Genomic DNA, 115,576 nt, shown 5'->3' on the forward strand with positions numbered 1-115,576 from the left:
AATCTATCTCTGGGGGTCTTTATTACCCCTTTATGTTAAGCATATCTTTAAAGTATGATATATCTTTTTATAACTGTCCTGTAGGATTGTGTAGTATACCTGCAATAAGCTTTGTGTTGTAATATGTTAAAAAACTGTTTCATTTTACTAAAGACGTATGCTGGATCATTGTAATTCTTAATTTGTACAGGTATTTCCATAATGACTATAACTTTTAATAAATGTGTAATTACAGAATCAATATTTTCAAAACTCAAAGCAGTTGCCCATTGAAATCCTGAATAGGTATCTATGGTATGGTGCACATAGTTTAATTTTCCAAACTCCACAAAATGAAACACACTCATTTGCCAATTTTTTGAGTACCTTTTGGATTACTTCCTGCAGGTAGTGGAGTTTGATTATACAAGGAACAAGTAGGACATTTTCTTATAATTACCTTGGCTTGTTGCCAAGTGATAGAAAAATCTTTCTTTAAACCCTTGTTATTAACATGGTGTTTCTTATGAAATTTTGAGGTTTCTAGTACACTTTTTTTTGGTTTTTCGAGACAGGGTTTCTCTGTGTAGCTTTGTGCCTTTCCTGGAACTCACTTGGTAGCCCAGGCTGGCCTCAAACTCACAGAGATCCACCTGCCTCTGCCTCCGAGTGCTGGGATTAAAGGCGTGCGCCACCACCGCCCAGCTCTAGTACATTTTTTTAAACCAATAGTGGATCAATTTCATCATTGCCTTTTGTTAAAAGGCCTGGTAGATCCTTATGAGATCTTATACATGTTACATATAAGGGTAAGGGATGATTTTTATTTTTGATTACTTGTTGTAGTTGAATAAATAACAAGTGAATTTTGAATCATCTGGACTAAGTTCAGTGGTTTCAATATGTAAAACAACTCTTTCTGTATATTGAGAATCAGTAAGTATATTAAGAGGTTTTGAAAAAATCTAATAATACTATGAGAATAGTAAATGTGAGACCAAAATGAGCCATCTTAGAAATAAGACCAAAATGCTTTCACCCTAAAATTAAGGCCTAAGATTTCTCCTTTTGAGAACAGGCCAGAAGTTACTGAGACCAGTCAGTTCAGATTCCAGAAACCAGGAAGTGTAAAAGTACAGAGTCACAAGTAGTCAGGAGGTAATGGCTGCCGGACTATGGAATGTCCTCTCCCTGGCCCCCTAGGCAATTGCTTGACCATAGAATGTCCCAACCCTAGTTTCCATAGTGACTGTGTAATCACCAGATGCCCCCATCTGGGGGCAGCCAATGAAAAATGGTGGTGGGCAACTACTTCCTTAGAAGGAAAACTGAATTGTGATTTCTGGAATTCTTAGACACAAGCCAATCAGAATTGTACCTGTACTAGCACCCCTAAATGATGTAACCTTGTGACTTTTCCTTTAAAACTGAGCTTGCAGACAGGTGGGCGCTTCCTCCAGCCTCCACTGTGGTAGGATGTATTGGACGAAGTCCCTGCCTAGGCTTGTATTGCTTTTGGATATCCAGAATTAAACCTTGCTTTTGCATTCCGGCATGCTCGTCTTTGGTGGTCTCTCTGGGGGTCACGATCTGGGCACAACATATAGAATTTTGACTTTTGAATGGAATCACAAGGGCTTTGAGCAATTTTGCTTATATATATATACATATATATGTATAACTTATAATTTTTTTTAATTTATTTGCATCAGTATAGAATGTAGTGGCTCCAGAATTGGTGTTCCTCAAACAACATGAGGAAGGATCCAATCAGTTCTTTTCATAAACTGAAGTTTCTTGATTTTGGGATATTTGTTTTTAATCTTTCTCAAAAAATTACTGCAAGCTCTTTGCCAGTGTTCGTTTTCTGTCCACAATGAGGCAATTTTAGCATTAATGAAAGGTACCACAATTTCTGTTGGGTTTATTCCTATTAATTGATGAAGTCTCAATTTTTCTTTTAGACTCAATTTAGAAATATTTTTTACATAGGTCTTTAATTTTTTACAAGTTTGTGTGGCAAAATGTCCATTTCAAAATATTATCTTTTGTCTGTATAAGAATTCTTGCAGGAGAATGCATAGAAGGTAAAATAACCAGAATACAATCAATCCCTGGATCCAAGAGATCCCCATGTGCATCATGTAATTTCTGTTCTACCTGAGTAAATTCTCTGTAGGGGGATGTTTCTCTGTCCCACCTAGCCCAATGGTCCAGACAAATCTCTCCCACCCCAAGCTCTTGCAGCCGCTCATAAAATAATCACTCAGAGGCTTATATTAATTACAAGCTGTATGGCCTATGGCTCAGGCCTCTTGACAGCTAGCTTTTATAACCCATTTCTATTAATCTATGTGTTGCCATGTGGCCATGGCGTAACAGGTCTGTTGGCATCTTGTTGCTCCTTGGGCGACAGGCTGGCATCTCTCCTGACTCCACCCTTCTTTGTCTCCATCTTCAGTTTGAATGTACCACCTAACCTTATTCTGCCCTGCCATTGGCCAAACAGTTTTGTTTATCAACCAATGAGACCAACACATATTCACAACATACAGAAAGATATCCCTCAGCACTTTCCCTTTTCTGTCTAATCAAAAAGGAAAGTTTTAAATTTAGCATAGTAAAATTATATATAGCAAAACAGTTATCAAGCAAGAATGACAGTTACAACATCTAGTCTATTTGTATTCAGTAAAATTAAAGAAAATATTCTATCACCTATCCTATATTTGTGAGTCTAAAGTTTTATATCTAACGTACTTTTTATTGATGTTGCACAAATCCTAAATGATCTTATAATAAAACACAGAGCCAGATATCAGGGTGGAAGTTGAAAGATCAGAGAAACAGAGCAAGCCACAGTCACTTCTCACCTCGCCAACTCCTCAGCCAAAAAGAGAAGATCCTGTCTCCACAAATCTTCAGACTGAATGCCTCATTGTCCTCAACCAAAAGGGACTGATTCCTGTCTCCTTCTGCCTTATATTCCTTTCTCTGCCCAGCCACATAACTTTCTGTCTCAGCTTTCCTAGTGCTGAGATTAAAGGCATGTGACTCCCCAGTACTGGGATTAAAGATGAGTGATCCCAAGTGCTACAATTAAAGTTGGGTTAAACTGGATTAATCTCGTGTAGTTTAGGGTGGCTTTGAATTCACAGAAATCCAGACAGATCTCTGCCTCCTGAGTGGTAGGATTAAAGGTGTGTGCCACCACTGCCTGACCTCTGAGGCTAACTCTGTGTCTGGCCCTGTCCTCTGATCTTCAGTCAAGCTTTATTTCTTAGATTACAAATATATCACACCTCTCCTTTTTTGTCTAAAATAATAAAAGGTTATAACTAATAAAGAAAACTATACACAATAAGTACAACCACTATATACAATATATGTAGTCAAGAATTACATTAATAATGTCTAGTACATTAACAATTGACAAATTCAGAGAAAATACTCCATTTTTTATCATATTTTGGTGAATCCAAAGTGATGTACCTAATTCACTTTCTATCTTAACTTGTATTACCAACTGAAAACTATCTTTTCATATCTTCCAAACTTATATACTTTACACCTCTTTAGTAAGTTTCTTTTCTGAATTTGTTAACAATAAAGAGTATAACTGTGGGATAATACTCTTGTATTACACTGTAAAGATCTGTCACTCAAATTGGCTTATTAAAATGTTGATTGGCCAGTAGCCAGGCAGGAAGTATAGATGGGGTGAGCAGATTAGGAGAAATCTGGGAAGAGGAAGGGCGAGTGAGGAGTCGCCAGCCAGACACAGAGGAAGCAAGAAGAGAATGCCACACTGAGAAAAGTTTCCAAGCCACTTTGCTAAACATAGATAAGAAGTATGGGTGAATGTAAGTGTAAAAGCTAGTTAGTAATAAGCCTGAGCTACTGGCCGAGCATTTATAAGTAATATTAAGCCTCCAAGTCAATTATTTGGGGAGCAGCTGCTGGGTATTTGGAACAGGCAGGTGGAGAGAAACTTCTGCTACAGCTCCTCTCAATCTTAGCTGATAATTTTCTTGGACTATTTAAGTCCTTATCACCTTGTAAGATTTGAAATAATTTACTCAGTTCTTGAGTTGTTAATCTGATTGTGGGCCATAGCCAGTTAATATCTCCCATCAATTATTGGAAATCATTAAGAGTTCATAATAAATCTCTCCTGATTTATACTTTCTGTGGTTGAATTTTCTGCAAACATATTTCATTATCCTAAGTAAATTAATAGAATCTCTTCTTTGTGTGGGGTCCCCTTTTCCCTCATGTTCCATTGTCCAGGAACCAGTCCATGAAGACAAAGGGGCAGAAGTGACCACAGAAAGCTTTGGGTGGCTTGTGAACATGGCTGAGATAGCTGTCTGAGAGACATTGAGTCGTTTCAACTTTATTCTTGAGTATAGGGTTGGGGTGGTAGCTGGGGCAAGAAACTTATTTGTATTAGGTGGCATGTTTCTACCATATAGCTGGATTAGTGGCAACACAGTCCTATGAAAATAGCTAGCATAGGTTACTTAATAACCCTGTGGGCAGCAGGGGAAGAGTGTTTGCAGGGAACTGTGTCAAAGGTCATCCTTGAGATAAGTCAGGCATCTGGGCCTAGAGACATCCTCCAGATAAGGTTAGGTAGAGAACAGGAAGCCCCTAATGGTGCAGGGGGCATGAGGGGGGGCAGGGGGTCCTCTATATTGTGTCAAGCCTGGAGAGAGCTGCTAAGCTACAGAAGATTACAACCTCTGACCAGCAGGGCCTCCCAACATCTTTGTATATTGTCAGGAGCCATTTGTAATCTCCAACAAGGCAAACTTCTCTTTACTTTATCAAACATTTTTTTCTAAGTTATCTGTGTCTGAATCAGCTAGTAAGATATCATCCATATAATGGTAAATTATATATTGAGTGAACTTTTTATGAATTATTTTTATGGATGTTGTACAAAAATATTGATGCAAGGTGGGACTGTTTAACATCCTTGTGGAAGAAATTGTTATGGATACCTTTGGAGAGGCTGGAAATTATTATAAGTAGGCACTGTGAAGGCAAGTTTTTCTTCTATTCTATTCTCATAAAGGTATAGTAAAAAAAAACAACAGTCTTTTAAATCAATCACTATAATAGACCATCATTTAGGTAATAAAGAAGGCAAGGGAATTCCAGGTGATAGAGAGCCCATTGGCTGGATCACCTTATTAATAGATCTCAATCTGTTATCATTCTCTATTTTTCAGGTATTTTTTAAATGACAAATATAGGAGAATTCCAAGGACTGGTTGATTCTTCAATATGTTGAGCATTTAGTTGCTCCTGTACCAGCTGTTCTAAGGTCTGTAATTTTTCTGATATCAAAGGCCATTGTTCTACCAAGACAGGTTTGTCAGTTAACCATTTTAAAGGTAAGGCTGTTGGTACCTTTGAAAGATCAACAGCTGTTGTGCCCTGCTTGTGTATGGTCAGTGACTATTTTTTGATAATACTTTTTATTCTCTCAGAAGCATTTTTTTAAAAGATTTATTTATTTATTATGTATAACAATGTTCTGTTTTGCATGTATCCTTGCAGGTGAAGAGGGAGCCAGATCTCATTTTAGATGGTTCTGAGTCCCTATGTGGTTGCTGGGAATTGAACTCAGGACCTCTGGAAGAGCAGCCAGGGCTCTTAGCCTCTGAGCCATCTCTCCAGCCCCAGAAGCATTTTTTTATTTTATGGTTTGGTTTTTCAGATTGGAGGAATGTTAATCTGTGCTTTTTGTTGCTGTAACAAATCACATCCCCATAAATGTATTGCTATGTTAGCCACATAACTTTTACTTCCTATCTGTCCTTTTGGCCCTATACATTCTCCTCACCTTGCACTTTGTTTTACCTGAGATAAAGTTCGAATCTCTAGAAGCTGGATATTTACCTCCTGAAGAGGGTAATCAAGACACCAATTTGGGTGAAATTATTGTTACAGTCTGCACCTGTGTCAACTGAACCTTCAATTACAATGCCATTAATTCATATTTTTGGTTTTGTTTTTTGATCATTTATAAAAGTTTGTCAAAATACTTATTTTATATTCTGTCCTGAAAATTTTGTTTTATCTACTGAAGCTGTTCTCTCATTCAGAGCAGTATTGTTTTTAACCACAGGCATTAAGTCTTTTAATTGCTTTGTAGATGAGTGTCTCTAATGCTTACTGTTATCAAACCACTTTTTAAGGATAAAATAAAAATCACCAAACTGACAATGATTATAAATAATATTATGTCAATCCCACCTAAGTTGATTATCCCTTCATTTAATTTTTTCATTTTCAAACCATCCGTTATGGAACCATACAAGGTCCTTGCTCTCCGTGTTGTAACATTGTTCCCCCTTCCTAATGTGGGAAAGACTTTTTTTTCTAATAAAACCTAATCTCCCCTTAAGAATTCCCAGGTATCTCACCAGATCTGCTGATGACAACAGTGTAGGTGAAGCTGTGTGGGGACAGCGAGTGGCAGTGCTCGGCTGGGGGGGACACATGGCAGGGGTGTGGGGCTGGCTGTTGCTGTGCTGCTTGACTGTGCAAAGGGCCCAGGGGGTGCATGGCTGGGTTGAGGGCACCTGCTCATGTGCGGCGGGTCTGAGGGCACCACAGCATGAGAGGGCACAGGGCGATCTGAACGACAGAGCAGGCTAGTGGTAGGCAGCTGACTCTGGCAGCTTTGGGACCCAGCCACCTGCAGTGTTTGGGTCTGGGGGTGGGCAGTGGCCAGAGGTGGCTGTAGGTACTACAATGGGGAAAGCCCAAGACTCTTATGGAGGGCCTGAGGGGGAGGGAGAAAGCCATCTGTGGTGGCAGTGGAGAGGTGGTGACTTTGCCATCTTGGCATGATTTAATGCCCCACATTAGGCACCAGGTGATGTGCTAATCTAAGTTATTCTTTTATCAATAAAAACTCAGGCTGGGCAGTGGTGATGCACACCTTTAATCCCAGCAGTCAGAAGACAGAGGCAGGCCGATCTCTGTGAGTTGGAGGCCAGCCTGGTCTACAGAGTGAGTTCCAGGACATCTGAGGCTACACAGAGAAACCCTGTTTCAAAAAACAAACAAACAAACAAACAAACAAAAACCAAACCAAACAAACAAAAACCCTCAGGAGTCAAATATTGGGATGCAAACCTGATAGATCAGGAAAGCAGCAGCGAAATGATGGGCTGACTCTACCTTCCCAGATCAAAAAGACCTTGAAATCTCACTAAGCCCCCCCTTTTCTCTTCCTGTACCTCTATCTAGCCCTCCAAAATATTTATGGCTAATTCAGTCAACCAGTCATGGACTCCATCCCTTGATTCAAGGTTTAACTTTATTAGTAGTCTCAGATTGTCATTGCAAACAAACATTCCACAACACAGGTATTTGGGATTTAACCTTCCACACAATACTTGAGCCCTGGTTACCCCCCACCCAGTTCACATAGAGAAGGGGGATAGTCCCACAGCCTGTGAGCAGAACCCGAGTGTTCTCATCTCTGCTCTCATCACTGCTCTTAAGTGAACCAACCAGCAATCTTTGTTCTCTGCTTTCTTACTGCAGATGCAAAATGACCAGCCCACTCAAACTCCTGCTGCTGTGACTTCCCCATCACGAAGGACCGCACCCTTGAACTGTGAGCCAACATGAAGACTTCTTCCCTTCCATTGTTCTGTTGCAATGAAGTAAAACAAAGGAAAATGGCCAGTAGTTGTCTAGACAGCCCACATTTACACCTGCTTCTTACTCTTAGCTGAGTGTTCTTTACAGTGCAGGTGAAGTTCAGAGTTGTGGAATGTTCCTTTACACTGTGGGAATACTTGTCACTGTGACTGGGTTAATAAAGAAGCTGACTGGCCAATAGCTGGACAGGTAGGGGTTAGGTGGGGCTCGCAGAAAAAAGGAGAGTGCAAAGAAGAGAAGTCTCTCAGAATCAGAGACACAGAAAGGAGATGAGCTTGTCATACTGAGAAAAGACATTGAGCCATGTGGCAGAGCACAGATGAGAAATATGGGTTAATTTAAAATGTAAGAGTTAGTAACAAGCCTGAGCTATTGGCCAAGCATTTGTAATTAATAATAAGTCCCAGTCTGGTTATTTGGGAGCAGCTGCTGGGAACACAGAGAAACTCTGCCTACATAGGGCTTCTTCCTTACCCGGTTAATTATGTCTGACTGGTTTCATGTGGGGATAATGAGATATCTCACCTTGGGGTTCAAGGTTCAGATCAAAAGTACCTGAAAGAAATGAAAGATATTATTATAGGCAATGCCAGCTCTTTGGGTCTGGCACTTAGCTCGGGAAATGGACTGCAGGCCTCCTAGGCCCCAGACACTGACTCCCGGGGTTTCTAGGAGAGGGACTCAGAGGCCAGGGAACTTGGTTCTCACTGGAGGCTCTGTTGGCAGTGCACAAAGATGCCTATGTTAAGAGCTGTGTTTTAGGAGGTAGCAGCGTCAACCGCTGGCGTTTGGCACCTCATGGCCAAGCAGCACTTGACTTTTAGAGCTAGTGAGGGTCTTCAATGGACATGGTGCCCACAGAGCAGAAACAGGAAGGTTGTGCTTCATAAACGCCAGCAACTGTTCTGTAAAACAAAACAAAACAAAACAAAACCCCTTAGGGAAACCTAGTGAGGGGCAGCTGTGCTCCCACGGGGCCAGAGAAAGCCACAGGAAGCCGTGACATGAGCCTTCATGGCAGAGCAAAGCTGGATGTGTACGAGTAGATAAAGAAGCGGCACTCAAGGCATGACCCCTGAAAAGCATGACTTAAGTATCGGGATGTGTGCAGAGGCAATGTGTGTGTGTAGTGTCGGCAGTACATGTGTGTTGGTGTGGCAGAGACTGTATATATTTGCATGTGTGTATATAACAAGAAAGTGTGTGTATGTGTGTGTGTGTGTGTGTGTGTGTGTGTGTGTCTGCATGTGTGTGAACTTGTGTGGAGGATTCTAACTCTGAGTGGTGTTGGAAATGTAAACATTTGAGGGGCCAGTGTCTGAGCCATGTTTATTGCTGGGTCCTCATTCCTGCTACAGGATTGACCAGGGTATAGGGCCTTGGTTGTTTTTTTTTTCCTTGAAGGCCTATGGAGAAAGGGAGAACTTGGGAGGTTTGGATCTTTGTCTTTAAGGGTTCTAAGCAAAGGATAACAGATAATACACACATTTTGGAAAGTGGATTCTAGAAAGGTTGTCCATTCTGCAGAGGAGCAAGGAGCCTGCCTGCTGTCCCTTGGATGATCACTAGAGGGAGACCTGGGCTCAGAAGTCACACTACATTGGCCTATTGAGGGGTGGCAGGTCCTGCCTTGGAGGAAGCGCACAACTGAGGTGGCCAGAGCCCCGTACACAGGTGGAGGTGGACTTGCTGGATTACCCACGAAGGCAGGAAGAAGAAGGTCTCCAGATGTGCCGTGGAAACCTGGTCTTCAATGCACTGTCTCCTTTCAACAAAGCCTCCTTTTCATGCTATTGCTGTGTGTCCACTCCGTGTGTGTAGACACCCCCATGGAGGCCTGCCAGGCCCAACTCTGTCCACCACTACAGAGAGCCTCTCAGGCACACGGGGCAGACTAGTGGAAAGATGGATCTTCAGACAAGGCTTGTGCAGGCGGGAGCAGCAGGGTCAGGCCTCTTGGGAAGAGAATACCAGGACTTGGGGGACAGTCTGGGGGGCGGGGGTGCAAGGGCGCTGAGTAAAAGCTTCCATTGAGTCTGTTGGGAGGGGTGTATCTAGAGGAGGGGGCACCTCCAAAGTGGGGACCAAAGGATGTGAGTCCTTCTACACTCACTCCCTCTGAAGCAAAAGGATGTTGCCGTGTCTCACCCCCACCCTGTCCCATCCCTTCTCTCTCCTTTCTTCCCTTCTCTTCCCCCCCCCATCTCTCCTCCCCTCTCTTCTCCTTCCCCTTTTTTTGCAATGCCTGGGATTAAACACAGGACCCTCACCCATGCTAAGCAAGAACTCCACCACTGAGCTCCGCCCCGGCCGGCCCAGTTATCGACTTTGCTAACAGTTGGGGGGTTTGCAGTACAATGCCTTCTCTTTCCCCACCTGTTTGTGTGACAGCCAAGCCACCTTTCCTTTCCTCTGTGGTCGTGGTCGCTGGCCTCCCAGTGTCGAAGGGGTGCCTCTTCCCTACCTGGGCTAGGTTTATCTGCTGACCTAACAAATAAAACAACAAACTGGAGAGATGGCTCATTGGGTAAGAGTGCAGACTGCTCTTTCAGAGGACCCAGGTTCAACTCCCAGCAGCCACATGGCAGCTCACAACTGTCCTCAACTCCAAGATCTGACACCCTCACACAGACCCACAGGCAAAAATACGAATGCAAATAAGAAAATAAAACACAAGCGTTCTAGATCCTCCAAGGTGCTCTGGCTTCCTCCTCGTTGCAACTTGGCTCATGGCTCAAGGGAAGATATATGCTGCTTCCCAAGGACACCGAGCCTTCCCTGTGGAGCAGCCCACGAGATGCAGAGGTCACACCTCTGCCCACAGCCAGGTGTGAAGTCAGTAGTCTTGTCCTATTGAACTTCCAATGTCTCTAGCAATCCCTGCAGCTTGAGAACTCTTTGGGGGTGATCCTGACCCTCACACACTGTCTCTTTAGGATGCTCCCTGACAGCCTTTCTCAAGAGACTCTGAACCGCACATACAAACCTGGTAGGCTGCTCCCCAGTAGAGCAAGATCTGAAATATTTATCACTTGAAGTCACTAAGTGGGCTGCCTGGCCGATCACACAGCCATAAATAGCCATTATATTACAGGCTTCCAGAGGGTTCTCAATAAAGAGCACACACATTTCCTTCTTGGGTCTTCAACCAAGAAAGGATAGTAATAAGAAGAAGCTGACACAGAGGTGGAATAGCACTTTTATTATTGATAAGGGCTGGACAGCAGGATGTGGTCGTAGGTCTTCAGCTGCCAAGTCTGCTACTACTGAACCCCAGATGTTAGGTAGCCTCACCCACACAGTCCCAAGGAGCACTAAACACAGTGAACACAGACAGGAAGGAGAGCATACCTGAGCAGGTGGGCTCATGCCTCAGAGAGTCAAGGCAAAGATCTGAGCCAAGGTTGCCCAGATATTTGCCCCAAATCAAGAGTGGGGAAGCGCCTGTTACTCCGCCATTTCCACTAGGGGAGGAAGGAGCAATGAGGTGAAAAGTTCCAGAAATTCTACCAATTAAACTTCCCTCGTGGGAAGGAAATGTGAAGAGCTTTACTGTAGTTTGATCTAAGTGGCCCCAAAGGTCTTTGTGGTAAAGGCTTGCTCCCCAGCATGGTGATAGTGGGTGCTATTGGGGACTGTGGACCTTAGGGGAGTAGAACCTTCTGGAAGGTCTTTAGGTCATGGGGGGGGGCATGTTCAAAGGGGATTTTTGAGACCCCACTCTCCTCTCCTCTCTATCACTGCTCTGAAGTGAGGGCTTCAACTCCATAGTACTTTGTCATGATGTCCTACTCGGACACAGGCCTGAAAGTGCCAGCCTTCAAACCTCCAGAACTGTGAGCGCGCAGCGGTCTTTCCTCTTTATGAGGGATTGCAGCTGTTATGGACAGTAATGGACAGCGGAGTGACGTAAGTGAGGAAGAAGGATGCTCTTTCAGATTCTTCCCTTCCACTGGGGGGCGCTCTCACGCACCTGTCGCCTTTCTCCCGTGGGATTGGTGAGCTCATGTCTTCTCCATCTCGGTACCCAACAGCCATACTTGTCCGTCTCTATCTATGGCGTCCTAGGAACTAGGAACTCGTGCTGACCGTCTCCACAGAGTAGAGCTCAGCACTCACGGGACATTGTCGTGATACTTCAGTCTTGCCCTTTTCATTGGGTGTTTGGGTACCAGGGACAAGGCCCACAGCCTCAAGTGTACCAAGTGAGTGCCCCACCAGCGAGTTACATCCATGACTCTTACATTTGCTGCTTTGGAAATAGGGATTTTTGTTTTCAGTCTGTCTTCTTTTCCCAAGCCTGGGGTTTTGTTAGCTCATTCATGCGGATAGAACAGATCGCCTCTGCGGGAATAGCATACAAATGTAAAATCAGTTTTTAAAACAAAGACCTTATCAGAGAGTTATCATTCTGTTTTATGAGTAGGACTGTAGTTTTGACATTTCTTTCCTTTTTCTTTCTTTCTTCCTTCCTTCCTTTTTCTTTCTTTCTTCCTCCCTCCCTCCCTTTGTTCCCTCCCTCCCTCCCTCCCTCCCTCCCTCCCTCCCTCCCTCCCTCTCTCTCTCTTTCTCTCTTTCTCTCTCTTTCTTTCTTTCTTTCTTTCTTTCTTTCTTTCTTTCTTTCTTTCTTTCTTTCTTTCTTTCTTTCTTTCTTTCTTTCTTTCTTTCTTTCTTATTTTGAAGCAGAGTCTCACTTTATAGCCCAGATTGACTTGGAACTTGAAATCCTCTGGCCTCAACTCAGCCTTCCAAGTGCAGTGGTTAAAGGCATGTACCACCATACCTGGCTCTTCTTAGAATACAGATTAAACTGTACATTTATTGGTAACTGGTTAGCAGAGAGTGAGAAATCCCATTATCTACCCACTGTCATTCAGTGAAAATACACACACATGCACACCCATTTCTAATGTACAGTTATCTTGGGAGTGGCTTATATTTTCTCTCTCTCCTCTCTTTCAAGAAGAACAAATCTAGATCAATTAAAGAGACGTGAGAAAGAATCCCTGAGAGAGAGAGTGACTTCCAGGGAGGAACACCATGTATCACTTTCTTTAAAACATGGTTCATTAATAATTTATTCTTATTTTGTGAACATTGGTGTTTTACCTGTAGGTGTGTTTGAGTGAGGGTGTCAGATGCCCTGGAACTGGAGTTACAGACAGTTGTGAGCTGCCATGTGGGTGCTGGAAATCGAACCCAGGTCCTCTGGAAGAGCAGCAGTGCTCTTAACCACTGAGCCATCTCTTCAGTCCCTCTTTAAATTTTTTTTTATTACATTTTATGTGTTTATTATGTGTGTATATGTGTGAAGGGCAGCGGACAACTTACCAGAGTCAGTTCTCTCCTTCTACCACATGGGGCCCAAGGAGCAAACAAACTCAGGGCGTCCAGCTCGGAGGCAACTTCCTTTACGTGCTGAGCCGTTTCGACAGCCCCAAATGGGTTTCTTGTGTGAGTGGAATTTGGGGAGAATTACACTTTTTTTCCCTTTGCTCTTTAAAAACCAAGCTAAAGGGCCAGCAGATCAAGGTGATGGCCACAGGTTCTTTCTATCCCAATACAGACATCCCTTTGTGATACAACATGACAGTGCTTTGTGCCATCAAGAGGTTATTGTCCTGTCCCTTGAAATCCAGCTGACTTTTGGCTTGCTGTGACCAGTAGAATGTATCAGATATGATGTGGAGGAGGAAGACCAGAGCCTGGACCTTCACAAATCCTGATGCCTCTGCCTTCACGGTCTTGGAATACAGTCCTGGGGTCACAGAGATGCTGGCCTCCCCCACTGTGTGAGGAAGGGCCATGAGGAGACCCCCGCAGTCCACCTGGCAGCAGCATCTGTGAGCTCTTGGGTGCTCCCTCCCCTACGCACAGGTTTGGAAAACACAAGCTGTTGTTGCTTCACACAAGGAGGGTGGCTCTTTCTGCAGCTACGGTGGCTGAGACAGTTCCTTTCACTAACCTCAGACTTCTCAGGCTCCTTCGTAGGCATTCATGTTCACATGCATGTAACTTCATGCTGAAATACATTCACACGAACATACCTGGATTACCTAGCACTTTCAGACGCCCGAGAGTACAGACTTGTACAGATGAACCTCTTCCTTACTAATGGAGGTCTAGGCAACTGCTAATTTTTCATTATGATGATCATATTGTAATGACTATCTCTGGGCCTTCATACCTCCCTGCTCCAGTCTATCCTGCCTACCACTGTATGGCTTGAAAGACCTAAGGCCTTCGGGGTACTTGTGGGGCTTTGGTCTTCTGGACTACCTTGAGAAGCTGACCCCTGTTCTTTCAAGAAAATGGAGAAACATTTGGGTACAGTGACCACTATACTCCTCTCTCTGGGCATTCTTAAAAAGCTGAAAACCAGGTGGGGTGGCACATGCCTTTAATCCCAGCACTTGGGAGGCAAAGGCAGGCAGATCTTTGAGTTCAAGGCCAGCCTGGTCTATCTACAGAGTGAGTCCCAGGACAGCCAGGGCAACACAGAGAGACCCTGTCTCAAACCACCTCCCACCCCTCAAAAAAACTGATGTACACTGTAGCCTTTTGAGGGTGATGATACAGCTACATTCCGGGGACACTGGAAAAGCATGCGGACCCAGTGGCCTTCTATGTGGCCTAAGATTATTGAAGAAATTTGCAGTGATGTGTCACTCTACAGTCCCTAGCATGCTCCATGCTGCTTGCGGGGGATTGGCTGAGGCCGTTCAGGAGAGGGTGAGGAGTGCGGATGTCTAGGATAGGGAGGAGGGATTGGGAATGGGCTCTGCATCCCGCAGTAGTATTTCTGCCAGAGGTGTTTGCGAGCTGCATGGGGGCTGCTGACAGAGTGCCGTGTCTGCCTCAGTGTGGATGTGACCAAACTCAGGGATGTGCTGCTGTTAAATGAAGCGAGGCATTTCCATGGCAACACATCTCTCTGCTCCCAGGCAGATGCCAAGCCCTGAAATTATATTTTTCTGGCTGAAAGCACCTCAATTGCTTCTAGTCTCCAAAGCAATGGGACTGTGGGGACACCAGATGCCTCAACCTTATTTCCAACATTCAAACAAAGCCTACGGGGTGATATGCGGGGGCACAAAGGGGTTTTGTTTGGGGGAAGGCCTGTAAGTAGCCAGTAGTTAAGGGGGCTGGACCGGCTCCATGTCTATCTCTTGGACCAGTGATCTGGGGTTAATGTCTTCCAGCGCTTCAGTCTAAAAGGAGGATCTGTACAACGAATGTAGACAGAGATGTCAATCATTTATTCCGGTAATCAGTGCCTTTCTGCCCATCCACTGTCCTTCTTTTGGTTTTGAAAGAGTTGGGTCCTATGTGTCAAGCATTCCTGCCTCCTTGGTCATAGGTAACTGGTCTGGGGCACACAGCTGACCCAAAGGTGGCCAAGCTAATTCTCTTCCATCCATTCAGGTGAGGCAGTGGCAGGCCCGTGGAAGCAAAATCATCAGAGTTGCCCTAAGATGGCTAAGAACACAGAGGGAAGTGGAGGACGGGAAGAGGACAACCGCTGTGTTCTGACATCTTTCCTGATTCTACTTACGGGAGGCTAGGGCCTACTTCCTGCAGTTGGCTGTGTTCCGTTTGCTCTTGTGACATGCTCCCTGACTAAGGGCATGAGTACTTCCGTAAAGTTCAGTTGGTGATACCCAGGGTGCCTTTTCTACCACAGTCCCACCCACAGGCACAGAGGCTCCCTCTCAACGAAGGAGGGTGCTTGAGAAAGCACAAAAGCAAAAGGATGGCTGTTGCGCTCCCACAGCGGTTTATGTGTAAAGTCTTGTGGGATCAGTGTCACGGCAAGACTAGGACCAAGAAGTTTTCTTCACATAACGATTTTTTTTATTGAGCAGCTACTATGCACCGCACACTGCTTCAGATGTCAGTGAAGCCGCTCCAAATAAGAGTGCCTTTGGGGAGTTTATTCTCCGGAGGACACAAACAATGAGTGCATAGAAGCTGTCGGAACAGATAGGGCTGTGGGCTATGAACACAAGTGATGCTCAGGCTATGAGTCACGCGCAATCGTTACATCAGGGTTACAAGTGTCCACAAATGTTGCCAGGTGCTTTTGTTCTCAGGAGAGGGATGAAACAGCTGAGATAATAGCTGCCCTTTGACCCAAATAATAGCAGGGTGAAAACCAGTTTTGCTTGCTGTCAGCCTTTATATCATTTGCTCCGGGAAGGCGGGCCTTCAGCTCTGGGTAAGGTGTCTTTCCTCCTATTGCACCTCGTGCCTGGCCCATCATCATAGCCTTGTGTTTTCTCCGCTCCCCATGAGACCTGAGGGTAGAGATGATGCCTGCCAACACTCAACTAACACAACGGCCCCTCACCGATGCTCAATAGTGGCCGACGAATAAACACCAGGACTGGATGCCTGGTCAGCAACCACACTCTTGTTTGGTTTTATATCTTTAGACAGCTTTTTCACATAGGACCCTGCCTGATTCGGGAACAGGTGGTTCATGGCTCAGCTAGAACATGTCTGGCTTCAGAAACACAGGAGCAGGGTTGTCCAACTCTTTCTCCATGGCTGAACATGGGGCTCCTCTGCTGCTGACGGGGCACATGGAGACATATGGTCACAGAGTTACAATGCAAACCCAGCCTCATCGAATACCTAACCAGGGAGAGGCACGCAGTGTCGTGAGCAACGGTACAAACACCTCCTGGCATGTTCAAACAGCAGAGAGCTTACCTCTTCTCCCTCCCTTCTGCCACCAACACATGGTGCGTGGAAGCGCAAAATCTTAGGGCTCTGTGGTCTTCAGTGCTGTCTGCCTAGGCACGTCCCCAGAACACAGTACTCCTTTTCAGGATAGATTTAGGGGCCTTACAAAACGACTCAACCTCAAACGTGACTTATCTATTGCCCGAGCAAGCAAAGCCCAGGATTGGTACTTGCATGAGGCGGGCAGACCAAGGCTGGTGGGCACAGCAGGGTGCTTGAACTTGGGATGCACAAACGCAAGAGGCTGGTTCTCTTATTGGGATAGGTGGGAGCAGGGATGCGCCAGCCAGCCTGGCAGCCTGTGGGGCAGCATCCCACACTGCTGTTTGCAACACATGGCCCAATCCCAGACATTATTTATAAACGGCACCAGGGTAGATTGGCTGGAGAAAGGTAAACCTCGGCTTTACTTTTATACTGAATACGGTGGTTTTTGTTTGTTTGTTTGTTTGTTTGTTTTGACCATCTTACTATGTAGCCAAGACTGGCTTTGTTACTTGACACTTCTGCTTCAGCCTCTAGAATGTTGGGATTGCGGGTGGGAGCCACCATGCAGGAACCTCCACATAACATTCATAAGGTTTGCTATGTGTCATTAAAGAGACACATAGGTAATACATGAATGTATTTTTTTTTTTTTTTTTTTTTTTTTTTTTTTTTTTTGTTTTTTTTTGTTTTTCGAGACAGGGTTTCTCTGTGCAGTTTTGCGCCTTTCCTGGAACTCACTTGGTAGACCAGGCTGGCCTCGAACTCACAAGAGATCCGCCTGCCTCTGCCTCCCGAGTGCTGGGATTAAAGGCGTGCGCCACCACCGCCCGGCTAATGAATGTATTTTTTATAAAAAACAGAGAACAAAGTTATATAGCGGAAAGTGCCTTCTTCCACCTCCCAATGTCTCCTCTAACACTACATTTGGATCCATCTCCCCAGATGTATTTACGAGTGGACATGACACAAAACCGTATTGTTTTGGTTTTCCCACGACAAGGTTTCTCTGTGTAGTCCCGGCTGTCCTGGAATTTGCACTGGTCTCGAACTCAGAGATCCGCCTGCTCTGCCTCCTGAGTGCTGGGATTAAAGACATATGCCACCAAGCTTGGCCATTTTTAAACAATATTATTTTGCACTTTTCCCATTAATTTATCTTTAGAGTGCTTTGGTGTCAGTATGTTATTTTAAAGGAAGGGATTTGTAATATCCCTTTAATTAAAATTATTTTGATTTGTGAGTGCATGTGTGGAGGTCAGAGGACCTCCTTCCATCGTGTGTGTCCTGCTCAATGACAAGCGTCTCTACCTGCTGAGCCATTTCACTGATCATTTATATTTATTTAGTTAGTTAGATTTCTAGAGACAGGGTTTCTCTGTGTAGTTCTGGTTGTCCTGAAACTCGCTTTGCCTCAAACTCAGAGATCTGTCTGTCTCTGCCTACTGAGTGCTGGGATTAAGGACATGTGCCACCACCACCCTGCCTTTTTTTTTTTTTTTTTTTTTTTTTGCACAGGGTCTTTCTTCCTTTGTATCCCCAGATGGTCTGGAACCAGGCTGGCCTCCAACCAGCTGGAACCTCCTGCTGTCTCCTGAATGTTGGGGTTACAGGTCACGTTCCACTCAGCATTAATGCTCTATAGTGTGTATGCAACATACTCGATTAGCCTGCTTGGTACCAACTTTTGGGTTGTTACCAGTTTTTCATTCTTATCTTTTAACACATTATGTACCCATGTGGAGGTTCTATAGGGAAAAGACCCAGAATTGCTGGGTTGAAGTTTATGTCAACACTGACAATTTGCTACCAACTTACATTCCCACAGTAGTGGAACACTGCCTGTTCACACATCCATGCCAACACTGAACAGCACTGGCATTGTTCTAAACACAGAACACACATCTATCTGCCTTGTGGCACTGATAGTCTAGTGGAGAGAAACAATATATTTTTTTACCACATTTCCTTTACATGTATTATTTTGTAACTTATGCAGAATATAGAATGACCTGAGGAAGAATGAGGTGTAAGGGGCTGGGAGTGAGAAGCTGAGAGAACTCAGGGGCCAGTTGGGGTAAGTATGTGTAGGTGACTGATGGCATTCGGCTTTGGACTCAGGGAGAATTGTCATGAATGGGAGGAAGAACCAGTCAGGCAGCTATTGCTCAAGAATCTAGCTGAGATGGCAGTGGCCTGGGCCAGGGTAGTAACAATGACTTGAAGGGGCCAGAATCTGAAAATTCTGAAGCTAGTTTCTGGGGATTAGATACAGGGCAAAGGAACAAGGTAGAAGCTCGGTGGGAAAAATGCTCCAGGCAAGCCTGAGGACCCCAGAGCCACATGGTGGAGAGAATCAAACTCTCTCAAGTTAAATGTTGGAACCGTTACTAAAACCTAGCTATTACATTTTACCGTCTAGTAAATCATCTTATTTTAGTAAGAAATCCAATTTGCCAGTGAAACGAACTGGGAGGCAACAAGCCCATCTATCTACAGGGGAGCTCAAGTTTGGACAGGTAGTTGATCAAAAGGAAAAGCAGTGAGTGTACCAGCCAGCTAGGTAAACTAGGCCTCCATCGCTCTTCCCAGTGCAGCCTGTGAAGCTGGTCAGGGGTCTTTCCTGCCCACTCCCTTCAGCCTCTGGGGCTTGCTGACATCAGTAGACACTCCCAAGGCCCTCACAGACTCATTACCATTCCAATATGCCTCAGTTGAATTCACCTAGAGTATTAGGGCTTTTCTTTTTCTTTTTTCAACTCTAATAAACAGCCTTGAGATTAAGGGAGAAGGGATAAGACCAGCTTATCGTAGTGAAAAAGGACCTCAGAAAATTGGATGGGGAAGCTAAATCTTGCTGAGTCTGCCTGGTTTAGCAATACATCTGTGTCCCACAAAGGCCCTGGGACCCTTCTAGGGAAAACCAGACATGGGCTGAACATGGCACCAGACAGCGACTCTTATAAATAGGCGGGGATCATGGGGGATCCAGTTAAGCATGTGGCCTTCTGATTGCTTTCAGAAGCAGACCCACAACATAAACTTCACTTCTAGGAACAGAGCTGTCCAGTGAGGTTTTTGTGTAAGATCCCAAGATCCGAAGAGAGGTTGTTAAAATGAGGGAAGACATTAGGAAGGACACCTGGGTGTGACCTTCCACAAACCTGTTGGTGCTGAGCTCAGCATACGCCTCACCCAACCCATTCAGTTCCTTCATAAAAGCCACCCATATCGCAATGGCTACAAAAACTGAGAATGTACGCCTTTTCTATGTGCATACCCACTTACAAATATTAATTTTTGTTTTGGTTTTTTTGAGACAGGGCTTTTGTGTGTAGTTCTGGCTGTCCTGGAACTCACCCTATGGACCATAGAGATCCGCCTGACTCTGTCTCCTGAGTTCCGGCATTAAAGGCATGTGCATCCACCCCCACCTGGCTAAACATGTTTTGTGTGTGGTTGAATGCTTTGTCCACACCTGTGTCTATGCACTACATGCATGCCCAGTGCCCTCAGGGACCAGGAGTGTTGGATCCCCTGGATCAGGAGCTACAGAAGACTGTGAGCTGCCATATGGGTGCTGGGAACTGAACCCTGGAAGGGTTCTCTAGAGCAGCCAGTGCTTTCTCAATGGCTGAGTTCTCTCTCCAGCCCTTTAAAAAATACTTTGAGTGCACAGTATTTGTTTTCTTCACTTAACATTTTAAGCATTTCTCCCAATTGTTAAGTATTCCCCAAAAAAGGATACTGATACTTTTTGAGTTTGCTTTTTTTAGACAGACTCTTACTTTGTACAGCTCTGCCTGTCCTGGAATTCACTATGTAGACTATCTGCCTCTACCTCCCAAGTGCTGAAATGAAAAGGTGTGTGCAACTGTAGCTAGCTAGCGTGAGACTGGCCCTTTTAAACATAACTTCATCTTCTAGTCTTCACTAGACAATGCCGTTGTTCCTAGATTTGCATTCTCAATTTCAACTGAGGCAGATAATTACCAAGTTTAAGAGTTATGCTTTTCAGGTTGGGGAGATGGCCCACTGGCAAAGTGCATTTTACTGTTCTTCCAGAGGTTCAGAGTTTGATTCCTACCATCCACATGGTAGCTCACAAACATCTCTACCTCCAATTCCTGGGAACCCATCACACTCTTCTGGCTTCCACAGGCCACCAGACAAGCAGGTGGTATATAGACACATATGCAGACAAAACACCCACACATAAATTAAATTACCACCTTTTCAAAGAATAAAATTTTATTTTTTAAAGAATGAATGAATTTTAAGATTTTCAATGTGAATCAGTACAGGGAAGCACAAAAAACACTCACATTTTGCTTTTTTTTTTTTTAAGTATGTAAACATGGACACCAGGAATACACACATGTACAGGCAAAACACCAAACAAAATTTAAAAGATTAAGAAATATATAACATTCTGTAAACAAATGTTGCACTGCATAAATTACTGATCAGAATTTCTTTTAAATATAAAAACTTCCCCATTTTCCTACTGCCCTTGAAAAGGCTATTAGTTTTCTGTGTATGGGCGTAGTGTATCTGCAGGACCACAGTTCCAGGAAGGGAGCTGCTTTGTCTAGTCACAAGAGTTCTAGAACCATTTGTGGAGAAACACAATCTGATTAGCCACTTCCTGCTGCTGGACATGCGACTTGTTTTAAATCTTCACTCTGATAAACATTCTTGAACAAAAGCTTTCCTGAATCGCTCTGATGACTTTTGTAGACTCAGTTCCCAGAAGTGAAATTTATTTCAGCCCAAGGACACACCTCTGAAAACATTTAGAATAGTCACATAACTTCCTCAATGGTACCCGAGAGGGAAAGCGGATCTGGGACTGTGCTCTCCACTGCAAACACCCGAGAGGGCAGCGATTCACATTCTCACTAGCAGAGTACTATGCTGCCAGTCCTCCCATCTCTACTGCCCGTGCCTAGACAGCACACCAATCCCATGCTATGATCAGTGACAAAAGAGCTTAGCTAAAAGCGGCTGCCCACTGGTCCTTTCTTCAGGTGTGGTTTCTTAGGAGGCTAGACCTGTTCTGTCAAGGTGCAGATCGGATCTGCAGACTTATTCCCCAAGTCTTTAAGAACAAAACTTCATTTTTATGTTTGTTTGGCCTCTTGTAACTATGTGTGTCTCACAGGGACCAGACCCACAAGAGGGGGCTGGATCCACTAGAACTGGAGTTACAGGTGTTTGTGAGCCGCCTTGTGGGTCCTGGGAACTGAACTTGGGTCCTTTGCAAGGGGGCCCTTAACTCCTGGGTCCCCTCTCCAGCCACCCCTCCAAGAAATTAATTCTGATGCTGGAACTTCATATAAGTTATGTGTCAGTATATTCTTCTTCTTCTTCTTCTTTTTTTTTAAAGATTTGTTTGTATCCCTGCAGGCCAGAAGAGGGCACCAGATCTCATTACAGATGGTTGTGAGCCACCATGTGGTTGCTGGGAATTGAACTCAGGAGCTCTGGAAGAGCAGTCAGTGCTCTTAACCTCTGAGCCATCTCTCCAGCCCCATGTCAGCATATTCTCGTGACCCCTTCCCCACAACTCACAGCCACTTAGAAATGGCTTGCAGACAGCAACAAAATGAGCTGGGTTGCAGTTTGTTGGCCTGTAACTTAATTGAGCATGCTCCCTACAGGAGCTTGGGATGGAGACAGGTTCCTGCTCTTGGCTAAGGAATTTCCACTTGCTCCTAAACACAGGCCAATGCCTTTATCTAAAGAGTCTGTCTTAATGGTAAGGATAAACTTTGTGTTGGATTTATCAAACACCAGCTTGTTGGTTTCAGGTGGGTCACATTTAATGGACACCAAGGAAAACTTAAGAAAATTTCCCCAGGGGTGAGTTACATAAAAATTTCCTATGATGCACAAATTTTAAAAATCCAGCTTACATAATTGCTTTGTATTAATTTTTGCTCCTTACAAAAAATGCTGTACCCACTGTTATCAAATGAACCCAATAATCAAGTGCAGATAAATGGAGGAGGGGACAGGGCAGAGAATCCCACTGCAGACAGCAGGCAGTGGCGTCACTTCCAGCCAGACCCAGTCTCCCTCACTAACAGGCACATCCAGTTTACAAAGGAGCACCAAACCAAACCCCCTTTAACATCCAAACTCCCCATGGAGATGACATTAAATTGGCGGCATCAGAAAAGAGCAGCGACTGTCAGAGTGTTCTGTTATGACAGCCACAACACTTTGGGGACAGTCTGAGGCTTCAACAGCATCAACAATACAGCAAATAAAGAGGAAAAAGTGAATCCTTGATACACTCTCAAAGACAGATACAGATCTTTAAGATGGAGTGTTTATTCATGGAGAAAATAGTTAACAAAATACTCTAGAGAGTTTCTTAGTCTATCAAAACCAATTAAAAAGCCACCAGGAAGAGTCTAGAGACCTAAAAGCCACAGAGACTACGGTCCCCTTTCCTTTGGTTTATCTGTATTTATCTCTTTAAGCAAAGGCTATGGGTGACTAACTTCTTTAGGGGGTCACTTTGTGTGGATGAGTATTATGTAGCTCAGGCTGGCCTTGAACTTGTTATATAGCTGAAGGTGACTTTGAACTTCTGATCCTCTACCCTTGGGAGTGCTGGGTCAGGCCTGTACCACGCCTGATTTATGTGGTACAGGGTGTTGAACCCAGGACTTAGTGCACAGTAGGCATGTGCCTATCCAATCAAGTGCCAGCTCCAGCTCCTGAGGGACACTTTAATTCCATTGTCTTCACCTGCATAAGATTTCTCTCTAAGAGCAGAGAAGAGTGAAGAGCTCAAACATGGGATTTGATAACGACTAGGAGTTAGGAATCCTGGTTGCTGGTTCACAAATCACATGTTGCTGGGAGGAAAACATTACTTCCTATTAATAAACCCTGAGGTCGTGATACACCACAGACAGATGAATTCACAGCAGAGGCTGAGAAATCGTGTGGATCATTATCATACTTACTGGAACTAGACTTAGTCAAACACTTCTCTGAGCCAACTGTAATCAGTTTATTCTCTGAGACGTGCCCAGGCAGCAGCATGGTGGATGACTTCTTCCTGCCTGTGTGTGGCTTGCCTTGGGCGAACACACGTCAACAGGAGCTAACCTCTAAGTCTTAGCTGTCAGGATTTTAGCATTGCCCGTTTTACTGGGTTACTCTGCTCATCCAGATGGCACAAACCACTTGCAGTAATGTCTCTTTTTGTCTCCTCCATGGGTTCCAAAGGGAAGTCCTGGCCTGGGGCCAGTACCTGTCTGACAGTCATATTAACTCGAGCAGTATTCAAATAGGCGGCACACACCTGCCAGTCCTCTAGAGAGCAGGGCTCAAGCAGCGAATTGGTCGGGAGGACAGCTGGGAGAGGTGTCTCCAGGCAGCGAGGCAGGTATTCCCCATCAGGATGGGGAAGGACTCGAGGGACGGCATGATTTAACAGGCGGCTGAAGCCCGACATTACCATGATGTCACCACTATGCATAAACATGGCTGTAGGGGCCTCATCTCTCTTGAGGCCACCCAGGAGAAAGATGGCGGACTGTCCAAAGCTACAAAAGAAGGTCAAAGTAAAAACAGAAGTTTGTTATTAGTTATACTTGTGAAAGTTACTGCCAACTGTATTCTTTTTACATTTCAGACTGACACTGATTGAACTCAGGTTGAGTTGGTGGTAGGTGCCTTCACCTGCTGAGCTACCTCATGATCCTTATCTATTTTTGATCTGTGTGAATTTGTGTGGAGGCCAAAGGTTAAGGCTGACATCTTCCATAATTCCTCTTCCATCTTTTTTTTTAAATTTATTTTTTTATGTGTATGGGTATTTTGTCCACATATATGTCTGTACACCTGTGTGTCTAGTTTCCTCGGAGCCAGAACAGGGAACCGGATAGCCGGGGACTGGAGATACTGATGGTTGTGAGCCACCATGTAGCTGCTGAGAATCAAACTTCAGTCATCTAGAAGAGCAGCCAGTGCTTTTAACCACTAAATCACCTGTCTAGCTCTGCATCTCTTAATCTTCTACTTTATTCTTATTATTTCTGCGTGTGCATCTAATAGGTGTGTGAATAGACTATGGAGCACACATGGCAGTCAGAGGGTGTTTTGGAGTTCTCTCCTTCTACTGTGGGATCTGAGTATCAAATTCAGGCCAGCAGGATTGTTAGGAAGTGCTTTACCCACTAAGCCATCTTATGACCCCATCTTATTAAAATCAGCCCACCCACCTTTGAAAAATTACTATCCACATGTGAGAAGTCAGAGTAACTCCTGGAGTTGGTTCACTCCTTTCAATATGGGTCCCGAGACTGAATTTAGGTCGTAGGCTTGCAGCAAATGCCTTTCTGAGGAGCCATATCACAGGCTTCACCAGGCTGTTTTTTGAGACAGGATCTCTCACTGAGCCTGGAATCCCAGGATCCATTGTCTCTCCATCTTGCCCCCTTCCCCTCAAGCACCGGGATTGCAGGTATGTTCTGCTTCATATGCCTGGAGTTTTACATGGGTTGGTGGGGGGCAGCAGGGTGTGTGTGTGTGTGTGTGTGTGTGTGTGTGTGTGTGTCTGAACTTGGGTCCTCATGCATGTTACTTGCAGGAAGTTACTTAACCAACTGAGCCATCTACTCAGCCCGAAAGCCGTCACTTTTAAACTATCCTGGCTTGTGTTTCTCAGAATCCCATACATTATTATGACAGCCCACAGAGTTGTTAAAAAACAAACAGTATATTAATAAAATCATGAGTCATTTACTATGTTTCTAATTTCTTCATTTTCAAGACAATTAAGGAAAGGTTCTTTCTTGTTGAGATTCTATGGACTCTTTTGCACATACTAAAACTTCTGTTTAGGGGGATAGAAGGTGAACTACTCAGGATTTGCGTTTTATTCTGTATTCTGCTTCACTTTTCCAAAAAGCCTAGTTCAGTTTGCGTTATGGCCATCTAACGTGCTTATTACACAACAGCAATGACAGTAATTCTCGTTAAAAAACTTAAATTTTTGCTTAAAAGTGTCTTAGAAAAAAACAATAAACACCTGAAATCCCTAGAATTAAGTTACCTGAAGGAGAGCAATGGTTTGGAGTGATCTAGTTCAGATCTGTCCACGTGGATCCCCAGTGTGGAGTCTAGGCGGTAGTAATTCAGGATACCTGCTTCTGCTCGGAAACCCTGAAATCCACAGGCAGCAGCAACTTGCTCTGAGAGGAAAGCCAGGTCAGAAGGGAAAGGTGTATAATGATCTGCTGAGTATTTCTTTGGTAAAAGTAGAGAAAACAAGAAAAATAAACAATGACCTCAGAATATAGGAAATGGTGGCATGAAATCCTTTGCCTCACTAACTATTAACACAGGCACTTAAGAAGCCTTCCACCCATTACCAGTGGCTATTACTGAAGAAAATGTCTCTTCCCTCCCCAACAACCATATAGATCCACAGGGAGGGGCCCTCTAAAGGTTGTTTTTATTAAAAGGAAACCCAATACTATAGTCAGCTAGCAACCTGACTTGATACTCATCTGCCTGGTCAATCTGATAGGGTGACATGTGCAAAACGTCTGGATTAAGTCTAATCATAGCCAAGGCGGGATCTCCTTTTTCAGCCATTTATCCTCTTGATTTACTTCTGTTTTTCTTTCTTTCTTGATTTTTTTTTTTTTTAAAGTTTTTTTAGACAGGATTTCTCTGTGTAGCCCTGGCTGTCCTGACACTCTGTAGACCAGGCTGGCCTTGAACTCAAGAGATCCTGTCTACTGGTACTGGGAATAAAGGCATGCGCCACTACGGTCCCCCAGCCTGCTTCTGTTTTTAACACTCATGCTTTGCTAGAATGACAAGCCGGCCACTAGAGTCAGGCTTTCTGGGCTGTGCACACCTGCAGAGGTCGGATGCTTCTTTGCTCTCACTCCTTTCTAAGTTGAACTAAAGTCTTCTCAGAAGACCCAATTTTTGTCTTCCAATTCCACTGGTGTTCTGGTGCAGCTAGTTGGACCAAGTCACAAAACTGCCCAGAGTAGAACCAACTCTAAGTGCAAAAAACTTTTCTATGGCGTCTGTGTGGATGGGCTTCTCTGGTTGGTTGGAACTTCTGTTTTTAGTGTCTTGTTTTTTAAAAATTTATTCAACAGCATATAAGTCTTTTCTGTTTGAGATGGGCTATCTCTACATAGCCCTGACTTTCTACTTAATTCTTAAAATGGAAGGCGTGACACTAAAATTTCCTATATTAAGCTTTGGTCCTTTGGAAAAAAAATCGGGGGTGAGGGCTCGAGAGATAGCTCAGTGTTTACGAGCAAATACTGCTTTTCCAGAGGACCCAGATTCAATTCCCAGCACCTACAGGGTAGCTAACAACCACCTGTAACTCCAAGATCTGACACCCTTACACAGATACACATGCAGGAAAAGACTAATGCACATAAAATAAACAAATCAGGGCTGCTGTCCTAGTGTTGCCCCTGGGGCCCTTTTAACTGTCTACTATATTTGGACAAACTTTCCTCCCCATTTTCATTTTTTTGTCTTTGCTCTTCTCTGAATACTCGTGTGGTTTTTGATCATTTTCACTTCTCATTCTCTTAGTAAAGAAAGGGTAACCTTGAAGTATATAAAAATAGTAAGAGCAAATGAAAACATCCTTAAAAGCACTGACTGGCTTTTCTGGGTTAGGGTAGCTAACTGTTTAGCACAGCGAGGTACTGCTGTAAAGACGTCACAGGCATTAGTCACTTACTCTAAGCTTTTAAGGATTTATATGTATGAGTGTTTTGCCTGCATCTATGTCTGTGTACCATGTATGTACCTACTGCCCAGAGGCCAGAAGATGGTATCAATACCTTGGAACTTAAGGATAGTTATAAGCTATCACATAGGTGCTGGACACTGAAGCTGAGTTCTTTGTCAGAGCAACAAATGCTCTTACCCATTGAGCCCTCTCTCTAGCTCCTAATTTAATTTTTTGAGACAGGGCCTTGTTACATAGTCCAAACTGGCTTTGAACTAGTGTACCTCCTGCTTCAGCCTCCTGAGATTAGAAGTAGGGTTAGAGATGTGTGCTGCCACTCCCAGCTCTCCAAGAGATATATAAAGGAGGCAATAAGTCATAGTCACTCCCCTAAATGGTCCAATTCATGCTCCTGACAGCCTTTGCTATGGCAGTGGTATTTCAAGTTTGTTCAGGAAGAAATCTAACTACATGGGCCCAACAACCTACAAATGTGAAACAAACGAATGAAGCAAATACCTTACTGTCCCAGTTATAATGGTAGCCTAGCGTGACCCAGCGTAGTCTCTCTAGTAAAGTCCGGGGTCTCCGTTTATTCACTTCTTTAGACCTGTAAAGATTGTACACAGGAGAATTTAGTCATCTTAAATGGCAGCAACAATCCTTTCTGTAGAGTCTATGCATTTAGTCTAAGCTATTAGCCAAGGCTTGAGAAGGAAGCTGACATTAAGAGTATTAAGACTTGAATTGAGGTGAGCAGTGGATCTCTGAGTTTAAGGTCAGCCTGGTCTATAAAGCGAGTTCCAGGACAGGCTCCAAAACCACACAGAGAAACCTTGTCTTGAAGGAAAAAAAAGGAAGACTGGAATTGAGATTTTTGTTTTTATTTTTTTGAGTCAGAATCTTACTATGTAGCCCTGGTTGGCCGAGAACTCACTAGGTAGACTAGGATGGCTTCAAACTTAAGCAATCTGCCTGCCTCTGCCTCCTGAGTGCTGGGATTGAAGGTGTACACCACTGTTCTTAGCTTGGAATAGAGAGGTGCTAGCATCTAACCTAATTTTAAATCTTTACCCAATTAACCAAAATAATCTTCAGTGTTTTCAAAAATGCATGGCCCTTATTACTGGCTTTCACAGCAAACAGAAGCATGTTATCCTCTCTGCCCTTGATGCTTTCTCCAGGCACTAGATGATGGATAGGTGGGCTGGCCACCTTCTCCCCTGGCCAATGTGCTCACACAGCAGTTTTCTGTTTTTGTCATGGCTAAGTAAGGGCTTCAAGTTAGTGTAGGCATTTTTCTCAGCAATCATGTTATAATGCCATGGCTTTCAAGTGAACCCCAACTGTGTGGAAATGAACTGACCAGTTGTCCACTCTGCAGTGGGCAATCTGGGCCCCATAAGCAAGCGTTGCATTTTTTTCCCCCCCTATTAAAAAAACAGAGAATCACTGGTAAGCCACCAACCTATGACAAAATAACGCCAGCATCCTACTGTAAGGTTTTTCTTCATTTCATTTTTAAGGCATGGCAATTGTCTTTCTTAACTATTTCCTCAGAGACCCCACAGCTTTCTTTCATCCTTCCTTCCTACTGAACCCGACCTTCCAAAATTTGTTTTTTAAGATTTATTAATTTTATGTGTATGCATGTTTTGCCTGCATGTATATATTTGCGTACCATGTGTGCACCTGGTACCCAGGGAGGTCAGAGAGCACATCAGATACTCTAGAACTGCATTTATGGATGGCTGTTAACTACAACAAGGATGCTGGTGTTAGGACTTGAACCTGGGTCCTCTGGGAGATCAGCAGGTACCCTGAACCACTGAGCCATCACTTAGGCTGGTCTGAATCCGATCTTTAATCTTCTGTCCCCAGAGCCACGTTCTTTCAGCCTGAGGGTTTCCAGTTGTCTCACCCGACTCTCTTAATCACAAGTGAACACACAGTGTTACAGTAATGGCTAACACCCTTTCACCTCACTTAATCTTCCAGCTTCTGCTCTATACCATTATGCACTTCCAGTTAGCAGTTTTGCCTATGTCTTCTAAGGTCCATGAGAAACACAGGCACAATCAAATGATGCAGGAAAACAGCCTAATACTTTAACCGGCCTTCTTCCTGGTTCCTCCTCTCCTTATACTACATCATCCTATTACCCTGATACCCTTTAGCCTTCCTACATTGGAGACCTTTGGTCTCACACATTCCAGCTGCCCTCTGTGCTTTGTTCCTTCCTCTGCTGTATTGGTTTTAATCACGTTCATGTGTAGGTGTCTTTGGAGGTCAGGTGCTGATCCCTGCATGCAGGGTTATAGGTGGTTATGAGCTTGGACCCTCTGCGAGAGCAGTGCATGTTCTTAACTGCTGAGTCATCTCTCCAGCCACCAACCAAAATTTTACAAGGGGAAAAAATGGAAAGGACCAATTCTGCGTCTACATGGAGAGTGTAGATGATAGTTTTCACACACAAAAATGGATAAAGTATCTCAGAAGCTACACATAAAACCAAAGCTAAGCTCCTTTATTTTTCTCCTTTTATACTTTTTGTTTTGAGACAGGGTCTTTGCTTATTCTTGGCTGTCCTAGAACTCTCTATGTAGACCAGGCTGGCCTCAAACCCCAAACCTGGGTTTGATGGTGTATGCTTGTGATTCTAGCATTTGGGATCATAGGCAGGAGAATGAATACAAGTTCAAGGCCTGCCAGGAATATTTAAGTGAGACACTGCTTTAGGAAACATTTGGTGGTGCACACCTTTAATCCTAGCACTTGGGAGCAGAGGCAGGTGAAGCTCTGAGTCAGGCCAGCCTGGTCTACACAGGGAAACTGTCTCAGAAAACAAACGAACAACAAAACAAATACAGCAAGAACAGCTAGCACAAAGAATGGAAGCAAGCCTGATGTGTTTAAGGAACAGCACTTCAGGCCAGGGTGGCTATAGAGAAGTAAATGGTAAAGAACAGTAGGAAATAAATTAGAAATATCATGGAGCCAGATCAGACTACCTAGTTCTTATAGGCTATAATTTTAAATTTCTAAATACATGATGCTGGGCATAGTGGTACACACCTTTCATCCTAGTACTCGAAGGCAGATACAGGAGAATCTCTGAGTTCAAGATCAACCTCGTCTACATAGCAAGCTCCAGGACTACATAGAGAGACACTACATCAAAACACACACACACACACACACACACACACACACACACACACACACACACACCAAAACGAAGACCATGATGGTGTCATGTAACAAAAGATTTGTTGCTCTGGTTCTGGGAAGGAAATTTCTTTTTTATTCCTGGTCCTGGGGACAAGACTCAAGAACCGACACGCATGTATGTAGCAAGAGCTACACTCACCCTAAACCCTCACGATTTCCTGATAGTGTCCGTCCCACTGTTAATCATGGTGGCTCCTTGCATCACACCTGGGTTTATGCTAAGGAGTGATGATTTGGGATGTTGGCTGGTAATCCCACAAAAGCCAACCATATGATCAGAAGAGTGAGGTTTTATGCTAAATGGTATTAGTTGGACCTCCAGACTGAATTCAATCACGTGGTTAATGACTTGTACATATTCAGGTGTAAGTGCCCCTTCTACATGTGTGGATGAACATGCCCATGGCGGCCAGAGGTCAGCTTGGTGCCATAGACAAAGAGGTGTCCACCTGGCTTTTATTTGATAGTATCTCTCTCAGTGAAACACAGGGCCCACGGCTGAGACCAGCAAGCAAGTCCCAGGGATCTGTCTGTCTGTCTGTACCTCTCTAGCATTGGGATTATAGGTGAGTGCCATCATGGTTTGTTTTCAAATGTGGGTACAGTTGCCAGGTGGTGGTGGGGCATGCCTTTAATCCCAGCACCCAGGATGCAGATGCAGGTGATCACTTAGTTCAAGGCCAGCCTGGTCTATAGAGAGAGTTCTAGGCCAGCCAGGGCTGAACAAAGAAACCTGGTCTTGAAAAACAAAAACAAAAACAAAAACAAAAACAAAACAAAACAAAACAAAAAAATGGTGGGTATGGGGGTTGAATCCAGACCCTTAAGCTTGTGTGGCAAACACTTTAAGCCCCAAACTCCCTTTCTTGAAACAGGGTCTCTCTCTGCCCTGGAACTTACCAAACATGCTGGTGAACTCCAGAAATTTGCCTGTCTCTGCCTCCTCAGTCCTGAGATTATAAGTAGGCAAGGCCTGTCTGGCTTTATCCTTCCTTTCTTCCTTTTAATTAAAAGAAAACAAAACACATGGGTTCTGGGGAACTGAACTCGGGTCCAGTCACCTCCCTAGCCTACATGACTAATGATTACATCAGTAGTGACTATACAACAAAATGCACCCCCTAAAATTCTGGATGCTAAAACTTGGGAGCTCACTGGCTGGGAGAAACTTCAACGTGCTATGAAGGCAAAACGCCCTGATTCCACAGTGAAGGAAGAGCACACACCTGGTCTCACGGTCTTCATTTGTCTGGCCCCAAATAAGTGAAAGTTTTCCCTGCAGCATAGGGCTGATCTAGTGAGCTACTGAACACGAAGAGGCCACCAACGCCCCTGAACCATAATCAGTGGTCGTCAGTATGAGAAGCCGAGAGTGACCTCAAGCCCGACCGATGTCTCAAAGTTTGTGTTAACCCTGCGTAGCTTCATCAGAACTGAACTTCAGATGAGAGGCTGTGACAAAAACAACATGACTTCTACATTCCATGTAGACAAGGTTTGAAAAGGGGCAAAAAGCAGATTGGACTAAGGTGGCTGGGTTAAATACAGCGAGAAATGATAGTTTAATCTGACTCTAATACCTACTTTGTTTCCAAGAGATGGACTTAAGGTCTTTTAATGGCTATCCCCTACTTCTGGGACAGGCCATGACTGTTGATCTGGTCTCCTGCACTAAAATACTGCATACCCACCGACCCCACACTCAGGACCAGGGACGAGACAAGCCCCGCGCTGTATCCCAACCCCACCTGTGCTTCTGTGTAGACTCTAGCTATACCACCCCTGAACAAAGCACAGAAGTGAGATGCAGTCATTCTGTCCAGTCCGTTTCCCCAGCACATTCACCTACCACATCTTCACTTCCCATTGAAAATGGCCAGAGTCCTAAGGTGACAAAAGCCGAAGGCTCCTCAGGCCCTCTTGTTGCTGTTCTCAATGCGGGAGGATGTTGGAGCAACCAGAACCTCTGGGGAGTACTGGGACAGTGGACCCTTTCTACTCTGACAGACTTTGGAAGTGGAGTCTTATTGTACTGCTCACAGGACGCTGACAGATGACTCAAACACCTGGATGGCTTATCCCATCCAACACCTAGATTTCCCCCGTGAGGAAACAGAAATATATATCACACAGTGACAGGATGGGAACCAGAGAGCTAATCGATTTTCAATGCTGCCAGCACAATGTCTCCGACTATCAATTTCTTCCAGTCTTGACAACACAAGGTATAACCACCACCATATTTATTTTTGCATTAGATAAAAAAATATATCTCCCTATTGTCCATTGGATGATATATTACAGGGGTTCATCTGAGCTATCTTAGAAGGCAGCTGTGATTTCTATAGTCATATTTCAGAAGGCAAAGAATAAATTATTTGAAAATACAGGCTGGTTTAGATATTAAGCACTCTAATTTTTTTTTTTGTTTGGTTTTTCAAGACAGGGTTTCTCTGCGTAGCTTTGCGCCTTTCTTGGAGCTCACTTGGTAGCCCAGGCTGGCCTCGAACTCAGAGATCTGCCTGGCTCTGCCTCCCGAGTGCTGGGATTAAAGGCGTGTGTCACCACCGCCCGGCTAAAGCACTCTAATTTCATTCAGTCACGATCTTCCTTTACATTGCCCTCAGTTCTAAGGGTAGCACTAAAAGCTGAAGAACAGGAAAGGTTTCCCACATTGCTCCTACATATACATTAAGCTACAGACATAGGAGGCTTTAAAGGAAACCTGCTAAATGTTATTTTCTTCCCCTTTGAACATAAGGAAATCTTGTACTTCTCCCATTAGAAGCAGCACGATAGTTTATGGCATGAAGGGCAAATAGGCCACCAAGAGGACATATTTTCTTTTTTGGTTTTTCGAAACAGGGTTTCTCTGTGTAGCTTTGCGCCTTTCCTGAATCTTGCTCTGTAGACCCGGCTGGCCTCGAACTCACAGAGATCTGCCTGCCTCTGCCTCCCAAGTGCTGGGATTAAAGGCATGCACCACCACTGCCCGGCGAGGACATATTTTCAAGAAGCATTTTCTAAGGACTTCTCACATACATTCACAGAAACCAGAGGGAAATGTTAAACAAAACAAAAAAACTTGTCCAAGATTACCCAGCTACTACAGAGCTGAGTAAGGATTGGAAGAGAGACAATCTGACCCCAGAGCTTGTGCCCTACATCGCTAACCCCTGTACAATTTGGTCCTACTCCATCTACCATGCCCACTTAATGTTTTGTCTACCCTACCCATGGCTTCCAGGAAGCATTTTTATAAATTATTCCAACTTTGCCATGCAAGAGACTACTCTCATGATAAAGTATAAACTCTAAACTTGTAACTGCCAACGTATCTATTTAAACGTGTTATTCTCCACACTTCTATAGAACTCATAGAAGACAGGAAATGTTTTTGGCTTTCCCTTTTAGAACGGAAATAAAGAGACAGAGGTTAAACATCACCACTCTCCGGCACGAAAACTGTCAGGCGACAGATACAGAATGTTGGAGTACTGCAATTCACCCAGCTACTGATTAAGCTGGTTAGAACTTGCATGAACTCCAATTCCTCTTGCATACGCTGTCCCCCTTGCCTGGCCACGAGCTGAGTCAGGCAAGGTCTACGGATATGCCTAGGAAATGTTTCCTAACTTCTTTTGAATCACTAACACTCCAGCACACATGCCTGTGCTCCTCCTATTTCACAGAACATACTCATAAATACCATACCATCTCTGCTCAGTCTGATGAATACTGCTAACCAGACTTTTTACTATTCTGAATGGCGAATCCCTAATCATTCTGAAGAAGAGTTGAAATGGTCGGGATAGGGGTGGGTAATAGATCAATAGATAAAATTATTAAAAAATGTATATGAAAGGCCCTAGCCCTTCAGGCTTACACCCCGAAGCCTCAGGAAAAGAGAAACTTCAAGCACCAGGAAATGAGAAACTAAAAATCTAGTTCCAAGGGCAACCTGACTTAGCCATTGTTCAATCTCCCTTGCAACCATATAACAATGTAAAGAGATCTCTGTTAAGAGATGTGCTCAACTGTGACTGGGATAGTTGCAGGTGTTCCAGGAAGGACCACCGTGACCTGTGTGTAAACTCCACTCCCGCCTTGATACCCCCCTTGAGGTTTCAGGGAAAATGTACCCGTTGACGCAAATTACCCGTCTGTGATCACTCTGTACCCAGTATGGGAATTGTATGGGAATTGTAATCTTATGGCTCTTGTGGGTTTTTCCTTTAAAAACCCCCAAGTGGCTGCAGTAAGATGCGGCTCTTGCTCTTAGGAGCAGGGTTTGCCCTTCTATAAAGAAGCTTAATAAATGCTCTTGCGTCTGCATCAACTGGACTGGAGTCTGGGTGCTTGGGGCGCCCACTTGAGAGCCCCAGGTTTGGGGTCCAACAGTTCTTGGATACTTCCATACTGCCTGGAAGAATTATTCCTCCTGTTTCTCCAGTGCTTCCCACTACTGTAACGTTTTCCCAGCTCTACTGTAATCACTCCTGTATAGAATTCTTGAGCATAAGGAAAGTGTCTCCAATGCCTAGCATCATGCCTGGAATCCAACTGATTTCTCCAGTGAGTATTTGTGGAACGAAAGCTGAAATATCAAGATCCAAACACCAGCTCTTCTATGAACAACAACTGAGCCATCATAAAAAAGCTAGCCGTAGCACCTCCATTAAAACAGAAGTGCTATCAGTGATATTTTTCCTACAAGTCTACAAAGGAACACACTTTGAATAAAAACAGATCATGTGAGGACGATGTGGATGAACTCAGTTTCTAAGCTATGACAAGACTCTTAAGAACAGACAGTGCTGTGCACAGATGAGGGGGGGGAACCCAATGTATCCACTTTTACTCAAAGCAGTTTCTTCAAGGATCTTCCTCTGGCTGTTAAGACTTACCTTAGGAACTCTTTGCTCTGTTCCCACGGACTCTGGGTCTCTTCTTTAGGCATGTGCTTGTCCAGGTTACATACATTAGGTTTCTGGGAGTACAACTTAAGGCACTGTTTTATCCAGTGCCGCTGGCATCCTGGGAGGAATGGGTTTGGGATGAAAATAAATCCTAGAAAAAGAAGATGGGGTGGGGGAGAAATTTGCAATTGTTCTGTTTCTTTTTTCATTTCTTACACCAACCATTCTGTCATTTACTGCCCATATCCTTTGGTTCTGCTTAAAGTTAATGAAAAAACAAGTTACTATAAACAGGAGACACCATATAAAAATCTGACTTTGGGAACATCCTCAAGAACAAACAATTTGAAAGGTTAGCTGTCAATGGTGTTGTCCTAAAGCAACTTTAAAATTCAAAGTTCAAAATCCTTAGATTTTTACCAGGTACCAATTACAGTCACACAAGAATCCCCTAAGTCTTTGTTTCACTTATTACAGGCATAGAAGGCTACCTCTAATACTTGAATTAACCATAGGTCTTCATCTAGTAAACAGAACACTAGTTATTAGTCTTCTTTGTTTCTCAACTTCAGATCCACCTTTCTTGAACACACTGGCACCTGTCACTACAATCTCAGAGGATCCAACACTCTCTTCCTGTTTCCACGGCACTCCACACTGGTGTGCAGACCAAGTTCCGGCAAAACCACACCACCACCACCCCCCACACAAGAAGAAAATAACATTCTAACACTTCCAAAAGATAACAGATAAAAAAGAATACATCTGATAGAGTTCACACCTTGGAAGTAACTTGGAAATTTAATGCATCTTTGGGCAGTCTATTTCAGATAAGTTCATTTATTTATTTATTTACTTTTTTTTTCAAGATAGGATCTCACTATGTAATTCTGGCTGTCCTAGAACTCACTGTGTAGACCAGGTTGGCTCTAACTCACAGAGATCTGCCTTGCTCTGCCTCCTGGGATTAAAAGCGTCTGCTATTTTGCCTGGCTTTTTTTGTAATGGTGACTGAGCTAAGACCTTGAGCATGTCAGGCGAACACTACCACTGAGCTATATTTCTAAGCTTCTTCTAATTCTTTTTTTGTTTTTGGTTTTTCGAGACTGGGTTTCTCTGTGTAGCTTTGCGCCTTTCTTGGAACTCGCTTTGGAGACCAGGCTGGCCTCAAACTCAGAGATCCGCCTGTCTCTGCCTCCTGAGTGCTGGGATTAAAGGCGTGCACCACCATTGCCCGGCCTAAGCTTCTTTTATGGGTTAAAAATCTGCCTTTCTTTAATTTGCATTGTTTTGGGGTTCTGACACACACACACACACACACACACCCCTCCAAATCAGTTTTCTTTTTCTTGGCTTTAAAGATAGGATCCTGTTATAATAGCTTGGTTGATTCATCCCACCCCCTACTTTGCTTACTTTGAGGTGGGCCCTATTTTTACACACACTTTATGCTTAAAGAAACTGAGGGCAAGGGAAGAGATTTGTCCTATGTCAGTACAAAGTGGAGCCAGGAATGAGTCCAGATAAACGGGAACCAGAACCTATGCCTTAACCACCACTCCACTGCTTCTCATCCTTTGTGCATAGCCATTTTTCAAATGTTTGATGCCTGCTGTCACATTTCCCACCCAAAGCTTTTCTTCCCCAGACCTTGTTTCTTCCAGTGAAAACAGGTTTTGGCACACAGAGTTCCTCCAGAATAAGTCGGATCAAGAAGTAAACAAAATCTTCTGGTCACCCTAAAAGGAGACCTTCCCATGCTGTGCATATTATACTTCTATTAAACGCAGCTTACAATGGCATTGAAAGCCAAGGAAATCCCCTAAGAACACAATGAAGTAGTAACCCATGTGATGTGAAACCCTACAATCCTGAAAAGGCAGACACGGCACTTCTGACAACATGAAACAGAAGTGGGCTGGAACAGCTTGTACCCTGAACAATCTATACAGCAGCAAGGCCCAGGCCAACAGGAAACTGTGACCTTGAAAACACTAAGTTCAGAGTTAGAAGTTTAAGGGCTGAGGGTGGTGGCAGACGCCTTTAATGCCAGCACTTGGGAGGTAGAGGCAGGTGGATCTCTGTGAGTTCAAGGCCAACCTGGTCTACAAGGTGAGTTCTAGGATGGCTAGGGCTGTTCCACAGAGAAACCCTGTCTCGAAGGAAAATAAAAAAAGAGTTAGAAATGTAAGAGCAGCCTCTCGGGGTTGGAAAGATAGGCCCACATTTGGTGCACATATATGCATGTAGACAAAACAGTTATACACGTAAAATAAAAGTAAATACACCCAGGGGCTGGAGAGATGGCTTAGCAGTTAGGAGTATATGCTGCTCTTGCAGAAAACTGGTCTGGATTCCCAGTTCCAGTGATGCGGCATCCACTTCTGAGTTGCTCTACTCTTTGGAAGCAGTACACAAGATAACCCAGAGAAGGCACAAATAGGTTATGCTCCAGGGTGTTGGCATGTCCGTTGTTTATCTCTTCAGCACTCATTCCTCCAGTCTCTGACTGGACTCACCAGGATAGCCTTCGAGTCCATAGGCCCGCCACTGGCTCACAGGCTTTAGGCCTGCTCGACAGGCCTCCTGCTCAGTCACGGAGGACACGTTCAGATGAAATCTCACCACCTGGAGGAGAGAAACTCAAGTCAGAGGGCACGCTGTCCTAGGTCAACCTTCCAAAGAGATTTCCACTATGGGTTCTTAGCATCAGCTCTCCCACCTACTTGACCCATTGGCCTTAGTTCCCCCATTTGTATTCTAACAAATATTATACAGTTCTGCAAAATTAAGCAAAATAAAGTAATAATAATAATTGGAATAAACTAGTTTGGGCTTTCTTTTTAACTTTCAAACAACCCTTTCCTATGAGAACACACTTTAGTAATTTAAGCGTTTGCTATCTTGGAGTATCTCAGTCACAATGCTGTTTAGTCTGGTTAGCACGAAAACACTGCTTCTGAGGCACTTGTTACAGTTAGCAATAGGACACTATCAGGCAGGAGTAGGATGAGAAAATGGAGAGTTCTCTTACCACAAAGAAAAAGTTATTTCCATAAAACACTAGGGCCCCATTTGCTGAAAGTGTTAACCTTTGATAAAATACTAATGGGAGAACTTTGCTTTTTTTTTTTTTTTTCTTTTTTTTTTTGGTTTTTCGAGACAGGGTTTCTCTGTGTAGCTTTGCGCCTTTCCTGGAACTCACTTGGTAGCCCAGGTTGGCCTCGAACTCACAAAGATCCACCTGCCTCTGCCTCCTGAGTGCTGGGATTAAAGGCGGAGAACTTTGCTTTTATTATTAAAAAATTAAGTATTACGAGTGCATAAAGTTTTCTTTGCACATAAGAGTATCTTATAGTAGATACGATGTTCTACTAGTTGAGACCCAGTATGTAGCTGGGCACTGGTGTCACACACCTTTAATCCTAGCACTCTGGAGCAGAGGCAGGCAATTCTCTGGGAGTTTGAGGACAGCCAGGGCTACAAAGAGAAACCCTGTAACTAACCTAAACTACTCGAACTAAAAACTAAAACAAACCCCAATATGGTAACATAGGGGGGAAAACCATATATATATATATATATATATATATAGAAAACAAACCGAAAAATCCCACTTCATTCTTTCATGAATAATCAATTCAGCTTGCCTTAAAATCTATTCAATTTCCCCCCACCCCAAAGAGAAATGAACTGCTTCTGTGTTGTTGGTTCTTGAAGACAGGACCTCACTACGTAGCCCTGGCTGTCCGGAACGCAGAGATCCACTTGCCTCTGCTTTCAAGTGCCGGAATTAAAGGTGTGTGCCACCACGTCTGGCTTGAGAAATGAACTTTTGTCTTAACAACCTCTAAGCATGGAGATTTCCTGACAAAATTCCAACAAACGGCTGGTGTATAAGCAGGCTTAAAACAAAAAATTTCTTTCTCCGTGTTGCTGGGAAATCAAATCCAGTGCCTTGAACATGGTAGGCAAGCACTCCACCACAGAGCTACATGTCTGGTCCATCACTCTAAAATGGCTATCTGGAACTTTCTGAGAGCCTTGACCTACTTAAGTTTTCGAGTTACTTTATACTTATGGCTGATAAAATATTTTGTCATGATTTCTCTCTCCTTTTGGTTTTTCAAGACAGAGTTTCTCTTTGCAGCTCTGGCTGCCTGGGAACTAGATTTGCAGACTAGGCTGGCCTGGAACTCATTAGCCACCACCAGCCTGGGATACAGAACAAGACTCTGTCTCCAAAAAAAAAAATTAAAACGTGACTAAGGAAAATATACATTATACCACTACAGCTTTCCCCTCTGTAGGAAATTATGTTCTCTTTCTTCTTAGGAAGGGGAAACAAATAGGTATGTAGGCTGTTTAGATTTATCTTAAATTTATTCTATGCGCATGAGTGTTTTGCTTGTGGAGGTCAGAAAAGGGTGTATGATCCTCTGGAACTGGAGTTACAGACGGCTATAAGCCGCCACGTGGAGGCTGGGAATCGAGCCCAGGCGCTCTGCTACAGCGCTAAGCCGCTGAGCTCTCTCTCCAAATCCATATATGTGTATAATATATATATACACACACCCACATACATACACAATTTATTTCTCGGTTTTTCTAGACAGGGTTTCTCTTGTGTAACAGCTCTGTCCTGAAACTCGCTTTGTAGGCCAGGCCTCCCTCGGCCTCTCGAGTGCTGGCATTAAAGGCGTGCGCCACCACCGTCCCGCTTTAGATTTTTTTGACATCTATCTTCACCGTGGATGGAGGATCTCAAAACCCTACAAAGACCTCTTGGTCTTTTTTAAGTCTCAGGGAAGAGAGGGCCTAGTCTCACGCCCGACCGTTGAACAGCTTGAGACTTATTCGATGGCAGGTTTTTATGTGAAACCCTGGAGCCACCCTGACGTCCTGTCGGACTTTACAGAACATGACGCATCAGCATGGAGTGGACAGCTAGCTCCAAGAAGGAACGGCCACCTCCGGGCTTTATGGAGCGGGGCCGCGGGGGTTGCGGAGAAGGCGGCGGCGGCGGCAGGAAGAAGGAAGCGGCCGGGCACCCTGCAGGCAGCGAGCCAGCTGGGGAGCCTGTGTACAGCTCGGCGCCCAGGTCCCGCAAGGCTCCTCCCCAGAACCGGCCCGGAGGCCGACAAGTCCCGGGAGGCCCCGCAGGACGCCAGGCGCGCGGGGCGGCGCGCACGCCTCCTCCCTTCCTACCTTGGGCACGCCGGGCCGCGGGCCTGGGGCCTCGTGTGCCGTCGAGAAGTCGATGACCGCTCCCAGGTCCGCCGTCCCGCGCCGGCTCTGCCGGTAGAAGCGGAAGAGCTTCCGGAAGGCGTCCTCCCGCGGCTCCGCCGCCAGCGTGGCCAACGAGGCCACCGCCGCCGCCATCTTCCCCATGTCGACGCTGCCAACGGTCGGGCCCGGAAGCAGAACTCACAGCTCGGGATCCGGGAGGTCCTTCCGGGGTCACGACTCCTCCCTCCCCCCCCGCCCTTCCCGGTCCAGATTAGTTCAGGTTTTTAACATGGCAGCCTCCGCCGTGAGTCGGGCCATGGCGCTGCACACGCGTGCTGGTCGGCACATTGCTTTTATCAGAAAAATTCCTTGGACCGCGGCGGCGAGTGAGTGATGGACAAGGGCGCAGTTTTTATGTTTAAGTAACTCGTAAGACCTTGTGGAGAACTTAAGTCAGCATGGTAGATGGGTTAGGTCAGGTAGTTTGCCTTTTTAATTTTTTTAATTTTTAAAATTTTTGTAATAAACGGAACGCTTCGCAGATTTGCGTGTCATCCTTGAGCAGGGGGCCATGCTGATCTTTTTTTGAAGCGAGCACAAGCTCTTGAGCAAGTCACTGCGCGGAAAATTTTGTTTCCTTTTAATTGTTTAGGGATACCTCCCCCCAAAAAAACCCCACAACTTTTAGGGTGCCAGTCGACCTTACCCAGTGATTTGGTGGAAAAATTTATTATTTGCTTCCTTGGATATTTACAATTCAGAGGGAGCTATTTTGACCTCAGGGGAGCTTCGCTTTAAAGCGGCAAGAATGTAGGGGTGAAGATGAGAGAAAAGGAGATCTCATTCCGTTCAAAGACGAAAACTTGGACTCGGGAACTGGTCAAGGGGGAGGGGTCAGAAGCACGTAGTTTTTTTAAGATAAAATTGACAGCATCCGTGCTGGTTTTAGGAGGAAGGTGTACATTCCAGATTCCTGCTATAGACGACTTGTGCTTTTAGAATTTAGGAGGCGCAAACTAAGAGAAGAAGAGTAAAGTTGCAGTGTGAATTTGAACTGCTAGTGAGGTCTCTGGCCAGCTTATAGGTGGAGGTTGTATTTTGTGGTTGAGAAGTGGACTTTGAAGTCAGACTGCTTGGGTTAGAATTCCAAACTACTCATTTTAATAGTTGCATAATCCGAATTACTTGGGGAATAATATGGGAATAAGGAATGTAAGACCTTACTAGAGAGCCTGTTTAATTTTCCAAAAAGTGGAATCAGTAATACCTTGACATCGAAATGGAGAAAGGATTAAAAGAGTTTATGTGTAAACTCAGTAGATTTATGCTAGGGTGTACGTACTTAACTAGTGGTAGTTATCTGCATGGTTAAAATTGAAGTGTAGGGAAGAAGACTAGTCTGGCAATAGAGGGTTAGTTGGTTCTAAAATCACCCCCTTTGATTTCTGTCAGCTGCAGTTTAGATTTAGTTTTTATTTATGTGTATATATGTCTATGTGGATATGTGCAGGTGAATAAAGGTTCTTCTCTGTGTAGTACAGAAGAGGACATTGGATCCACAAGAGCTGGAACTGCAGGCATTTGTGAACCCTACTGACACGTGGGTATTTAGAACTGAACTTGGGTCCTCTGTAAGAGCAGTATGTACACTTAAATGCTGAACCATCTCTTCAGCCTTTATTTTACTTTGAGAGAGGATCTCAAAATAGTTGATAGCTTACCTTATAGACTGAGTGCTGGGGTTATAGGTGAGTTACCATGCCTGGTTAAGGTTTTTTTTTTTTTTTTTAATTTGCTCACCCAAAGTTAAAATCCAAGATTGTTTTTTTGGTAGTTATTCATGTAAAGATCAGCCCCCTTAAAAGTATAGACTATAGTGATATCTTAGTAATATTCTTAGTTTTGTTTTTTGTCTTAAAGCTCAGATGTAGCAGTATGATTAGAAATAGGGTCTGTGCTTCATCTTGGTGAATGCCAAACCCACTATAGTGTTATTTGTTATAGTACTTCCTTTTTTTTTTTTTTCTTTCTTTTTTGAGACAGGGTTTCTCTGCATAGCCCTGACTATTCCTTGAACTTGCTCTGTAGACCAGGCTGGTCTCAAACTCATAGAGATCCTCCTGCTTCCGACTCCTGAGTGCTGGGGTTAAAGGCGTGCATCACCACTGTCAGGCACATTCTTTTAAACTTTGTAGAAAGGCTGAGGATTTTCACCAGCATCTAGTAGATTCAAGTTTGCATGCCATAAGGGCTGCCTTGTAATCTTTAAAACTCAGTAGTAACATTGCAACTTTGAAACATTTTTTCCCTCAGTTCATCCTTTCATTAAGCAAACAATTTGTGAGAGGCCACAATGGTCAGAAAGATCAGGGCCTCACAGAACAAAAACTGGAGGTTAAGCAAAATAGCACCAAACACATACTTAAAACCAAATAGGGGCTGGAGAGATGGCTCAGTGGTTAAGAGCTTGGGCTGCTCTTCCAGAGGTCCTGAGTTCTATTCTCAGCAACCACATGGTGGCTCACGACCATTTCTAGTGGGATATGATCCCCTCTTCTGGTATGCAGGCATACATACAGATGGAGTACTCATATACATAAAATAAATAAGTCTTAAAAAAAAAAACGGTAAAAATTCTAGAAAACACTTGCAGTGTTGTGGTTTGGACCTTGAATGTCTCTCGTTGGCCCCTATGCCAAGGATTTGGGTTACTTAGCCTGTGGTGCTATTGGAAGTGGGAACCTTTTATGATATCAGGCTGTTCTCGTTCAGATCATCACAGGGACATCAGCAAGTAATATTAAAATATAAACCTGGGCTGGAGATTTAGCTCAGTGAGTGGTAGAGCGCTTGCTAAGGCCCTGGGTTCGATCCTCAGCTCCAAAAAAAAAAAAAAAAAAAAAAAAAAAAAAAAAAAAAAAAAAAAGTAAACCTACAACCACTGTAGGAGAGAAAGAGACTGTGCAGCTTTATCTTTAAGATCATGTACTGTGAACCTTGTGAGATCTCACAGGAAGAGTATTGTATTCTAGTATGAGCTCGATAAAATAATACTCAGTGGAGGTATTTAGCTCGGCCTGAAAAAAAAAAAAGAAACCTTATAATTTAGATTGGAGGAGATAAGGATAGTGACATATGGATGAGAACCATAGACACAAGGATGGAAATTCACAGGATAGGACAGAATTAACTTTGCTGTACTTGATAATAACTAGGCCAGCAGAAGCAAATAAGGCAGGAAGCATAGGTAGGACTGAAGACCAGGAAGTTGAGATTTAGTTTGGAAATCTCCAGTGCATCTGGCAGGACACTGGGCTGTGAAGATTTATACCTTCCGCTTACAGGGATTGTCTTCACACACCCAGCGCCGTACCCGGTGTGAGAAGAGTATCTCCTGAGGATGGAGACTGCAGCCTGGCCAGCTGTTTATCTGTCCATGCCCCCATCACACCTCCAGATCTGGTGTTTTACAGCAACAGTCAGTCCTGTAGCTTTTGGAATCTTAAGACTCAGGGAATGCAAAGAAGTTCAGGAACTCTGGGCTCTTTCTGATTTTTATCTACAATCTACAATAGTGAATGCAAGATACACAAACTTATTTTAATATGCTTTCTCTTTCCTACAGGTGAGCTGAGAGAACACTTTGCTCAGTTTGGCCATATAAAAAGATGTAACATACCTTTTGTGAGTATTAAAACATTAACAAAAAACTGTTGGGGTGTGGAGGGGGATATATCTCAGTGGTAGAGCACTTGCTTCGTATGTATGAGGCTCTGGGTTTGATCCTCAGACTCAGACTGCCAGAAGAGAAAAAAAGTTATTTAATTTTTGATTTCTTTTATCAGCATTTAAAATATATTATCTAATGGAGTGAAATTCTCAGAAAATCTGTTGATAAACTTGTGGGTGATACTGATTAAAGCATACAATACTTTATCACAGATATTTAATTAAACATTTTTTTAGCTGCTGCTGGTGGTGATGGTGCATGACTTTAATCCCATCACTCAAGGAGCATAGGCAGGTGGATCTCTGAGCTGGAGGCCAGCTGGTGTATAGAGTGAGTTTTATGACAAGCTAGGACTACACAGGCAAACCCTGTCTCCAAAAACAAAACAAAGAAATTATGCTAAAATTGCATAATTTCCTTTTTAACAATTTTAAAAAGATTTATTTATCATGTCTATAGTGGTCTGTTTGCATGTATGCCTGCACACCAGAAGAGGGCACCAGATCTCATTACAGATGGTTGTGAGCCACCATGTAGTTGCTGGGAATTGAACTCAGGACCTCTGGAAGAACAGCCAGTGCTCTTAACCTCTGAATCATCTCTCCCCCCCTGCATAATTTCCTTCTTCAAACCCCTTTCATGTATCCTGTGGCCACCTCTTACTCTTTTTCAAATTCATGCTATCTTTTTTCCTCTTCATTTCTTTTCTGTCCTGGAACACTGTAGACTAGGCTGGCCTTGAACTCAGGATCCACTTGCCTCTGTCCTCCAGGGGCTGGGATTAAAGGCACGCACCACCTGGCTGGTGTCTTTTTCTTTTCATTGGTGTGAGTGTATGTGTGCGAGCGAGCATGTGTGCATCACACACACACACAACCTGCCCAGTCTGTGTAACGTTATTTGTATATTTTCCGGGCTGACTCTTCAGTACTGGATAACCAGTTGGTGTGTGTCCCTGAGGAAAACTTTCTTCTGCTCTCAGCATTCCTCAGTTGTCTGTAGTTGTTTTCTGAGGGTCAGGGCCTCTTGACCCTCCCTCCGTTCAGGTTAGCATGTCTACTGGTGCTGTCCTTGTTCAGCGTACCATAGACATTTATGTTAACTTTTACCGTTGCATAATACTGTCCCAAGCATAATGGCCAAACACGACACATGGCTACAACTTAGCTGGGTTCTCTGCTCCAGGTTTCAGAGATGTAGGTTGAGCCTTCATCAGAGGTTCAGAAGGGGGAAAGTATGACTTCCAAGCTCCCCGAGGTACTTGGCAAATTTTAATTTTATTTATGGTGTGGGTGCTTTGCCTGCCCATATGCCTGTGCACCGTGTGTGCAGCGTCCCCAGAAGCCAGCTTTGGCTCTCCCAGGACTAGGGTTACAGTCAATTGTGAGCCGCCATGTTGGTTGTGGGAACCGGACTCGGGTCTTCTGGAACAGCAGCAGTGCCCTGAACACTGCACCATCTCTCCAGCCTCTGGCAAAATTCTTTTAAAATTTGTGTTTTTGAGACAAGACCTCACTATGTAGCTCAAGCTGTCCTCAAAATTACTATTCCCGAACTCACAATTCTCCTGTCTCAGTTTTGAGTGATGGGCTTACAGGCATGTGCTACCATGTTCCCGTTTGGCAGCAAAGGTGTTTCTCCAGTGTGTTAGGACGGTCACATATAACATCGTACTGGTGACAGCCCATTCCCCTTTGCCATAGATCCTGATTGGGGAAGCTGTGTCTTATCATGTTTGCTATAATTTGTCTTTTTTTTCCCTTCAAGACAGGGTCTCTCTGTGTAGTTTTGGTGCCTGTCCTGGAACTCACTCTGTAGCCCAGGCTGGCCTCAAACTCAGAGATCCACCTGGCTCTGCCTCCTGAGTGCTGGGATTAAGGGCGTGCACCACCACCGCCGGCGGCCCATATTTTGTCTTACTAAGTTACATATTCTGACTCCAGTTCTATGGCATCTAATGCCCTCTTCTGGACTCCATGGTTACCCATGTACATATGGCATACATTTACACAGGCACATAAACATCAAAACTGAGCATATAATGACAGAGGTAGTGGTGACAAAGTTCACTGGTCTCAGAAATGACCAGATGCAACTAGGTTTGGGGTTTTTTCCAGCACGTAAGTAAGTAGTTCATTAGAAACAAGGAAACAATGAAATGAGTACTTCAGTGGTCCGTTTCCTTTGACTGCTAGAGGTTTGCTTCTAGACCTTTTGACCATGTTAAGTGCACTGTTCTTCTGATCTGCATCTAGAAAGATAGGGAAAGCTTTGTTCCTATTTCCTCTATTGCCAGTAGGCAAGCAGGATAATGCTAGAATTTAGCCTTGGGCAACCAGGAGGGTATGTAGTAAGGGTTACCGATATGCATTGTCTGTGATCCAATTCTGGTGAATGAAAAAGTTGGTAGCTTTATATGGGTGGAGCTAATGGAAACTTTATCAAGCTCTTAGTTAATCCTTTTCTATTATATTTTCATTTTTAGGACAAAGAGACTGGCTTTCACAGAGGCATGGGTTGGGTTCAGTTTTCTTCAAGGGAAGAACTTCAGAGTGCACTGCAGCAGGAAAATCACATTATTGATGGAGTAAAGGTAAGTATTTCTGTTGACATTTGTTCCATGTCGCTTTTTAAAAAGTAGTTGGTGTCCTATCAGGTCGATGAGGAAAGTACATGAAGACCCTGTTATTTTTGGTGCGAGGGCTTGACTCCAGAGTGCTGCACCTAAGAGAAGCACATGTTCCACTGAGTGTTCTTCCCCATGGAAGACCCTCTGACAGTTTGTCCAGGCAGACGAACGCAGAAGGGTGGAAACAGGAATGTAGGCAGATGGGCTGACATCTTGCCTTTCCCCCAGACGAAGAAGTTTTAGTTGATTACCAGAGGGAAGACACCAACCACCTGAGTCTCTCATAAAATGGTATCCTTACAAATAGGTAAATTCTGCTTTTAATGTTTCTGATAAGCATTACCTTTTCACACAGTGCTTTCCCCCCTTACAGGTCCATGTTCAAGCTCAGAAATCAAGGGTTTTGCAAGAAGAGGCTCAAACATCTGATGAAGAGAAAGACTTCTGAGATGATTATTGTCTTAGCCAGTAAATAAAAGTAACTGAGACTTTTTCTCAATGTTTTTTATTTGAAACAAGAGCTGCACTAAGCAAGACCTTAGTTTCCCCACTGCGAGGCCAAACAGAACGACAGGGCAAATACGTTTGGTGGCATAGTTCCAGTGTGTGGACGTTATCCTACTCACCATATGGGGGTAACTTTACTCATAAAGTTCTTACACAAAGTATTACCCCTGGATTAGTAGGTGTCACACACAAGGAAGTGGTCTTCATTCTGTGCAGGGCAGTATTTCCTATAAGTGCTGCACGGTGGGAGAAGCACAAACATAACCCATTCTTTAAAAAAACTAATCCAAAGTAGAATATTCAACCCCCCATCTCCTGGAATAAAAAGTAGTGCTGGGATCTATCGCCCAGATTTGGTTTTTATCCTGATCATTTACAAAGGGTTTCCCAATGACTTGCATCATTAGGTTGTTGAATAAGAGTTCATTTGCTCTGAAGAGAGGCCTATCTACTCCTTCCTCCGCTTCTTGCCTTCATGCTCATGTTCCTTCGGGCGACTGCTATCAGAGGGTCTTTTAGAACCACCATGCTGTTTGGCTTCTTCCAAAAATTTGTCCAAACCAAAAGGATCTTCCTCAAACTGAACTGGTCCCTCTCGGCCTCTCAGTCTACGGTCTGAACCAGAAAACTCCTTATCAGGAACGAATCTAGGGGAGAAAGAGAAGAGGTCATGAACTACCTTTGTTTTACTGGTGTAACGGGACAGTCAACTGTCTGTTTTGGTACCTGTTGGTCTTTATCCTGGTCTCTAGGTCATCACCATACATATCCTTGTCCAGATTTTTACTCGGCCTGTAGATACTTTGAGCCATATCTTTACCGCCTCTCCAGGCCTGATCATACACATTATAAATTTCATCTTCTCCATCTGCAAATCCACTGTCCATACCCTGTGGAAAAATAAATGACACTAAATAAAAATGTGTATTTATCCAAAGCTGAATCTGAATACTTGTGAGGAATTAACACTTCCAAGTTTACAGATAATTTTCAAAAAATCCCAATTGCAACATTTAAAAGATATATAAACTTGTTCAAATACATTTGAGTCCTTACCTAGAAACTTAATATTAAATTAAGGTATTCACTAAAAAGTTTGATTAAGCTGGCTATGGTCTACATATCAAGACAGCCAGAACTAAGTAAAAGACCCTGTCTCAAAACATCAAAAGCTTTGACTAGCCATAAGATAAAGGACATAAAATTGGGCGTGTAGAGGAAGGTGGGGTAGATTTGTGAGGAGTTGAAGAGAGGGAGTGAATATGGTCAAAACTAATTGTATGAAATTCTCAAAAACGAATTTTTAAAAATTGACTAGCAATGCCATTAAAGTTGAAGGATTCTACTATAAGTATTTGACAGTAATGCTGAGAAATGTCACCTTAGCTGCCCGAGAACATCATTATCAAAGCACAAGACAATTAGGCTCTCAATGAAAATTTTAAAAATTTTCACCCAATTTCGAAAAGCTTTAAGCTTAATGTTATAAGAGATACAACCTTTCACCACTTAAAGCATAACGGTTAAGAAAAAAGCTTTGGTTGGGGCTGGAGAGATGGCTCAGAGGTTAAGAGCACCGACTGCTCTTCCAAAGGTCCTGAGTTCAATTCCCAGCAACTACATGGTGGCTCACAACCATCTGTAATGAGATCTGGCGCCCTCTTCTGTATACATAATAAATAAATAAATCTTCAAAAAAAAAAAAAAAAAAAAAAAAAAAAAAAAAGCTTTGGCATCATCAAAGCAGTCAGGGTTGACTCTTGAGTTCCGTCAATGACCTAACCCCGTCCCATGACCTAACCCCGTCCCAATTATCTATGAAACATAACAGGGGACTGGGAGATGGCTCAGTGTTGAAGCGCTTTCTCCATGAGCATGAGGTCTGGATCCTTAGGACCCACGTAAATGACAGGCGGGCATGGAAGCTGGCCTGCAACTTCATCCTCTGAAGATGCAGACAGGAGATCGCAGCCTCAGAGAATAAGGTGGGAGGAAAAGTGATAAAGGCCAATTCCCAACGTCAATGCCTGGCCTTACATACATGTACACATGTGTGCCTACACATGCAAACATGCAAATAAATGAAAATGGAAAAATAAAAATGAAAACAATATAGCTTCATACCCACCCCCCACAAAGTGTTTTAAAGGACTGAGATAGAGTTAGAACAATGCCAGAATATAAAAAGTATCAAAAAAAGTGACTGTTACTCAGAAGAACTTACTCAAATGCTATCTCCCTATCTTCTAAAACCATCAAGTCAAAGCTTTATATCCAGGAAACACTAACACTACACTGTACATGTATGCACACTCAACAAAAGGTTCTTTGAGGGCAGGGGCACAGATATCTTTCATCTCACTGACTTACGGGAAGTTATTAGTCAACAATAGGTGATTAAACTGTTCTAGGCTGGTTAATTACAACCAATACTAGAAATGTGATTTCCTGACAGTCTACTACTTTAATATACAGCTCCATAGTATATATATGTTTTTGAAACAGGATCCCATGCACCTCAGGCTGACCTTGAACTCCTGATCTTCCTGCTTCTACCTTCCAAATGCTAGCATTACAGACATACCCACCAGACCTGGTTTATGTCATACTGGGGATCCCACTCAGTGCTTCAAGCATGCTAACAAGCACTCTACCAAATGAGCTACATTCCCAGCTCTAAAGCGCCATTTAAAAATATTTCAAATCAATGGTGCTACAAAACTAAACAAACAAAAAATACCCAAGAGGTGGTTTTATAGGAAACCAGTTGTTTTAGAAACAAAAGATAAGCCAGGAGGTGGTGGCATATGCCTCTAGTCCCAGCACTTGGGAGGCTAGCCTACTCTACAGAGTGAGTTCCAGGACAGCCTGGTCTACACAGAGAAACCCTGTTTCAAAAAACAAAAAACCAAATCAAAAAAATTAAGAGAAAGTAACAGAGAAAGAAGAGACGTAGACGTAGCAGTATCTACTCTCATCCCCCAATTCCTCTCATTGTCTACCAGCGCTTCAGATCACAGCCAATTCTAAGAAGTCACAATCAGAAGTGCTCCAGGCCCAGGCTAGCCTTGAACTCTTATCTTCCTCTCCAGCCTCCGAAATGGAATAAAAACATGGGCCACCATGTCCAACTTGCACTTTTGTCTTTAAATAAAAACATACAATTTCCAAATATTTCCTGTCACCACTCTGGCATACCCTTGGCTAAGCCAAATCTGAAGTATGTACTTTACTGGGAGGAAAGACATCCTTACCAGTGTCCAAGACAAAGCTGTTTTTAAGTTCCTCATACCTTGGATTGGTTGAAGAGCCTTTGGTCGTACTGAACTTCATTCGAAGTGCGAGGGTTGGGCACACCGAGAGCAATGACTTCACTGATATCTCGATTTTCATTTCTCTGCAGTTTTGACCTATGTCAAATACATAGTCACTAACTGAACACATTTCACAGACAAGATTGACATATGCAATATAAATACAACCACTTTCAGAAGCAAAGGAAATGAATGTGGTATGTTTCTGTCTCATGAGCATACATTCTCAGATAATGCACAAGCACATCAGCAGCTCTTACAGAACTTCAGAGAAGGTGGGCAGGAGTCCACACAAGAGACTGGTTCTTGGATGCAAATGAATGCACCACATACCATCAATCCTTTTCAGCAGGCCACACTCAGCCCTGACCTAACTATATGTAGTAATTTTTATCCTACCAGGGTGCTGAGGAAAACATGACAATGACTAGATTTCTCTGAATGGCTTTTGACATTACACTAATTCCTCTGCTGTTTTAGTATAAACGCAATCAGCATCTCAATGAAACCATGGTAACTGTCACCACTTTACAATGCTCATGTCTTAAAATATTTCTGTAGACAATTTTATTTTCATCCAATTACAAGTTCACAGCTTTTCTGTGTCATCAATTCTCACAGCCACTTTACTGGTTTGAAAAGCCCTATTTCTGTACAGAGCCACTGTCCTTCACAATGTAGCAAGTCACCAACTCACTGACCATGTGCATACTTCTCTCAGTCCTCTCTCTTCTACATGGGTTCAATTTCTGCTTCCCCAACTAAACTTATCCAGAGAGAAGAAATATGCCAATTAAACAAGGCAGAGATGATTTAAGACATAAGATATAAATTCCTAGGATAAACAGAGCATGGAAAATTGCTCATACAGAAATAAAGTATTTCATATTTGCATTTCACCTGAACCCCGAATTCCACCTCTGCAGCACAGCGTTTTCTGGACTTTGAAATAACAGAAGTCCTCAGCCATTAGTGAATCTCAAATTTCTCTGATTTCTACTTACGTCCCTATACATTTTGTAAAAATTTCCCACTTATATAAAGCTCTGTTCTGAATTTTAAAACAAACTACTCATGAAAGTCCAGAATCTTCTTTTAAAACTTCCTACTGTACTAGGCACAGTAGTTGGGACAGAAAGGCTGCCACTAAGGCTATGACAGCTGGCTTTCTGTCTACACACAGGCACATAACCAGCATATCCCACCACCTGAATAGGAAGGCACACACTCTCCTTCTGATTCCCTTTTTCCTACCCCGACTATTCTCCATACTAAATACTAGTCCTACAAGGTGATGGCTGGGCAGGCTGCCTTCCAGGGAGAGTCAGTTCTGTTAAGACAAAGTTAATTGCTAATTTATTACCAAGCTCAAGAACTCAAAATGCCCCCTTTCCTAACTTGCAACCATGCCAGCTAGCGACCCACCTCTTATCAGGCGCCGCCCTGGAGAGGTTCCGGTCATGCTGTCTCTCTTTCCGCCTGTCATGACGGATTTCATCCCTTTCTCGCGCTTCTCCATCCTCTGTGGACACAGTTGAAAATTACATCGTCACCGCATTAGCTATTCAGATTTTTGTACAAGAGCTTCTTTAACCTTAGAAAATGCCCTATTTTTTGGTTTTTCAGACAGGGCATCACTAGATGACTGAGGCCAGCCTGAAACTCTGGACCTTCCTGCCCCCATCTCCCTTGCTGCTGGGATTACAGGTGTGCACGACCACTTCTTTGTGGTCACACTCAGTCTTTTAAGGTTACTTGCAGGTTACTAACTTAAATCCAATTAGTTTGTGGACTGTGGACTCTTACGTCAGCTGCCTTCAATTTACTTGAAATGTACCTAAACAGAAAGCTGGGCTGAGGTGGTAGGGTGAGCATACAGGTGAAGAAGAAAATTCAGTAATGCTATTGATTTTTTTTTTTTTTTTTTTGGATGCAGGGTTTCTCTGTGTAGTTCTGGAACTCACTCTGTAGACCAGGCTGGCCTCGAACTCAGAGATCTGCCTGCCTCTACTTCCTGAGTGCTGGGATTGGCTTTTTCTTTTTCTTGACATACATAGGCTCTTAGTAAGTGGCTCTGGCTGTCCACAAACTTTCCATCCTCCTGTCTCAGCCTCCTCAGTGCTGTACTACTATGTGATTAGAAAAAAATAAACAAAAAAAAACCCAACTTTTTTTTTTCCCCTTCAGATAAAACAACAACAAAAATAACGCTGTCTCCCTTTCTCTCCTGCTTTTCTGAGACAGGCTCTATGTAGCTCAGGCTGGCCCGGAACACCACGAAGACCAATCATGTCATGAACCTGCTGCAATCCTCCCGTCTCAAACCTCCAGGTGCCAGTATTACAGGCACGCTGGCCCCACCACACATGGTGAAGATGACCTTTCCTTGTCTTTCTGTTTACTGAAGTGGATTCTTGTATCTTACCCTGTCCTACCATCTGGCTGAAGATCTCTGTCTAAAAAAGAATGCCACACACTGGGTGCTTGGAATGAACTGAGCCACACCCTCACAGCTTTTCTGATTACAATTACGAATTCACCGTAATTCTGTAGGACTATTGTGGCAGATGCCTTTAATCTCAGCATTTGGGAGGCAGAGGCAGACAGACCTCTGAATATGAGGCCAGCCTGGTCTACAGTGCCAGTTCCAGGACAACCAGGGCTACACAGAGAAACCTTGTGAATTAAAAATTCATCTTCCCCTCATAATAGACTCGATACACTAATGTCAATCACTAAACAAAGCCAGTCAGAAAACATTGGCAATTTTAATGACTACAAGATACATTAGTCTACAAATCAGTAAAATCCAGATTATTTTACAACGTTGGCAAATTGACTTAGTTGGGAATTTATATTTTCTTTCTAAATTTTAAGAAAACCACAATGGGACTAAAAATTGATAAAGCCTATCAATAGCAATAATGTAAATTAAAAGGTGTAATTGTGAGGCTGGTTGTGGTGGCGCACGCCTTTAACTTCAGCACTCAGTGGATAGAGGTAGGCAGATCTTTTGAGTTTGAGGCCTGCCTGGTCTATATATGAAGTTCCTAGTCTATATATGAAGTTCCAGGATAGCCAGGCTATTCTATTTTTTTTTTTTAAAGTATAATTGTCCCTCAATATCCTACAGAGACCTCATGTATACGTTGATGGGTGAATGTTCAAGTCCCTTACATAAAAATGTTATACACACATCTGACAGGCCGTATTTTCTAGGAATAATGGCAGGAACAAGCCTGCACAGTTTGGATACAGAGACCAACTGCCCAACCTAGATATTTTCAATCCATAACTAGTTTAGTCTGTGGCTGAGGATCCTGGGGATACAGAGGACCAACTGAATATTGATGAAAAACTAAGAATTTCTAGTGTACTTCCATATGGAAGACTCATTTCAAATATGTACTTCATTTTTTTCTACTTCAGCTTAGTAAGGAAGGAGGTCACCCCCCACTTCTACATTTTCTGAAATATCTAATTTTTCTTATACATACACACTATTTTGTTTGCTGTAAAACATGCCCCACCCCCAACACACAATGCACGGAGGTATTCTAAAATGAGATATACATTGTTCACTATACAAATTCCCAAATGAGGCAGCCATACCTTTTTCCACATGGGTTTTGATCCCAGCTCTCCTCTCTCGGGCTTTCTGGGCCATCTCTCTGAGCTTCTCTTCGTGTTTCTCCTTTTCTTTTTGAGCCATCTTTCTCTCCACTTGGGCTCGCATTTCCACAGCTTCCCGAGCCTGTTCAGTGAGGTGAGATGTTAAGTGTGCCACACCACAGGTTAAGTATTGACAGTTATATTCAAACTATCTTCCTGAGGTCTGCTGGGTCAAAGAATTAGAATTCTTATCTGTCGCTGCCGGAGAGACTCAGACTCGGGAAGGCTGGCCTTTTGTCTCTGGGGAATATGGTGATAGCTGCAACTACAGAGACCCCACCTGATTTTATAAGTCAAGCACATCACTAATGCTTTCTCAGAAACAATCTAAAAATGAGATGCTGGCTGAGCATAACATCGAGCACCAGTAATCCCAGAACAAAGAAGATCATCTAAGTCCACGAGTTCAAAACCAGCCTGGCATCTGCTGGGCACGGTGGCACATGTCATCAACGCCAGCACTCAGGAGGCAAAGGCAGGTGGGTTTCGTGAGTTTGAAGTCAGCCTGGTCTATAGAGTGGGTTCTAAGACAGCCAGGGCTATGTAGAGAGACCCAGTCTCAAAAATAAAACAGACTAAACCACAGCAAGACCCAGTCTCAAAGTAAATAGGTAAATAAATGTAGCTGGACATGGTACTACATACCTGCAATCTAGACCTCAGGAGGCTGAGGCAGAAGGATTGCAATGAGTTCCACCTGGCCTGAGCTTGAAACTCAGATGCTGCCTCAAAAAACCAAAACCTACCAAAAATTAAGTATGACTTCATCTTAAGATGAAATCTTCGCCTACATTTTAAAGACTTTAGTCAGATCCTGCCTTAAAAAACTAAAACCCTGGGCTGGAGAGATAGCTCAGAGGTTAAGAGCACTGGCTGCTCTTCCTAGAGGTTCTGAGTTCAATTCCCAGCAACCACATGGTGGCTCACAACCATCTGTAATAAGATCTGGTGCCCTCTTCTGGTGTCCAAGCATACATGCAGACAGAACACTGTATATATAATAAATAAATATTAAAAACAAAAACCCACCAAAAATGTTAAGTATGATTTCAGCTTAAGACAAAACCTTAGTCTACATCTGAAAGACTTAAGGAAAAAAACAAACAAAAAACAAGAACCCACTTATTTGTATGTGCATGTGCATATTAATATAGCACTTATTTGTAATATCAATAGCCAATACCATTAATGCCACTTTATGCAGCATTTAATCGGAATGTTTCCCTATCATTCCCTACAACCGTCCTTTTGGGGATCATCTACATCTAAAATAGAAGAAAACTATTCGGTGTAGAACAGGACCTAGCACCTCCACTCTGCGTGCCGAGAGGGAGCAGGGTCACCACTGGTGGGTACAGCTCCGGACAGAGCTGTAACTAGTCCCTGCTGTCATCAGCACACACGAGTTAGTGTCTCTCTAGGACCCGAGGTGAACAGGTGTGGGCGCACAGAACATTAAGCAAACTGGAAATGACCAACCTTCCGATCAGCAATGTACAGAGCTTCAGCCAGTTTGGCAAAATTTTCGTTGATGTGTACGGTCTGAAGTCCTCTTCCATCAGCAGCCAGCCTTTTATCCAGAGGAATTGTGTAACCCTGAAGGCAGAGCAGAAGGCAAGTCAGCTCCGCTGAGCTACAGCCATCATGGAACATTAGCCTAGTGCATGCCCAATTTGAGAACACTCCAATTTCTGTTTCTCACTCTTCTTACACTTTTCTTAGTTGTTTATGGAAAACAACAAACACTAGGTGCTTTGGATGGAGGATCCACTGTCTAATCATCCTAGTAACTACGTAATGCTGGGACCACAGCATTTTCCACTTCACAGAGGAAGACGAGTCAAAGTGCTGAGGTGACAGCAACAAGTTCAGAGTCGGGAAGTGGGTGATCGAAGACGACAATACCAACAGTAGGATGCAAGAGCCCAAGCTTTGAAACAGTGATTGTGTTAATAACTGTGGATCTCAGAAAAAGGAAGTCATTGTCCAATAGTCAAACAGCTGCTCCAGGAGTAAAACCAACAGTCATAAGAGCGCAGATAAACTGCTACAACCCAGGGAATATGCTCAACGTGTATGGGACTTTCATGCCTGGTTGTTTTTCCAGATTTCTAACTCTTCTCCCAAACACTATTGTTGTGTCCACTGTCTCTAACATAAAACAGTGCTGGTGGGTATGGGGGTACAGGTCTGTAACCCCACTTGAGAGGCTGAAGCAAGAGGATTATAAGTTCAGGATCAGCCTGGCTCACAAAGCAAGTTCTAGGCTATATAGAGTGAGACTGTGGCCCCAAAACCAAAAATAAAAAGAAGCTCCCATCTAAAAGAATCCATAAACGTAAACAAAGTCCGCAGGGTTTCAGAATCATCTCAACACATCATGGAGTTACACAGAATCATCTCAACACATCATGGAGTTACACAGAATCATCTCAACACATCAGGGAGTTACACAGAATCATCTCAACACATCAGGGAGTTACACAGAATCATCATCTCAACACATCAGGGAGTTACACAGAATCATCTCAACACATCAGGGAGTTACACAGAATCATCTCAACACATCAGGGAGTTACACAGAATCATCATCTCAACACATCAGGGAGTTACACAGAATCATCTCAACACATCAGGGAGCTACACAGAATCATCTCAACACATCATGGAGTTACACAGAATCATCTCAACACATCAGGGAGTTACACAGAATCATCTCAACACATCAGGGAGTTACACAGAATCATCATCTCAACACATCATGGAGTTACACAGAATCATCTCAACACATCATGGAGTTACACAGAATCATCTCAACACATCATGGAGTTACACAGAATCATCTCAACACATCAGGGAGTTACACAGAATCATCATCTCAACACATCATGGAGTTACACAGAATCATCTCAACACATCAGGGAGTTACACAGAATGAATGAATCAACCCAAGGAAGACAGTTGGACAGCCACTCCAGTGGAGGATGACTATTTAACTTTAAGTGACTGCCTTCACCCATCAAAGTGACTCTAAGCCTATAAGGAATACGAATTAGGAAATGGATCCCATATTTAAAGATTTTTACTAACTCCCAGAAGCTCTGGCAGTTAGCTGAGATACCCAGTTTGTTTGCCCTGGCTGTCCTGGAACTCACTGTTATACCAGGCTGGCCTCGAACCTATAGACTTGCTGCCTGTCTGTCTCGGGGGTGCCACCATGCTCTGCTACACAAAGGTTTTATTGTTGGGGCTTTTTAGACAGGATCTTGTGATGTCCCCAGAGGAGTCTTCAACTTCTTATCCTCCTGCTTCAGCTTCATGTGTGCAGGGATCACAAGCACACAACACTACCATGCCTGGCGACACAGCAGAGTAACTGGGGATTCAAACACTGTTCTCCTTTCTCACGTGGACCCTGAGACTGGTTTAATTTTTTCTGGAAATAATTCTAACCTAGAAATTTGATCTTCATGAGGAATTACATCTTCAATCAATAGGGTATTTTGCTCTTATTTTTCCTTTTCTATGAGCTTCTGATATGCCAGAGATTTACATGGCATTCACGCGCCCAGTATAGCAACATGTGGCGTGTAACTGAAAGCATCCCGCAAAGCTGTCTCTACCGCTCTGGTGGTGCCCCGTGTTCCACACGCTGGAATGTGTGTGTGCTCTCCCACTGAGCTCCGCTCTCAGCAGTAGTAACTACTTCTTCTATTTTCAAGACAGGGTTTCTCTGTGTAGCTTTGCGCCTTTTCTGGAACTCACTCTGTAGCCCAGGCTGGCCTCAAACTCACAGAGATCCGCCTGGCTCTACCCCCCCCCCCCCAGTGCTGGGATTAAAGGTGTGCGACCACCGCCCGGCCCAGTAGTAACTTCTCATTGTGAACATTTAGCTAAGTGAGGCAGTGAGGCATGTCCCCAGGCTGCAGCCCCTTCCTGAGCAATCCCCAGGAGACGGTACTAACAGACCGTGTGACCGACAAATCACCTTTGCGTTCTTCCAGTTGGAAATACACGGGGGGATCTTCCACTCCTGTTGTTCCTTGACAGTCATCTGAAACACAGGTGAGGGGAGAGACACTGTTACTACAGTCTGACTCCAACCCAGACAGACCCCCCTTCACCGACACATGAACAGCAAAGTCTCTGTAGCAGCGCACACTGCTCCTGTCTAGTGGGCTCTCGCCAGAGGAGAGCTCCTGTGAAAGAGAGGAGAAGACTGCAGACATTACAAATGCCCAACAGTAGTTTTCCATACTTAAACGTGCCTGAAAACCCACCCTTGTGGGCGTCAACCAGATCCTGTGCACTCCACTGGTGCTAGCAGCGAACATTCACAAACATTCGCATAGACACACTGTGCTCTGTAGTCCTAACTGGGTCCGTATTTGCTCTTGTAAAAGAAAAAGGTTTAACTATCATGGTGACTTGGACCTATAGGCAGAGGGACTCTTTATGAATTAAAAATCACAGGGGATGTGACTACAGCAAGGATTACCTTTCGACTAGGAGAATGCATTACAGGTGCAGGAGGAGATGGTGGTCCCCGGGGAATTTTCTTATTAATCCTGAAGAATATATCAAAGGAAAACAAATCATCAGAGCACGAAGTCCTCAGTTACTTTTTGGTTACCAGGTCCCAAGTCTTCCCTTCTTGTTTTAATTTTGTTGTGATGAATGCTCATGGACACCTCGCGCTTGGTTTTGTTAGCTACTAACACTCACACTGTTACCACTGCACAGTGCAATGTCCTCATGGCTTGACGTAACTGACCCACAATTAATTAAACATGAAGTGTGCAATCCGATCACCTAGATCAGCTAGACAGCAAGCATCCTCGTCATCTCAACCTCTGCACGTGTTATGTCTACTCTTTTTCTTCTCCATGGGCAACCACTACTCACCTGTCTATAACTAAGAAGAAAATTGCATTTTCCAGAATTTTTAAAATTATGTATTGTCTGTGTGTGTGTGTGTGTGTGTGTGTGTGTGTGTGTGTGTGTGTGTGTGTGTGTCGGGGGTATGAACCCTGGGAAATCTGGAGGTCAGAGAACAACTTTGCAGGAGTGGGTTCTCTCCTGATGCCATGTGAGTCCCAGGAACTGAACTCTGGTCACTGCACTTGGCAGTAAGTGTCTTTAACCTCTGAGCCTGACTGCTGACCCCATTTTCTAGAGTTACACACAGAACCATAACATTGTATTACTTGTTTTTGTCCGGCTTCGTTCATGTAGCACAATTGTTTTCAGACTCACCTATGTTATTATAGTAGCTTATTCCTTTACTTGGCCCAGTAATACTGCAGGGGCTGATGCACTAATGTTTGCTTATCTAGTCACCTGTTCACGAACACATGGGACACTTGTTTGATCCTCATTATTCTGGGTGGTTTTGTGTCAACTTGACACAAGCTATAGAGTCATCAGAGGAAGGAGCCTCAGTTGAAGAAATGTCTCCATGAGATCCAGCTATAAGGCATTTTCTCATTTAGTGATCAATGGGGGAGGGCCCAGCCCATGGTGGGTGGTGCCATCCCTGGGCTGTTGGTCCTGGGTTCTATAAGGTGGGCTGAGGAAGCCAAGGGAAGCAAGCCAGTAAGCAGCATCCCCCCCCCCCCCCCCCCCATGGCCTCTGCATCAGCTCCTGCTTCCGGGATCCTGTCCTGTTTAAGTTCCTGTCCTGACTTCCTTCAGTGATGAACAGCAATGCTGAAGTGTAAGCCAAATAAACTCTTTCCTCCCCAACTTGCTTTTTGGTCATGGTGTTTTGTCACAGCAACAGAAACTCTATTTAAGACACTCATGAAGCCAGATACTTACTTGAATCTTGGAGGCTCCATTGGATCTTTCTGCATTTCTACCATCCGAATAACTCTCTGTTTAGCTCCAGAGTTGAATGCTACTCCTTGCTGAGATGGTGTATAGCTAAATAAAGTAGATGAAAATTAAAGGTGCAATTAGTTCAAGCTTTTGGTAGGCATTTATCTCCTATTAGAGTTCCATGTGCCTATACTTCAATTCTTTTCAGAAAGTACTGATATAAAATAACCATACATTTAGGCAGGGCAACCAGAAGCAGATAGAAAAGGAACAGAAACCGAATCCAACAAAATGTGCACTCAAGTGGTTAGTGACTTCTGTTGCGGGCCGCAGGAATATATCATAAGAACTCAGCTGGTTATGGCAAAGTCACTACCTGGAGGGATCATGGAATTCCTCCAGAGGAAGCCAAATCCCAAGGAGTTTTTGGTGTTACTTGGCTTGTTATATATCAGCTGTCTTCTGTTATGAAAATCATGTGTGCCTTCATAGCTTTCCCAATTGACTTTTCCCCAAGAAGGACTAACAGTGTAGACTGAGCACTCTCTGGACATACACATTCCAGGTAATTTGGAGAACAGCCTCAGGGAAAGGCTTTCTCTGGAATCAGATTATCTCCCTTAGCCACTTTCAAGGACTACAGGAAACACCACCCAGGTGGGTGCCCACTGTTAGTCCCAGGTGGACTAACAATGATAACAGCCCACATGCAAGTCTCCTGACTTACGGTAGATTCCAGAAGGAGACACCGCCTAGGAGAGGTGGACGTTAAGTAATAGCTTTACACAATTTAGCTCGGACCCTCCTTTTTATATACCGGGACTTCCAGGGCATAGGGAAGAGAAGAGAGAAGAGAATAGAAGAACTAGATGGGTAAGAACTTGAGAGGAACGAACTGAGATGGGGAAGAACTAGACTGAAGAGCTAAAAGAGAGGACTAGAGGAACGAGATGGAAGATGAGGAAGAGCCAGATGGGGAAGAACAAGATGAGGAAGAGCCAGATGAGAGAGAAGGAGATGGGAGAGGAGCTAATACGGGAAAGAACTAGATAGATGAGAACCTAGAAGGGACAGAACTAGATAAAGGAATTAAGATAGAACTTAGAGGGGACAGTAGATAAATATAGAGAGAAATCAGGCAAGAAAGGAGCTAGACATGAGAACAGAGCTGAAGCTGTGTATAAAGGATGCTATGCCAGAAGAATTAAAGCGAATGGACCAAAGAACTCTGCATGCGTAGACTGATTTACCGACCTTAAAGAATAGATCCTCAGCTGGTTGATAGAGCCTTCCGCGGACCCTGGGAGGGAACTATCGAGGGGCTGGACCCCCATAGTCCTTGATAGACTTCTCTCCTCATCCTTTCCACATTCCACCTGGGAAGTCTGCCTGCTCAGCTTTGCAGGTCTAAAACTAGCACCTTCTTTTAAGTCTACATGATGGACAAAAATTGCCAGGGCTGGAGAGATGGCTCAGTAGTTAAGAGCACAGACTGCTCTTCCAGAGTTCAATTCCCAGCACCCACATGGCATCTGACCACTGCCTGCAGCTTCAGTTCCTGTAACTCCTTCTTCTGGCCTCGCTGGGCAATGGGCACGCAGGCAAAACACCCATACATATAAAATAGCAATAAATAAATATAAACAATTGTGGTCTGGGCCTTTACCATAGGTAATGGTTATTTTCTTAAAAACTGAAAAATCAAAACCCCACAAGCCCAAAACAACCATTTGAAGATCACAACAGCTAACATCTTGCTTTGAGGCAGGGTCTCAGTATGTAGCCCTGGCTGGCCTAGCACTCAAGAGATTCACAGGTCTTTGCCTAGGCATATGCCACCCTATCCAGCTTACAGCAGTTAACATCGTAACGTAGGCATTCAAAAAAACAAACAAACAAACAAACAAAAACAACAACAACAAAAAAAAAGACTCTTGGGGCTGGCTCAGTGGTTAAGAGATTGGCTGCTCTTCCAGAAGTCCTGAGTTCAATTCCCAGCACCCACATGAGGGCTCACAACTATCAATAATGGGATTGATTCAATGTCATCTTCTCTCTGATTCCCTCTTCTGTCTTGCAGGCATACATACAAACAGAGCACTCATACACTAAATAAATAAAGCTTAAAAACAAAACACCCTTCTGCAAACAAGAGTCAACAGGCTTCAAAAGTCACTAATTAAGACACTGCATATATAACTGGCTTGGTAAGCTGGTGAGAGAGTCCAGCACGGTGCGTACCGGATATACTGAGCCGGAGCCAGCTTGTCAGCTGCACGAACTGGCATGGCTGCAGCAACCTTCTGCGATACGGACTTCTCCAAGGCTACTCTTGTCTTCTCCGTTATCTGAAATGAGAAGAAGCATCATGTTGAGCAGCTGGAAATTAGTAAGGACACAAAGTCATCTAAAATAATGGCATATATCGACTCCGAGTTACCTCTTTAATAGCCTCTTCATCAGGCCTTTGCAGGTCTGGGTCATCTGCATTCATAACCTCCTTTGGAACCAGGTCAGTGTATTTGCTGTAAATGACCTAAAGTGTTTAAACACAAGCAGGCTTAGAACACATAGAATGGAGAGAAGCAACCTCATTAAGTCACTCTAGATGTCAATATGTCCTTTCAGCATATTTATTTACACACTTAGGATACCCAGTTTTGTCATTCAGATTTTAAAACTAAAGGAGCTTAAAATATGTACACAAATTGCTGCCCTGGCTCCAAGCTGATCACTTTCCCTTGACCCCATGCATTTAAATTATTTGAGATCTTCTAATCAAGTCAGAATCCAAACATTCTGCCAACAAAATCTTATGCATCAGTGATCTCTATTTTTGAGGCTCACTAGGACTTGAAATTAATGATGATATAAATTGCCTATAGCACCATTATCTTGGATTAAAAACTCATCAGAATTTAAGTCGGGTTACTAAATAATTTCCAAATTCACTGGGCCTAGAAAATTCCATTGACCTCATCCTATTTATATTGTTTCTGTTTTCTGGAATCAATTCTATTCACAAACTAGGAAAGTGAACATGAAGGAAAAAGAAAAAGCCCAGAATATTTTCTTCTACAAGAGTAAGAGAAAAACAAAAACATATTTATACATGTGTCCTAGTTTCATCTCTGTCTCTGTGACAGCCTGACCAAAAGAGACTCGGGGAGAAAAGGATTTATTTGGCTTACAATTCCAAGTTAGAGTCTACTATTGAGAGAAGTCAAGGCAGGAAAACTCAAGCAGCTGGTCAAGTTATATCCAGTCAGGAGCAGGGAGAAATGAATGAGTTTCTGCTGCCTGTTCCTATTTAGCTTTCGCTTGACTCACATAGTGCAAGAAACCCTCTGCCGAGGGGATGGTGGCGCCCATAACTGGCTGTCTGCTGTTATCAATGATCAAGACAATCCCCTACAGACATGCCCACAGGCCAACCTGATTTAGACAATATTCATGGGCTCCTTTCCCATATGATTCCAGGTTATAGGAAATTGACAATAGAAACAAATCATCTCAATACATAACTTGCTCTATACTCAACATCAGGATGACTTTATGAACTGCATCAGGACCAACAACATCTTTTAGGCTGATCCTAATGTGATGAGCTCTTGAAACAGATCACTTGCTTGCTTGTTATCAATACTTCCCTAGTATTTTCATTAAAATGTACAGGCAGACTTTAAAGGAAAAAAAAGATACTAGAAATTTAACAAATATTCTAGATTTTAATACTTTTGTTAGACATTCTTTGAAAGACATACATTAAAAAGAAGAATTTATGGGGCAGGAGAGAAGGCTTGGTAGTTAAAAAACATTTTCTGCTCTTATAAAAGACTAAGGCTTAGTTCCTAGCACCCATAAGGTAGCTCACACTAGTCTGTAACTTTGGTTCCAGGGGATCTGATACTCTCTTCTGGCCTTCAAGGGCACCAGGCACATACACACATACAGGCAAACACATTCCACATTCATAAAAATGAATCTTTAAGTGGTGGCACACGCCTTTAACCCCAGCACCTGGGAGGCAGAAACAGTCCATCTCTGTGAGTCTGAGGCCAGCTTGGTCTACACTGCAAGTTCCAGGCCTGTTAGGGCTACCTGGGGAGAGATCCTGTCTCAAAAAAAAAAAAAAAAAAAAAAAAAAAGAAAGAAAAAAGGACAATTTATCCAATTTATGAGTAGAAAACAAAATTCCTGTGATCTTCACATTTTTTTCTTCAGAAGACAACATTAACCACTAAAAGCTAAACTTGTAACCTACCATGCATCTCTTAAAACAGCTGAATGGGATGTAAACTGTTCTCAATTTCCTACTCAAGCAACAGTGCAAGAAACACTGGCTACTTCTAACCTGGCTGTGCCTACAGCCTCATCTGTCCTGCTTACAGGCACACATTCCCGCCGCAGGCACACAGCTCTTCTGTTCCTTGAAGAACATAATGTAGTTTTCCCAGTTCCAAGAGGGTGTAGAGTTCTTCAAGTTCTAAATCTCTTGTGTTCCAAATTGGTTGAAGTCTGCCTGCCCCTCCAGACCCAATCACTCTGCACCTCAGCACTTTGTCTACTCTCTTCAAAGCATTCATCACACTACGCTTTTTTTCTAAGTCAACCTGCTAAAACAATGGAAATAATGATCACAGCTCATATTTACCGAGCTCTTTTTTTTTTAAAAGATGTATTTATTATGTATACAGTGTTCTGTTTGTATGTATGTCTGCACACCAGAAGAGGGTACCAGATCTCATTATAGATGGTTATGAGTAACCATATGGTTGCTGGGAATTGAACTTGGGACCTCTGGAAGAGCAGTCAGTGCTCTTAACTTCTGAGTCATCTCTCCAGCCCTACTGAGCTTATTATTTGATACCATGTGGTTCTGCTTGCATGCATGTGATTCAGACTGATTTAACCTTCATATCCACCCACAAGGCTTGCAAAATCATACCTAGTTACCAATGAGAACACTCACTAATGGGTTTCTGGTTCCTGCAACAGTCCCTGGTCTACAGAAGGCACTCAGGGACTTCTTTGGTATAACTGAAGGACTAAATGTCCTTTAGAGGTGCCTTATTTCTATGTAGGATAGCGGGAGGGGGAGAGACTGCTGACTGAAATGTCCAGCTTACTATGGAAGGATGAGAAGGGTTGGGAGTTTGGCCCAGGTGTAACCACTGACACGAGAGCCATCAACGACACTGACTTTTACAAGTGTTCATTTTTATAAGGGACTCAGAAGCACACAACAATGAGAAAAGTATAAGGGGCAGTACATGAGGATCATATATCCAGTAACCAACCTCAAAAGCCTTATTTCTTTTCAGGCTGGAAAAATCGGTACCACCACAAACTGAAAACTCTCTAATACTGTAAAGAAGAACACTGAGATTGTGATGACTTGCCCAGTTTCCACGGTAGACATTACAGGGAGATTCTAAGTAAATGGCTCCCTAGTATCATCATGTACGTTCAATATAGTCTCAATACTAACTTAGCCCAGAAGAGCCATTTGCTGCTTCTTATTTGGGTACTCCAAAGTTAATAATGCTTTAAACAAGCATCAGTAAGATTCTAGCATCTTACAAGACAGAGTGAAGGACATCTCAAGAGCAAGATTCCTTTGTGGTAATTAACTATAAACTCCCATAGCCTACAGCCTGAAAACAAAATGTGCTGAAGAAACTCGGCATACCTCAGCAGGCCACATGGCTGGGTGGAGTCATCCGAACACTACAGCACAGCCTTGAAGGTAGGATCATAAACTGCTCTAATCATCAAGAGAGAAAGCTAGGCCAGGCATGGAGCATCCTCTTCCAGCCTCTACAGGCACCAGGCACACATGTGGCGCACATATATACAAACAGGCAACATATTCATACATGTAAAAATAAAAACATCTTTCAAATATAAAAGAGAAAGCGGCATGTCATCTGACTACTCTCCTGACAAGAACAGGACTGACCGAAAGGTGAGCCGCTCAACATATCCACCATGTCATCTGCAAACATAAACAAGTTAACAACACGGGCTTTCTCACAGGGTCATCTGAAGCTGCTGGAGTTTGGGAGGAGAGGTTAACAACATCCCTTTAGGTGCTATCATGCACAGTATGTTTTCCACGAGACAGCTGCAGAAGGAAAACTACACACGCCATAGCTTTTAAGACATCACCCAAGTCTATAAAGTTCTATCAAAATGTATCCCAAGAAACATTTCCTTGCGGTTTTCTCTTACAAATGTCTTATGCACTGTACTTTTACATGTAGAGATCAATGGCCTTAGACTTTTCTCAAATATTTTTGAGAAAAAAAGTCCTTTTCCCCTCTTATACCTATCACTAACATTTATGGCCTTGCTCTTTCACTATTAATATTTTAGTGAGCACTCCCTTGTTCCTAAAGAACACCAGTTTCCTCTGGAATAAACCAGAAACCTCTGCACTGTACTACAGTACAAACTCAAAATCAAACAGGCTGTTTCCACCATACCAGCCTCTGCATACCAGTCTCCCGAATGATGATCACTTAAAAAATCCATTCTGTTTAAGTTTTATTTCTTTTTTTCCCCCCAAGATTTATTTTTAAGTGCATCGGTGTTTTCCCTACATGTATATCTGTGTGAGGGAGTTCATCTCCTGGAACTGGAGTGACAGACAGTTGTGAACTGCCATGTGGGTGCTGGGGATTGAACCTGGGTCCTCTGGAAGAGCAGCTAGTACTCTTAACCACTGAGCCATCTCCCCAGCCCCCCAAATCCATTTTGTATAAAGTAGTCCTCTTTCTCCTAGAACAAGAAGCCCACGGTTTTCCAGGGGGAACTACTGTTTCTTCTGGCTTCCCTTGAAAGGGTCTGTGCACGAGCAGGAGGCTCTGGTTAAGACACAGTGGTAGCCAGGGAACTGCTGCCATTCAACAGGCAGCACCAGCCATGCCGCACACAGTGTAATTCTCAAGACAGCTCTGAACTGTCAAGAAGCACCCCTCGGGAGGCCAAAGGATGTGACAGCTACTCAACCAAAGCTGTGTGTTCAGTACATCGCAACACAATCCATCCACTCTTAGCTAAACACAAGACAAAGCAAAACCTGAACGTGTTTTATGGACCTAAGAATGATCCCTCTAAACGACCAACGGCTGGCACTACATGTGTGTACCACTATGCTCAGCTCTACTTGCATAATAAATACATATGTATGTATGTATGTACGTACGTACCTATGCGTGTATATTATGTATGTATATAAAACAAGTACCTTCAAATGCTAAAAGCAAGTACCTACTGGACAGCAGGGGAAGGACAAAATACCTAGTGCCTGGGAGGTGACACAGGAAAGACAAGCACAGGAGAAACAGGGCGCTTTCTTCCACCCTATCCTCAAACAGATGGAAGAGTCACCTGTTCCCAACCAGGCAGGGTGGACAGGGACAGGTGTTCGAGGGGACAGGGACTCACCAGGGATAAAAAGTAGAATGACTCTATTTTTCTAAAGCTTAGTAGCCACAATAGAGGTACAATGGATGATGGGTATGACTTCACAGCAGTGGTTCTCAACCTTCCTAATGCTGCAACCCTTTGATACAGTTCCTCATGCTGTGGTGACTTGAACTCAAGAGATCCGCCTGCCTCTGCCTCCTGAGTGCTGGGATTAAAGGTGTGCGCCACCACATCCAGCCTGAAATTATTTTCATTGCTACCATTATGGATTGTAATGTAAATATCTGATATGCGGGAAATTTGACATTCGACCCCCAAAGGTGTCGTGACCCACACGTTGAAAAGTGCTGCTTTTGAGGATCAAACTGAAGTCAGGAGTGGTAAAAGAGCTACTGAGGACACCATCAATCCTGACACCATTAATCCTGAGGCAATCTGCCTCTATCCAGTATTATTTACAAGAGAAACAGAACGAAGCAGGGACTTCAGAACAGTTCCTCAGCTGAGTGCAGGCACACTGTGAGGAGACTATTTGAAGCTTTACTGTGGGTCTTGGAATTACCTTTATTATTTATTACTGTGGGTCTTGGAATTACCTTTTAAGACACTAAATCTGGGTGGCAAAAGGAGGCTGTGTTATATCCAAATGAACTACTCAAATAAGAAGTGGGGATGTAGATGGTGACAGCACACATCTCTGATCCCAGCACTAGGGAGGCAGAGGCCAGCCTGGTCTATAAAGCAAGTTCCAGGACAGACAGACAGAGCTGTTATACAGAGAAACCTTGTCTCGAAAAACCAAACTGGAAAAAAAAAAAAAAAAAAAAAAAAGAAAAAGAAAAAAGTGGGGCTATAGCTTAGGGGTCTCTAGTTCCACCACAAAGTAAAGAGTAAAGAGATGAAGCATCTGTGTAGATATTCCTCAAGTCTATGGAGGGAACTTTGTATACAGACTAAAGTATGAGGAGGCACAGTTCAGATGTAGAACAATTGCCTAGCATGTGTGAGGCTCTGGGTTCCATCGCTAACAAGGCTGATTTTTCTTAGGAGTCTGGGATTATTGACTTTTGCAAGTTTGGTAGCACTTTTGGAAATAACTTTTTGCAACATCAAACAAAACCTAAGTAGGAAAGCTATCACGGCTGGGTGCGGCCTGCAGCACTGGGAGGGCGAAGGCAAGAAGATCTGAGTTCAAGGCCAGCCTGGGCTCTGTGCTGGACTGGTCTAAAGGGGACTGCAGCTATGACCAATCTGTGCAAGGTACAATGTCACTGTTGGTGAGGAAGTTAACCTAAGTATGTTTTACAGCTATGTATTTTATAGTGATTTTATTGGTTCTGCTGCTGGACTCACACCCAGGGCCTGTGCACGCCAAGCACCATCAGTTAGAGCCCTACCTTCACTGCTTTGTAAAAAGATTTATTTGTCTTACATGTATGAATGTTCTGCCTGCATAATGTATGTGCATCAGGTGCATGCCCGGTGCCCTTGGAGGTCAGAAGGGCATCACAGCCCCTGGAACTGGAGTTACATGTGGGTGCTGGGAAACTGAATTCAGGTCCTCTGCAAGAACAACCAATGTTCTTATACAATGAGCCATCTCTCCAGCTCCAACTTCACTGCTATTTTTATATAATCCAAAATGGCAAGTGATTTATCATTTCCACAAAACGTAATAAAACTTCACAAAGTATTTATCAACAAGAAAAACCCCAAAACAAATCAACGAAACCAGTGAGAGATTACCTTGTCTTTGGACTGCCCCTGTCGCGCAATTGCATCGTATTTAATCTTCCTTCAGGGTCCACCTGAATGGCCAGGGCATTCGACATTTTTTTCTTTCGCCCCATATCCAGTGGATACTGGGCCACATGGATTTCTGGGAAAGCACCTCCATCTCCAAAATCCTGTATATTACAAGAGAAGAAGTAAAAAAAGTATTTAGTAGGAAGTAGCAGTTCATTCAAGTTAGGGAATCGATGCTAGGCATGAGTGGCAGCAGTGAGCCAAGGCAAGGCGGCTTTCATCTTGTACCGCTGACATTTAGTGGGCAAAGGTATAAAAACATACTCTTTGGGTGGAGGAAGTACCATGAGGATCGTGCAGGCCCTGGGAAGAGGCGTTTCAAGCTTTCAGTACAGAGGCTGTGTGTGACAGCCTGTGCAAAGAGATCATACGAGGGGAAGCCGCAACGGCGAGAAAGCAAATAAAGGAAGATCCGACGAAAGCATTCTCTTTTTCTTCTTTAGTAAGGGGTGTGTATGTGTGTGTGTGAGAGAGAGGTATGTGTGTAATGTGAGAGAGAGAGAGGTTTGTGAGTGAGGTGTGTGTGTAAGAGAGGGGGAGGGGGAGGGGAGGGGGAGAGGTGTGTGAGATGTTTGTGCAGGTGTGGCATGTGTGTGTGTGAGATATGTGTGTGTAGGCGCCGGTGTGTGTGTGTGTGTGTGTGTGTGTGTGTGTGTGTGTGTGTGTGTGTGTGTGTGTAGTTGTTGGCAGAGGCTAGAAGAGGGGGTCAGATTCGCTGAGCTAGAGTTACATGTAGTTGTGAGCTCCCTGACATGGGTGCTGGAAACTGAACTGGGTCCTCCTGCAAAAACAGCAGTATCTTAACTCTCTAAGAATGTAGTGTGGGACTAGTGTAGTGTGTCCTTTTAGAGGACAGAGGAAATGATGCTAAGGTTACATGGACAAGTAGTCATGGAGGGCCTTCTCAAGGAACATGCATTTTATGTAAGAGCCTAGAACAAATAAATTTTAGTACAAACCAAAGACTAGTTTTAGCATTCTACACAGACATATCCATAGAGCATCAGGTGAAGCTCACCCCAGGAGAAATGTTAAGAGATGCTCTTAGAATCAGATTCTGTTAACACATCATTTACTCACTGTCACACCAGAGATAAAACAGAAAGGACCCACAATGAGTCACACATTTTTCTTTTGGATTGATCCTAGCCATGTCCTTGTGATAAGAACAGAGTATAGAATTCGGCCATGATGTTTTAGGGGGAAAAACCCAAAACTCAAAACAAAAAACCTAAAAGTCAAGTTTTTTCTTGTGACTAAAAGCTAGAAATGTCCTTGGGCCTGTGGGCAACTTCATCCTTGTCAGAGGCCAAGGACACCAGAAGGAAAGTCAGGTTTTTCCTTATTTCTGTGTTCCTTTCCTGGAAACCACACTGAGGACATGAGCGGAGTGGAAATCGGACTGACCAGCTCACACATGCATCCAGTAAAGCGTTCTTAGCTACACCACCCCCACCCCCACCTTCTCTAAGAGTTCTACGATAAAACCCTTCAACAACCCAATCTCTATGGTCTGTGAATTTCATCTTGAATCTGTGAGACAAGAACCCCAAAGCCACCGGCTTGGTATGGCTTTAATGACCATTGAGTTTACAAAATCCTGGCTCACCCGAACCAGTTGCCTTGGGGTTCTTGTCTTACGAATTTGAAGAATGAAATTTATGGACCACAGAGGGTGAATTTTAGAAAGGCATCTGCTATGCTGGCCAGGATGACCCCCAACTCCTAAGCCAAAGTGATCCTATTTCAGTGGGATGACACCTAAGCCACCACCCAGGTTCATTCACATCTCTAACAGTGACTATACATCCTCACAAGAATGAGAACTCTAATTTTTAAAGTAGAATAGTGTTCCGCCAATAATTTGTAGTTCCGCCAATAATATTTCTAAAAGCCTCTGTAGATCAAGTCTAACTCACACTTGAGCATTCTCGGAAGGAAAGAACTCAGGCTCACAAACTGTACATGTTCTGGAGAGGTGGCATACCCTCTTTAATCCCAGCACTCCGGAGGCACAGGTGGAAGGAAGAAGGGTATCTGTGAGTTTGAGGCCAGCAAATTTTAGGCTAGCCAGGCTGCACAGTGAGACCCAGTCTCCAAAACAGCAAAAGACTCCTCAAGATCTCATAGCTAGCACATGTGCAGAATGCAAACCCAGGTAACTGGACTTCAAAAGTTTTACCTCGTGTGGGTGTGTGATGTACATGCCAGTGTGCAGGGCAGGCAGGCACCCATGTACAGGCATACAGAGGTCAGAATAGGATTTTAGGTGTCTACTTCTACCACTCTTCACACTATTGCCTTGAGACACTGGACCCAGAAACTCTATTTTCTGGCTAGGCTGGCTGGCAAGCTCTTGGAATCCAGCTGCCCTTGGCCCACAAGTGCTGGGATTACAGGTGTTTATGTGAGTGCCGAGGGACTCACATTCATCTCCTCATGCTTGAGAGCAAGTGCTCTAACCCACGGAGTCAGTCTCCCCAGGTACAGCCGAGCTGTTGTTTTAATACCATGAAATACCTTTTAGTTAAAAAAAAAAAAAAAAAAAAAAAGCCGGGCGGTGGTGGCGCACGCCTTTAATCCCAGCACTCGGGAGGCAGAGCCAAGCGGATCTCTGTGAGTTGGAGGCCAGCCTGGTCTCCAAAGCGAGTTCTAGGAAAGGCGCAAAGCTACACAGAGAAACCGTGTCTCGAAAAACCAAAAAAAAAAAAAAAAAAAAAGAAAGAAAAAAAAAAAGAAAACAAAAGAAAAAAACCCAAGACTTTCTGAGCAATGACAGGTCCCCCTGCTCCATATTTTTTTTTTAAATTAATGTCTTCCCCCAGGAAAGGGTCTCAGTACATTAACTTTGGCTGGCCTGGAACTCACTATGTAGACTTGGCTGGCTTCGAAATCATAGAGATTCCCAAATGCTGGAATTAAAGGCACAGGCCACCAAGCCTTTAAATCTGTTGTCTATACAAATATTCAAAAACAAACAAACAAACAAACCCCCCCCCCAAAACAAAACCAAAAACAAGAACAAAAAAAGCCCCCAAAACCAAAAAGCCTGCTGAAATCTAAACTACTTTTGGTCCTAAGTATATTATGTAAGGTATACTCAATCTATATTACCAAGAATGTTAGAGAAAACATTGAAATTCATCAATAAGAGGGTATTTATTGAAAAATAAATTCATTTTTATAAGGTTTTTTTTCCACACACTATTTCATTAGGTCTTGGATGTGAATTCCTAGGAACAATATGCTTATTTACTGGAGGATTTAAAGTTTTGAAAACCAACAGAATAAAGTGAAAAGAGGTATTTTCCTGAAAATTAGGCAGAAATAAAGACTGCCTAAGAAAAGTGCTTCCTGTACGCAGAGCATCAATTTGACACATGCTCAGCTTTGCTGGAGTTCTTCGACTGTAATCAGCACTTCAGAACTGTAGCTGTGGCATTATGTGGTCATTAAGCCTGCCAGAAAATCACAGCCTTTACTCCGAAAACTAGAACAAAATGCCGTCTTCACAGAACTGCCACTCCCCTCAAAGCATCCCAGGCATTTTCAGATTAGCTGGCCATGAGTTTGATTTCCAAATGAACTGCTCTGGTCCACCAGGATACACGAAACCTTTGATAATCAATTAGGACTATCAAAGCCAACAGCCAGCAGATGTCATAAAGCTCAGAGGCTCCCTCGTATGGGAAACGAGCCTGCTGTCCCCACTCTGTAATCTGGGAACGGGCCCCAAAAGCACATTTTTAACCACTCTAGAGTTCTATCAGAGCAGGCCCCACTACCTCATGGCGACTATCTTGCTGAACATCTCACTAATTCCAGAGAGAACAAAACCAAGAACAAAAATCCTTTCCTAACAACTGCAGGACTGGCCTTCATATAGCAGAATTCCTAAAGACCAGATAAAAAGAGACAAAACCAAAGCAAAACAAATCCCAAACAACAGAAACATCAGAGAAAAAGCCCAGGGCTATGCTGGAACAAGGCAGAGAGCTCTTATGAGGTGCTCATTTCCTCTAGAGCTGACGGAGTGGGCAGAGGCAGGCACACACAGCTTCCGGCAAGTGCTAAGCAGTGCTTCTATTCCCACACTACAGACACCCTGGGCAGACTGAAGAGAAGGCAGAGACCTCGTCTGTAAGGCAGACAAGGGTCTGGAGAAGCAGCTTGCTGCTCGAGAGTGCTGGCTGCTCTTTGCAGAGAACTCAGGTTTGGTTCCCAGGCCCCACAAGGTGGCTCACAAACCACCTGTAACCCCAGTTCCATGAGACCCAAGGCCCTCTTCTGACCTTCAAGGGCACTGCATGCACATGGTACACAGATATGCAGGCAAACACCCTTACATATAAAATAAATGAATCTTAAAATAAAACAAAACAGCTGGGCGGTGGTGGCGCACGCCTTCAATCCCAGCACTTGGGAGGCAGAGGCAGGCAGGTCTCTGTGAGTTCGAGGTCTGCCTGGTCTACAAAATGAGTTCCAGGACAGCCAGGACTGTTACACAGAGAAACCCTGTCTCGAAAAAGAAAAAAACAAAAGAAAACACAAACAGTAGTAACTGGGTACAAAAATGGTGTAGTTCATTCAGAATGTTAGAGCATGGTCAGGAAATGAAGGAAAACTTGTAGGAATGAGAAATACTGGGAGAGAGAAAAAAGGCTTAATGAAAGCAGAGATTCTGTTTTGTTTTTTCAGACAGGTTTCTCTATGTGTAGTGCTGGCTGTCTTGGAACTCACTCTGTAGACCAGGCTGGCCTTTTGAACTCAGAGATCCACCTGCCTCTGTCAAGGAAATTTGTTCTTTGGAGACAAATAAGAAATATGAAAGGACCATTCCAAATTCTTCTCTGCTTATACTCACTCTAAAAAATGTATGTAATATCATGACCAGGCATGTGCTAACATTCTCAAACTGGAGATTTAAAAAGCACACAAAAGAACTAAGTCAGCAGAGGCGCCACCACCGCGTTTTTCCCTGAAGGAACGTTCTCTCTGAGTTATGACATGGTATTATTCTCATTGCTGGAGGTGGGGCGGGAGTGGACACAATTCAAATGCAAACCCCACTTCTGATTCTTCTCCTTACAAAGATTTCAAATTTTTATTTATTATTATTAGTATATGTCTGTGTATATGTGACAGAGAGGGAGGGAAGGAAGGAGGGAGAGAAAGAGAGATGAGCGGGGCACATTCACATGCCACAGTGCTTGTAAAAAAGTTTGGGGACAGGTTCTCCTTTTCCGCTGTGGGTTCTGGGAATCAAAATTGTCAGGTTTGTTGGTGAGAGCCGCTGCCTCCTGGGCCATCTGCTCCATCTTTTATTTGTTTCTTACTCTCCCATTATTGTTCATGGGCTGGAAGATCTACTTATGTAAAAGTACGCTACTTCCTTTTGTATAAGTTCAACAGTTCAGCACAATAAGAAGTAAAAACAGTGATTCTCTCCTGATCACAAACAGTGACAATAAGCAAGAGGAAAATGTCTTTGGAAGGAAGAACATGCTTTCAGAACTTACCATCATTATTTCCATCACATTGCTGTTAACAATCATTCTCCAGGGTTTAAATTTATTGTACAAATGTACAATAATAAATTTCAGCCCATACTTACTTCTAACAAGCGCGGAATCCAGCCTTTCCGGTATCCGTATGGGGGAGGCTCCCTTCGAGAGGAGACCAGCGAGGTCTGCCGCGATCTCTGAGATCTTGCTCTTTCTTCAGCTTCAAGTTGGTCCTGAGATAGCTGAGTGGGCGCAGGTAAAAAAGCTACAGGAAACCAGAATTAAACACCAAATACAGAATTAAAAACCAAACACATTTAATTATTACAATTCAGCTACAATTTTCCTTTGCTCAGCCAACAGACTTTTCAATGGTTTATAGAAGCATTCAATATTTATCACTTTCTTATGTGTGGAAAGGAAGTACTCAGAGACACACAGTGAAAAGCCCTTGACCATACCAAGGGCAAACAGTTGTCCGGACTTAAAAACTAACAGTATTTTTACACTGGTTGACAAGCTACCAAACTCTGTACTTCCGTACTTTACACAGAAGCCAACTCCAGTGCACTGTTTCCTAAGACTCCTTCCTGATTTTTGTTTTAACCAGGTCTAGTCAGGTAGCCCAGGCTGGTCTGGAACCTGCCACCCTCTGGCCTCAGCTTCTGGAGTTGGGTTTATAGATAAATGTCAAACACTACTGTGCTTTCCTATTCTGGGGAGGAGACAGGGTCTCGCTGTGTAGATCTGGCTGCTTCTCCGGCGCTGGGATTAAAGGTCTGCTTTTATGTTACTTTTATGTGCCTGACTTTTAACTACTTTAATGTTGATAAAAAGTGGCAAGAACTAGTCAGGCAGTGGTGGCACACACTTTTAATCCCAGCACTAGAGAGTCAGAGGTGGGCGGATCTCTGTGTGAGTTTGAGGCCAGCCTGGTTTACAGAGCAAGTTCCAGAACAGCCAAGACTGTTACACAGAGAAAACCCTGTCTCAGAATACCCCCCCACAAAAAAAAAGAAAAAGAAAAAGAAAGAAAGAAAGAAAATAAAAATGCACAACAATCTTGCCTACAGCCCAATCTTAAGGGCCTGGCAGTGGTGGTGTTATACGCCTTTAATCCCAGCCCTAGGGAGGCAGAGGCAGATGGATCTCTGTGAGTTCGAGGCCAGCATGGTCTACAGAGTGAGATCCAGGACAGGCTCCAAAGCTACAGAGAAACCTCTGTCGGGGGTGTGGGGTGTGGGGGTGTGGGGAAGAGCTACAGTATACAGACTAACCAAGCAGAAAAAAGAAAGACTACTAGAGGCATATGTAAATATTTTCCCAAGGGGATCTAGTTTAGAATGAAATTTAAAACACAATAGGTCAAAGAACTACAGCAGAAGAGTCGGGCAGTGGTGGTGCACACCTTTAATCCCAGCACTCGGGAGGCAGAGCCAGGCGGATCTCTGTGAGTTCGAGGCCAGCCTGGGCTACCAAGTGAGTTCCAGGAAAGGCACAAAGCTACACAGAGAAACCCTGTCTCGAAAAACAAAAAAAAAACAAACAAAAAAAAAGAACTACAGCAGAAATCCTGAACGTGTAGCTACTTACTACTTAGTCATAGAATCCTTTTTACTAAATTCTTCCTAAACTTTTTGTATTGTAACTATTACCATAAGGATATCCAAATTCAAAAAAAAAAAAAAAAAGATAACTAGTAGGTAAGTATTTTTAAGGAAAGATAGAAGTCAAGTAAGTTCCTTGTTAACTCCTGGCTAACAAACATACTTGAATAAGCAGGGAAACTATTTATTTATTTAAAAAATACACACTGATGACTTGGTACAGGCAGTATTCTAAGCAGATACTGAGAATGTCTACTCGGAAAGATTCTATGTGGTCTTGTAAAGAGGGATAATCGCGCAAATGCAAATTACAGAACCAGGAAGAGCTAAGGAAGGGCGAAGTGGGTGTGGCAGCATACACCAGTAGGATCACATCCAGACTGGGGACGTTCCAAATTCAAAACCCACCCCTGCAACTTAAAAACACGGGGAAGTTACCTGCTCTGAAACAGTTGCCCCATAGCAAAAGGTAAGAGATCTACCTCGTGAGGTGCTACATGAGAACATTCACGAACCAGTCAAGAGCGTCTAATACTAACTACTTCATGTATGTCCCACAGATGTCTGATCCCCCAGCTGGGGTTGGCCGTGCACTTATGCCCTCTAAGCCATGTGTACACCACCTGTCTTTCTGTATCGCAATCATCTATTCGCTTATCGGTCCTCTTACCAGACTGAGCAACCTGAGGAGAGGAATCACACCTTCTGCTCCTTTTGCCCCTCACTGTCCAGGCCCTGTCTGGTGACACGGATTCACTGTCTGTTACAGTCACTGTTATACATCACTGTGACCTCCTCCACTTGACTTAAACAAGCCAGCTCAAAACCTTTATTTTTGTCATCCCCTTTGCCATAAAATATTAGATAGGTGATGTGACTGGAATGTTTTTAAACTTACTCATTATGGGTGTGTGGCATGTGCATCCTAGAGATATTTGCCCTGCCCAAATCAAACTAGTCATTGTTCCACAAATTTTAATTACTTTTTTCCTTTTTCATTGTTTTTAATTTTTTGAGATAAGGTCTTACTATGTAGCCTTGGCTCTCCTGGAACTCTATGTAGACCAGGCTGATCCCAATCTCACAGAGATCTGCTTCTCTCTGCCTACAGAGTGCTAGGATTAAAGGCATGCACCACCACACCCAGCAAAAATGATATTTTTCTTTAGTTTGTGTAGGAGCGGGGGTGCGTATTTACGCCATGGCACCGTCAGAGGTCAGAGGACAACTTGTGGGAGTCAGTTCTTTCTCTCCACCACGTGGGGCTCACGGATGGAATTCAGATCTTGGAGCTTCGCAGGTGCTCTTATTCACTAAGACACCTCTCGCTGGCCCTGTACCCCAAACCTTTAAGTTACATTCTAATGCCTTAACCTAGTCATAGCATTTATTATCTGAATGCATTACTGACTGTTTTATGTAATCCCTCTCCTAATAGAAGTAAGCTCTGTGAGGACAGGAAGTAAAAAGACACAGGAAGTTTACCTTACCATCTCACCAAGTAATCAACCCGACACCCGACACCAGATATGGGAAGTACTTTCCCACACACCAAGCAAACAAGCGATGCGCCAGAAGACTGTAGTGGGACACTTCCTGATCTAATCCAGATCCCAGAGACTGAGGACTCAATTCCACAAAACTGTTTCTGCTTCCAATTGACAACTGCCAAGACTTGGTCACCAGTCTGTCGGTCGTCCCGTCCCGTGTCCCCCCCCACACACACACACACAGGGTTTCTCTGTGTAGTTTTGATGCCTGTCCTAGATCTTGCTCTGTAGACCAGGCTGGCTTTGAACACACAGAGTTCTACCTGGCTCTGCCTCCGAGTGCTGGGATTAAAGGCGTGCACCACCACCCAGTGGATACCACCACTTTTCTTCCACTGGCTACAATCTAGGGTCCCTGCTCCCCGCCCTCAACAGGGTTTCTCTGTGTAACAGCCCTGGCTGTCCTAGAATTAGCTCTGTAGACCAGGCTGGCCTCAAACTCAGAGATCCGCCTGCCTCTGCCACCTGAATGCTGGGATTAAAGGCGTGCGCCACCACCAGGTCTACTGTTTTAAGTATTAAATCTTCTCTTCAGGTTCAGTATAGAGATGTGCTGAGACGGATTTCAGGTGACCAGGTCCTTTAGCAAAGGCAGCCCCTGGCAGCAGGAGAAGCTGGAATACGGTAGAGACACAGCAGCCATCAGCAGCAGAACTGAGGCAATACCTTACGTTAATAAAGGTTATAGGGAGAAGGTTCTGCACTTAGCCGGCTAGTGAAGGGAGAAGGCGTGTCCTCCACTACAGGTGCAGCCTCTGGGACCTAGCACCCTCTCCTTCCCCCACTTGGGTAAGATTCATTTGCTGGGACAGTTCATGAAACTAAACCAACAAAAATCCCAACACATTCGCTTGTTCACCATTTTTAAAAATATAGGTCTCTTTCACTTTCCCGTGTATGAGTGCTTTGCCTGCATGTCTGTCTGTGCATCACATACATGCCCAGGGCCTTCAGAGACTAGGAGAGGGCGTCTGATTCCTAAACCACAGTTACAGATGGTTGTGAGTCACTGTGTAGGTGCTGGGAACCGAACCAGGTCCTCTGCAAGAACAGCCATGCTCTTAATCACCGAGCTGTCTCTCCAGTCCACACTTGCTAGTTTTTACAAGGGACACTAAAAACATACTAACGAACGCCAGCTCAAAGCTCTGTGGTCCCCAAGCCTGGCCATTTTGAGACTTCATCTGTCACTGCTTTGTTAAGCACACAGTACACACCACACCACTGGCACTGTTCTTGAGTGCATTCGTTCCAAACTCCACCTTTCCCCCTCAAAACCTCACCAATCTATACCACAGTGCCTGAAGAACACTCAAACGTTTGCTACCTGTAACACTAACAGTCTGCATAATTCACTCCGATTTTCTGGTACTAAGGCTAGTACTACACAAATAAGCATTTTCTGTTGGCTGTGATTTTATTTCTGTTCCGTTATTAAAATCCTCTGGCAAAGAACAGTTTTAAAGGAGGAGGAGGGGCTTATCTGGCTTACAATTCCAAGTCACAACCCACCATAGGACGTCAAGGCAGGAACTCAAAAGGCAGCTAGTGAAATCTCACTCACAATCAAGAGCAAGAGAGACTTGCTTTCTTGCAGAGAAGGAAGGAGAGAGAGGGAGGCAGCAGGCAGGCAGGCAAGACACCACATAAACTGCGTGATGGTTGGCAGACTGGCTTTATGCTCATCCAGCTTTAACTGTTCAGGACCACTTGCCTAGAGAATGGTGCTGCCCATAGTGCTGTGGATCTTCCTGCATCTATCTACTAGCAAGAAAAACAATTCCCTACAGACACGTCTACAGGCCAATCTGATCTAGGCAATTCCTCGTCTGATGTCTTTTTACCAGGTGTGTTAAGTGGACAGGCTAGTTGCTATGTTCTCTTTTCTTTCTTTCTGACCTTAAACCAGCTATATAGACCAGGTTAGCCTCGGAACTCAAGAGACCCTCCTGCCTGCAGTTTTCATCTGTGTATTTACTTGTCCATCTTTCCGGTGGCAAAAAATAACATTTCATTCTATACAAACAATCTCTAGCACAAAGTAGGACAACGAACAGTAGCTCCCGTGACCAAAACGCCTTTAGGATTCGTACTGTTACAAGCCAGAAAAATATGAGAAGTAGGTTTAACAGGTGAAGGATAATGTCCTAAAATGAACATTTGCTTTACACCCAATCAGACTTCTCCTGCTGAGTTCGCATGGAAAGTTTTTCCACTCGGAGCAACTAGGAGTTACATAACTTTGTGGAAATCTCCCACTTAGCATCTTTTTCTTAAAGGATGGGTGCACTTTACATACGGTAACCAAGGCAACCAAGAACAGCAAAAGTCGGAGGTGGTTCTATGTACAAAAGAAATTCTAAGGTCCAAAGTTAAAGCGCGGAGCATTTTAGTAAACAGCAGCTGCCAATTTAAAAAAAATTTGGTCGGTTCTGAGACATTCCCAACTGCTGCTTTTTGCAAAAATCTTTGTTTCTGAAAAGAGAGTACTAGAGAAAGGGGAAAGCCCAAAGCATACAAGCGGCTGGAAAGCCACACACAAGACTGGCGCGCTTTGCTCAGCAGGATAATTCAGCCGCTGCTTTCCACCGCGCATCGCGTCCGCCTCAGCCGGGGTCCGCAGGGCGCTCGCCAACCTGCCGCGCTGCTTACGCGAAGCACACGTGAGCTCCTCCGCACGAGGCCACGCCGTGGCTCTCGGCCCAGGGAAAGGGCTAACTCAACCCGGGAAGCCTCTAAAGAGAGACCCCGGCTTTGGCGCGGCCTAGTCGCCAAGGAAGCCCGCGAGAGGTTATAGCCATGGTCTCGGCCGGGGTCCCTCTACGCCCCAGGCCAGGTCACTGCCCGCACAGTCCGGGCAGAAAAAAAGGAAAAGATGGGTACTCCCAGACCTTCCGTATCGAGGACCCAAATCAACAACCCACCTGGTGAGCGCCATCTTCTTCCGCTTCTTCCAGCGCAAGCCACAGCGTCGCGGGGCGGGTCTTGCCGGGAACGAGGAACACAATGGAAGAAGTGCTCACTGCGCAGGCGCCCTGGGCGAAAGGCCTTATGGACTTTGTAGTTCTTTGAGCGGGAATTATGCTGGCTTCTCTCAAGGAGAGAAAGTGGTTTTGGAGAGCTGACAGAGACTCCCCTAACGAAGGAAATTCCTTACATTTATGGGTTTTACAGGGGAGAGGCTCTCTGAATTTAGCAGATCAGTAGTGATGATACAAGGTAGGATTTAAAGCCATAATTTGGGAAGCTAATACTATTATCTACCTCCACCTTAAGGCTGCTACACCTAGGATCTAGGATCTTTTGTTTTGTTTTGTTTTTTGTTTTGTTTTTCGAGACAGGGTTTCTCTGTATAACAGTTCTGGCTGTCCTGGAACTCACTATGTAGACCAGGCTGGCCTCGAACTCACTGAGCTCCGCCTGCCTCTGCCTCCCAAGAGCTGGAATTAAAGGCGTGGGCCACCCCTGCCCGGCCTACACCTAGGATCTTATCCGTATTGAATAAGATGTAAAGCATAACTGATCCCCGTTTGTACAGCAGCCTCCCTGCTGATAGCTGATAGTTCGGTTAATAGTCGTCTACTTTACATTCTGCTCCAGGAATGCATTATTTTTAAGTGTGTGTAGGGGGCAAACAGAGAAGGTGCTGGAAATGAAGATCAAGGAACTTAGATTTAATTCAACAGATGATTTGGAGCTGAAGGAGAATTTAGGTAGAGATTGTGGGTGAAAGAGACAGATAAGAAAGACAATTTCTGAGACTGAGTTTATCTGTGTAATCGCGGCTGTTAAAACTCGCTCTATAGACCAGGCTGCCTCGAACTCAGATCCTCTTGCCTCTGACCCCAAGTGCTGGGGGATTAAAGGTGTGTGCCACCACCACACTGACTCAAGAAAGAATTATTGAGATAGGCTAGGTTTCTATGGTAATGAGAGACAAAAAAAAAAAAAAAAAAAAAAAAAAAAAAAAGGCTACTGAGGACAATGTTAAAATAGTTAGGGTTGGGGATTTAGCTCAGTGGTAGAGCACTTGCTAGGCTCTGGGTTCGGTCCTCGGCTCTGGGGAGGGGCAGGGAGAAAAGAAAAGGAAATAGTTAATGTGGGAAATCAGTAAGGCATAGACCAAACCCTGGGATGTAGGATTGAAAGAAAGGATGGAAGTGTTCTCACAGACAATTCTCATTTTTCACAGAGGCTTGTCATTTGGGGTGTCATGATGGTCCCTCATTGCCCTAGGGGTATATAAAGAACAACAATTTTACTACAACATAATTCAGAAAGTGGATCTGTAAAACTGATTCCGGATTCAGTAGCTTGCTGCCAAGCTTAACCACCTGAGTTCAGTCCTAGGACCCACTTGGTAGAGGGAGAAAACTGAGTCCATCAAGTCGTTCTCCGACCATAAAGGTACTGTGGAAGTTACACACACACACACACACACACACACACCACACACACACACACACACACACACACGTTTATTTTCAAATGACTTGCAATGGGCAGTGCTTCCGTTTAGTTCTGGGGGGGTGGGGTTGGTTCACTTGTGCTGTGTCTTCATGCATTTCCCCCACCTCATGTGGTTCTAGATTCTGGTAAGTCGCCTAAGTTGTCTGTGTCTCAGCTCCCGGCGATTTACAAAAGCAAAGGAGAGGACCTAACTTCCCCGTCTCAGTTTTATCCCCTGAAAATGTCAAGTTTTTAGGAAATTTAAATGAGCTAACCAGGGCTGTGGAGAGGACTCACGCAGGACAGTGCTCAGTGCTCAAGCATGAGACCCTGAGTTCAAGGCTCCACTCATAAAAGAAATACAGGCGGACATAATATGAGTAAACCTCACTAGCGTAGCTTTGGTGAGCTTTGACGCTCACTAGCGTCGGTTCTGGTCCCACACAGGACAACCAGATCAACGTTGCACGTGGACTGTCTCTGTGCTGACAGATGTTGCAGATGTTGGCAGACGAACCTCACAGTTGCACGGGCAGGTAAAGCCTGAGTTCTCTGTCCTCAGAGAAGTGATTCACAGCAGCCTTACCATAGCATAAGCCTTCAAAGTGTTGCCCGAACTCTGGAGTTGAAGTCTAATAGTTGAGAAAAGTGACATATTGGGGTGGGGGGTGGGGGGGGGAGAGGGCGTGGCGTGGCGCACTAAGACTTGGTGTTCTATTCCTGCAGGTAGGAAGAGTATGCATATAGTCTTGAAGGGAAATAGGGAGATGACTTCAGTTTTCACGTGTGAGAGCTAATGAGGTGCCCATAGTTTAAACAAAAACACCAAAGCAGAATAAAAGCTCCAGTTTTAAAACAGAAACTTTGGATAGCAAATTCAGGAAAGGTTTGCAATGGTTTCAAGGCTGTGCAACACATTCTTTTATTTGCTGTATGTTTCAACTGCTCTAGCTGCCGTTATTGAAGCCTGTGGGGTCATGGTGCTCGCCTTATTGACGTGGTTCTCTGGTGCAAGGTGGAGCTTCTCCAGCACACTGCTTTTCTTTTTCAGATGTCTTTCACAGATGCTTCCAATCTTAGAATTAATTTTAACTAAGTATTAGTTTGCATTAAAGGGGTTGGGGATTTAGCTCAGTGGTAGAGTGCTTGCCTAGCAAGCACAAGGCCCTGAGTTTGGTCCTCAGCTCTGAAAAATAAAAATAAAAAAAAAATCAAAGTGTAGTTAAAAAGGCTGCAAGGTTTCTTTGTAACTGCAAAAGAAAAAAAAAAACAGTGAAGCTTTATAACAAAGGCATTTAGCTGTGTTCTAGTTGGTATTTCCAGTCACTGGACAGTCTGACATTATGTCTATCTAAGAGGAACCTAATTTTCTTCTTCTTTTTTCTTTTGAGACGAAGAGGTTCTCATTGTGTAACTCTGGCTGGGACTTGGAATTAGCTGAGTAGGGTAGGCTGGTCTTGAACTCACAGAGGTCCACCTCCCTTTGCCTCCCCAGTGCTGGAGTTAAAGGCATGGACCTCCATGCCCAGTGGTGCTGTGGGATGTCTTTCTGTATGCTGTGAATATGTGTTGCTCTCATTGATTGATAAATGAAGCTGCATTGGCCAATGGCAGGGCAGGAAAAAGTTAGGCGGTACATTCAAACTGAAGATGAGCCAAAGAAGGGTGGAGTCCAGGAGACACCAGCCCTCCACCGAAGGAGCAACAAGATGCCAGCAGACTGGTAACGCCACAGCCACGTGACAACATATAGATTAATATTTGTAATTAATATTAACTTAAGCCTCTGAGTGATTATTTTGTAAGTGGCTTCAGGACCGAGTGGCTGGGTGGGACCAGAGAAATTTACAGCTACACAGTGGTATCTCAATTTTCTTTCTTTCTTTTCTTTTTTTTTTTTTTTTTGGTTTTTCGAGACAGGGTTTCTCTCTGTAGCTTTGCGCCTTTCCTGGAGCTCACTTGGTAGCCCAGGCTGGCCTCGAACTCACAGAGATCCGCCTGGCTCTGCCTCCCGAGTGCTGGGATTAAAGGTGTGCGCCACCAACGCCCGGCTTTTTTAAAATTTTTTTCTTTTCTTTTTTTTCTTTTTTTTTTTTTTTGAGACAGGGTTTCTCTGTGTAGTTTTGGTGCCTGTCCTGGATCTCTGTAGATCAGGCTGGCCTTGAACTCACAGAGATCCTCCTGGCTCTGCCTTCCAAGCACTGGGATTAAAGTCGTGCGCCACCGCCACCCTTTCTAATTTTCTTATCAAGCTAGATCTAAACTCTAGTTCAGAAGAAATTCAGGGAGTAGAGAGACAAATTTTTAAAACTCAAGGGAAAACAGGAAAATCCAGAATGTGATAAATTATGTATGACAACTAACTTCAACTCTCCAGAAATGTAAATACAAGGTTGGAGAGATGGCTGTTACTGGGCAGGAAGGCTTCCTGCTTTCATAGAGGTCCAGAACTGGGTTTCCAGCCTCCACACTCAGCCGATTCTTCACAGTTGCCTGTAACTCTAGCTTCAGGGATCTTTTGTTCCTATGTGTGCATGCGCATGTATACAGCATACACACGGAGAGAATATACCTATATACTTATGTATACCCATAAGTAAAAAAAAATGAAAATAAATCTTAAAAGAGCAAACTTTAAGGAGACAAAAGTGGGTTAGGGCCGGGCGGTGGTGGCGCACGCCTTTAATCCCAGCACTCGGGAGGCAGAGCCAGGTGGATCTCTGTGAGTTCGAGGCCAGCCTAGGCTACCAAGTGAGTTCCAGGAAAGGCACAAAGCTACACAGAGAAACCTTGTCTCAGAAAAAAAAAAAAAAAAAAAAAAAAAGTGGGTTAGTAGTTACTCAGGGCTGGGTTGGGAAAGGCAGAAGAAAACTATTAACAAGTGTGAGTCTGTATGTGTGACAGCGGTAGAGCTCTGTGAATATACTTTGGAAAAACAACCCTCTAACCTGTAGATTTTATTATTTTTTTAAACAATCGTTTAGAGATTATTTTGAATGTATGCCTATGAGTGTTTTACTTGCATGTATGCATGTGTGCCTTGTGCGTGCTTGGTGTCCGTGGAGGTCAGAAGAGGGCACCAGATCCAGACTTTCAGACTGTTTCTTGCCGCCATGTGGATTCTGGGAACAGAACCCGAGCCTTCTGAAAGAGCAGCAAGTGCTTTTTAGCCTCTGAGTCATCTCTCCAAGCCCCACAACCAACAGATTTTAAAAAGGTGAATGAAGTTGGGGAGGAGGTGGCACACGCCTTTAATCCCAGCTCATGGGAGGCAGAGTCTATGAGTCTGAGGCCAGCCTAGTCTACATAGTTAGACTCCGTCTCAATAAACACCCCCAAACCTAGGAAAGCAAAGTAAATTACAAAATGAAAATGAATTCATATGTAAAAAGTGTGACATGGTCTTCATTGCTCCCAGATGATATTCAGGATTAGTTTGAATTCTTCTTTAAAAAGTTACATTTGAGCTGGGCGTGGTGGTGCACGCCTTTGATCCCAGCACTGGGAGGCAGAGGCAGGTGGGTCACTGTGAGTTCGAGGCCAGCCTGGTCTACAGAGCTAGTCTAGGACAGGCTCCAAAGCTACAGAGAAACCCTGTCTCAACCCCCCCCCACCACCAAATTTTATGTGTAGGGCTGTTTTGCCTTCATAGATGTCTGTGTGTGCACTGTGTGTGTGCACTGTGTGTGTGTCTAGTGAGGCTAGAAGTGAAATCTCCCAGAACTGGAGTTGCATGCAGAGGAGTTGTAAGCTGCCATGGGATGCTGGGACTCGAACCTGGGTCCTCTTATCTCCTCCTACTTTAGTTTTTTTGTTTTTTTTTTTTTAATATTGTAGGCATTTTGTTTGGCATTGAGTTGTCTGTAAATTCATATGGAGAGAGTTGTTGCCTTATACTTTAATGTGCCCTCACTCAGGAGTGTGCTTAGGTTTTGCCTTATTAAAATTTTCTGCCACTAAAAAAAAAAATCTTCCATGTCTTCTAATAATATTCTGAAGTTGACTTTCCATAGATTGTACACATTTCTCAGGATATGAATTCTTAGGTGTTTCATCTTTTTCTCTATCATGAGTACAATCTGTTTTTATATGATTACTAAGCATAACAGTAATTTTTATTAAGTTAGCTAAAAATGTCCTGAAATGTCAATAATCTAGTTTTGAGTGCAGATGGCATAGAGTTGGGGTCACCTTGCATTGGCTGAGACTCAATCCTATACCTCCTTTGGACTGAGCTGTTCTTTGGTGGGTGAGTAGGAGAGAAGTTTTTCTATTGGCTGCTTCCTGGCAAGCTCTGAGATTTCCTGTTTCAAAGCTCTGTGGCACCTGCAGACCCCATTCCTTCCCAGATTTAATTCTTCCTTTGGAGCGCTGGCTCTGATCATAAGGGGATGTGAAACACAAGGATGGGGATGAATCTTCAGGTCAACGATAATGATTCTTTTTTTCTATTGAGCAGCTTGGCCGGGGAACAATTAACTTCTTGCTCTGAGCCTTGGCATTTATTTTGATCATTTTCATGACTATCTAGTGTTCTGTGGCTCAGAAGACAGCCGTCTGATATCTGATGCCACCCCTTTACCGTCCTTTCCCTTTCCTGTAGTAATAAGATAGATACCTATTCTATCGGCACAGGCCTGTGAGCTGGGGATCTGTAGAGGCATGGTGTAGATGGCTATGGTTTCATTACCCTGACGGGGAAAACAGTGATACAGTGATATTGGTTATTGGGCTGGCGAGACGGTTCGGCAGACAAAGGCACTTGCTGCTAAGCCTACAACCTGCATTTGAGTCCAGAGACTCACAGGGTGGAAGGAGAGAATCGATTCTTGAAGGTTTCCCTCTGATCTGCACACAGGCTGTGTGGTGGGTGGGTGCCTGCAGGGGACCCAGAGCTCACTTCTGACCTCTATTGGTACCAGGCATGTATGTGATGTACAGACAGCAAAACATCCATACACACAAAATTAAAATTTTTTGTTTATTAATTAAATTTTATTTATTTATTTCAATCTTGACCTAGGGTTTACTATTGCTGTGAAGAGACACTTATAAACTTTTTTTTTTTTTTGGTTTTTCGAGACAGGGTTTCTCTGTGTAGCTTTGGAGCCTATCCTGGAACTAGCCCTGTAGACCAGGCTGGCCTTGAACTCACAGAGATCCGCCTGCCTCTGCCTCACGAGTGTTGGATGAAAGGCGTGCACCACCACTGCCCTGCTCACTTATAAACTCTTATAAAGAAAATATTTAATTGATGGTGGCTTGCCTACAGTTCAGAGGTTCAGTCTATTGTCATCATGGTGGGGAGCATGGTGGCATGCCGGCAGACGTGGTATTGGAGCTGAGAGGGCTACATCTTGCAGACAACAGGAAGTCAACTGACTGTCACACTGAGGGAAGCTTGAGAAAAAGAGACCTCAAAGCCCGCCCCCACACTGACACACTTCCTCCAACAAGGCCACACCTCCTAATAGTGCCACTTCCTTTGGGGACCATTTTCTTTCAATCTACCACAGATCTCCATCACAGGTTCCCCTCCCTCCTCTCCTTCTCTCCCCCAATTTCCTCTCCCCACCTCCCCTTCATCCCTGCTTTTCTTTAACAATCTATTTATGGTGTGTGTATGTACATAGGTGCATGTAAAGGTCAGAGGGAAATTTCTGGAGTCAGTTCTCCCCAACTACCATGTGGACCCTGGGGGTCAAACTCAGGTCATCAGATTTAGTGGCAGGTGCCTTTACCTGCTGAGTCATCTCATCAGCCCAACAAAAACAGTTTTTATTTCTTCTGTTTGCTTGTTTTTCTTCCCCTAAGGCAAGGTCTTGCTATGCAGTCCAGGGTGGGATGGAACACAAAATCTTTTCCTGTCTCAGCTGCCCAAGTGTTGGGATTCCAGGCAGGCCTCATGACTTCCAGCTTGTTTCTGTTTTAAAGGTCAGGGCCATTCTCAGGTGGTTCCTGAGGCTTTGAGAACACCAACCAGGTGTGGGCGCATTTAGAGAATGCTTCTTGGTGATGTCGTATGCCACTTATGGATGGGGCCTAGTAGGATGTGCAGATGTTTGGGTGTTTGGCATGAGGATCAGGGACGTTCTAGAGGCAGTGGAAGCAACTTCTGTTATTTCTTTTATCCACTGACCTAACCTTCTTGCTGAACCGCCATGTGCTCTTTGGCCAGCATGGCTAGCCAGCTTACTTCGGGGATTCCTCGTATCCATTTCCTGCATGCTGGTATCACAGGCAGGCTTCCAGGCCCACCCAGATTTTTATGCAGGTTCTGATGATCCAAATTCTGGTCTTCTGGCTTGTGCAGTAAGCACTTTACTCAATGAACCATCTCCGCAGTCCCATTTTAGTTTTTAAATAATAGAAACTAGTTCCTTGGGGGCTGGAGAGATGGCTCAGTGGTGAAGAGCATTGGCTGCTCTTGCAGAGGTCCTGAGTTGAATTGCCAGCACCCACATGGTGGCTCACAACCATCAGTAATGAGATCTGGCGCCTTCTTCTGGACTGCAGGCATACATGCAGGCAGAACACTGTATACATAATAAATAAATAAATCTTAAAAAAATGAAACTAAGCCGGGCGGTGGTGGCGCACGCCTTTAATCCCAGCACTGGGGAGGCAGAGGAAGGCGGATCTCTGTGAGTTCCAGGCTAGCCTGGGCTACAGAGCGAGATTCAGGACAGGCACCAAAACTACATGGAGAAACCCTGTCTTGGAAAACCAAACCAAACCAAACCAAAACAAAACAAAAAACCTAGTTTCTCTGTGGCTGGTGGAATTCCCCTACTCTCTGCCTCTCCAAAAAACCCATCTCTAAATGCCTATTCCTGACAAGGGTAAACTTAAATGTCTCCCAGTGCAATAAAGAGAAACATCCATGCTTGAGAGTGTTTCTCTGGGAGGGAGCCAGAAGACTGAAGAAGGAAGAGGTCTGTCTTCCATCTAAATGGATGGGGCCAGACTTAGCCCATAGGAAAACAATTTTTTTTTTTTTTTTTAATAATGAGTAGACTTTGAGCTCCCCACCATGGCCTCCAGTTCGGAAATATCTAAGAAAACAGTAGGCTTAGAGCCAATTGGTGGAAGTCCAACGGAAAATGAAGGACATGAGGCTGACCTTGGACCTGCCGGGGGGCTGAGAGACTGATGGAGACTGGATGATGGTCAATGAAAGGATTTTCCTTGAGACCTTCAAGACTGGATTCAGTTTACAGTCAGGGAACCCTGTTCTGACATCAGGTACCACTCACCAGGTTGGCTAGAACCAGACGGACAAAAACAAGCATAAGTGAGAATGTGTTGTGTACAAAGTTGTGCGATAAAGCGCTTCCTGGGCTAATGAGACACACTTGTCTACTCACCCTAGGTAGGGAACCCAGGGCAGACCAAAGTATGGATACCACCAAAGTCCAGCTTGGCGAACCAATGAGTTTTATTGGGGTGACTCGCTGGAGTATGGGTGAGGGGTTATTCACAGGAACAGAAATGACTCAAAGACAGCTGCGTCACTAGACCTCACCCCAGCGTGGGTGACAGCTCACAAAAGCTCGGAAACCTGGAGCTCGCTCCACAGCCTGCAGGCAGCTCAGCAGGTTGGAGAGTGTCCCTTCCAAGGTCCTCAGTTGGTCTCAATCTCTTCCAGGCACCTCAGCTGGTTTCACCTTCATCCAGGCAGTTGGTCTGGTCTCAGAGTCTTCTTTGAAGCTGGTCTCTGTTTACTCTGGCACGGAGGGGCCTGGTGATTCTGGTCAGCTTCAGGGAGTTCCTGAAGCTGTTTTTTAGTTGTTTAACTCAATGTTTAAAGAGTCCCCCTGCAGGATGGGATGTTTTAATCTCAGAAGAGACTTAAACAACGGAAGTAGACTTCTCAAACCAGGCAATGGTGGCATACTCCTGTAGTCCCAGCACCCGACTTGTAGGTTCAAGGGTTGTAGGTTCAAGGCTGACCTTGGCTATGTCGTGAGAGTCCGTATTAAAAAATAGAGCAAGAGGGCCAGTGACATGGCTTAGTTAAAAGGTTCCCTGTGCCACGAGGCTTGAGTCCTGGAACCCTGGCTTGGGGTGGGGTCAAGAGAATGAAGAAAGGACAGACACACAGACACTTATACAATGAAGCGGGGATCATGTGGGCTTCCCTAACCAGTACCCAAAGCTCCATAGCCTAGAGCCTTAGTGTGTTTATTAGGTATGGCACGGGGGAAGGGTTAGCTAGTCTTTGTATTGGAGCAGTCTGAGGCTGTCAACATCTGGCAGGAGGAAGCAGCTGTTGCTAGTCTTTGCTCTCATCAGCTGGCTCTAACACACTCCCACTCAGACTCCGGAGCAACGGTCTGCCATCCCTCTTGAGCCTGGCTTGCCTGGGCAATGGCTTTGCCAATCTGCCATGGGCCGGTTGGTCTCAGGGTCCTTGACAGGCCATGCTCGGGCCAAAATGTACATTCACCCAGAGCTTCCTCAATTCCCTATAGAAAGGCACTTGCTTCCAACTTTGAAGACCAGAGTGTAATCGAAACTAATGTGGTGGTGGAAGAAGAGAACTAATTCCCACAAATGGTCCTCTGACCTCCACATGTGCATCCTAGCGTGTGTCCACACACATACAACACACACACACACACACACACACACACACACACACACACACACACACACACATTAAATAAATAAACATGTAAAAAGAAAATAAAACCAGAAGCAAAAAACAAGGGGGGGGGGAGGGGGGATGTAAAATGGTGCAACTATTTGGTGAGAAACATTTGGCAGTTCCTCAAAATCTTTTAAAAAAAAGAAGGTTTTTTGAATAGATAAGCCAAATGTACTATGTCCATATACTAAATTCTTCAGTGATAAAAGGGAATGATACATAGATATATGCTCCAATACCTTGAAAATACTATGCTAAGGCAGAGAAAGATGCCACAAAGCTGTAGCTGCTGTGTCCCTGCGTTTATATTGAATGTTCAGAAGAGGCATATTCACGTGGAGTGTGGATTGGCAGTTGCCTGGGGCTGAGGTGTGCAGGAAGCCGGGGCTGAAAGTGAGAAGAAATGGCTGCTCATGGGTAAGGGTTTCCTTTCAGAGTGATGAAAATAAAAAGCTCTAAAATTAGAGGATGATGGTTGTACATTGTGACTATCATAAAACCACTGGATTATATACATTTAAAGGGTGGATTTTGCTGGGCGTGGTGGTACACACATTTAAACCCAGTGATCAGGAGGCAGGGGCCAGTGGAGGCCAGCCTGGTTTACAGATGAGATCCAGGACAGCCAGGGTTACACAGTAAATCCTGTTTTGAAAAAACAAAACCTGCTGGGCTGTGGTGGCACATTCCTTTAATCCCAGCACTGGGGAGGCAGGCGGATCTCTGTGAGTTGGAGACCACCCTGGTCTACAGAGCAGAGTTCCAGGCCAGCCAGGGCTTTTACACAGAGAAATCCCATCTCAAAACAAACAAAACCCCCCAAACCAAAAAACAACCAAAACTTGAAAAAGGTGGAATTTATGATAGGTGAATTATATATCAATAAAGCTTTTTTTTTTAAAGTTAACTTTTTAACCTCAATTTTCTCCCTTGAAAATTTAGCAAATTCTGTGCTATTTGTAATGATAGTTCATATATATATATGTATATGTATGTATATATATATGTGTGTGTGTATGTATGTATACACACACACACACACACACACACACACACACACACACACACACATATATATATTATATATATATATATATATACATTTTCAATACAGGGTTTCTCTGTGTAGCTCTGGCTGTCGTGGAACTTGCTCTGTAGAGCAGAGCAGGCTGTCCTGGAACACAGAGATCTGCTTGCCTCTGCTTTCCGGGTGCTGGGATTAAAGGTGTGTGCCACCCTCCAACCCTCACCCCCCCACCCCCACCCCCCGGCTAATTTATAATTTTTAAGGATTATTTTGACAACTTCATATGTGTGTACAACCTGTTGTGATCACATCTGCCCGATTACCATCTCTCATTTCCCTCCCACTTCCAGTGAGTCCCCAAATGAATCCCCATCTTCTCCCCAATGGTCCCTCTCCTACTGGTCTGCTTTTGTGTGTGTGGCCTCTCCTGAGTGCCCATGCAGATCTTTATGCCGGAAGCCACAGCTGCTGCTGTGTGTTGCTGATTGCAGTGGCCACACCATGTCCAGAAGATAGTGTCTGATGGGCACCCCCCATCCCCTGTCCCCGTGTCCTGTCTGGTCCCGTCCCGAGTCATCGTGTCCCGTCCCCGTCCCCCCCCCCATCATGGTCCTTTTGCTTCTTCTCCAGCAGCCATGGTCTTGTGTTCCCCAAAATATTGTGCACCCTAATAAACTTTTCTGGGGTCAGAGACAGAACAGCCACTAGATCCAAAGGCTAGAAAATGGTGGCACTCACACCTTTAATCCTAGCATTCCAGAGACAGACATCCATGTGTTCAAGGATACAGCCAAGCATGGTGACTCATGCCTTTAATCCCAGAAAGCGAGCCTTTAATCCCAGGGAGTGATGGTAGAAAGCAGAAAGGTATATAAGACATGAGGACCAGAAACTAGAAGCATTTGGCTGGTTAAGCTTTTAGGTTTTGAGCAGCAGTTCAGCTGAGAGCCATTCGGATATGAGGACACAGAGGCTTCCAGTCTGAGGAAACAAGATCAGCTGAGAAGTTGGCCAGAACTTCTAAGATTCCTGCTACATCCTTGAACCTTGGATGGAGTGATATCGATGTTCCAACTGGCGCTTATGTTGTGTGTCTCTGCATTAACCATTACCCACTGCAAAAACCAACAGAAAAAGAGCACTTCTCTGACATAGGTTGAGAGCAGCACTAGTCTATGGGCACAAACATAAATATTTAGAGGGCAGTTTGACTACATCTCTGTTTAACAAAACATAGATTTTCCCTACCAGGGCCTGTGACCTTTTGGCCAGGTTTTCTGGACCAGGTATGTGTTCCCTCCCACGGAACAGGCCTCAACTCCAATCACAAAGCTACAGGGCTGTCACCTCTCTCTCCACTATTGCCTGAAGGGTGTGTCCCGCCTGGCACGTGGTCTTGTAGCACACAGGGTCCACAGCAAGGTAAGGCCGTGGACGATTTTTCTCTCCCAGCAGCCTGCTCAGCACCTTCTGGTACTATGAGCTCTAACCATCAGTGAAGATGCTTCCAGCTCAGCTCCAGCTTGATTTCTCTGTATTTGGTATCCCAAGCCTGTGATGTCTTCAGCAATAGGTTCTCACCATCCCGATCCATGTGGAGACCTAAATTCAACTTTGGGTGTCATTCCTCGGGTACTGTCCACTTTTTTGGGGGTAATGTAATATTTTTATTAATTTTTTGAGAATTTCATACAATAGGTTTTGAGCACATTCACTTCCCACTGTCCCCATAACTGCTTCAAGATCTCCCCTCCCCTCTCTTCCCCTCTCCTTTTTTTTTTTTTGAGACAGGTCTCACTGTGTAGCCCTGGCTGTCCTGGAACTCACTATAGACCAGGCTGGCCTTAGGCTCACAGAGATCTGTCTGCTTCTGCCTTTCCAGTGCTAGGGTTAAATGTTTGAACGACCGTAACCAGCTTAAAAACAAAACAAAACTACTGAGTCCAATTCGTGCAGCCCATATACTTATAAGTTTGGGGCCTTCTACTGGAGAGTGTGGTTGGTCTACTAGGGGCCACATCCCTAAAGAATACAGGCTCTCCATCTCCTAGAAACCGTTAACTATCAAAGCTCCTCTGTTAGGGTGGGCGCTCACGAACTCCTCCCCACTCCATGCTAGAACATCGACTGAATTGATCTTGTGTAGATCTTGTGCAGGTAACCACAGCCATTGTGAATTCACGAGTCAGTGGTCCTGACATGCCCAGATGACACTGTTTTGTTCTGGTCCTTCCTCACCTCTGGTTCTTACGATCTTTCCATCCCTACTTCTGAGATGAGTCCCTGAGCCTTGGTGGCCAGGGAGGGGTGGGTTGATGTAGATGTTCCATCTGTGACTGAGCATGCCACTGATGTTTATCCTCTGCAATTTTGACCATTTGTGAGTTTCTGCATCAACCATGGTTCACTGCACAAGAGGTTTTTTTTCTTCCGAGGCAAGGTCTCTTACTGGGACTTGGGGCTTGCCAAGGCTAGCTTGGGCTGGGTAGTGAGCCCCAGGGATCCATTTGTCTCTGCCTTCCCCGTACTGGCATTACCAAGACAAACCACCACACCCAGATTTTACCTAAAGAGTGCTGGGGATCAGACTCAGGTCTTCTTGTTTACCTAGCAAGTGGCACATAGTAGTTCACTTTGCCCACTACTGAGCCGTCTTGTCGTCCCTACCTTTGATGTCTTCTTCTATTTATTTCTGAGTTGTATGTCCTTTTCTGTTATGGAATCATCCTTCTGTACACTGTGAAAATGTGTTGCTCTCATTGTTAATAAAAAGCTGATTGGCCGATAGCTAGGCAGGATTTGGGGGGCAGAGAGAATGCTGGGAAGAAGAAGGGTGGAGTCTGGGGGGGGTCGCAAACCAGATGTGGAAGAAGCAACATGGGAAAGTTCATAGATGCGGTAAATGAGCCTCTGGGCAGCACATAGATGAATAGAAATGGGTTAATTTAAGTTGTAATAGCTGCCTGGAGACAAGCCTAAGCTATCGACTGAGCATTTATAATTAATATTAAGTCTCTGAGTGGTTATTTGGGAGTGGCTGCTAGGACACAGAGAAACTATGCCTACATTTTTCTAATTCTTGGTGGGACTTCTTCAGGTGGCTGGAAACTAGTCCTTTATCTGCTGCCAGTGTCTCCCATTACTCTGCTTGCCTTTTTGCTCGAACAGTGTTCTCTGTGGGTAAACAAAATAATTTAATTTTGCAGTTAGTATATCTGTGAATATTTTCCATTATGGCTAGCATTCCTTGTGTCTTGTTTGAGAATGTCTTGCCTGTGCCAGGTCTTATCTTGTAGAAGCTTTATAGTCATTCCTTTTGCATCCACATCAACTCCACCAGGTCAAATGGAATATTGTGTGTGATGTGAGATAGGACTCAGTCCAATTTCACTTTTTCTCTGTGGATGTTCAGCTTTATCAGCAGCATTTATGTAAAAGCCTGTTCTTTCTTGGCTGATCTGCAGGTCCCCTCGGCCATGTAGCAAGCGTCCACATATACAGATCTGTTTGGGCTCTTAATCCTGTTCTTTACATTTAAAACATTTATTGTTTTATTTATGTGTATGGATGTCTTGTCTGCATGTACATTTGTATATAACATGCATGCTTGGTGCCCATGGAGGCCAGAGAGAGTGTTTGATTCCTTGGGACTGGAGTTTCAGACAGTTGTGAGCCTCCAATGTGGGTGCTGGGAATTGAACCAGGTCCTCTGGAAGAGCAGCCAGTGCTCTTAACCACTTGAGCCATCTCTCCAGCCCAAGGTATCTTCTCTAATCACTTTCCAACTTGCTTTGAGACACGGTTCTCATTGAACCCAGAGCTTGCTTGCCATTCAGCAAGATTGGCTGGCCAGCAAGCCCCGAGATCTTCCTGCCTCTGTCTCCTTCGTGCTGGGATTGTGGCCTGCCCTGTCGCTCCTGGCTTTGTACACGAGCCCTGCTGAGTGATCTCAGGTCCTCAGAGTTGCATGGCAAGCACTTTACTGACGAGTTACCTCCCTGGCTCTGAGCACGCTATACAACTTAGCCAGGCGTGGTGGTATACGCTTTGGATGCCAGCACTTGAGGGACAGAGGCAGGTGGATCTCGGGTGAGTTTCGAGGCCAGCCTGGTCTGGTCTACAAAGTGAGTTCCAGGACAGCCAGAGCTATAGAGAGAATAAGAGTTAGATGGATGGAAGAGGGCAAGGACTTTCTTTTCCGTCTGGAAGCCAAAGAAGGAACACGGGCTCCAGTTCCCATCAGCTTTCTTCTAGTGGTACTAGAATGGAGCTCAAGCAACAGTCCAGGCCAGAGCCCAGAGAAGGGCAAAAACAGTCAGGCAGTCTGAGCTCTTCCTGTCTCCAAGCGCTCCAGCTGCATCAGGGGTTTCTGTCGCTTGTTGCTGCGCAAAGCATCCTAATGTATCCACGAGCTATCTGAAATGCTCAGTGAAAAACATTCCCTATGCATAAAGAAAAATCATATCACAAAACTATTAATTTTATTCCCCAAGGAGCCAGGCAACAATAGAGACAATCATGATGACAGTTATAGCGACCATTTACCAGGACAAGAACTGTCTCCGGGAAAGAGTAGATAATATATCATCATTTAATCATCTCAGTCCGTGGCCGTGACCTCTAAGAAACGTGACTCTTACTTGTTCGTCTATTTGTGCTTTTTGAGGGAGGGTCTCGTTTTTTGTATTCCTGATGTTTTCCTGGAACTCACAGTACAGCCCAGACTGGCCAGGAACCAGAGGCAAAACTCCAGATTTAGCCTCCCAAGTACTGGGCTCACAGTGTGACCCACCAAAGAAATACCATTCATTCCTCTGTTTTAGAGATGAGGAGTCAGGCCCAGAGAGATTCCATAACTCTCCCACTGTCAGACAGCTAAGAGATACGAAAGGCTTGTCTGGTTTCCACGCACGTATCAATTGCTTTTTTCACTTAGACACTTTATTAAATTTGGCAAATTAAAAGTGTTCAGAAGGTTATTCCGAGTGCATCGGTGTTTATGACTAATTGATTATATAACCAGTTACAGATGTCTTGCTGGTTGTGGCTGCACACCCTTAATCCAAGCACTCAAGAGGCAGATAGCGAGACCCTGTCTCAGAAACAAAAACATTTTTAGGGAAAAAGGAAATTTCCTAATTACTCCATTACTGTTAGGGAAGTATATAAACCCTTTGTTTTGGAAGAGAATTTGGCAAGATTAATTGAGTACTCGAAGAATGTTTACATTCCCTCTTTTCTTCCTTCCTCCCCTCCTCCTCCTTTTTTTTTTTTGAGTCAGGGGTCTTTCAGTGTAGTCCTGGCTGTCCTGTAACTCTCTATGTAGAACAGGTTGGTCTCGAACTCACAGGGATTCTCCTGCCTGTGCCTCCCAAGCGTTGAAATTAAATGTTATATTCTCTTTTAAAAAATGGGGTCTTTGCTCTGTTTCCAAGGCTAGCCTTGAACTCCTGGTCTTGAGTAGTATTCCTGCCTCAGCCTTCCACACTGCTGGCCCCGCAGGGGTTGCCATGCCATTAATTCAACTTAAAAAAAAAAAAAGACAAACCGTCAGTGCTGTGTCTAGACAAGAGAGAGAACCTCAAGGATGTCTATAGCAGCAAAACATTTTAGCATCAAAAATAGAGGACTGAGGAGCTGGGGAGGTTGACTCAGTGGCTCAGAGGGCTTGCTGCCCTTCCAGAGGACCTGCGTTTGGTTCCCAGTGTAACAAACCCCCAGACTTTAGCACAACCGACACCATGATGGAAGGACCATTCAGGCCATGAAACTCAGCACATAGACAGCACCACCTGCCAAAATGAAAACAAAGACCTAATCCCTCAAAGTCCATAGTTCTGGGGAAGTCTCTAAATGTACTAACCTTGCTTTTTGGCTCCTGTAGTTCTGCTTCTGCCTAACTGTTCTTGCTAAGCGAAGTATGTCAACCAAGGATGTGGTTTTGTGCTTAAGAGCTCACCCCGAGAAAGGCTCGGGGCTACACTGGGATCTGGAACACTGGCCGGCTAACAAGGACTTTCTATGGCTTAAACCCATGTCTGAGTAGTGTTCTCGGGTGGATACCCCACAATCCCAGCACAGCAGGTGACTCATAACCAATGGAGCACCCCTAACCATGTGGCATACACTCACCCAGACATATAAACGAAAAATAAAGAGGATTGATTTAATAAATTTTAGGAACTAAAAATACAATTGTAAACATTAATATTTTGGGACTTTAGTGACAAGAGAAAGTATGCCTTTCTTGAATTAAGCAAATTACAAAATAATATTCACAACAGATATATGCAGTAGGTGCCATTTAAAAGGTTAGAAGGGTATACTGTAAAATGATAGAAGTGATTATCTCTGAAAGGTAGGATTATGTATTTTCTGAAATTAAAGGTTTTTAACATGAACCTGTAGACTATTTGATATATGAAAAATTTCAAACCTATTCAAAGGTAGGGAAACTAGAATGTAACATCAACATTAATAACATTAAAAATTTATTTTCATGTATATGGTTGCTTTGCCTGCATGTATGTCTGTGGACCACACGTGTGCCTAGGGCATGAGGAGGTCAGAGGGAGTCAGATCCTCTGGGACCAGAGTTACAGATGGTTGTGAGCTGCCATGTGGGTGCTGGGAATTAAACCCAGGTCCTCTGTCAGAGCAATAAGTACCCTGAACCACTGAACTGTCTTTCCAGCATCAACCCTTTGTTTATTTTCATTCACTATTTTATCAAAGAAGCAGGATCATTTAACTTGTAGAGTTTCCCACAGCCTTGATTTAGTAACTTCTTATTTTTTATTACATTCATTTAGTGTGTGTGTATGTGTGTGTGTGTGTGTGTGTGTGTGTTCACACATGTTCGCACCATGGTGTATATGTGGAGACCAGAGGAATTCCTTCTATCCTTCCATCATGTGAATTTTGGGTATCAATCTCTATTTGTCAGGCTGGTCCATCATGTGACATCTTGAGGCTATTCAACACTCTACAGAATTCTGTCTGTTTCACATAGATCCTCCATTAGACACAAAGACCTGATAACATTCAGAGATTTGCTTTGTTTTTTTTTTGCAGTGAGGTGGGGACAAGGCTAAAACAATGTGGGGGTGTTTCTGTCTGTTTGAAGGATCAGATGTCTTGTGAGCTATCACTTATGGTTGATGTTACACCTGCCAATCATTAAGGATGACAAGTTGGTGATGGTCTGACTCTGCCATTTATTTTCCCCTTTTCAATTGGAATTATTTCTTTAAAGCAAGACATAGTGGCACATATCAGAAAGTCTAACACTAGAAAGACAGAGGCTGGAGGATCAAGAGTTCAAGGCTAGCCTTAGCTACAAGAGACCCTGCCTCAAAACAAACCAATGAAAACAAACAAACAAAACAACAACCAGCCATCCAACCAACCAATCAGAAGAAAGAATCCCGCACAAATTTCCTTTCATTAACTGTTTTATTGCCTCTCAAAATAGAGCACAAAGGAAAGTGTTTGATTCTCTTTAATAAGCACCGTCTCAAGGTTTATATACATAAAATATGTGATCCACAAAATATATACATAGATATTTTTGTGTGTGAGGTACTGGAGATAGAACCTGGGGTCTTATTCCTGCTAGACAAGTGCGCTCCCATCTATTGGCATCTCCAATCATCCTGCCCTCTGCTGTAGTGATGAGTATCAAACTCAACCCTTTGCATGGCAATTATTTACCACCGTGGTAAACTTCTATCACCGTGACCAAGCAGCACCTGCTGTATACAAGTTAAAGGAGGAAAGATTTAATTCCCACTTTGAGATGGTTTGGTCCATGGTCCCCTGCCCCCATTGTTTCCAGTCCCTGCATGGTGAGGCAGAACAGCATGGCAGAGAGCATATGGTACAGGAAAGTGGTTGGCCTCTTGGTGGACAGGAGATAGGAAGTAAGGGCTAGGATGAAGGCATTCTATGCAAAGCACGCTTCCAGCAAACGACTTTTACAACAAGGCTTCACTTCCACAGTTCCACTACCTCTCAATAGTTTATTCAAGTTCCGAACCCACCAACGTATTAAACTATTGGTAGGTCAGAGCCCCCATGAACCAGTTGTCTCTGGAAACTCCCTCGCACACGCATCCAGACCTGGGCTTGGTGAATCTCCTAGGTGACTCCCAGTGCAATCAAGCTGACATTCAAGATTACCATCACAAACACTGAGCCACATCCCTAGCCCCTAACAACCAGGTTTTAAAAATAATTATGTGGTTTCCTAGCAGCTTCCAGAGGTGACTCATTATTTTTGTATCATAATGAACTCAAGCAGTTAAAAATAGTTAATGTGCTTTAATCCATTTGTTTTTAGCTCATTTAACATGAATTATCTCACTTTTTTCTTTTTTGATTTTTTGGAGACAGGGTTTCTCTGTGTAACAGCCCTAGCTGTCCTGGAACTAGCTCTGTAGACCAGGCTCACCTTGAGTTTACAGAGATCTGCCTACCTCAGCCTCCTGAGTGTTGGGATTAATGGTGTGTGCCACCATTGCCTGGCCCCTCACTTTTTTTAAAAAAAATCTTTGAGAAAGAGTTTCTCTGTGTAGCCCTGGCTGTCCTGGCACTTGCTCTGTAGACCAGGCTGGCTTCAAACTCAGAATCTGCCTGCTTCTTCTTCCTAAATGCTGAGATTAAAGGCATATATCACCATGCCCAGCACCTTTAATGAATGGGAGGCTCTTTATGTTGGATTCAGAGTCCTCTCTGTGTTGATATTGTGTTCCCCAATATATTGTACACCTTAATAAACTTATCTGGGGTCAGAGAACAGAACAGCTGCTAGATAGACATAGAGGCCAGAAAATGGTGGCACACACACCTTTAATCCTAGCATTCTGGAGGCAGAGATCGATCCGTATCTCTGTGAGTTCAAAGACACACTGGAGACAGCCAGGCATGGTGACACACGCCTTTAATCCCAGGAAGTGAAGGCAGAAAGGTATATAAGGCATGGAAACCAGGAACTAGAGTCTGGTTAAGCTTTTAGGCTTTTAGCAGCAGTTCAGCTGAGATTCATTCCGGATGAGGACTCAGAGGCTTCCAGCCTGAGGAAACAGGATCAGCTGAGGAATTGGTGAGGTGAGGTTAACTGTGGCTGGTTCTGTTTCTCTGATCTTCCAGCGTTCACCCCAATACCTGGCTTCAGGTTTGATTTTATTAATAAGGTCTTTTAAGATTCATGTTACACCTCTCAGCCCAGTTCTGGTAGAAGCTGATGGGTTCCTTGCTTTCTGGTTAAAGAAGATGTGATGGATAATTTGAGTATGGTTTGCATCCTGCAATTTAGACAGGAGTTTAGTTTCTGGAGTCATATGCTAATGGCTTCAAGAGGGTAGAAACTAACCTGACTATAGCATTTAGAGGTGAGGCCATTTGGAATTGATAAAGATTAGATAAGGTCTTTACGATGATACAGCCTGGTGCCTCATAACATGGCTCAGCCATTAAGAGCACTTGGCTGCTTTCCCACAAGGCTTGGGTTCAGATTCTCAGCATCCACATGGTGGCTCACAAGCATCTGTAACTGCTGTGGATATCTCTCTGTATAAATAAATACTGATTGGCCGGTAGCCAGACAGAAAGTATAGGCGGGACTAATAGAGAGGAGAATTGAGGGAACAGGAAGGCAGAGAGGGAGACTGCCTGGAGCCGCCACCAGGACAAGCAAGATGTAAGGTTCCAGTAAGCCACGAGCCACGTGGCAAAGTATAGATTAATAGAAATGGGCTAAATAGAAGAGTAAGAGCTAGACAATGATAGGCCTGAGCTAATGGCCAAGCAGTTTAAATAACGTAATCGTCTGTGTGTTTATTTTATAAGTGGGCTCTGGGACTGGCAGGACTTGGTGAGACCCAGAGAGAAAAGCTCTCCAGCTACAGTAACTCCAGTTCCAAAGGATATTATGCCCTCTTCTGGCCTCCATGGGCACTGCACACACACACACACACACACACACACACACACACACACACACACAGTGCACAGATATATATGCAGGCAAAACACCCATACATATAAGAAAAAAGAAGTATTTTTTTTAAAGTGGGGGAAACACACACACTCTCACAGCCATGTTGTGATACAGCCAAGGGGGCCTTTACAAAGCTATAACACGCTGTTTAACTTTCAACATTCAATAGCTAAGAAACCTCTTTTCCTTTTAAGTTAGGCTTCCTCTTTCACTCCATTGTACTAATGAAGAGTAAATATAGGAAATATGCTGAAATTATCTTATACGTTTCTATGCCTAGACATAGAATAAACCATTTCTTTTAGTGTGATAATCTGTATGTGAGGAAAGGTGTGTGAGTGGTTTTTATTTTTATTTTATTTTTCGAGACAGGGTTTCTCTGTGTAACAGCCCTAGCTGCCCTGGAGCTCTCTTTGTAGACCAGGCTGGCCTTGAACTCACACTGACCTGCCTGCCTCTGCCTCCGGAGTGCTGGGATTAAAGATGTGTGCCACCACTGCCCGGCAGTTTTTATGTTTAAAATTTTGTTAATTATTAATTATTAATTATTACTGTGTGTATGTGTGCACACGTGTGATGTGTATGTGTGGGTCTGCATGCCATAGTGAGCATGAGGAGGTCAGAGCACAACTTTGTGCCGTGCCTTTTCTCCTTCTATCTTTAGGTGGGTTCCAGGGATTGAACCCAGGTTGTCAGGCTTGTGTGGTAAATGTCTTTGTCCCCTCAGCCATTTCTCTGGCCCTGATTGCTTTTTTGAAGAAATTGGGCCAGTGAATTGGCTTAGTCGATAAAGGCTGATGAGCTGAGTTCAATCCCTGACAGCTGTGTGGTGAAAGGAGAGAGCCGACCTCCACAAGCTCTCTTCTGGCTTCCAAATGTGCATCACGGCATGTGTCTCTCTGCCCCCATCCACATGTACACACACACATACAATAAACAAATATGACTTAAACATGAAAAAAAAAGAGAAATAAATGACCCTGCATGTTGAATAGCAGCAAGAAGGAAATAGTTGTAGCCATCTCATCAAGCTCAGGAGGAATTCCTGCATCTCTCTCTGTCTGTCTCTCTGTCTGTCTCTCTGTCTCTCTCTCTGAAAGGAGGGAGGGTTTATTAGGTCTTACAGTTTGGGGAAGACATCCCATCATAGTGAAGACATGACATCAGTCAGGCCAGCTGAAGCAGAGAGTGAAGAGGAAGAGGAGCTGTGTGTGACACCCCAAGCTCCGCCCCGTTGGGCACATGTGTCATTCTGTCTTATGGAAAGGACCCTCCAGCCACCCAGAACATCTTAAACTTTGTTCGGAAAACTTACTTAATGTAAAACACCTTTTAAAAGGCTGATATTTTTATTATGCATATAATGTTCTGCCTGCAGACCAGAAGAGGGCACCAGGTCTCATTATAGATGGTTGTGAGCCACCATGTGGTTGCTGGGGATTGAACTCAGGACCTCTGGAAGAGCAGCCAGTGTGCTTAACCTCTGAGCCATCTCTCCAGCTGTGAAACCCTTTTAAAAGTTCTATATGTGGGATGAGCCTTAGCTTGCAGAAAATGAATGTGAATGTAATACTTACATAATATATAATAATATAATATAATAACCTAATGCTTCATGTGCAACAGCAGTAGCTTAGAAAAGATTCATCTAGAGAGCATGTTTTGGCTGAGATTTCAGGTCCCCTCTCCAAGCTGGCCTTGAATTCATGATCCTCCTGCCTCAGCCTCTTGAGTGCTTTCATTCCAGGTGTAAGCCTCCATGTCCCATTGTGTGGGGTCTCAGCCTTGGGGTATTGTTTTGGCTTGTTTTAGGTCAACTGGACACAAGCTAGAGTCACTCGGGAAGAGGGAACGCCCAATTGAGAACAATGTCTCCGAAAGATTGACCCGTGGGCAAGTCTGCAGTGCATTTTCTTAATGAGTGGTCAATGTGGGGAGGCCTGGCCCATTCTGAGTAGTGCCATACTTGGACTCTTGGGCCTAGGTGCTATAAGAAAGCAGGCTGAGCAAGCCACGAGTAAGCAGCACTTCTCTGTGCTGCTGCATCAGTTCCTGTCTCCAGGTTCCTGCCTTGAGTTCCTGTCCTGACTTCCTTCAGTGATGAACCGTGAAGTGTAAGTGAAAAAATCCTCTCTTCCACAAGTTGCCTTTGGTCATGGTGTTTCATCCTAACTAAGACAGATGTGAATCCACTAGGCCTGGGCACCAGCACCAATAACCTGTTCCCCGAAAGAAAGAGCCTCTGTATTGTCTGCACATGCATGCCGTGTCCTTGGAGGCCGGAAGAGGCGGTCTGATCCCCTCAGACTGTTACAGATGATTGTGAGATGCTATGTGGTAGATGAACATGAATGTGGTTGACATATATCACAGTGATTTTAATTATTAGTTTAAAAAACCCTTCAAAAATGTATTGTTGCTAATCCATGCTTATTGTCAAATGTAAGGATTTACATCCTGGAGTGTAGCAAAAGGGGCATGGGAGAGGGTGCCAAATCCCATTCGCCTCCTCTTCCTGCAGAGATGCCAACCTACCCACCTGCAGCCATCAGCACATAGACCCTTACCTCTCCCAGGATGCCGATGGCCTCAGCATGACTCACATTTCCAATTGCCTGTCTCTCCTAGTGAGAGAGTCTTTGCTGCCTGCGCTGCCCACATTTCCTGGCAGCAGAAGGCTGGTATGAGATTAATTTCCCAAGACAACTAAAAAAGACACCAAAGTCCCCAGTCTGCATCTCACATGAGTCCTGTTCTTCTCTGGGTGCAGAGGGCCCAGGAAGACAAAGCAGCTCTCATCACTCACGATGGTCTTTTTTTTTTCTCCTTCTAATTATAGAAAACATTTAGCTATTGTTCTCCAATTGCTCACTGCAGTTGCGTTTGGGCATTGTCCTTGTGGTCCCCCCACCCGCCGCGCCAGCCCCCGCTCCTGCCCTTGTTTCTTCCTTTGGACAAAAGCCTGGTTTCTTGCTTTCTTCTTTTTCTGAGACAGGGTTGGTTTCTCTACATAGCACTGGCTGTCCTGGAATTCACTATGTAGACCAGGCTGGCCTCGAACTTACAGAGGCCCGACATGCTTCTACCTCACAAGTGCTGGGATAACGGTGTGCACTGGCACTTCTGGGAGAAGCCTGGTTTCTGATGTTTCTCCTGACACACCGCATCTCTCCCCTCGCCCTCTCTCTTTCCTGCCTTGGCCCATTGCCACACCAGAGCCTCATCATTCTTGATGAGCAGAAGAACATAGTGTGGCATTTTGGGAGAAGACAGTCTACCTCCTCAAGTGGTTCTCTGTTACTGTGACAGGTAATTTTGATTGCTAACTTGACAGGACTTAGAACCATCATGGAACCACACCTCCAGGCAGGTCTGAGGGACTTTGTAGATTGGGTCAATTGAGGTGGGAAGATCTACTCTAAATGTAGAAGATCTACTCGGTATTAACCATGTAATAGGCTGAACAAAAGTGGAAGAAAGAAGATGGCTGGCTTACTCTATTTCCTGGCCCCCTGAGGTGGCCATCATCGTCTGTCACATATTCCTATTGCCATAGTGTTCTTCACACAGCTCCTGGGGTGGTTTGAAAGAAATGGCCCCCATAGGGAGCGGAACTATTAGGAGGTATGGCCTTGTTGGAGGAAGTGTATCTCTGTGCGGTTGGGCTTTGAGGTCTCTTATGCTCAAGCTAGGTCCAGTGAGGCAGAGTTGCTTCTACTGCCTGTGGATCGCAATGTCAGAATCTCAGCTCCTTCTCCAGCACCATGTCTGTCTGCACACTGCCTTGAAGATAATCGACTAAACCTCTGAACTGTAAGCCAGCCCCAGTTAAATGTTTTCCTTAATAAGTGTTGCCATGGTCATGGTGTCTTTTCACAGCCATAAAAACCCTAATGAAGACAGCTCCACTACACTGGGGGATGGATGACTATGGGCAGAAACCTTTAAGATCATGAACCAAAGTAGATCTTTCTCTCCCTTCTTAAGTATTTGGACACAGCAAAGAAAAACTGACATACACATTCTGGTTCAGGTATACACCGAACAAGCCCATGTAGGAGACAGAGGCTGCTGAGCCCTGGAAGGAGCTGTACAGAGGCCAGCTTTCCAGAGCACAGGGAAAAATCAGTGCAGAGGCTTATTCAGTGGTACCCTCCACACTAGTCTCGATTATTCAGCATGTGAACATCTACAGGAGATCAGAACTTGTTATAGATTTGAAGAATCACGGACTATGAAGGTTGGAAGGGCCCTTGGAGTTCTACCTATGAAACTCTTTTGCTTTACAAGAGAAGACCCTGAGACACAGTGGTCAAATAGTAGTGTGTACAGGGTTGGAACTCAAACACCAACTTGTCCCTTAATTTGGGAGATGTGGTCAATGACCGGCCATTCAAAAAGAATTACCATTCATCCTTTTGCTCCGTTCCTATGAAGATGGACTGAAGACCCTAGAATGTAACTTCCTTTGTCCTCTGATGTTTGCCTGAAATGATTCTCTTTCTGAATCCGTCATTGGCCAGAGTGGGCCTCCCATTCTAGAGGAAGCCGTGGAGACAAGGCTCATGGGCTCGGTCTCAGTTTTGTGTCTATGGGTGACCCTGTACAAATACTTAGGTCTTTGGACCATATGTTGCTCAACTGTAAAATGGGGAACAATAATGATAGTGATAGCATATATCATGAAGAGTAAATGCAAAAATATACTTAAAGCTTCCAGATCAGCATGGTATATATACAAATATACACATATTTATCCCACTCTAAGGAACTTGTTTAGGATTCCGATTCATACAGGATGCTGGGGAGAGAGCTCAGTTGGGTAAAGTGCTTGTCTTGCAAACATGAGTATCTCAGTTAGATTCCCAGAACTGCCTCCCCCCTCCACCCCTGCAAAAAAAAAAAAAAAAAAGCTGGGTGTGGTAGTGCAAATTTGTAATCCCAGCCCCAGGGAGGCACCCACAGAGGGATTCCAAGAGCTTGAGGGTCAGCTGGGCCTACTTGTCCAATTGCAGGCCAACGGAATTTTTTCCCTCCCCTCCAAAAAATGGGGAATGGTACCTAAGGAAAGACATCAACTGCCACATGGACATGCACCCATTCTACACTCCCAGCATGTGCACCTGCACACACACACACACACACACACACACATACACACATACACCCATGTACACACACAGAATTCATATGGGTTTTGCTGTAACTGTGATAGGTGAACTATTTTTACAAGGGAGTTTTCTTCTCAGGACAGATGAGGACTGTGATGTTCCCAGGTGCTATGCCTTTTGTGGGGTTCCTCAGCTTGATTATTATGGTACTCCAAACCCCAGGTCAGAAATTCTAGATTACTCATTGCATTGGCTGATTGTGGGTGTCGACTTGACACAAGCTAGAGTCATCAGAGAGGGAGGAGACTTGGTTGAGGGAATGCCTCCATGTGACCCAGCTGTGAGGCATTTTTCTCAATTAGTGAGCAATGGGGGAGGGCCCAGCCCACGGTGGTGGTGCCGTCCCTGGGCTGGTGGTCCTGGGTTCTATAAGAAAGCAGGCTGAGCAAGTCAGGGGAAGCAAGTCAGTAAGCAGCACCTCAGCAGGGCCTCTGCATCAGCTCCTGCCTCCAGGTTCCTGCCCTGCTTGAGTTCCTGTCCTGACTTCTGTTACTGATGACCCGCAATGGGGAAGTATAAGTTGAATACACCCTTTCCTCCCCAACTTGCTTTTGGTCATGGTGTTTTGTTGCAGCAATAGAAACCCTATCTAGAACATTCACATTGATTTGATTCCCTTCAGGTATCAATAACACATTCCTTTAGCCTTCCATCAGGCCCAGGTCAGCTTGACCACATTGTGGGGCAGGTTAGGCATAAGTCCACCAAACAGACTCGGGACCTAGAAATTGTCCAGACCCAAGAAGCCTTACCCTCCTTCCGAGGCCTTGCTTCTGCTCTTCCAGCCCTAGCACACAAGTGCATGTAGATATCACAGCACCCTCTGAGGGAGCTGGATCATGACCAGCTTGAGTCTGCGCTCTGGGCCGTTCCTGCTGGGACTTTCTGTCCTGGGCAGGCACTGACACAAGCATCTCCTGGCTTCAGTCAGTGCTTCACACTGCTGCTTTTCTCACCGAAGGGCACTGTTCACCTTTGGGAAGGATTGGGTGTCACACTGGTTTTGCTACTTCTCTTACCACAGTCTCCTTGTTCTTTCTTTTGCCCCGAACACAGGTGTCTCAGTTAGGGGTTTTTATTGCAGTGAAGAGACACCATGACCATGGCAACTCTTTTTTTGTTTGTTTGTGAGACAGGGTTTCTCTGTGTAGCGTTGGAGCCTGTCCTGGAACTCAGTCTGTAGCCCAGGCTGGCCTCAGACTCACAGAGATCCGCCTGCCTCTGCCTCCAGAGTGCTGGGATTAAAGGCATGCGCCACCACCGCCCAGCTTCACAGCAACTCTTATAAATAATAATAATAGTAGTAGTAGTAATAATAATAATAATAATAATAAAAACATTTAATTGAGGGTGTCTCACTTACAGTTCTAGAAGTTCAGTCCATTATCATCATGAAGGGGAGCATGGCAGCCTGCAGGCAGAAGTCATGCTGGCTACATCTTGACCAGAAGGCAGCGGGAGGTCAAATGACTGTCATACTGTGTGGTGATATATTGTGCCCCCAATGCATTGTGCACACTAATAAAGCTTATCTGAGGATCAGAGGAAAAAGCCAGCCACTATAGTAAACATAGAAGTCAGGCAATGGTAGCACATGCCTTTAATCCTAGCATTCGGGAGACAGAGATCCATCTCTGTGAGTTCAAGGCCACACTGGGAACAGAGCCAGTCGTGGGGGAACACGCCTTAAATTCTAACACTAGTGAACCATAAAGGTCTGGAGGGCTGTACAGACAGACAGGAAGTGACAGAGCTGGGCAGGAAGAGGAAGTGATGTAGCTGGGCAGAGAGAGGAAGTGAGATGCAGAACAGAAAGGCATATAGGCGTGGGTACACAGGAAATAGAACTTTTGGGAGACTGAGGTGTCGGTGATGTAAGGTTGTCTGTGGCTTGTCCTATTCCTCTGATCTCTTGGTTTTAATCCCAGTATCTGGCTCCGGGTTCTTATTAATAAGACCGTTTAGTAACGCATCTTACAACACTGAGTGGAGCTTGAGAAAAAGACCTCAAAGCCAGCACCCACAGTGACACACTTCCAATAGACAGTGTGGCCCAGGTTAAAGGTGTGCCCTGCAGTCTCAAGGTCTGGATTAAAGGCGTGTGTCATCTAGTTCCCTCCAACAAGATGGCACTTCTATCAAGCCACACCTCGTACTAGTGCCTCTCACTATGAGCTCATGGGGGCCAAATCCATTCAAACTACCACAACAGGGAACAGGGTTTCCTCATCACGTCCTCTACAGTGATATTGTTTAGGGCCTTAAAGAGGAACCCTGTGCTATGAGTCTTCTTGCAGATGGCTCATTTCTGGAACAGAGACACAAAATCTTGCACGAAGTCCTAAATACCCAGTCACCGACCTCCGGTCCCGCTACAGCAGAAACACAGCTGGGCTTGGGGAGATTCTGAAATGTTCCTTTTCTGGCTTTGGTTGCTTAGTTGCATTTTTCTATTGAGCGTCTCTGGTCAGACCCCCTCTTGGTTTAAAGCTCCCTACTGGATTCCTATCACACATTGATTAAAATCTGAACCCTTCAAGCTCTATGTGGTGAAGCTCAGCCCAGCACTTCTACCTTCAGGCACCCGACTGTATTTGTTTCAGTCATACTGGGTTCCTTTCAGTTTCTCAAACACACCAAGCTTTCCTCTACCCTTGAGTCTTTACACTTGCTGTTACTGCTCTCTGGAATATGCTTAGCCCTCTCCCTACCTCCATGGCTGACTTCCTCACCCGTCAGGTTGTGGTTTCCTCAGAGACACCTTACTTGACAGAGCTATCCAAGAAAGGGATCCGTGTCTTCTGCTCAGTTTCTCTTGGTCACACTCCTGCTTCCATCCTTCTCAGAGCTTATTACAGCACACGACTGTCCTGTTACGTCTTTATCATTTTCTTTCCTTCTCCACCTTAGCCCAACGATGCTCTCTATCTACAAGGGCAGGGACTTCGTTCGCCTCTTGTCATTCTGTCTTCATCATGAATAACAATTGTATGTCAGACGCCGTGGATCCAATTCCTTGGTGTCCTAGAATTTATATTCTAGCAACAGACAGGCAAAACCATTTGAAGACGTGAATGGTATCATTTCAAATAAGAAGCGCTATAATAAAGTGTTATAAGGGGAAAGAGTAAGTCTCAGAGAATGTGGGGGTGGCTAGACAGTTGTAAACAGGGATGGTGTCTTAGTTAGGCTTCTATTGCAATGATAATACACCATGACCAAAAGCAACTTGGGGAGGAAAGTGTCTATTATCCATGTCAGTCAGGGCAGGAGCTCAAGGCAGAAATCTGGAGGCAGGAGCTGATGCAGAGGTCATGGAGGGGTGCTGCTTACTGGTTTGCTACTCATGGTTTGCTCAGTCTGCTTGCTTATAGAACCCAGGACTACCAGCCTAGGGGGGCACAGCCCACAATGGGCTGGGCTCTCCCATATCAATCATCAATAAAAAATGCACCACAGGCTTACCCAAATGCTGTAAAATATTATTTTAAGGTGTGCTACTTTTGTTTATGTTGCATTTGTTTAACTCTAGGATGCTGTGTTACTGTGCCTGTCTAAAACACCTGATGGTCTAATAAAGATCTCGATAGCCAATAAAGCAGGAGAAAGGATAGGTGGGGCTGGCAGGCAGAGAGGATAAATAGAAGGAGAAATCTGAGAGGAAAAAAGATCAAGGAGGGGCTGGAGAGATGGCTCAGAGGTTAAGAGCACTGGCTGCTCTTCCAGAGGTCCCAAGTTCAATTCCCAGCAACCATACATTGACACAACCATCTGTAATTCGATTTAGTGCCCTCTTCTGGCATGTAGGCAGAATACTGTATACATAATAAATAAATAAATCTTTAAAAAAAAAATCAAGGAATGAGGAAGGAAGAGGACATTAGGGGCCAGACACCCAGTTACACAGCCAGCCACGGAGTAGGAGTAAGAGATTTACAGAAGTAAGAGAATGGAAAAGCCCAGGAACAAAAGGTAGATGGGATAATTTAAAGTTAAGGAAAACAGGCAAGAAACAAGCCAAGCTAAGACCAGGCAGTTATAACTAAGAATAAGCCTATGTGTGTGATTTATTTGGGAGCAGGGTGGCAGCCCCCTGAAAGAGCAAAAACAAATAATAACACCCAAAGACCAATCTGGTGGTGGTATTTTCTCAATTAAGGTTTCCTCTTCCAAAAGGACTCTAGCTTGTGTCAAGTTGACATGAAACTGGCCAGCACAGATGGCCTGAATGTGGAAGTGGCCTGAGCACAGAGGACAGATATTCCAGGATGGAGCAAACCCATGAAGATACGGGGAATGGCCAGTGTAAGGGCAGCAGCCAGCTTGGTAGGTTGAGGAATGAAAAAGAAGCTGCCATCGCTGGAGTGTGGCGAGCCAGGGGAGCGAAGCATGGGTGAATTTTTCTATTCCATGCAGCGTGACAACTCTAAACATCAATATTCAGTTGCCAAAACACTCTCCTGATTCTCACAAGAACTTCTTAAGTAGGGGCCAAGAAAATGGAATGCTTATCAAGAAGGAAATAAAGATATCATCAAATTAGATACGTGGTGCAAACGTAATTCATTGAGTCCACACTAGTGTTGTTAATCTTGGCTGTAGACTAAAACCTCTTGGAAGTTTCACAAAGAACTCTATTTGGATCCTGCCTGTTGAAGCTGGATTTAGCAGGTCCAGGGATGGCCTGGGAGGATGCTTAGGGCTCTGTAGATGATTCCAGTGTGGCTGAGAACAGCTCTCATTTCATCTGCTTTTTTTTTTTTTTTTTTAAACCATAGATATTGCTTCCTTGCTAGAACCCTTCCCTTGACTGGTGTGGTGGTTTGAAAGAAAATGGCCCCCATAGACCCATATGGAGCGGCAAGCTATTAGGAGGTGTGGCCTTGTTGGAGTAGGCGTGGCCTCATTAGAGGAAGTGTGTCACTGTGGGGGTGGACTTTGAGGTCTCCTGTGCTCAAGCTATGTCCAATGTGATACAGTCTTCTGCTGCTGCCTACCATCAAGATGTAGGACTCTCAGCTTCGTCTCTGACACCATGTCTGCCTGTACGCCACAGTGAAGATAATGGACTAAACCTCTGAACTGTGAGCCAGCCCCTATGAAATGCTTGTTTTTATAAGAGTTGCTGTGGGGGCTGGAGAGATGGCTCAGAGGTTAAGAGCACTGGCTGCTCTTCCAGAGGTTCTGAGTTCAATTCCTAGCACCCACACAGTGGCTCACAACCACCTAATGACATCTGGTGCCCTCTTTTGGCCTGCAGGGACCCTCGCAGATAGAATACTGTATGTATAATAAATAAATAAATCTTAAAAAAAAAAGTTGCTGTGGTCATGGTTTCTCTTCACAGCAACAGAAACCTAACTAAGATAATTGGCCTGGTGAAATCACCCAAGGACCCTTGGAAGATTATTGAAGCCCAGACCCCAAGCTAGACTCTAAAATAAGTATCTTGTACATGTGTGGGGGTAAGGGCTCAGCCACTACTTGTTTTAAGAGTGTCTCAGCTGCCTGTCTGCTTGGGAGCTTCTTACACTGGCCTTTTGACTTTTTTTTTTAATTAATTTATTTTTATTTTATGTGCATTGATGTTTTTGCTTGCTTGTATGTCTGTGTGAAGGTGTTGGATCCCCTGCAACTGGAGTTACAGACAGCTGAGCTGACATGTGGGTGCTGGGAATTGAACCCGGGTCCTCTGGAAGAGCAGTCAGTGCTCTTAACCGCTGAGCCATCTCTCCAGCCCTGATTTTTTTTTTCTACCTGCTTTGTCTTTTGTATGTTCTCCTTGGGGGAGATGCATTTTTAATCCTTATTTTTCTTGTAATTTTCATGGGATTTCAGAAGGGAGAGGATCTAAGTAGGTGTGTTTAATCTATCATGTTTAATTGGAAGTCTGCAAACTTGAGAAATCAATTTAATTAAATTTTAATATGAAGGTTTACACATTCACGATACAAATTGAGAGTGCTTTACACTTTCCATTCCTCGGTGGTAACTACTGGCCTGTAGCTCTAGCAGTTTCTTAGTTAAACTTGCTGTTTAATTATAGCAACCAAATTATGTTTTTTTCCCCTCTGCCTCACACAAGCTAGGCAAATTCATTCCTTTGCTCCCATCTGTTGTTTAAGATTTATTTCTTTTTCTTTTTCTTTCTTTCTTCCTTTCTTCCTTCCTTCCTTTCTTTCTTTCTTTCTTTCTTTCTTTCTTTCTTTCTTTCTTTCTTTCTTTCTTTCTTTCTTTCTTTCTTTTTTTAGACAGGATTTCTCTGTGTAGCTTTGCGCCTTTCCTGGAACTCACTTTGTAGACCAGGCTGGCCTCGAACTCACAGAGATCCGCCTGCCTCTTGCCTCCCGAGTGCTGGGATTAAAGGCGTGCATCACCACCGCCTGGCTAAGATTTATTTCTTTATTTTCTGTGGTCCTGGGGATTGAAATCAGGACCCTGGTTACGCTAAGTGTGTGCTGGATGGCTGGGTTCCACTTCCAGACCCTAAAAAATTAAGTATCTCTGTCTTTTGCTGTACTTTGCTCAAACTTTAAATTTTGTAAATTACTTATTATTATTATTATTATTATTATTTTGTGTATGTTTGTGTGCCTGTGTGTACATGCACATGTACTCATGTACTCATGCCACAGCACACATGTGGAGGTTAGAGGACATCTTGGTGGAGCGGAGTCTTTCTTTTCAGCAGTATGTAGTATGATGATACGTGTAGGATTCAACACATATCATCAGGTTTGTCTAGCAAGCACACATTTACTCACTGAGCTGTCTCAGTGGCCTCATCCTGCTCCATCTCAATGCTTTTGAGTGACTTTCTTTGTAAATGGAGGCAGAGTTTTTCTGTCCCAACAGCCTGGTCCTAAATAAACACACAAAAGCTTATATTCATTACAAAATGATTGGCCGACAGCTCAGACTTATTACTACCTAGCTCTTACATTTAAATTAACCCATTTCTATCAATCTACATATTTCCATGTAGCCCATGGCTTTATTGGTCCTCTGACATCTTACTTCTTGGGCAGCTTGCTAGCATCTCTCTCCTTTTTTTTTTTTTTAGTTTTTGGTTTTATTTATTTATTTATTATGTATGCAGTGTTCTGCCTGCATTGCCTGCACACAGAAGAGGGCACCAGATCTCATTACAGATGGTTGTGAGCCATCATGTGGTTGCTGGGAATTGAACTCAGAACCTCTGGAAAAGCAGCCAGTGCTCTTAACCTCTGAGCCATCTCTCCAGTCCCTGGCATCTCTCTTGACTCCACCCTTCTTCATCCCAGTCCTCAGTTTGATTGTCCCGCTGAACTTTATCCTCCCTTGCTATAGGCCAGACAGCTTTATTATTAGCTAATGAGAGTAATACATATTCACAGCATACAGAGGATCATCCCACAGCATTTCTCTGTTCCTGGCTTGTTCCTAAACACAAACCTTTCCTGTGGGGAGATCCCTCTTCAACTTTTAATTCCCAGCCTACAAGTCACCTTTTAGTTTCCTCTTGGACAGAATTAATGCTTCCTTCTTTGTGCCCTGTACCACTTGATTCATAGATAACTTTACTGATTCGTGCCCCACCTGGACATTATTGATCATACTTGGTGTATGTCCTGCAAACTTGAATTGGTGAGGACTATGGTGGTCATCTGCATGTCAGCACTGTCTGTGCTGTGGCCACTTTCTCTCTATAGCTTTCTTTTTTTTTTTAAAGTTAGATTCATTTATTTGATTTTGTGAATGTTTTGCCTATATGTATGTGTATGCACCACATTATTACTGTAAACGAGGCAATTCCACGTAATTTATCTGGTAATCAAAAGAGGTTTATTTCTGGGATAATTAACTTACAGCCAATAGGGATTGGTTACAGAATCTGGGAGAGATGAAGTACCCCAAGTCTTAAGGGGCTCCCTCTCAGCCATGCGCCAGGGGCAGGTCAGCCCCAGGGGCAGGTCATAGGCAGGTGTGGCAGTTACCTGCTGTCACTCTAGGGGCAATGTTTCAAGGTCAAAGCTGGAACAGCTACCCACTACACCACATGTGTGCTTGGTGCTCACAAAGGTCAGAAGAGGGCATTGGGATCCCCTGGAACTGACGTTTCAGGTAGTTGTAAGTTGCCATGTGGGTACTGGAAAATGAACCTGCGTCCTCTGTAAGAGCAAGAAGTGCTCTTAACTGATGAGCA

At 44.2% G+C, this 115,576-nt stretch overlaps 3 protein-coding genes and 1 non-coding gene across 5 annotated transcripts; 1 reads left to right on the forward strand and 3 right to left on the reverse strand.

The window, feature by feature from the left end:
- Positions 1 to 25,480: 25,480 nt before the first annotated feature.
- LOC114686834 (nucleic acid dioxygenase ALKBH1-like) lies at positions 25,481 to 40,719 on the reverse strand. 2 transcript variants are annotated; one of them, XM_028861511.2, is made up of 5 exons: positions 40,501 to 40,714; positions 37,812 to 37,920; positions 35,281 to 35,443; positions 27,662 to 27,752; positions 25,481 to 25,619 (listed from the first exon to the last, which is right to left on the reverse strand). In XM_028861511.2, exons 1-5 carry the CDS (start codon positions 40,681 to 40,683, stop codon positions 25,563 to 25,565), a joined length of 603 nt encoding a protein of 200 aa, XP_028717344.1. In that variant the 5' UTR covers positions 40,684 to 40,714; the 3' UTR covers positions 25,481 to 25,562. The 2 variants fall into 2 exon arrangements, with proteins under 2 accessions (XP_028717344.1, XP_037066650.1); XM_037210755.1 differs by lacking the exon at positions 25,481 to 25,619 and adding an exon at positions 31,274 to 31,373 and having other exon boundaries at positions 27,668 to 27,752; positions 40,501 to 40,719.
- On the reverse strand, positions 33,858 to 33,992 carry LOC114686837. Its single transcript, XR_003733622.1, has one exon. It is a non-coding gene; the product is annotated as a small nucleolar RNA SNORA58 (small nucleolar RNA).
- A 50-nt stretch (positions 40,720 to 40,769) lies between the features above and the next one.
- LOC114686835 (SRA stem-loop-interacting RNA-binding protein, mitochondrial-like) lies at positions 40,770 to 47,373 on the forward strand. Its single transcript, XM_028861512.2, has 4 exons — positions 40,770 to 40,907; positions 44,147 to 44,205; positions 46,737 to 46,844; positions 47,254 to 47,373. Exons 1-4 carry the CDS (start codon positions 40,811 to 40,813, stop codon positions 47,326 to 47,328), a joined length of 339 nt encoding a protein of 112 aa, XP_028717345.1. The 5' UTR covers positions 40,770 to 40,810; the 3' UTR covers positions 47,329 to 47,373.
- On the reverse strand, positions 47,370 to 105,478 carry LOC114686833 (SNW domain-containing protein 1-like). The gene is given in 17 exon segments (XM_028861510.2): positions 47,370 to 48,034; positions 48,114 to 48,277; positions 50,680 to 50,797; positions 52,127 to 52,223; positions 54,314 to 54,455; positions 55,853 to 55,969; positions 58,362 to 58,427; positions 58,872 to 58,941; positions 60,194 to 60,298; positions 62,435 to 62,541; positions 62,634 to 62,729; positions 69,374 to 69,420; positions 69,423 to 69,534; positions 75,048 to 75,202; positions 80,731 to 80,914; positions 81,019 to 81,129; positions 105,383 to 105,478. Coding segments are annotated over 17 exon segments (1,986 nt in total). The 3' UTR covers positions 47,370 to 47,835.
- Positions 105,479 to 115,576: the final 10,098 nt, after the last annotated feature.

Source organism: Peromyscus leucopus, chromosome 14 (genome assembly GCF_004664715.2).
Source record: "Peromyscus leucopus breed LL Stock chromosome 14, UCI_PerLeu_2.1, whole genome shotgun sequence".
Taxonomy (NCBI): domain Eukaryota; kingdom Metazoa; phylum Chordata; class Mammalia; order Rodentia; family Cricetidae; genus Peromyscus; species Peromyscus leucopus.

What these genes read in the sequence shown, in the direction of transcription:
- LOC114686835 (XM_028861512.2), top strand. Translation starts at nt 40,811, where the DNA reads ATGGCAGCCTCCGCCGTGAGTCGGGCCATGGCGCTGCACACGCGTGCT. An exon ending in TCCTTGGACCGCGGCGGCGA is followed by an intron (nt 40,908 to 44,146) that starts GTGAGTGATGGA and finishes TCTTTCCTACAG; the next exon opens with GTGAGCTGAGAGAACACTTT. An exon ending in ACATTATTGATGGAGTAAAG is followed by an intron (nt 46,845 to 47,253) that starts GTAAGTATTTCT and finishes CCCCCCTTACAG; the next exon opens with GTCCATGTTCAAGCTCAGAA.
- LOC114686834 (XM_028861511.2), bottom strand. Translation starts at nt 40,683, where the DNA reads ATGGGGAAGATGGCGGCGGCGGTGGCCTCGTTGGCCACGCTGGCGGCG. An exon ending in CAGAGCAAAGAGTTCCTAAG is followed by an intron (nt 27,753 to 35,280) that starts GTAAGTCTTAAC and finishes CAATCTTTACAG; the next exon opens with GTCTAAAGAAGTGAATAAAC. An exon ending in ATTATAACTGGGACAGTAAG is followed by an intron (nt 25,620 to 27,661) that starts GTATTTGCTTCA and finishes CTTTCCTCTCAG; the next exon opens with AGCAAGTTGCTGCTGCCTGT.